The sequence below is a fragment of the Topomyia yanbarensis genome, chromosome 1, assembly GCF_030247195.1.
Source record: "Topomyia yanbarensis strain Yona2022 chromosome 1, ASM3024719v1, whole genome shotgun sequence".
Taxonomy (NCBI): Eukaryota; Metazoa; Arthropoda; class Insecta; order Diptera; family Culicidae; genus Topomyia; species Topomyia yanbarensis.
In genome coordinates this window covers 55690993-55825924 of record NC_080670.1, presented here as the reverse complement: position 1 = coordinate 55825924, position 134932 = coordinate 55690993, and the positions used below count along the sequence as shown (strand labels likewise).

At 38.6% G+C, this 134932-nt stretch overlaps 7 protein-coding genes and 5 non-coding genes across 18 annotated transcripts; 4 read left to right on the top strand and 8 right to left on the bottom strand.

Annotated features, from left to right (window-relative positions):
- Positions 1-9509: 9509 nt before the first annotated feature.
- On the top strand, positions 9510-11229 carry LOC131677649 (3-hydroxyisobutyryl-CoA hydrolase, mitochondrial). The gene is made up of 2 exons (XM_058957551.1): positions 9510-9930; positions 10007-11229. The coding sequence occupies exons 1-2, from the start codon at positions 9928-9930 to the stop codon at positions 11126-11128; spliced, it is 1125 nt and encodes a 374-aa protein (XP_058813534.1). The 5' UTR covers positions 9510-9927; the 3' UTR covers positions 11129-11229.
- Positions 11230-11293: 64 nt separating this feature from the next.
- On the bottom strand, positions 11294-13010 carry LOC131677648 (U4/U6 small nuclear ribonucleoprotein Prp4). Its single transcript, XM_058957550.1, has one exon. It carries the CDS (start codon positions 12856-12858, stop codon positions 11338-11340), a length of 1521 nt encoding a protein of 506 aa, XP_058813533.1. The 5' UTR covers positions 12859-13010; the 3' UTR covers positions 11294-11337.
- Positions 13011-24161: 11151 nt separating this feature from the next.
- On the bottom strand, positions 24162-63857 carry LOC131677647 (RUN and FYVE domain-containing protein 2). Of its 5 annotated transcripts, none has more exons than XM_058957545.1 (9): positions 47801-48475; positions 46797-47151; positions 38315-38748; positions 38006-38253; positions 37691-37949; positions 37490-37630; positions 36625-36722; positions 25011-25227; positions 24162-24944 (listed from the first exon to the last, which is right to left on the bottom strand). In XM_058957545.1, exons 2-9 carry the CDS (start codon positions 47143-47145, stop codon positions 24534-24536), a joined length of 2157 nt encoding a protein of 718 aa, XP_058813528.1. In that variant the 5' UTR covers positions 47146-47151; positions 47801-48475; the 3' UTR covers positions 24162-24533. The 5 variants fall into 5 exon arrangements, with proteins under 5 accessions (XP_058813528.1, XP_058813527.1, XP_058813532.1 ...); XM_058957544.1 differs by having other exon boundaries at positions 46710-47151; positions 47801-48474; XM_058957549.1 differs by having other exon boundaries at positions 46989-47151; positions 47801-48472.
- On the top strand, positions 59576-62697 carry LOC131677645 (endoplasmic reticulum metallopeptidase 1-like). Its single transcript, XM_058957543.1, has 5 exons — positions 59576-61212; positions 61272-61796; positions 61856-62070; positions 62130-62418; positions 62478-62697. The coding sequence occupies exons 1-5, from the start codon at positions 59776-59778 to the stop codon at positions 62643-62645; spliced, it is 2634 nt and encodes an 877-aa protein (XP_058813526.1). The 5' UTR covers positions 59576-59775; the 3' UTR covers positions 62646-62697.
- A 6558-nt stretch (positions 63858-70415) lies between the features above and the next one.
- On the bottom strand, positions 70416-72458 carry LOC131677644 (hydroxysteroid dehydrogenase-like protein 2). Of its 2 annotated transcripts, none has more exons than XM_058957541.1 (4): positions 72315-72458; positions 71732-71895; positions 71390-71603; positions 70416-71330 (listed from the first exon to the last, which is right to left on the bottom strand). In XM_058957541.1, exons 1-4 carry the CDS (start codon positions 72326-72328, stop codon positions 70481-70483), a joined length of 1242 nt encoding a protein of 413 aa, XP_058813524.1. In that variant the 5' UTR covers positions 72329-72458; the 3' UTR covers positions 70416-70480. The 2 variants fall into 2 exon arrangements, with proteins under 2 accessions (XP_058813524.1, XP_058813525.1); XM_058957542.1 differs by lacking the exon at positions 72315-72458 and adding an exon at positions 72038-72195.
- A 5229-nt stretch (positions 72459-77687) lies between these two features.
- On the top strand, positions 77688-77759 carry Trnaw-cca (transfer RNA tryptophan (anticodon CCA)). The gene has a single exon. It is a non-coding gene; the product is annotated as a tRNA-Trp (tRNA).
- A 2547-nt stretch (positions 77760-80306) lies between these two features.
- Trnam-cau (transfer RNA methionine (anticodon CAU)) lies at positions 80307-80379 on the bottom strand. Its single transcript has one exon. It is a non-coding gene; the product is annotated as a tRNA-Met (tRNA).
- Positions 80380-85635: 5256 nt separating this feature from the next.
- On the bottom strand, positions 85636-120403 carry LOC131677643 (basic helix-loop-helix transcription factor amos). The gene is made up of 5 exons (XM_058957540.1): positions 119929-120403; positions 96657-96866; positions 95805-96052; positions 95582-95734; positions 85636-85885 (listed from the first exon to the last, which is right to left on the bottom strand). The coding sequence occupies exons 1-5, from the start codon at positions 120059-120061 to the stop codon at positions 85796-85798; spliced, it is 834 nt and encodes a 277-aa protein (XP_058813523.1). The 5' UTR covers positions 120062-120403; the 3' UTR covers positions 85636-85795.
- Trnaw-cca (transfer RNA tryptophan (anticodon CCA)) lies at positions 94681-94752 on the top strand. The gene has a single exon. It is a non-coding gene; the product is annotated as a tRNA-Trp (tRNA).
- On the bottom strand, positions 94851-94923 carry Trnam-cau (transfer RNA methionine (anticodon CAU)). Its single transcript has one exon. It is a non-coding gene; the product is annotated as a tRNA-Met (tRNA).
- On the bottom strand, positions 115383-115453 carry Trnag-gcc (transfer RNA glycine (anticodon GCC)). The gene has a single exon. It is a non-coding gene; the product is annotated as a tRNA-Gly (tRNA).
- A 4036-nt stretch (positions 120404-124439) lies between the features above and the next one.
- Positions 124440-126024, bottom strand: LOC131677642 (uncharacterized). Of its 2 annotated transcripts, XM_058957539.1 has the most exons (3): positions 124679-126024; positions 124558-124614; positions 124440-124503 (listed from the first exon to the last, which is right to left on the bottom strand). In XM_058957539.1, exon 1 carries the CDS (start codon positions 126014-126016, stop codon positions 124949-124951), a length of 1068 nt encoding a protein of 355 aa, XP_058813522.1. In that variant the 5' UTR covers positions 126017-126024; the 3' UTR covers positions 124440-124503; positions 124558-124614; positions 124679-124948. The 2 variants fall into 2 exon arrangements, with proteins under 2 accessions (XP_058813522.1, XP_058813521.1); XM_058957538.1 differs by having other exon boundaries at positions 124446-124614.
- Between the last annotated feature and the right edge of the window lie 8908 nt (positions 126025-134932).

The window sequence follows — 134932 nt, the reverse complement described above, 5'->3', positions numbered from 1 at the left end:
TATTTTTTTTTTTTGATTGCATGCTGTTTACAAGCGAAGCGTGTTTTGACTTCTGATCTGGTATTAGATGAGGAAGCAGACTGTTGTACGCTATGATTATTTCGTATGAGTTGTTTGCAAATTAATTCCTTTAAGAACAAAATTCGAATAAGACAAATTTTAAAATTTTATTTATGGTTTCCGCGACAATTAGCGTATTTGGAACATTCTGTGGTTTCTTTCACCGGACAAGCGTCTTTTGTGTGTGAATTATCACCACAAATCATACATTTGGAATCTAAATGACAATTTATAGTGCCGTGCCCAAAGCCTTGGCATTGACGACAGTAGGTCAGATTTTGAATTATATTCCCATGTCGTAAATAATATTCCAACTTTACCGGCACGTGAAACATAAAATATGATGTTTGTAATACTTTTAAGTTATTAACTTCATATCACAGAAAGGTTCGTCAAAATTCAAGCATTCAACCGATCGTTTTCAAACTAAAACAAAATAAAACATATTTAACTTTTCCCATGTCCGCCATAGTCATAGCATCTCGCGTCCTAATGTCAGTACAGTACCAGTCCTACACTGAGAAAAATCCTCTGGTATCTATTACCTGACTTTCGTGGTTGTTTTAACTATTTGCAAACATAGCAGTAATGACCATGAGATCGGTAATACTAAACTTCTGTATCGTAATAAATACTACTAAAATCTATTGCCGCTTAACTATGCTGTTGTTATTTATGACAATTTGAACATGTTCACTCCAACAATATCTATCATCAAAAAACGGACAATGGAATAGTCAGAATCACTATTAAAATAAAAGTAAAAATGAAAATATGAACATGGTAAACATCTTTGAAATCACCAATGTCATTTTTATAACTACTTTTCGTTTGTTTGTTCTCTGCACAATAAAGTAGGAAATCGTGAACACTAAATTTATAGTTATTATATGAATAAAAAGATCGAAATAACTATATACACTATTTATATGGACGTGATCTTGATTGTGAACACCTTTTGCGTAGTGGTTTTCAGCTGACAATGCTTTGAACTACTAACAACCATAAAACTAGTTAATGTTTGCGTTCCCATTGATGAGGCCATTACAGTGAAAAATTGTGTACATAAAACACGACCGTGCTTTTTAGTGCACTTATTAATTTTATTTTTTTTTTTGCTTTTGAAATTATATTATCTCTGTGATATTACGGTAAGGCGATGATCTCGCCCAGTTCCAATAAGGAAAGATATTTAGTGGCCAAATAAAATCGTATCACTAGCCTTACAATGTACCAAAGTCTATGCACTAAGAATCGGATTCTAAGCCCTAGGAAACAGAATATTATGTTCCGCAATGGATTGTAGTACTAAGTGTATGCTTTGCTAAATAATATTGCACTATGTGAGTAAATATTTCAATTTCATCAACGTATTAATATAATAAAATTTGCGTTTCTTTTAGCTAATCGTAAAGGCAGTAATAGAAGACTAGGATTTGGTTGCTGAAACGATTATTATTTTTAATAAAATATGTATGTCATCAATAAACTAAGAGATGCGTGAGAAATTGCGAAAAGCTAGATTGACTGAAACTCGCTCAAATCCATCTTTACCATTATACAATTTGGCGCGTCATTTCCATAGCAACGATATCCTATTTTAACATAACTAGTCTAAAAATGTCAAAATCCCAATGTTTTAGTTATTACAAATAAGCCTTGGTCAAGATAACTATGCTTATTGTTATTCCAAGCATTTCACTTATTATGGTCATTAATCCAACAGAGTGTTCAATTTTACTATTATGCATAATGCATAGTAAAACATACCATTCTCCTGGTCTAGTTATAACAAACAGTTCCAGGTGATGATAACTATGCATATTCTTACACCTAGCATCCCACTTATAATGGTCATGCTTACAATAGAATGTTTAATAGTACTATTATGGTCCAAAGCTCTTGTATAGTGATTTTGAACATAGATATGGTTAAAATGACCTGACGCTATAGTCGGTTAAAAACCACCATACTCGCAAATTCAAGTTAACCTCCTCATATGGTAAATGTTACCATATAATTTTTCTTAGTGTAGCTCAGCTTTTCGCCGCCATTCTATACGCACCCTAAGCGAGGGGTCACCACTTGGACAATTTCGGAGACGGTAGGGGTCACAAGAAATATTGCCAATAAAAATATTGACAAAACTATTTCAATAAGCGAACCCTACACGAGACAGAAATATTGTCAACAAATATATTGACAAGACTGCTTCAATCCATCAATACCATTTAAATTCTACAGAATCAATATTTTCAAGATTACCTTACACCATCAATATATTGGTCAATATATGATTTATTGTAGGGTCCGCTATAAGCGGACCCTACACGAGCAGGAATATTGACAATAAACTAATTATTGATCAATATATTGATCATGTAAGGACACTATGAAAATATTGATTCTATAGAATTCAAATGGGATTGATGGATTGAAGTAGTCTTGTCAATATTTTTATTGACAATATTCTTGTCTCGTGTAGGGTCCGCTATACGTCGATCCCATTTGATTTCTACATGATCAATATTTTATAGATGCCCTTGCACCATCAATATATTGATCAATAATCGATTTATTGAAAATATTTCTGCTCTTGTAGAGTCCGCTTTACATGAACAGTAATATTGACAATTAGCTAAATGTTTATCAATATATTGATGGTGTGAAGGAATATTGAAAATATTGATCCAGTGGAATTCAAATGGGATTGAGACGCTATAAAGCGGACCCTACACGTGCAGAAATATTGTCAATAAATCGATTATTGATCGTGTAAGGGTGTCTTGAAAATATTGATCATGTAGAAATCAAATGGGATTGACGTATAGCGGACCCTACACGAGCAGAAATATTGACAATAAATCATATATTGATCAATATATTGATGGTGTAAGGTCATCTTGAAAATATTGATTCTGTAGAATTTAAATGGGATTGATGGATTGAAGTAGTCTTGGCAATATATTTATTAACAATATTTCTGTCTCGTGTAGGGTCCGCTTATTGAATCAGTCTTGACAATATTTTTATTGACAATATTCTTGTCCCGTGTAGGGTTCGCTTAAGAATATAGTCAATAAAAAAAAATGATAAGTTTGCTTCAATACTATATTCCTAATCAATATATTATTCAATAATCGATTTATTGTCAATATTTCTACTCGCTTAGGATCCGCTTATTGAAGCAGTCTTGTAAATACTTTTACTTCAATATACTTGTCTCGTGTAGGGTCCGCTATAGGGATTTGTTTAAAGCGGACCCTACACGAGTAGAAATATTGACAATAAATCATATATTGATCAATATATTGATGGTGTAAGGTCATCTTGAAAATATTGATTCTGTGGAATTTAAATGGGATTGATGGATTGAAGCAGTCTTGTCAATATATGTATTGACAATATTTCTGTCTCGTGTAGGGTCTGCTTAAGGCGGACTCTACACGAGCAGAATACTGTCAATGTATGTATCTTAAGCTGACCCTACACGTGCAGAAATATTGTCAATAAATCGATTATTGATCAATATATTGATCGTGTAAGGGTATCTTGAAAATATTGATCATGCATAAATCAAATGGGATTGACGTATTGAAGCAGTCTTGACAATATTTTTATTGACAATATTCTTCTCCGTGTAGGGTCCGCTTTACAAATATTCCCTCTCCTAGGTTGATGGGTTTGACGGTATTGCAAACATCTTCAAGCATATTTGAGCAGACACCTGCTTTAAGATGGTTATTGCATTGCGCCTCGATAGTGGTGCATCGAGGAGACCGAGAGGGCTTATGGGCCTTTTTTATGTTTTGTGCTTTTTCATACTCTGCACCAGCCCAAACTAACAGTCAACTAAGAGCCTGTGCACACTGGCGTGGCCGATTGGCGGGTCGCTGTGGATTGACTTTTTCTGTGGGCTGTGTTTGCAGACATTGTTCAACAGCTTAACGGCAGTCTTTGTGAGCAGGGCTCGCAGTGGAAGTCATTGTGTGTCGATTTATCGGTCGACCTCGGCAACGTGCACAGGCGCATTAAAAAAATAACAGTAGAACCATATTAGTTGTGTTGTGTTGTAATAATTGTAGTTTTTGGTACTAGTGTACAATTGTGTGCTAGCCGTGTGTCTATCTGTGTATGTGGGCGTCTGAGTATTTGTGACATGTGGACCAGGGAATGGATGCAGAACTGGCTTATATGATGGAATAGTGGATGATCCTTCTTGGGATTCGTTGGTCACTTTTTACTGGTGTTCAATTCGTGCATTCGATTCGATTCATTCGGATTGGATAAATGAAGGTACGATTGATTTACCGATGCACGTCAATAATCCATTCCCGTCCAGTATAGCATGAGAAACTTCTAACGGAGTTAATTGTCGTTAATGGTAAATATATATATCATTTTCTGGCATTTGGACGATTCCAAGTAGTTTTATTGCATGGTACATGTGTTGTTCAATTAATATTCAATAACAGTACTAACTCTACTCTTTATTTTATTTATTTTCGATCTCATGCGTCATATTCCTCTGATGACTTCTCCGAGATAATTTAACATAAAAGGGCAACATTGCTGTCAACAATGACTATTCACTGCCATCGGACGTCGCCAGGTTTTAGAAAAATTGAGATGTACTTTCATACTCAATTGAATCAGATAAGTAGGAACGAACAACAAACTGTAAGTAGCATATTACACATGTCTTATTTTAACATCATGCATATTTGTATTAACATATTATTTACAGGTAACACACATATCTCAACATGCAACACTTCCCATACACACGTAAACATTCACACACGCAAATATACAAATGCTCGACAGGTGACTGGGCCAAGTGCATTCACTCGTAGGATCTATCATTTCGATGATCGCCTCGATTCTACGAAACCAGTGCACAATTAAGCTGACATAAGCTAGTCTAGTCTGGTGAATGCATGTAACCTGGAAGCCCCAGACACGACAGGACGAGACGGACAGATGACGGACTGGACTCGACGGGGCCTAGTTCAGAGTTTTAGGCATTCTTCAATGCACGGCTAGCGACCTAAAAAAAAAATGTATGTATCTTACAAATATTGATCATGCACAAATCAAATAACATTGACATATTTCATTTTCATTTTCACTTTGCAGCGTTTGGTGGGGCAAGTCAGTCCAAGGCCGATGATAAGAAGGTTGAATAGTCCATGCAGGCCACAAACACGCCATGGGAGCCGATCATGGTATGGATTGGGATAGGGCGAATAATTGCTCTGCAGATTGTGATGGAAATGTGCATTGAACAGTTCTACTGTTGGCTGTTCAGAAATAAATAATTATAATAAGTATGTTTCTCCGTGCGTGGAGGATCGCGATGGGCTCAAGCGTTTGTATGTTCACGTGTTTTTCGTGTGTGCCAGAACGTATGTGATTTCGCGTGCATAAATTCGTAACTGTGAGCCATTTGCATATTAGCGTGCGTACTTGAATGATCGCGTAGATCTTGAATCTGATTCTTAATTTTAAGCATACGGTTTAGATACTAGAAGAAAGTTCCCCCATAACACTAGTGTTTCCGATTTTTGCAGGCTGATAGGACTGCGGGCTTATAGATTACGGGATTTTGGTCCGTCCCGCGAGACGAAATTTACAAAATCGGACGAATTAGCATCTGTCTGCCAAGTAAACACCGGTCCTCGGGAGGAGGACTAAATTTTGCGCCTGTTAGTTTCGTAGTGTCGTCAAGTCTTCTATTTTGTCTAGTCCACTGCATTAAGCTCCTAACAACACGTGTTAAATCGTCAGTAATGCAATTAAAACTTCGCATTGATTCCGCTTCTGTCTTGTTCCTGATCTCCTCTTGGGTTCCCTACACTGAAAAAAATTCAAACGTTAATTCTATTTGCTTCAAACCACTCAAAATCCATATGAAGAAGAAATGCTAATGTTATCACGCCCACACATACCTTCTATGTGTCAACTGTATAAACTATGTATGCGCACACATAAGTTGTATGTGCGTATTGTTATAGAATCGGGTTTTATGGGCCTTATAGTTATGAAATGTTAATGTAAGATTAATATTTCTTGTAAACACACACATTAGGGCTATGTGCCAGCAAATAGTGTCTATCTGCCGCCGCTAATTGCAAAAATATATGTGTAAAATCAATAGGTATAACGTTAACATTTTTTGAGTGTAGGTCTGAAGCGGATCAATCGACTATTAACTAATTCTGAAAGCGCTGATAACCGTAATGTCCACGAATACTAATCTTTCTGTAACTATGTATTCTGCCAGTTATTATTCCTGTTATAGTGTGTATTTATGATTGTTTTGTTTGATAATCATAAATAATTTAAGATTTTAATTGTTACAACTAAGTCACAGAGAACAGACATCTAGTTTCGAACAAATCAGTTTAAAATACTTATTTTGTCATTTGAACAAATATTTGCAAGACCATTACGACCACCATACTGGCATATCCCATAATTATAACGATCCCTTGGATATCAATTCAGTGAAAATCATGCACTAAACGGAATGGCGACAGAACTACCTTTGGTGGTAACATCTCAATTACCTGTAGATGTGCCTTTTACTTAACTTTTACGCTTGAGAGGACTTCCATCTCTGTGCCGAAATTGATGTTGCTTCTCGGTTTTGCACGACCCAGGGGGAACTTGCTCTTAATCCCACTGCTCTGTCATCGATGTTACGTGATATTCGTTATACAGTCTTGATTCGCTGGTTGGGCCACAGCCTTGTCCAACTAACGAATTTGATTCGCTAGTTGGACCGACTGACAAATGTCAAAAACTCTCCAAAGGAGATGTTGGCAGTGTAAATGCATCTTTTCACATCTCTAAATAATGTCAGTCCAGTTAAAAAGTGTCCAACCAGCGAATCACGACTGTAGAATATTGTTTGTTTGGGGTCCATTCATAAACAATGTCTCGCAGAAAATGTCTAAAAATTGTTGGTTTTAGTAACCCCGCTCCATTAGTACGTCTCAAATTTTTAGTTTCTATCTAGGTAATTCATGGCTTTTCCCCAACTGTCAATACGCGACATCATTTATGAACGGCCCTCGGTAATATCTTTAGAGCAGACAATCCAATGAAAATTAGGATTGACAAGATTTTTGTGCGTTTTTAGCACCTTGTGTCATATCTTTAAGTTTGTTATACATAGGTATTAAGAATACCAAATCATGTGATGTGATGACTGGAAGATTAAATAAGCAACCCCCTTCCCCCTAGTGGAAATCGTGATGAAGTCGACCGATAAATCGACATACAATGACCCCCACTCGAACCATGTCCACCAACACTGCCATTGAACCGTGGAATAATGTTTGCAAACACGACCTACAGCAAAATCCACGTCGACCACGCTAGCAAGGCTTGTGGTTGGTCGTCGTTAGTTAGAACTGGTGCAGGGTATGAAAAAACACAAAATACAAAAAAGCGCATAAGCCCTCTCGGTCTCCTCGATGTACAACTGTCGAGGCGTAATACAATAACCATCTTAAAGCAATTGTCTGTCAGAGATTCTTTAGAATTGATGCACGAAATATGCTTGATAATGCTTGCATAACCGTCACACCCATCAACCTAGGGCAGGGAAATAAAATTGGATTAGCGTATTGGAATAGTTCGGTTAAGATTTTTATTGCCCGTCTGCTTCAAGTTCATGAACCTCGAGGTGAATGTTACTTAGGATGTTTTGAATAAGTACTCTTGAATTAAAAGATATACCTGTAAAAATTAAATGGCTTAACCCTTCAAAGCGCAAATAGATTTTTTGTTTTATTCAACTTATCAGGCTGTTCGCAACGCTGATGTATTCTATATGGACTGTTCTATTTTACATTACCGACTAAAACAAATCGATCGCAATGCTGAGATGCAGTTCTATTTTTCAAGAACTTTTTTGGATTAGATTTAAAACGACTATTGTTTTAAATTCTCCACAATGTGAAACACGAATAGAACACTGTTTTAAATATTTTTCATTAGGCTGTTCGCAATGCTATGATGTAAATTTGTTTCAAAATGACAAGCCGTCAGATAATTTGGATCTGTCAAAATACATCTAGAACATCCCAATGCAATGATTTAGCCACCTGTTCTAAATGTTGTTTTTTTTGTTTGTCACTTATGTGACATATATTGTTTTTTCTGCTGTAAGTCGTCAACATACTAATGAAAAAAAGTTTAGAACAGTGTTCTATTCGTGTTTTAAATTATGGAAAATTTAAAACGAGTTCTAGCTGTTTTAAATCTAATCTAAAAAAGTAGTCGAAAAATAGAACTGCATCTCAGCATTGCGATCGATCTGTTTTAGTCGGTGATGTAAAATAGAACATCTCATATAGAATACATCAGCGTTGCGAACAGCCTAACTGTATTAGTGTGTTCAACGATTTGTTTTCCCCACATGTCATAATTTTTTATAGGAAAACAAATCGAAAATGATATTTTCAGTCGGATTATTTGCATGGTGGATCCAACTAGAAAAACTCTAGAAAGAGAACTGCGGAGACTCCATTTTGGATCGATTGGATTCGCGTTTAGCTGTCAAAAAACGAACATTGCCTATCCTTCCCTGTCAAAAAAATGCGGACGAACATTGTCAGGCGATTTAAACAGTTTGACGTTTAACTCAACTCGCCTGTGCTAATTGCCCCTAGGAACAAATGCAATTTGCGAATGCGATTTAAAGACAATTTCAACACTTAGAAAAATTTTCTGGCGGCTGAAAAGGACTTGGTTGTATATTTGCGTTTTTCAAACATGGCGGTTCATGTTTTGCTTACGCTTAAAAAAGTTTTTTTTAAACGATTGGCGTGTTCTCGCTTGTATTTTGTTTGTCTAGTGCACTTCATTTAGCCAACGAATGTGGGAAATTGTGGAATCGTGTGTAAATATAGTGGAACAAGATATCTGACCTAAACTCTTGATAAAAGTCAGATTGTGGTAAGTTTTGGTGTGCAATGCCAATTTAACCATTGATTCTTCCTATAATTTGGTGGTGTACTGATAAGTTTTTGTGAGTAGATAATGAATCCGAAAATAAGTAATATTTGTAATTTTCATATTAGGCAATTACGTTCTGGGCGATTTGGGGGCGATTTAAGGGCGGGTAGAGCGGCTAAAAAATGACGGCGGCAAATCGCCCAAATGTTGCATTTGAAATAGTCCCCTAATTGCCAGCAATCTGCTGGCAAATTGAAGGGCAATTAGCGCATCCGAGTTGGCAAATAGCCCCCCGTTAGCCAGCAACTTGCCCTTTTTGACTGGGATATTGCGAACAGCTTCAAGTAATACTCGACAAACATATGATTAGGGCGCAAAAGTCAGCTTTACAAATTCTTTTTGAATGGAAATTCGGGACAAACCGTTTTTGGTCGAACACAGCTCACAGTAATCAATGAAAGAGAACACTTTTCTCTTTTGTTCACCAGCAACATCTGTGATCGGCGAGTAACGGTCTGTCTAGAATTATCACTCAAAGTGAATTTTGACATTCGCTTTTACACCGTAATCATATCTTTGTCGAGAATTTTATGCAATGTTGGTTTAAAACAACATTGTGCATTTAAGGGTTAAGCTACTGAACACAAATCAGTCTCCCCATCATCTTAAACCAGAATAATTGGAATATCAATCTTGTGTAGCTGACGAAGCAACAATCTGGTACCTTGCTTCCACGGATTGTCTCGGATACTGCCGGTTATAGTGTCTGATTTCGTTTCAACAGGTTCGAGTCCTGTGTCGGTTCGTATGGTTGTGTAGTTTTATCATTTCGATTGCATAATCGGACAGCATTCAGGAGCGATTATATATCCACAACAATTAAGACAACGTCAAAAAATGGTACGTACTCACCTGCCCTGCCCGATGAACTAGAGGTCAGTAGATTGAGATCTAATCGTATCATTTCACATTGCAGTTACTTCGTCCAATTCAACGATATATGTCTCCTCTAGTATATCGAGCCATGTCAACTGGAGCGGAACGTACCGTCATCAGTGAGGAACTCGGTAGTGACAAGGGAGTCATTACGCTGAACCGACAAAAGGCCTTGAATGCCATCAATCTTGATATGGTGCGACAGATTTACGCGGTCATGAAACAGTGGCAGAATACCAAGAGTTTGGTTATCGTTAAAGGAGCCGGAGAAAAGTCGTTCTGTGCGGGTGGTGATGTGCGAGCAATCGTAGAGAATGGTCCGGTGGATTCATCGAGAAATTTCTTCCGCGAGGAATACCGACTGAACGAACTGATTGGTACCTACAAACCAGACTACGTTGCTATCATTGATGGAATAACCATGGGTGGTGGAGTCGGTTTGTCCGTGCATGGGAAGTATCGAGTGGCTACCGAGCGGACCATGTTCGCCATGCCCGAAACAGCCATCGGGCTGTTTCCGGATGTCGGTGGCGGATTCTTTTTGCCTCGACTGCAAGGCAAACTAGGCTTGTTTCTGGGATTGACCGGCTATAGATTAAAGGGCAAGGATGTGATGAAGGCTGGAATTGCTACCCACTACGTTGAAAGCAAAAATCTTGAGGCTCTCGAGAAAGAACTTGTTGCAGCTAGGAACAGCTCGGATGTCTCCAATATACTCAATAAGTTCAATGCAAACGATAGTTCCGAATTCACACTGGCCAAGGAATTGAAACAGATCGACGAGTGTTTTGATGCATCAACAGTAGAAGACATTTTCGCGAACTTGGAAAAGGATGGCAGTTCTTGGGCTAAAAGTACTCTGCAAACTATGGCCAAAATGTCACCAACTTCGTTAAAGGTAACCAAAAAACAGTTGGACCTTGGAGTGCAGTGTGACTTACGTAGCTGTCTAAAGATGGAATTTCGCATGGCGGTTCATAGTGTCATCGGTAGTGATTTTGAGGAGGGTGTCCGAGCAATGTTGATTGATAGAGACCAGAATCCGAAGTGGAATCCGGCAAAGTTGAGTGAAGTTACCCAATCACATGTTGATCGGTTTTTTGGACCACTTCCCGACGGAGATGAATTGGTTTTCGACAATGAGGCGAAAGCGAATCTATAAGTTGATTATTTCTGTGGCGATTCCTACCTCAAGTGCATTTAAATAAGCTAATCAGTGGATATTATTAACGCATGGCGTAAACAAATAAAATTTTAGTTAAATATGTCCGTTTTCTTTTTACCTTTTAATATCCTCTGGTCGGTCATCTATGAAAAATCGATCCAATTCGCCAGATGTCATACATTTATTGAACTGATACATAACGAACCTCACTCCGGGCTCCATAATTTAAAGGTACGATCGTAGGATGTAGTTGCGATGTGCTGTGAGTTCGGTGAAATATCCACACTCATGATTCTACTATCGTGCCCGGAAAGCGTCTTTAGCGGTTGCCATGTTTTGTTGGACCAAATCTTGGCCGTATTATCATAGCTGGCCGTCACTAAAAAGTGGCCTCCATTTTTCTGATACTTCACATCGGAAACCAAATTTCTATGCGCCGGTATCGTGTACACCGGATGTCGCCGTCTCAAGTCCCAAATCTTACAGGAATTATCCTGCGATCCCGTCACAATATGATATCCATTAGGAGAGAAATCCACACCGTAGATGGCACTCAGGTGACCTTCAAGAAACATAATGCATCGACCGGTACGTAAATCCCAGACTCGACCAAACGCATCCAATCCGCCTGTTACACATACGCTTCCATCGATCTGAAAAGCAATACAGTGAACGGCTTTGGCATGTCCTTCTTGATGTAAAACTTCCTGCTTTTGCTCTAAATCCCACAAGCGCCAGGAAGCATCATAACATGCAGTTCCCAAAAATCGACCGGATGGATGAAACGCTAAGCGCGATACACGATGCGGCACATGACCGTTGATATCTGCTACTGCTTCCTCACTATCGAACGACCATAGTTTCACCGTTCCATCATAGCAACCGGAAGCCATGGCTACCTCGCCTTTGGTATCAGTTGGAACGCCGGGTCTGAAAGCAATCGCACTCACGTAGAACTGATGACCTCGCAATGTCTGAACAAGGTTGCAATCCGGTACAGACCAAACCTTGCACATAGAACTGAGACTTGACGTCAGAAGCAAGCTTGAGTCATAGTTGAAGGAGCAATTAGTGACTGGACGAACATCACCTACCTGACTGCACTGTGGTGCCAATGACTGAATCCGCTTCTGAAGTTCCACCATCCGTCCAGCTTTGGTAGCACTTGGAAGCTTCAGCAATTCGGTAGCATGATCCAATCTTTGCTTTGCCCGTGGCAATGAATAATTTGCCAACCAGATTCGGGCGATCCGCAGCGACTCTGGTCCTTCGTGGTACCATGTTGACTCTTGCTCCTTCTGCATCTGCTTCTTGTCATCATCTTTTGTGATTTTCTGAGGAATCGCACTTTCGCCTAGTGCAGATAGAAGCTCTTTAAGTCGAATTCGACGCTCGGCTGGTCCTTCACCGAAGTAGCAAATCGGTTCGTTCAGCGCCCTCAGATTCTTTTTGACCTCTGCATCATCCGTACTCACGTGAATTTGCCTCGCTTTTTTCTTCCTCTCAAACTCCTCGAGAAGTGCTGCTTTGTCTTTGGACACTTCTGCTTCCAGATCGAAATAATCGCTAGAGGTGTATACCTGACCACTTTCACCCGAACCACCAGCAGGTCCGTAGAGATCCGAAACGGAATCCTTTATCTGACGCATCCGTTCGGAATCCTCAAGCGATCCATAGTGGATTGTTTTCTGTCGTTTAACGAAGACCAGATCTTCCTCATCCGACATTTCTAGTGTTTTTTTTTCAAAGTGTTAACAACAAAATACAAATAGTAGATATTTTTTCAGCCTGTAGGAACTCAGATAATAATAATTATTATTTAATAAAGATTCCGCGCTCGACTTATAGATGCACCGACGTTTTGTAAACGATTTCTAACAACCTACTGGCAACCCTATAAGCCGCTCTATTCCCGTCAAAAAAGAAAAGGGGCTAATGAAAACAAATTATTTTGCGCTGCAGACTTCCCACATTTTGTTTAGGCATACTGGCTAATGAAATGTAGATTTCGACCGCCAGTGGTTAGTAAACGGCGGGCGAACATCGCATGTAAAAGCGCAGCCCGCTTTTGGTATTAGCATTTTATTCATCGACGGCCAACACCGAGATTAAGGGTCGATTTTTTCACCCTCGCTTAACTTTTAAACCAGGTTCACCAGTACGTTTAAACCGAGGGATTGCCCTTCCTATGATCATTCTCAGGGATAGACCGTTCCAACATCAAATTATGGTCTTGTCAAATTTTGGTCTTGTCAAACTGCAAATGACGTGAACACCCAAGATGGTACCAGATAAGGTATAGGCATACGTAAAGCGAGAGTTTTGGTTTTACGATTGGTAAGATCGACATTGCGTAAATACTGATTCACTTCCCAAAAAAGCGGTTAATAGAAACGAAATTATTAAAAACAATGTTTTGAATATAGAAACTAGTGCTTTCAGCCTCCAAAGCTTTTGCCACCAAAAATATTATTGTACACACATGCATACACCTTATGCAGATTATCTTGAATCTGTTTTGCGTTTGTCAAATCTGCCACTCTTCTTATTCTTATCCGGACACGCACTTTTTCCCTTTGGGGCAGACCCTCGGTTTAAACATGGCCAAAGCGTTAAGCAAGGGTGAAGAAATCGGCCCTAAGTGATACAACTTGGAACAAAAAAAACGCATTGAAAATAAGTGGTTATAACAAGCGTCACATGGGGTTTTCGATTGATTGACACCGGTGTAGTGGAGTGCACTGAAACTGCGCCGTTTTTGCACTTTCTAGCAGTAGTGCAGAAAACTGGATATGTTCCATTGACACTTCTGCTAGAAAGTGCAAAACGAGGGCAATCCACTACACCGGTGTCAATCAATCGAAAATCCCAATAAACAATTATTATCTGAACTGGGTAACAGGCATCTTGCGGTTCTGAAAGATTTTCCTAAAAATAACTTAGTCAATGCAACCTGGTCAAAAAAAATGCGGTCGAACATTAAGATTTCTGACAGCTAATTTACAACCACAGATGTAATGTATCGCCAAAGGATTTTGGTTTGTTTGCCTCACGAAATACCTAACCTCAACCGGTTTTTGTAGTGCAAATAGTTTTGTTTTCCTCAAGAAATAATTCGGCACCGTTTCTTTTTAAACGGGAATAGAAAGGTCAACGGACAGGCATTAAATTTTAAACAGTTTGACGTTTGACTCAACTCACCTGTGCTAATTGCCCCTAGGAACAAATGCAATTTGCGAATGCGATTTAAAGACAATTTCAATACTTAGTCAAATTTTCTGGCGGCTGAAATGGACTTGGTTGTTTTTTGCGTTTTTTGACATGGCGGTTCATGTTTGGCTTAAGCTTAACCCTTAAATGCGCAATGCTGTTTTAAAACAACATTGCGAAAACCATCTCAAAATTATCATAGTAACGTATTAAAACTGTTAGACAATTTTCAGAAAATTTGAAAAAAATTGCTTTGCGCCTTTAAGGATTAAAATTGTTTTTTTTTAACGATTGGCGTGCTCTTGCTTGTATTTTGTTTGTCTAGTGCACTTCATTTAGCCAACGAATGTGGGAAACTGTGGAATCGTGTGTAAGTATAGTGGAACAAGATCTCTGACCTAAAGTCTTAATGAAAGTCAGATTGTGGTAAGTTTTTGTGTGCAATACCAATTTCACCGTTGATTCTTCCTATAATTTGGTGGTGATTAGCTAGTATACTGAAAAGTTTATGTGAGTAGATATGAATCCGAAATTAAGTATTATTTGTAATTTTCATGTTAGGCAATTAAGGGCGATTAAATGGCGCGTTCCGTGGGCGATTTAAGGGCAGGTAAAGCGGCAAAAAATGATAATTCTCGCGTGTTTTTGAAAAGGGCCAATGAGCATACTGTCAAAATTCACTTTGAGAAGAAATTATGGACAAACCATTAAGGTCCGATTATAAATCACAACAGCAGAGGAAAGAGAAAACTTTTCTCTTTCATAAAATGTTACCATCCATTCTCGGCGAGCTACGGTTTGTCCGGAATTTTCTCTCAAAGTGAATTTTGACAGCATGCTTATTGGCCGATTACAAAAAAACACGCGAGAATTATTATAGAGCCTGAACAATCAACCTGGGACAGTGGTACCATAGTTGCGGATTTTTCCGGAAACCTGCGGATTTTGTCGCAATTTGAAATTGAACTGCGAATTTTTCTGCGATTTTTTAAAATTTAGAGTTTTTTAAAACAGAAATTCATAATCAACTACACACTTAAAAATATTTACTTTTCACAAGATGCGCATAAAAGGAGCGTCACAATTCACTTGAATTTACATTCAAGAACATGTAAAAATGTACTTTGTCCACTATTCTCCATCTCCATTGAACCGAGTTCTACATCAAAAGAGACACAATATTTTATTTCACCTGTTAAAACATTTAAAATTCCATTACAGCGCAAATTCGTTAGTTGGGTCACGACTGCGCCCCAACTAGCGAATCGTATCCGTTAATTGGGGTAACTGACAGCTGACAAAAAATATCCAAGGGAAACGCTGATTTTTTGTTTTCTTTCATAAAAAACAAGCAAAAATATTTTACAATTCACAAAAGTTGGCTGTTTCCTTCCGGTTTAAAGTTGTTTTTTGCGACAAAGTATGTCATTAGTGTTTTTTTGCCATCAATTATTTGTTGATAAATTCCTTCACATAAAACAGGAAATGGATACACCGTCGGGAAAAAGCCGATAAAGCACAAACATACTACGTTGACACTAGCTAAAAAAGATGGGATAATGTGATTGAATACATCAGAGATGACCTTCAAAAGTTATTGAACTAACGTCTCTGCGACACAAACTAATTGATGCTGACTGGAAGAAGCGAAATATTTAACACATTTATTTCACTAAAATCATTCCGAAATATGAATTCAAAAAATAAAATTCCATTGAATTTAAAAGTATGATTTTTTCTGGATCGCCACAGAAATCAACCAATGAACCCCTTGAAATCAATGACATTCAAACGTCAATCAGTTTTTGACTTTCAGTTTTGACATAAGAGTGTCTTTTAGTTGGGGCATGCCCCAACTAGCGAACATCCAACTAACGAACAGCCCAACTAGCGAACACCCAACTAACGAATTTGCGCTGTATTAGACAGCAAAATACATCGCAGTGTTGTTTACGTCAAATGTAATTTACATTTTTTCTATGTGTGTAGGGATAGAATCCATGATGGCCATGCTACGTGAGAAGGCATTGTTACGGGGATATTAGGACATTGCATTTTTTTTAATTCTCAAAGGCACCCCCCTCTCATATTGTGACAAATGTCAAAGTAAGCTCAGATGCCAAATTTTACATCATTTGGACAATTCTAGACTCCCACCCACTTCTCTTGAAATTTTCGAAATTGGTGCTATGGGAAAATGGAGGAAAAATTTATTAAATGCTATAACTTTTGAAGTAGCAATCAGAAAATTACAATTTATACCTCTTTTAAAGGAAATAACCTTAGTATTAGAATGGAAATATTCCTGTTCTTAGAAAAATATGGGAAGGTGGGATACTAGGTCATTTTGGTCCCAAAATCCCCCATTTTTTTTAAATTTTTCTGCTCCGTGGTGCCAACCATACATATTTTGTAGTTTTGCTAATGTGAAAAAATCTCAAGAATCGAACAGAACCTATTGGACCTTCGTCCGAATACGAGAATTTGGGGTTATAGGGCCTTTTGTCATTTATATTAAATTTTATCATTTTGAGGTGCACATATCTCCATTATTCTTCATTCAATTTTAATAAATTGTACCTTGTTGAACGTGGAAAATTCTTGGGAACACAACAAAAATACAATCGTCTGCGTTAAAATTCAAAAACATCAAATTTTTTGACATTAACTCTACAAACCACATTTTTTCATTAAATGTCCTAATACCTCAACATCACCTATTTTTCCAGGTATGAAACTTTTCTCATGTGTTTCCTAAGCACATTTTTTACTATAAGTAGTAAATTAGATAAGAATTTTGTTGTTAAATGGAGTTAATAGGAGGAGTCTACAAACCACATTTTTTCATTAAATGTCCTAATACCTCAACTTCACCTTCATTTTTCCAGGTATGAAACTTTTCTCATGTGATTCCTAAGCGCATTTTTCACTATAAGTAGTAAATTAAATAAGAATTTTGTTGTTAAATGGAGTTAATATGTGCGATTTTATGATAAAAATGTGAAATAGAGACTATATGTCAGAAAATTTGATGTTTCTGAATTTTACCGGTAACAAATCTATTTTGTTCCTAAGGATTTTCCACGTTCAGCAAGGTACAATTTATGGAAATTGAATGAAGAATAATAGAGATATATGCACGAGAAAATGATAAAATTTGATATGAATGACAAAAAGCCCTATAACACCAACTTCTCGTATTTGGACAAAGGTCAAAAAGGTTTCGTTCGATTTCTGAGATTTTTTCACATTAGAAAAAATGCAAAATATGTATGGTTTGCACCACGGATCAGAAAAATTTTAAAAAAAATGGAGGATTTTGGGGTCAAAATGACCCAGTACCCCGTTTTTCCCCTATTTTTATAGAAACAGGCATATCTTAATTCCAATACTAAGGTTATTTCTTTTATAAAGAGGTATAAATTGTAATTTTCTGATTGTTACTGCAAAAGTTATAGCATTTAATATATTTTTCCTCCATATTTTCCCATAGCACCAATTTCAAAAATTTCAAGAGAAGTGGGCTGGAGTCTAGAATTGTCCAAATGATGTGAAATTAGGCATCTGAGCTTACTTTGACATTTGTCACAATATGAGAGGGGGGCCTTTAAGAATTCAAAAAAAAAATTTTTTTGCAATGCCCTAGTGGATATAAAAAATCACGCGCATGGATTATACGGCTATCGTGGCAAAAATGATGAGGGCACCCGATCAGAACATCATAACAGAAAGCTATCAAATGTATATCTCATGTTGATATAAATTACTCTCTGTGTTATCTTTATGATATACCGATCAGGAATGCAAGAAAGCTTATATCAAGATTATATTTTCTGGTGCTATCATTGGATTAATAATATGATATTAATGTACACATACAACGATGATGTTACAGTAAGTTATATATTCTTTCACAATTATCTTTGAACGCTAACGGTTACACAAATGACAGTATATTTGCTTATACACTGAGGTCTTTTTTTATGCGTCGTAATTCAACTTTTTAAAGCGAGTTTTCTAAGTTTTTGATTTTTTTGATTTGGATTTTCAAAATTTCGCGTTTTGAGTATGAACAAGTTTTAGATGCAATTGGTCGGAGACAGTGGTGGATCCAGGGGGAGGGTCTTGGAGGTCCGGACACCCCCCCCCCGAAAATTTTTAACATCTTGATAATTTTCAAAAAAGTTTCTTTTTTAAATTCATTCTAAGTTCAAAATCTTTGCAAACCAGATTCGATTACCAAAACTGATTTTAATTAAATGAGGATATTACATATTACGTATTATACAATGAACATTTTAAAGTCGAAATTTTGGACCCCCTCCGAAATTTTTTTTTCTGGATCCGCTCCTGGTAGGAGAACTTGTCAGTGAGGTGTTTGATTGACTTACTTGGTTACAGTTGGATTAAGAGATGACATTGCCTATTTTCTGAGACACTCGTCTGACACATAACTTCGAGTAGGAGGCGTACGATTTAAATGTTAAAGCCATTATCATAACAAGCTTTGGAATCGTGAAGTTATCAAAGAACTTTTCTAAAGATTATAATTTTCCTATAAAACTTATTTCGAAGAATATGCAGGAAGTATCAAGCAGTCCAGATGAAATAAAGATACGCGAATTGAAATCAAAAAGCATTTTAAAACTAGTTTTCATAACTTAGTCTAATGAGTATATAATTAATTTTCCTCTAATCTATGCTGCATATTGCGAAAACGAATTTTCGGGTCACAAAAAACTATCTGATATATTATACTGATCTCCAAAATTTTCGTAGTGTATTTTGAGGATCTTGGTAAGACTTTCAGTGTGTTTTCTCCAATTTATGCAGGTTTTTATGAACACTTAAACCTTATCCAGTTTGTGGCTTTCTAGTTTGTGCGTTTTTTAAATTTCTAAACTATCGCGACTTTTTTATTTTATCCTCCGCATAAAAAGTGTTTGAGTTTACTTGAGTATATTTTATGGTTGAACTGACAAGTGATTTGAATGCGTTTTAGATAATCCTTGAAATATCTAAAAACTTTAATGCAAAAATATTGTTAATTTCCTCCTTAAAATTTAATCAAAGTTGGAAAAAATGTGTAACAGAAATAACATGAAATATTCAAGAATCCGTCCCATCGAACAAACATCAACAATTTCTCGAATTTTCTCATAAATCTGTTATATTCGCAGTTGATAGATATAACTTCTGTGAAAGATTTGCATTTCTAGCAATTTATTGAGTGCGAGATAATTGTACTGGTTTGTTTAGTCTTCCCCATATCAAAAATGCCAATAACAAATCCCCAAAAGAGTCTTATTTTGAAACCAAACAAAAACACATTTGTTGCTTTGAATCTATGCGGAATCCTAAATAAGATTTCTCCGTAAAATAATGTACGTAAAATATCCGCTCAATGTTACCATTTCGCATCGACATTATTTCTAAAAACCACGTAAAACACGTTAACGTACAAGAGAAGCGCCAAAGCGCACTATTAAGAATCTAAAAATAGCCCCTCTTTCCTTATCTGAAAAGATATTATAAAGCTATTCAGTCTATCGTCATATAGACAGCTGTATTGGTGAGTAAAACTTAATAAAAACAAAGCGTATGGCACCAGGAAAACAAAGAGCACTTAGGCTTGGGCAAAGTTCAATGTGTGCGTTCTGGAAACGTCTTCTGCATCTATAATCGTTTTGCCCTTGACAGAAGCGTGGAATATTATGCTAACTTTAAACATCAGTCGAAAACAACGTCGTTGGTTCATGCAGGAAACTTCCCCATCAAACTCAGAATACACAGGTTCAAAGCGGCAATATCGACAAATAATAATCTACATGTCATATATTCATTATAAAAATTAGCCAGCAAGTATGCAATCATTTGGCAATGCTATAAAAGCTTTTGATGCATGAAGCTTTTTGCTCCTAAAGCAAAAAGCGCCTTAATGTATGCTTTATTTTTCTCGTATTCTATTTTTAGACGTGCACGCTAAAATCGTTGATATCATACAATAAGTAATACAAGCTATGTTGGGGTCAATTATGCTATCTCATGTTGTTATGATCGTGTTATATTGCTATCAACGTTTGTTATAAATGTGATATTCGTAGAGAAATTTTTGTTATAATTTTTATTTTAACACCTAACGGTTTCTGCTTTATAACAAAATTTGATAGGAAATTTTTCGTAACAAAATATCAGCATGAGTTATAATTGTGTTATTTTCTCCTGGTCGGGCAACGCTCACACAGAGTAAACATTTCTGAAGTGTCACCCCCCCCCCCATTTTTCACAAAGTAGCAAATTTTGCCATGAGCTTTTTCAATTTTATTATTTAGGTGTCCGCCAACGTGTTCGGAAATATTTTGTCGTTTTTCAAAATATTTGTATTTTATTACTTAAAAAATTTTCACGCCTTTTCATGGTTATATTTTTTAAAGCAAAAGTTTTATTTCACGGGTCGTTAAACAAATGTTTGTTCTAGAAAATGACGAAAATGTTATCTATTTATACTATTTTTTAAACCATTTTTGAATCAAATGCAGTTTGAATCGGTTCCTTCACACGATATTCATTCCGTTTAAGTTGTAGAATTTTGCATATGTTATCAGCTTTTAATTAAAAATTTTGAGCGATCATACGATTTATATTTGAATATTTGTACTGCCCGTCAGACCACATGCAAGCGCGAGCAAAATATTCGTTGATCGCCACGACATGCTTAGATCTGAATCGTACTAGCCAATCTGTCATCTTTAATTCTGAACAGACGAAGTCAAAGAATTTATGTCCTTCATACACAAAGACTGGTTTTACCACAGATTTTCGCCCTAGTGAGATATTTTAGTGTTTCCCAATTTTTCTACTTAGGGTGAAATATAGCATAGTGCAATCTGTCCTGCCCCCAGCGACACGTGGCGATGATGATTAAGTAATTTATCTCACAGATGGATCAAAAATAAACTATTTGACAGGATCTGGTAATACAGAACCAGGAATAAACAGGACCAGGATCCCATGAGATACTGACCGACAGTGTTTCTAGCAGAAATATATGCCATTCAAGACTGCACTTACGTATGTCTGAGAAGAAAACACCGGTATGCAAATATCTGCCATTTTTGCAGATAGTCTGGCTGCGCTCAATGCTTTAAAGGCTCCTATATGTCACTTAAAACTAGTATGCGAGTGTATTCCCGTACTCCGGCAATTAGCGGAAAAAATCATGTTAATTTATATTGGGTCCAGGACATTGTGGAGTTTCAGGGAAAGAAACAACCGATGAGCTAGTAAGAAGAAAAGCTTCAACTAATTTTATCAGCCCAGAACCATTCTGTGGAGTCTCATCGAGTGCCCTCAAAATAGATTTGAAAAGTGGGAAATCACAGCTATAAAGAACAACTGGCGTACCATTTCTGGACTTCTATAATCAAAAAAAAATTTCTCACCCAACGAGAAAAAAAGCCTGGAGTTGCTTAGACTAAACAAAAAAGCGCTATTGATCATGACAGGTTCATAGGGCAAGTTTCTAATTTAAAAAAAAACTCATTTTTCAACCAATTCTGATGATTAATAGATCGTTGGATGCGAAATTAAATGTTCTCTCTAGATTTTCACCAAAACGAAGAAGTTTTTCAATTAAAATATTAAGCAATTGTCATATTTTTCATGAAAAAATCACAAATTCATGCTTGTTTTCATATTGTCGTCCCAAAAACGCAGTTTTTTTTAACAAAAGAACATAACATAGCATACCGTTGGAAAGACCATTTTCCAACACTCCAATAATTGAAATTCTCTTCAAAAATGACTACGTAGATTTTTTTAATGTGTCGAATGCCCCGAAAAAGTTTTTTTTACTATACATCAATATTTTGAAAGTTTATCAAATTGGGTCATTAAGCTATATATAGTTTTCCGTTCCATTCGATAAATTTCAGGTCCAATATGCATAAAAAACATTATTTCAAAAAAAAATTTCGTTGTAATACGTAAAAACGATTTTTTTGTTTTTTAAAATAAATCTTATGTTAACATAGACAGCCATACATATGATAACTTCGGTTGTTTACATCTGGCCTATCAAGACAACACCCAAAATGAAAAAAAACTATATACATTGAATGGAGTTTATTGCGCACTTCCCACCAACCTGGACTCCGCACTTTTAAAGTGCGAGTGATCTCAAAACTGCGAGCTGTCAAAAAACATGTATTTCAAGTGATAGAGATGGTACTTTCATAGACACACCAGTCGAACTAACCGGTCTTTGAGAAGAATTTAATGGAAGAATGGTAAGTGCGCAGTGCAGTTAGAATCCAGTTTTTGGTGCCACAAGCAATATGTCATATTAAAATAACCCTGCGGGAAAACCGGGAAAACATGTACTCATTTTTCCTGACAGGGCATCATTTGTCGTGAAATTCGATATGTCAAATGCTCCTGATAGTGTCAAATCGAGACTCAACATATTTCTTTATTTTAAATTTAAATGTTTATTTCACGTTTCCTGAGTTGGAAAAAATATTGTTGTAATAACGAAAATCAGCTTTATCGATGTACGTAATAAAAAAAGATTTCTTTCTCATTTAATAACCCAATGACCAGATTACTTAAAAAGCACCTTCCATTTATTTTATTTTGTAGCACCGTGTTATTATCGAGGAACATATCAACATCGTTATCTTCCGCTGTGGTACAGTCGTGATTCACTGGTTGGGCCACACCTCTGTCCAACTAACGAATTTGGTTCGTTAGTTGGACCCCGACTGACAGATGTCAAAAACTTTCCAAAAAAGACGTTAGTAGTCTGATTGCATCTATTCACATCTCTAATAATTGTCAGATTGATTGTCAAAGTAAATTTGCAATAAAATTTTGACATTCAGGTGCTCTTTAGTTGGACAATGGTCCAACTAGCGGAGGTCCAACTAAAAAGCGGTCCAGTTAAAAAATTTCCAACCACCAGTGAATCACGACTGTAGATATTCTTAACTTTTTTTAGAAACTGTGCATAACGGAGGGTATGTATGATAGCAGCTGTTGCAGGCCTCTTATCTCTCACTAGGACTACAGACACTTTATACACAGACTAGCGAAGTGTCAAATATTGCAGCCAAACGGACTGTCAAAAAGTGCAGCCAACGAGCATGAGGGTTTTGAGAGGGGAAGTACAAGAGGAAGCCAATGCAAAGCTTATGGGAGCTTCCGTAATGCCAGTTTACATTCATGGTTGCTAGTTTTACTGTTTTTCTCTCCGCTAGTCTGTTATATAAAGTGTCTGTAACTAGGACTAAAAGGAAAAACGGCCCAATTCAAATTAGGCCGCTCTTCCTTTTGAATTTTTGAAGATTTTTTTCGAATGCAAAAAAAACATTTTTTCCAAATAAATTCAAATTATTTTTTTTTGATCAGAAGTCGGTGCCATTGCATTCATTACGTAATAACATATAAGGATTTGTGATAAACCCTCTTTTGATATTTTTTGGCTTGGGCCGTTCTTGCACTGAGCCGTTCAATATATCCTTACTATCGTGGGGGAGGTGATACATGGACAATAATAAAGCGCGATGTTTATGCTGTGAAATTGTCTTCTTTCATTCTGAACGCTTAGCCAGTTGTAGTACTGTGAGATCACTACAAAATTATTCCAATTTCTTTCGAAACGGGCAATTCTTGAATTCGTCTAGATTAGCAATGTAAAGTTAGTTTCATAGGCCAGATTTGTCGCTTCTGACGATTCTGGAACTTCTGGGAAAGTGGTTTAAAATAGATATCAACTTCTGTCAGTTTCAGCATTAGTAAAACAAGATACCATGTATAATACTTGATTTATTCTATATTTAAATAAATATATTTCTCATTTCAACGTTGGTTGAAGTTATGGTTTCCTTAAATTACACATTTAAATAATTTTCTATTCGTGATTTAAAACCGCTACTGCCTAAATTTCGCTTCGTGATGCATTTGAAATTATAAATATGTTTAGTTTTTCTGTCAGTAAGGCATTTCAACAAGTTTGCACTTCAGAGTATTTTGCTATTATTACTACTTCTACTACTACACGTGTCGCCATATCAGACCGTAGAAGCCTTTGGCGAATAAACCGCATATATGGACGAGTCGATTTATTGCACTCTTCGTGAGCAACGAGGAAGTCCTGGCGAATTTTCTATATACAATGTACCCCATCATCGTTCTATTTTCCAACGAAAGCGGAACTACTAGCCAATTTCTGCCAGCACGAGTCACAAACCCGCACTGGTTTCCCGTTCGCCTCGCCCGGTATCACAGCTACATGTTCGGAACAGTTCGAGCAAAAAATGCTACCACAATGTCGGCAGTGGTGTTTCCTGCGGGTGATACTGAACTCCTTATCACAACCCCGGCAGTTCGAGACAACCTTGTCCGGAGTCCATGAACCACCGTTGTTTGCACCGGCATCGGCGTTCTGTTTCCCATCTATGCTCTGATAGTGAACCTTTTCTTTCAAATCGGATATCTGCAGCTTGCTGACACTGAGCTGCATTCCCAGCTCTTCCAATGTTCGTTGATCCTCCTCCCACTGTTTGCGCAATTTCGTTAGCTCCGATTTGGTTAGATTGTGTTTCTGTAATAAAAACAAGAAAATTTATTGAGGACTATTCCACGACCTGTCCAGTATTAGAAACGGCACCTTCAATTCATCGGTCATCTGTCGAGCTTCGCTTTGCAGGGCGCTTATTTGCTCCTTATGTTTGACTTCGTTTTCCTGCATCGCGGTTCGCCATTCGCGTTCGATGCGTAGATCGGCTTCGGCACGGGTTGCTCGCTGCTCACAGGACACCACCTGGAGGGACAGAGCCTGTGAGGTTTCCTGCAGCGCGTTCAAACTGGCCGTTTCAGAGTTGTATCTAGGTTGCGTTGGTTAGGGTGAGGGAAAAGTGATTATCAACAGTGGTATCTATACTAAGATGTATTTAGAACATAATCTTTTTTTCAGTGATTGCATTGATCTTGGATATATCCTACTAGTCATTATTAATAGATTACATGGTTTTATGTATGTTTATCATCTTATTTTCATCTCGAAATTTTTGAATGTTCAAGTGCTGTAGTATGAATACCCTAAATCTACTTCTACCCAATTAAAAAAAAATACAAAAAAATAAAATTACGATTCGTCAATGAGTTTGGACTGATCCAAATCTCAAGGACAAATTTGTTCTGAATCGTCTAGGATAGCTTTTATGTTAGAAAACAAAGGCAATGTAACATAGATAGGTCTTTGCGATACCTTTGTAATTGCGTTGTGTAGCTGACTTTTGGCGGCATCATTATTTTCGGAGAGATTATTAAATGGACGTTGCTCGGAAAACATATTTCGGAATAATTACCAAACTAACGAAAATTAAAGTCTACTTAGTAATGCAGAAGGCTATCTGAACATTTTTGAAACAAGGTAGCAGTGAACAATCCTCAGTGACAAAAGTTCGCAGCTGACATAGAACTCATGGTTGTAAAACTGGAAAGTCAAACAAAATTTACAAGAGTCCCACAAAACTTTATTCTAGGTGCAATGTTCTGGAATAGAATGTTCAACAATGTACTGGCGCTTAAGTTACCTAGGGGCATATAGATCGTCAGTAGCAGTACTGTGAGAGATGCGGGAAGAGGTGCAAATGTTGGCTATGGAAACGATCGACAGTATTGGAAACTGGATGCGATGAGCAAAGTTGCCGGTAGCCAAGCGCAAACCGCATGTTATACTGGCCAGTAACTATGAAGTCCTGTAGTGGGATAAATCTGTTGGTGAACATGTCGAAGCTTGCACTGAAACAGCTGGATGTGACGATTGATGGTCGACTGAACTTCAACAGTCATATCCAATGTGCTTGCTAAAGGGTAACCGAAACTATCGACGCTTTAACTAGAATTAAGGTGAACAGTACTAGGCTAAGCAGTAGCAAGACACGTCTGGCGTAGCTACTGTCTGATCATGGTGACTATTTATATTAGGTTTGTTCCAGTACCACCAAGAAAAACTACTCCGGAGCAAACAGAGAGAAGATCGTTCCTGTATTCTTTTCTTCTCTTTTTTTCATCTGGTTGCAAACCGGAGTAAAAGGAGCAAGTATTTTTGCTCCAGTCTAGCCCCTGTTCTCGCACAGATCAGAAACTAAATACAAACCTTCGTCGCTTCGCTATTTCTATAAGCCAAAAACAGAAAAGGCTCTTTACCCCACGGTGAGCAAAATGAGCGAACAAAAAAGCAAAGTGCGCCCATTAAAGAAAAATACTGGCGTGACTCGCAAACTCGAAGAAGACCTACAGTTCGTGAGGTGGAATAGGTGATATAGGTGAGCATGTGCCTCGATCTTACGGCAGTTACACACTACGGTAAACCATGTGGGGGTAGGTGTAAGGAGGATGAAAAACTCACAACTCAGAGCCTCCTCTCACACTATCAGGAATCTGAGGGTCGTTTGATGTGTTAACATCCAGAATACCTATTAAAGTTTTTAAAAAATCGGCTCAGAATAGGTTGATAATTTTCAGAGTAGGGGAGAGAGGGTAACAGTGGATCAGCAGGAACTATGAAACATTCGCAATAAAATCACAATGCATGATCGGAATCGTCTAATTCCCTCATATTTCACAATTTCTAATTCTTTACACGTGTTGCTATATTTTGGAAGAGATGTGATAACTCTATCTCTTTTAATGGATATTTGTTTGTTTTGTGATAGCCAGAGTAAATATGCAATGATAAACATTATTCCATCTTTATGAATTACCATTCATTGAATAAATATTTAGTCTATTGCTATTTATAGCAAATTTTGCCGCGAACAAAGTTTTTTGGTAACTACTCATGGTTCTGTGTGATTTCACAATTTTCATGAATAGACCCATTGGGTAACTGTGAAACGATGGCGTATGGGGAACAGTGATTTTTGTATGTTTTTGTGGTCTTTCTCAAAATGTCAATGGGTTCCGATTTTCCACAGTAAATACTACTCATATAGTGCAAAATTAGTAAATTTGGCCAAATTTTGTAGAAATTGTATCTTATTTTAGGATTGCAGGTAATATGCATATATGGTGGTTTGATGTTACGCGATGATATAGTGGATTCTTTCGTAAACAAACGATTTTCGCCTCAATATAACTTTAATTCAAAGCGTTAGGATCATTCTTCGTCAAAACAAAAGAATAAAATTTATAAGTAGTATATTTCACTATAGACGACATCGTGTTTCATAGTTCCTACCCATGGGGCACACTGATACATTTTACCACCAACTGTTTATTATCCAAAAAATGTTATTTCCCGTGAATTTTACCAGCTGGAAAAAATATATGTATTAGTTAACAACATAGTGGCACTATGTATCACTTTTGATTACACAAATAACATGTATTATCATCAAAATTAAATTGTAGAAAAAATATGTTTCATTGTTACCCTCTCTCCCCTAATGGCAGAGTAATTCTATATGAGAAGCAAAAAGAAAGTATTATGATAGAACAGGTATATGGGATATTCCTATGTGACCGCACTAACCAACCCGTAACTCCGGAACCGGAGTTCAGATCGGAATGAAATTCAATAGAAGCCAATTGAAGCATTGCATCAACCATTTCAAACTTGGAAGATGGTTGAAATCGGTCAAGAATTTTCCGAGGAATAGGTGTAAAATTAAATCTGCACATTGGAAAATTCTCTGGGGCATCAAGGCAGTCATAGGTGACCAACGTTATCAAAGCGTATATAGGCCTGTAAATTTAAATAATTTCACGCCCATTTCTAACAAGTTTTGTATCATCTAGATACCATGGTGGTACCAGTTTATATGAGGATTTACTTGTATGTATTTGTATCACCACACTTCTTAACCAGGTGAATAGACATACGCAAACATACGTCGAATAATATAAGAGTTACGGCCCTCTGAGCCTCTGCTAACAACCGATTTTCAGAGTGATTGCATAACTTTTCTATAGGAGAAGGGCAAAAAGATGGGAAATTCACGTGTGATCGGATTATTGTACTCTTAATGCCGGAACCAATACGTCGTTGAAATAAAATTAGGTAGCAATCAATGTGAACACTATATTCTTCAGATTCGATTATGAGATTATTATTATTATGAGAATCAGAAATATATGAGAAACAGGTGTGAATCTAATTTCGAAATTTGACCATTTCCTCGGATCTTCCAGAATCCTCAACGGTTGTCAATGTGGCCAAAGAGACTTTGATTTGCAATTAGTGATCTGGACCAACAATTTCAAGCAATTTAGAACTCATTTCAATTAGTGTTATATCATTTAGATATAATGATTATACCGGAATTCCGCTTGTGATCGCTTTCTTCAGTCGGTAACACAGGAACCAGAACTCTGATAGGGATGCATTTAGTCTCAAATTTTAAAAAATCGAGTCCGACATTTCTACGAAGCAAAGATGAATCCAATTCAGGAACTTAGCCACTTTCCCAAAAGCTTCCAGTTCCCTCGAAGGTGTCCAAAGTTGTTAATGTGGGTTTGATTGGTCAGCTGAAGCTATAAATTCAAGTGATTTAGAACACATTTTTTGAAGTTTTGTATCTTTTAGATAACATGCTGTTTCCGATTTATATGGGAATTTCATGCGTGACCACACTCTTCAACATGTAGCTACGCAACCGGAAGTCAGAATTAAATGAAAGTCAATATCAGCCTATGGGTTGTAGTTTTTATTTGACACTATGTTTGATAAAATTGGCTGGACCATCTCCGAGTGACCGATGTGCATTTGTTGGTCACATATTTACATAGATACATACACACATATGCACACGCACGGACAGTAGCCGAACTGAGTCGAATGATGTAAGAAACTCAGGCCTACAAGCCTCGGTTAAAATGTCGATTTTGAGAGTGATTGCATATATTTTCTATAGAAGAACAGGTGCAATATCAGTCCCAATTTTTTTTAGAGATAACCTCAAATCTCGACGTTTTATGCATTTTGAATATATTTGGCATCAGAAAGGCGAATTCGATTTTTGAAATTTCATGAAGATAATTTTTTCTCAGCTTATATGGGGCGTCGGTGTAAGAGAAGGGTTATTGAGAGGTGCAACTAACCGCATTTTATACCTTTCAAATGATACTTGGTTTCTGAAAATCGGTTTAGTCATCACCGAATAACCGATATTATAGTCCGAAAATATGCCTAAGACCGGGATGCCGGGATTTCCTGAATTGTCGATAGTGGACAGTAACTTCAAAAAATCTTTAATTTCTTCAGTGATTTGATCTGCGAATCGTAGTAATTTGATGTCCATTTCAATATAGATTTCAAGCCTCTGATGTATTAGGATTGTAATGGTTTAAACGGGAAATTCATGTGTGACCTTATTAACCAGCTATAACTCCGGAACCAATAGTCAGATTTGAATAAAATTCAATAGCAGTCAATGGGGGTGTCATATCTTTCATTTGAAATCAACTTTGTAAAAATCGGTTGAGGATTCGCTGAGAAATTACTTAGGAATTCGGAAAGATCCCGGGGGCATCTAGAACCGTTATAAGTGGACAATGTGGTCGAATCTGCTTCAATTGGTCATTAGTGATCTAGACCCGCAAATCCAAGTAATGTTGCATATATTTTAATATGTATTGCATCATTTGGGCATCATGGCAGCATCAGTTTATATGGAAATTTGCTGTATGACTGCACTCTTCAACCCATAACTCCGGAACTGGAAGTCCGATCAATAAAAAACTTTCTATATGATCAAGGTAAAAAGAAGACGAATACACCAAGGTCACTCATGCCGTTTTCGATGGCAGTGCACCGGTGCAATGAAGTGCACTGGTTTTGTACTTTCTAGCAGAAGTGTCAATGAAACATACCCAGTTCTCTGAACTTTTGCTAGAAAGCGGAAAAAGTGCTTAACCAGCGCACTCCACTACACCAGTACATATCAATCGAAAAGCCAATCAGAAACACAAGAAACATAAAAATATCTAAAAATTAGAACAAAAACTGCTTTAACGACAACAACATGATCATACACGAGAGCGAGGGATAGGGCAGATTGAACAACTAACAAGCAGCAGACGGTAAATTTAATTCACCCCGCACAACAGCAAGCAATGCGCCCAGGATAGATTATCGAGACGAAAAGAGATATTGATATGGATTCAAAAAAGCAATTGTAGGACTTGCTGAGATGCATTATTCAAATGATAATAATGGTAATATTTGTTATATACTTCGAATAGATTACTAAATTGGGGGCGGGCATAGCGTAGTTGGTAAATCGATTGCCTTGTATGCAGCTCACCGCGGTTCGATCCCCGACCCCGCACATAGGGTTAAAGATTTTTCCAAAGACATTTTTCTAGCCCGATAAAAGTGCCGAATGTCACAAAGGTTAAACGTTTTTATAATTACAAAAAATTATGCTGAATTCACTTAACCTTCCGGAAGTCGCGCTAATGCACAAAGTGCACGCTGCTCTGAAAATCTAGCAAAATCGTCTTAGCGCACCAGCGACTGCTCGTGCAGTGGGCCATTTGCGCGACTACCGGAGTGTTAACTGTAAGATAATAGAACATTTTTCTTCAAGATTTTTTTCCTACAGTTTTTTCCTGCAATATTTTGCTACGTTTTCAGTTTTGTTAGTTGGACTATTTCCGACGAATTCTTGGAGGTGGAACACGGAGTGCTTGACGGTGGATGACTTTTTCAGTGTTCTTGGAACGATTTTGGCTACAAGGTGTTTCTCTCTGAGAAAGAAAGATTCTACGTGTCGATGTGAAGTTCGGCGGAACGTTCGTAAAACCACTACTGGCGGGCGATATTCGGAAAATCGGAAGTATTTTCAGCGGTCATCGTAAACTCTAGGAAAGAATTTGGGCAGTTTCGACCTGCTGCTACGAGGTACGGAAACCGGCGTACTACTGCTTGTTCTCGTTCGTGGTACTGCTGGCTGGCGGTGAGTTGTTTGCGTCATCGGTCATCAGTTTTTCTGCATTTAGTTTAAATTTAGCATAATTTTTGTTCTTTTTTTGATCTCTTTGTTTTGTTTTTGTAATATTTGCTTCATATGCAGATGAGAGCCAGTAAATGCGCTAGGCTTATTAGCCAGGAAAAGGTGTAAATACCTCTGTCCCATCCAAAAGGACCAAAGGAGTGACATTATTCTTCTTAACCAAGTCACTCCCAACGATTTATTACGTCCCCTTTAAAACTGAAACAGTCGGTACGGTTGTCCTCGTTTCTTCCCCCTTTGAGATTCAAATCAATTCGTTAAGTAAGTTATTCATTAAATCTTCAACATCTTCAAACCAAACACTGCACATTGGCGACATATGAACATAGGCTTCAAATATTAAGTGTGACAAGAAAAACAATACAGAATAACTGCAACGATAAGAGATATGACGAACGATTATATATCAACGAATTATTTAAAAAATATTTAATTTTTTGGTAGAATATTTCAGGAGATGTTTTAGGTATCCAGATTTTGTCGCGAATAAGCTCAACAATTCCTGTCCAAATAGAAATTAAAATCTCAGGATAAATTGAATGTTATATATGAAATAGTTGCTGTGTAAACTAGTCGGAAAGTTGAAGCACCAGAATACGGGAAGCATTGGGCTTCACGGGTTCCGGACATGAAATTTTTTCAACAAATAATTCAATTTTTATCGATTCTTAAATGTTTGTTGTACTTCGCTTCAGGTATCGAAGCCAAATAAAAGGGGTGCGGGGAACTACACTGACTGAAGAAATAAATTCGTGGTACTGATGTACCGCAGTTTGTTTTCAAGCGTTCCGTTAAACTATTCCCCACGAGAGATAAACGAAAAAAGCATATTTTTTACACCTAATAAAACCGACAAAACCGTTCACAAACATGAGAAATACAGCTTCATTTTGACGGTGTAGACGAGATCACTCTAAGGTGACTGCGAGGTAATTTTGGTATCTTTCAATAAACCAGGACTAAATTTCATGACACATTACAGAAGGAAAAGTATATACCTGTCTCTTTTTTCGCACATTAGGTAATACAAAGTAACTAAAGCTGAACGCACACGAGACGACAGAACATGCGCCAAAAAAAATATTCACTATGGATTTTGTTCAAACTATTCCAAAGCGTTGGAATAGATAGAACAAAACCCACAGCGAATATTTTTGTGGCGTATATCCTGTCGCCTCGTGTACAAACAGTTTACAGTTTAAGATGTTGTGCAATCGCTTTGATTTTACTTTTTGTTTGCTTTGGCTTGAAGTCCTGCACCCTCAGGTCAGTAAAAATCTCCGCGTCAACGCAATTGTAGTCTTTTGCCTTTCTCATATAAAGAAAGGCTATGCAATCACTGAAAAATCGACATTTCAACCGAGGCCCGGAGGGCCGAGTGTTATATACCATTCGATTTAGTTCGTCGAGATCGGCAAATGTCTGTGTGTGTATCTATGTGTGTGTGTCATTTAAACTCACACAATTTTCTCAGAGATGGCTGAACCATTTTCACAAACTTACTTTCATCTGAAAGGTATAACGCTCCCATAAGCTGCTATTGAATTTTTAGTTAATCCGACTTCCGGTTCCGGAGTTAAGGGTTGAAGAGTGCGGTCACACAGCAAATTCCCTTATAAACTGGTACAACCATGATGTCCAAATGACGTAAAACATATTAAAATAGGTCCAACATTACTCTAGTTTGTGGATCACTAATGATAAATCAAATCGGTACAATCGTAACACCATAACATAAGGATTCCCGGACAAACTGACGCGATTAGTGAAGGCGACGATGGATCGGGTGATGTGCGTAGTATGTGTCTCAGGGACGCTCTCGAGTCCCTTCGAATCACGCAGAGGGTTACGGCAAGGTGATGGTCTCTCGTGCCTGCTATTCAACATCGCGCTGGAAGGTGTAATAAGAAGAGCAGGGATCGACACGAGTGGTACGATTTTCACAAAGTCCGTTCAGCTACTTGGCTTCGCCGATGACGTTATTGCACGAAACTTTGAGAAGATGGAGGAAGTCTACATCAGACTGAAAAGAGAAGCCAAGCGCGTCGGACTTGCCATCAACACGTCGAAGACAAAGTACATGATAGGAAGAGGTTCACGAGAAGAGAATGAGAACCGCCCGCTTTGAGTTTGCATCGGTGGCGACGAAATCGAGGTGGTTGAAGAGTTCGTGTACTTGGGCTCACTGGTGACCGCCGACAATGATACCAGCAGAGAGATTCGTAGACGCATCGTGGCAGGAAATCGTGCTTACTTTGGCCTCCGCAAGACACTTCGGTCGAACAGAGTTCGCCGTCGTACGAAGTTGACCATCTACAAGACGATGATTAGACCGGTAGTTCTCTACGGGCACGAGACCTGGACCATGCTCGTGGAGGACCAACGCGCACTTGGTGTCTTCGAACGGAAAGTGCTGCGTACCATCTACGGTGGAGTGCAGATGGAAGATGGCACATGGAGACGGCGAATGAACCATGAGTTGCATCAGCTGTTGGGGGAGCCGCCCATCTGTCATACCGCGAAAATCGGACGACTACGGTGGGCCGGGCACGTAGCCAAAATGTCGGACAATAGCCCGGTGAAAACGGTTCTCAATTGCAATCCGACCGGTACAAGAACACGTGGCGCGCAGCGAGCACGATGCATCGACCAGGTGGAAGACGATTTGCGGACCCTTCGCAGACTGCGTGGCTGGCGACGCGCGGCCATGGACCGAGTGGAATGGAGGAATCTTTTGTATACGGCACAGGCCACTTCGGCCTTAATCTGTTAATAAATAAAAACAGTCGTAACACCGCAGAGGCTAAGAACTATTGAAATGGCCACCAAATTACTACGATTCGCACGTCTAGATCACTGACTGCCAATCAAATATTCTTTGGATATATTGTCTACTATCGACGATTCCGGAAGTCCCGGATTCCGGGCATATTCCACAATTTTAGTCACATCGGTTCTACGGTGATGATTGAACCGATGTTTTCAAACCAAGTCGAAACGCAACATTTGCGGTTGAGTATTGTGTCGCCACTCACTGGGGGCTACTTTACGTCAAAATTAAAGAATGATACTTGAGCTTCCAGTTCAAATTTAACGTTATATTTTGAAAAAAAAAAAGCAAGACAAAGTATTATTCGCTGGTTCAACACAAATATAAAAATTGATATATAGGTTTAAGAAAATGCTTGCAAGTAATCGTAGTGGACAATGAAACTGAAACATAAAATATATGCAAAAAACATTGCAACTTAAATTCTCTTGGGAAAGTGTGATATACATACTAGTTAAATTATTAGATAAGAGGATATATGTTACGTGAAATTAACCTGGCAATGTAATGTAATTATTTGTGTTTGTACTTTTTGTCCGTATTTTTAATTGTTTAGTAATAGGTGACCATATGTCCATTTTATCTAAAATTGGGGCTACTTTACGCCAAGCTTTACTTAAGTCTGTATCACACAATCTATATATTTGATCTAAAATTTACTCTTATTTAGGGATTTGATTCTAATTCAAAGCATATTTTTATTAGCGTACTAGTTTGACTGGTTTGAAAAATAACAGTAATCGATAATTTGCAAGTTGAGTAGTGTAGTTGCAATGAAGCAAACTTATAAAAACGCTATCGTTTCTAGTAGTATTTAAACTATATGTATTGAAGCAATTTGTTGTGGAATGACAGGAACAGCAACTGGGAATAGTTCTGCAGTGTAGGCGAATAACCTTGTGGTTAAAACCTTACTAAACAAAAATGTCCTCAGTTTATTGAAAATGGATATCTCACAAAATATGTATGAACTGACCTGACCATTAAATATAACAGTACCATTCGCGTTTCTGTTGGAAAAACCTTTGCACTCCGGACAACAATTAAAATTCCTTTAAAAAATACTAAAACAAGGAATCGAATTAAAATAATTAATGGAGAATTTGGGACAATTTTTATGTCATATTGTTGGTAAACATTTTACAGCAAAGTCACAGGCAACAGACGTTTAGGCACATATAACACATAAAAGAATAAAACACATCTGGTTTTCGATTATAGTGGTTTTAACCGTAGGATCATTTACTACTTTTTTCGGGTTACAAAAATCTTTTTTTGAAAAATTTAACCCTATGAGCGGTGTTGGGAATCGAACCCAGGTGAAGTGCGTACAAGGCAATCGATTTACCAACTACTACACTACACCCGCCCACAAAACACATTTCGCAAACGTTTGTAGGTAGCGCAGGGATCGATTCAACGCAGCCGAAATACTATTAAACGACATGCAACTAACAGATGAGTAGATGGCAGCAGCGATTCGCTGATTTTCAATGTGCATCGATTTAAAAATTCACACGTGTTTTTAAATAAATTCATTCGAGCCTAAATTTCAGTTATCTGTGGTACAGTCGTGCTTATTTTATCTATCATCTCAAAATGACACAATAAAACGGAGTCGATCGTATGAAGTAAAATCCCAAAAGACACGGTACTGTTTTTACACACCAAATGTTTGTCATCGTCGAAGGTCAGCAAAATTTTGCATGAATTATCATCAACTGTCAAGTTGAATTGCTGATTTTTCACCAGATAACCTGTTATATGATTCGAACTTAAGAACTTAAATTGCAGCGAATTCAGCATATTTTTAGTATTTCTAAGTGCAGGTTGAAACCAAAGTGTATGTTAGGAGAATAACGGCACCTTTCAAAAGTGGACATGTAACGCAAATGCCAGCGATAAAAGCCAAGTTCACGCGATGCTCATCAAACCCCACAATCGGTTTTGATTTGGAAGCACTCACGTGATAATAAAGAGGACAGGTGATGAAGGGCAGGATTTTTAAATTTTTCTTTCAAACGTCATCTAGCAGGAAAGCAAAGTAGCAAATAGCGTAATATTTCTTTTATTGAAACTGATGTACTGTCACAATAGATACATGATATATGCTGTATCGTTATGTACAATCTTAGCGGCACAATAAGAGATCGACTTGATACTAGTCGAATGTGTTCGACTTATGTGAGTAGAAGAAATATTGAACGTCGCGTGAATCTTTCAAACATCGGTTTATAGACTTAACATAGTGTATAAAGGTAAATGAAGTAGACGGCAACCAGCCAAGATCAATGCAATCACTTTGGCGTATATGATTTATTATTTATTTAAAAACTAAAGCTCAATTTAATTTTCAAAATTGTAAAACAAGTAAAGCTTTGGGTATTTGCTACTGTAACTATGTATTTAGAGAATTATATTTGCCGTACTTTTTCTCAATCTGTGCAATTGCGGCGGCCATCGATTCTCGCTGCGTTTCCATACGCGACATTAGCTCAGTTTTGTGCTTCAGCGATGCTTCGCATTCCTGTTAAGAGTTTAGAGCATAATACTAATATTTAGTTTAACGTCTTTATAAGCTTGCTTGTATTTCTTAAAAAAAAAAATTGAGTCTCCTTAGGTTACAATTTGTATAGATGTTCACTTCACAGCTATAGTAAGCAGGAAGTTTAAGACATGTTCCTAATTGTTCACAATTTCGTTTTTTTCAGTCTCGCCTAGCTCTTGCACCGGAGGAGACTTGCTGGGATCATTCGGCGGTTGTTCAACCGGATTAGACTTGTCCTGGATTAGGTCCGTAGCAGCAGTCTTGGGTTTGTCGTCAGCGACAGGGCTTTTATCGGGCACAGCCAGGACCGAAGTCGGTTCCGGTGCAGGCGCCACCGTCGTTGCCCCAGAGGACGATGATTTGCGCACTTTGTTTGCATTGAACGGTGGAATCGTGCCAATTTTAAGATGTGCCCTCTTACTCGGTGGCCCACTCGGACCGGAACTGCTCGGCGGCGAAATACTACTGCCGGTAAGTGATGAGATTGTGTTGATCTGGGAATCGGTCATTGGGTCGCCTTTCTTCTCGAGATTTGCTAAGATTTTACCGATTTGACATGCCTTCACCTGGAGCCGGGTAACCATCTCGCCTTTCTGTGTTAGCTCCGTTTCGCATTCCTAGTTTTTATTATAATAATTTCAAGCAAGTTCATTTAGGGCCAGTAAAGTTATAAAATTTCAAAAAAATGAACTGAAAACCTTAAAATATACCAAAAAAGACTACCGTACAATAACAGATTATATTACCTGAAGCTTCCGGTACATATCCAGATTTATGGATTTGATATCCTCCAGCTGACGCCTCAGAGAAACGATTGTGTCTTGTTTTTCATGGATGTCCTTTTCCAGTAGTTTCATCGCCATTTCCGTTTCGGCTTTCAGTGAAATCTGTGAGGTAGTCAAGCTTATTATTTGACACTACTATAACTTACATGAAATAATCCCTACCTGTAGATCCAATTCCTTTTCGAGTTCTTGACGTTTCTTTCGTTCTTCTGCTAGCGCTTCTGCCATCTCTGGATCAAACCTATCCAGGACGTTGGATTTATCGTCCAGCGGGTGACCATGCTGAGATGCACGCCTTAATGCGGCGTTTTCCGCTTGCAAAGCCAACAAACTGTTTCTAGCGATAGCTATATCTTCCTTCATAAGAGCATTCGTTGCTGTGAGAGATTCTACTTTGCCTTGAAGATTACCAACTGTGGCACTGCAACGAAACGAGAATCAGGAACAATTGTCAAAATCGAACCCGTTCTCACTTACTTGAGATGCCTATTCAGCTCCTCGATGTAGTTTTTTTGGTCCAGCACTGCGGTCATCGTTCCACTGGTGTCACCTTCGATGGCATGAACAGTACCATTGTTTTCCTCCTCCGGACTGTTTCGCGAGCTTGACCGGAGATACAATGAAAAGTCTATCACACCTTGCTGAGAGTCCAAATCTTCCTCCTTTACACAAAGGTTACAGTCGATTACATTGAGTCCTACCAGAATGCCGATGATTATGATAACCTGGAAAACAACCCTCACCGTTAACAAATGACGTTTCGCCCCGCAAATGCTGTCCAAATACCTCATCACTTAGCATTAGCGCATGTGGTTCGTAATATTCGGACAACGTATCATCTCTACGTTCGATCAAAACTTGCAGGTAATCAGCTAATTTCTTCTGCATCAGAGCCAATCGCAACCAGGCCCTGGCCCGACCCATATGTGTCCTCACTGTGGGAAGATCCCGCACAGAGGAAGTGATATCCTGTGCTTCCACACAATACCTTTCGACGCTCTGCAGGATGTCCCACAGTTCCTTCTTGGGTCCCAGCAAACCCTTCTTCGGTCGCAACCCATGCCGCAGCACGTGTTCGAGCACGATGAAGAAATGCTGCAAAGGTAGATGATCGGAATCCAGCATCCGTCCGAAGCGTATCGATTGTTCCAGTAGTTCTTTGACCACCAGTTTGCAGATGTTGACCAAATTACTGCGCTCGATGGAAGCCGGATCGCGAGCTGCAACAAGAAGATAGTTGGACGTTCATCAGCATCACGTGTGTTGAACATCTGCACGGGAGTAGTAGGCGCCTATACAGCAACCACCACTCCCTTCTAGGTGACATTTGCACGCATAACTGCATTTCGTTTTCGAGTCAGAACGACAACATTGGACAGAAAATGATACGGAAGAATGCTAGTTGCAGTCATTGATGATCGGTTTAGAACTGGTTCGCGAGTTTATTTTTATCTGTATACCGTTTTGCTATTTAGTGTGCTGGTGTGTGGTGAACGAATGGCTGCAAGAGGTAAATATCGGAAGGAGGAATCCTACGGAACGGTTCTGTACAACCGGTATCGTGCGGGGGGAAGGTGTTTCAATCCGGAAGACCCGACGGTAGCGGAAGCCAAACGATACTTTCAGGTAAGGCGGTTATTATTAGTTATTAGTCTATTAGTTTATCGAGCAGATCTGGGCAGTTTGATCAACATGCCATTGCTTTTTCCCGTTCTTCTTTTTTCATTACTAAAGGATCTGATGCCATACCGAAGCAAGCAATTCGAACCATTTACCGACGACATGGTGCGCAGCTTCCTGCTGTACTTCTCCTCCGTAGCTGAAATGGTTGTTAAATTGGACGCGCTGGAAGATGACCGATACAGTGCCGCCTGGTACGACACGGTAGGTGATTACTTACACGGCTATCTACTGCCAGTATCGAAGTACTGCTTTTATTCCGGAAATGTCACCTATCATTCCGTACGTTCTGTATTGGACTATTACCGAAAGATCAAACTTTTACTCGATACCGATGGGTACGGATGGTCGTCAACTATTCTCGACACCAAACAAGTTGATACGACTATTGTGGGTATCGATGCGTCCAAAAATAAATCCGATTGTTTGGAGCTGGCATTCCAAACTTCGGAGGAAATACCTCTGCCGAGAGCAGAACTCGATGATGAGTCGCTAGAGATAATTTCCTTGTGGATACCGATGAAGTCACGCCAATTCTACGACCCTCGATCGAAGACATCTCTATCCATTATGCGAATCTACTATCAAACGATCGAGCAATGTATTCCGCGGAAACAACAATCTCGGAAGCTGTTTGCGAATCGTTTTCTGAAGTGGATCGATAAAAACATGACAAAACACTTGACGGACGAGACGTTCTATCCTGGATTGGAATCGATTCTTCGTATCAAGAAGACTCTGACCGCGGATATCGGTAGTAAAATGATGACTAAGAAGTCGATAGAGGAGCAAAATGATGAGTCCGGGGCGGAGTCGAGAGGATTTTTCGAAAATCTCTTCAGTCCTATGGATACGTCAAATGATCAGGAAGAAAACGAAGACGATGAAGGCTCAACGAGTTCGTTTTTTATTAAAGTTGGAATTTTGTCACTCGGTTCAGCCTTGGCGCTGCTGATCGTTATAGTCCTGGTGATGAAGTGTAGCAAAAATAGAAAACAGAAGATTCAAAAGACAAGCTTTACCGGAACGAAATCGTGGAACAGGAGGAAATTTAGCAAACGAAAGGATGATAATTCAGACGAAAACGTCGTACTAGAGCTGAATAGAAAACCCTCCAAGGCGAATGCATCGGAAACGAAGGGTAAGCTGATAAGGCAATCCTGGCAATAATTGTGCGAATGTTTTATAGCTGGTTTTGTCCTGTTTTGGAATTCTTGGTACATTTTCAATTTCCTGTCTTACTACATTTACCTTTCTTATTTTTGCTATTTCAGGTATTTTTTGCTGTTTAAATTATCTTAAATTTTAGATAATTTTGGTAATTTTTACCTTTTTAGATTTTTCTTAAAAGAAATGTTGGGTAAAGCGCCTATTTTGCCCTCAGTAGGGAGGGTGCCGGACTACTTCATTAATTATAAGACACACAATCGATGACATGCGTATAAATTGGCATCAGAATCTTTTTTTCTAATAACCAGTATAATAACAAAAACGGTAATGATGAAATACGTCTGTTTGAGCGCAACGAAAATTCGAATCGAATTATCGCACTATCATTTGACCCAAAGTGTTGTACAAAGATGGCAGACGCTGCTCTAACCAACGGTTTGAAATAGGTAGTGATAATAAAAAACGGGGCGAAAATAGGTTCATCGCCCTATAGGATTCGCTTCGGGATAGTGGATTGCATTTTCTAGACGAAAAGCGATATACCAATAACGCTTTCGAGACCCGCAAGGCCCAATCTCATATGCCAATGGACTCAGTTGGTCTCTGTGTGTATGTAAGTGTGTAATTATCTCAGCAATGGTTGATCCATCTTATAGAAACTAGTTTCGTATGAAAGAGATAATCTGACGCTAATCTTTTTCTTTTTGACGGAAATAATACAAAATTTGGTAATTTTTTTTGTGAAATATCATTAAAAAGCGTAAGAACTTCCGGTTTTGATGGTTAAATACATTTATTATTCAAAATTATTTATTATTCAAAATTCGAGCTTCAAAATGGCGATTTCCGTCTGCCTCTAGTAGTCAACGGAAATCCAAACTCGGTATAATTTAACACTGATGTAGTTATAATTTCTAAACGTGGTTCAAGTGAAAAAAGGTGACAAAACACTTTATTTTATAATTCAAATGTTTTTTATGCGATGAATTGATCGTCAAAATTCATTCCAAACAGGTATAATTCGTACAGAATTTCATTAACTTTAAAAAATTACGATGATTTTTTTTAGTTTACTACAAGAGGGTGCAGTCTCAAAATTTTCCGAACATGTTTTGCGCGCAGAGGCAGACGGAAATCGCCATTTTGAAGCTGACATTTTAAATTTCATCCAGATACTGATTTTTACGAAGTTTTGAATAATAAACGTATCTAAGCATCTAAGCCGAAAGTTCAAACGCCTTTTAAATATTCCACAAAAAACTAACAAACTTTGTCTTTTTTTTGTCCAAAAGAAAGAAAAAACTTTCTTTAATTTGTTTTACGTTATGCTTCTTAGTTTTTTAGATGCATCGGTGATAAATAATTTTGAGAAAAAAAAACAATTACGTCATCAGAAATTTTATCAAAATACCTTTCCAATCAATCACATATCACCAAAATCCGTTTCCGAACGTCGGGGATTTAATAGGGGGGAATATCTCAGCTTTTGGAAAAGCTTTCTTTAAATGTTTAATACTGAGATATTTTCCCTCTGCATTAAGCATTATGTTAAAACGCGAGTTTGATCACATATGAATAAACAGCTCCAGGTAACCCACATAACAGGGAATAACTTTCCCATTTAAAAAAAAATTCGTTATGGAATATTGTTTGTTTGGGGGCCATTCATAAACAATGTCTCTTGCAAAAAATACTCTAAGTACACTTTACCTCCAAACATATTGAAAAGTTTTGTTGGTTTTATTATCTGCGCTTCACTAGTACATCTCAAATTCATTTTTAGTTTTTATCTCGGTAATTTGTATTACGTCACGCTCTTCCACACCTGTCAATACATAAGTTTAGACGGCCCCTTAGTGATATCTGTAGATCAGACAATCCAATGAAAAATAGGATTGACAGGATTTTAGTGCGCTTTCAGTACCTTGTTTGTTATACATACTAAGAATTCCAAATCATGTGATGGCCAGCAGATGAAGCAGGCCATTTACAAAAAACACGCGAGTAATATTCTAATCGCCGATGATCATATTTTTTGGTCAGCCACTTCCTTGTAGAATCTCTCTAATTTTCTACCATTTTTTGTGAAATTTCGATATTAGCCGAAACAGAAGGACTTTTCTGAAATTCGTAGGGTGTCCCTAACTTAAGATTATTTTTACACTTAACAGATTTTTTGGTGTACTTCGAAAGACTTTACTGGAGCTCGCAAAACTACATAGAACTTCTGTGAAGCTCGCAGAAATTCTTTTGAAACTTGTAGAACTTCACCAAAAGGGCCCATCATTTTCTTGACATCTACGGAATCAAAGAAAAATCCACTCTCAAGGTTGCAGGTACATTTGGTACTGAGTCTTTTTTCCCCATGTTTCTATTATCGCTTAACCAATTTGAAACCGTTGATTGGAGCAGCGTCTGCTATCTTTGTTCTACACAATGGCTGAAATGGTAGTGCGACAAGTGGGGCATGCGATGTTGCGCTGAAACAGAGGTATTTCTCCGGACATTTCTGTATAAAGCAAAGATTCTGATGCCCATTTCTACGCATTTAATCAATCGTAGGCTGCGTAAATAGTGCGGCACCGTCTCTAATTTTCTACCCTTCGTAGTATTTTTGAAATTTGCATTGTTTTATATTATTTTTCGTATTTTAGAATCATTTTGATATTTTTAATATTTTTGCGCTTATTTCAAAATTTGTTATTTTTAATACTTTTAGTGTATTTGTGGAAGTTCGATATTTTTAATATTTTAACCATCGAATTTTAGTTTTTTTATGAAATCTATAAAATTAATATGTTTTTAGTAGGAACTTTTTGAATTTGATTAACACGCTAAAAATGATTTGTTTGTATTTCTGTTTTTATTCATTTTAAAAAAGTATGATATACACCAGCGCGAGGGCACTGGGTCTAGCCTTTCGCGATTTTCACTTCATTCGACCATATCTCAACTAAGCTAAAAAGGATCTCCTAATCAGTCAGCCTAAAAAAATGTACTCTTTTTGCTTCAATCGTTAGAATTATTATTGGAGAACATTCTTGTAAACTTTCAGAGTTTAGCTGATTAACATCTCCTGCGAGGTTCGTTTCATTAGATTTTTTGCTTCTAAAAACTTTAACGCACATTTCATGATTTTTTTTTAATTTTCGTGCACTATAAATGCTATGTATACAAGAAAAACACTGTTATTTATTGTGAACAGACTGCCCTAAAAAATCATTTTAGAAAATATCATTTTATAGTATTATTAACGCATTTACTGCTACAAACAAGTCGAAAAATCAAGTACTTTATTAAAAAAATGACTAAATATTTTAAATTTCAACTCCAAATCACTATAATAGTCTATCAGGCGCAAGAAAGTCTTCCAAATAAGAAAGTATTTCACTTTTTTGTTTCAGGTACAAATTACGGGCTGAATTTGCACGGAGTTTGAGTTGTCCGTGGCAAGCTGCTGCTCGAGATTGTTTATAAATCCACCATTTTTACTCATTTTGACATATAAAAAACTTCTTTTTGTTGAGTAATTATATGTTAAAAATACGTAAAAGCAATTTATTTCACTTGTTGCTTTCATGTTCAAAAAATCCAAAAAACATCTTTTTCATGAGCCAGTAATAAGGAGGTCCCCTTAAACACACTTCAAATATGTTTTCATTATTAGAATGTAGGAATAATTCACACTACAAAATGCATATCGCATGTGAAGTGTAAAGGTGGATTCTTCTTAATTTAAAAAAAATCAATATTTTAGATCACGCAGATTTATTACCGATACTTTAAGGGGTTATATATGTTGAGAGGCGGGAAAGGGAAAAGTTTGAATTTTTATAAAGGTATGTAGCCATATTTTTATGAAATACTTGTTATACGTTTAGTGTAGTACAATGTTCAATTTGCAAAATCCACTTGAGAAAATAAAAAAATATTAATAATTGTCGAAGCTATAGCAATTTCCGCAAAACACGTTTTTTCAAGGAGGTTTGCCGTGACTACGATTCCAGTCCAACAGCTCAACAGACACCATCAAACTAAAAAAATCATTAGTATACCTATGTATCAGTGGTGTCCTTGAACGATCGATTAAAAAAAATTCTTCTATTTGGAAACGGGGATGATTTTTCCAAAAAATCACTATTTTCACCGGAAAAAATTATTAAAAAATTCATAGCAATAATATGAAAATTTTGACGAAAAAAGGGAATCGTTCAAGGGTACGGCAGTTAAATTACGAACAAGTAAAAAAAAAGTTTTGGATCGGATTAAAAATTTTCCGGCAATCGCAGTCACCGCAAAGATGCTTTTGGAAAACATGATTTCGAGATAATCGCGTTTAAAGTTTCAAGTATAAGCAACACCTCCATAAGGGAGCAAGATGAAAAACGCTATAACTTTACGTCCACTTCTCTATAAAAATTTGAGGTAACATTCTCAAGAACCTGAGCGTTACGATAGAAGAACAAAAATTCGATTTTATGGCCGACCTAAATATATATAACCCCTTTAGCGATCCATGTATATTATTTTTTTTCAAAATCGGATTCCACACGGCAGAGACATGAGGTTCCAAAATATTTGTACTTTGTACACACCGTTCGTGCACAAATTTAGCGCGTCTACCCGAAGTATTTTTGATATTTGCAATTTCTTTTTTTGAAATACACTCAGGTTTTTTACGCGGTTTTTTGCGCGGTATTTTTAACGCGGATTTTGAAATTCACGCGATTTACATTTACGCGGATTTTGAAAGTTACACGGTTTTCATTTACGCGGATTTTGAAATTTACGCGGTTTTTGAAATTTACGCGGTTTTCGTGTACGCGGATTTTTTAATTTACGCGGTATCCATTAATGAGGTTCCCATTAACGCGGATTCTTAAATTTACACGGTCTTCATTTACGCGGACTTTGAAATTTACGCGGTTTTCATTTACACGATTTTCATTTACGCGGCCTGTACCCCCGCGTAAAAAAAAAACTTGAGACTATTTATAGTATATTTATTATTTCTATTATTTTTGCTATTTTACTATTTTATACTATTTTTGTTTAACAATTTTTATGTTTTCATCCTTGCGTAATATTTTTGATTGTTTTGCTATTACCATTTTTACAGAATCTGAATGGCGATACGTCCGATCAGCAAATGGACAAGGAACTCTCCCTAAATTACCCAGCCAACAACTTCCACCATTTTCGGACACCGACGAAGACGACGATTTCCTACCGTTTCAACCAAAACAAAACTCGGAACAAATACCGCTTATCCCGAAAGACACTACTAATAAGCGGAAGAAAACACGTTGTGGCCGTGGTTGTCTCTGTATGAATTGTATCAGAGGAACTAGAAATTCTGACGAATTGAATCAGCACCGCTCCAGCTCCAGCTACAAATTGGTGAACGAGACTCCCGGTGGCTCAAAATTGAAAAAGGGAAAAGATACTGGACCGGCAACTATTCATCCTACGAATCAGCTTGTTCGAGTTGAAAGCCTCAAGACGGACTCAGCGAGACGAGCTGAGTGATGAGATCTTAGCATTTTCTTATGTCAGAGGAGATGATGATCGAGGTCGACATGGTTTGAAATGTGAAACAGCGGGTGCAAAATGTGAAGCTTAAATTTAGAGAACAATGGTAACCTAAACTATAAGAACTCAACTATGGATATAATTTGCGTTGATACAAAAATAAGCACAAGGCGCGGTTTAATAGGTTGGGAGTATTTTGGTTCGAATTATCGTTTATGTAAAATATATTTTTTATTTGTTTATATTTTTGTGGTTTTTCATAGCGGCAAGCATTCATAGCGCACAGGAATAATTAATAACCAAACAGTACGAAAAATCGATAACTAAACAGAACGCAGGATCGATATTTGGGAGTCCAAATATGGCTGGGTTTTTTTACCTAGTATTAAGTCACTTGGAACTAACCCAAGCTTGCCAAGTTGAAATTTATTGAAATACATTTTCATACTACTCGGGCAAACATTCATCATAATTGCAAGAAAACGAATACTGAAGGTAGAAGTTTTCGCATAAAACTTCTACGTGGCGGGGGTAGTAGAAATTTGATAACAAACAAAGGATTTAAAAGGACAGTTTGACCATCGACTTTAAATCAAATGCAATGAAAATTATACAAAAAAGGCGCTGTGCTAGCATCGAACACTTTGTGGAAAATTGTAAAACAATTTCAAAATTTTGTTCCAACCAATCTCAGTTGTGCCATTTCAGTATCTTACATCGCAAATTATAGTTGACTAACAGAAACAGTTGTTATCATTCCAAACAATAACAGACAATCATAACTATAAATAGCACCTACAGTAGTAGTTAACCCAATCGCGCTCGATATTCTTCTCTTCGCACTTCGCATTCTCTAGTATACCGAAAGTATTGAGCGAACCATCACCGTCACCGATGCCACCGGAACCGCCATGATGCTGTCCACCGCTTCTACTGGGCACGATAGGATGACCATCCTTTATGTCGAGATCGTGCAGCTCCCTCAGGCAGAGCCACTCACCGTCGACGGATACGCGGAAATTGCACAGATAAATGGTATCTTGCGCACCCGATTGGCTGCCACAGGCAGTGGCATTACCTCCTAGGCTATCTCCGGTTGCCGAACCGCCGCCGAGGACCGACTTGGGCAAGGTGATGGTGCTACCGTCGATCATTTTGCTATTGCCCGGCGAACTGCTCAAACTGCCGGCCGTCTGGTGGTGGTTGTTGGGCTGCGCTATGCCTAGCGCGCGCATTTTCGGCTGAAATGATGGAATTCATTAGTCGGATTACAGACATTTCGAAGGGTTAAATAGTATGTTTATATTTGTTAATTTGTACGCAGATTAGTTTTTCATTTAAATTCTGAAGAATTTGTGTGACGTTAAACGATCTTAAGGACATCAACGATACTAACTGCCATACTACGCATAATAATTATATATATCTTTTTCTACGGGATTAGCTATTTATGTTAAGTCAGACCGGACTAAGTCGCAATATTTAAAAAAATAAGATAATGATAGCATTGGCTAAAGAATTTCTTCAGGTACATTCGACCCTTACCGGATTTGAAATATGTTTTAATAAGCAAGAATTATGGTAGAAATTAATTTCTAATTATAACGTAAAGGATGCAGCGATTCAAACTTTAAACAAGTTTGTTTTCGAAATCAATACAATGTCACTTAGTCCGGTCAGACTTAACACTGACCATATGTAGAACGGCAGTTAAACATATTTAAATCTGGACTTTATATCTGAATACTAAACCATCAAGATAGATTTTTTACTAAAGCTACGATGGGTAAAGATCTGTTGACCATAAAGTTCACTAACTTCTCTGCTAGTTCAAAACAAATGAAAACTATGAATGTTTACAACACCAACAACATACAAAACATTACTTACGTTCCTATTCGTGGTGAAAATTTTGCCTTCCTTGCTGCGCACGAGAGTATGTAGACAATTTCCACTTCCTTGGCGTTTCGTTTCCTTCTTGCTGGTGCAACGCACTTCTTCACTCTTCGCACTCCACAACTAGGCTATAGGTTGTTTTGATAAAATTTGGTAGAGACCACCGGAACAACAGCAGCGAGCGAGTGAGCGGAACAATCGCAAATACTTTTATTGCACTGTGATGACTCATCAACCGTTACGATATGCACTTTGTATTAGAACCGAGTTTGACAGATACGTTTTAACACTTAATATGTTCTAATGTGATTAACCAAAGTTTGAATAGAAAATAGCATGGAAGTTTTCAGTGTCACACCAGGCAAAATTTTCAGCAGCAAGAGACTTTTCCTTATGGATCCACTCTTTTTCGTGTATTCAGTTCGTTTAGTTAAAACAGGTGCGTTGATAATCTTCGATATATTAAACACCTAACGAAGAAATAGCCTGTAGATTAAATAGCAATGCTCTTTTTTAATTATTCAAATCCTAATTGAAACTGGTTTTAATTCGCAAATTATCCGTCGCACTACTCGACCAGACGTTAGTAAAATTTGCACGAAACTCCTATCGATTTTTCTACTGCCGAATGAATTTTCCGACGACGCTTTCCACCAATACCGTTTCAACTTGACGGGACGAAACGAGAGCACTAATACCTACATGTTTACTTACCAGCGTGTATGTGGGAAGGGAAAAGTAAGGAAAATGATGCTCAAGAGCCGGTCGTAGCACCCGACGCCCACCCACTTGCTTTCTGTTTTTGGATAGTTTTGTTTTGACAAACTGGTTCGCAACAAAAGCTATGCGTCTGGGTTGATGGTGCGCGAAGGTCTGCTGTAATTTATTTATATTACTGTACACAATTTGGGTATCTCCCGGGTGGTATCTTATTTTTATTGGTGGTTTAAGGCAATGTGCATGTGATTACTGATGATGATGATTACTGTAATTACTGATGATCAGTTGATGCGTATAGACAGATACAAAGGAGACTTTACGTGCGGGGAATCTTTCTCTCAGTAACCGCCTAGTTGTCTTTATCGGAACATACAAAATGAAATTGGAACAAAACAGTACATGAACAACGCTGAACTTACTCATCATAGAAATGGTTTTCGACAGATGTTACGCGCTAATGCATGGATGCACGCGGCTCATTAGCACACCTAGCTTTGAAATAATTTAAGAAGAGATTCCTTCGAAAATTATACGGTTGAAATAATATTATTGGGGCTACTGTGGTGAAAAACAGATTTAATCAGTATGGGTTTTTTTTGCCGATTATCCCGATTAAAATTTCTTTACCCTGTTTTTGACTTTCAATATTCGAAAGTAAACACAGATAAATTTGCGAAGTATTTTTAGTTCTTATTTTTTCCAAATTGTTTTATTTAGGCATTTGGGTGATTTTTAAACAGCATCAAGAAAGATGGTTTCTTAAATACTATTGTTCATCACCTAACCGTGTTTTGAATACTCTACAGCGAATTTGCCGTAACCAACCAAAAGACAGGTTTTGGCAGCACCTCATATCTTTTCGAATATACATATTAAGCAATATTTCATATTACATTGGGTTGAAATTAATTATACCTCTAACAAATCAAAACAATTTTCTACATCACATCTTATGCACTAAGTTAATTGTTTAAGGGGGACGTCTGGTGTAGAAGGCAAAAATAATCGAATTCTTTTTTATCTGTTTAATTGTTAGTATTGAACCTCTAAAAAGTCTCCCGCGATCTCGGTGGTCTCGGTTCACTTGTTTTAAACAGCCATGTTTCGACTTAGAAATGGTTGGACGTCTACTTTTAGAACGCTCGTATGTGTGACTCTGAGAGATCGATTTTTTTTTCGTGCACAATGAATGTATAAAGCGATTCTAACATTATACAAAAGATCTATTGTTGCCTTGTCTTCAAAATCGTAAAATAAAATAACTTTCGTTTTAAGCACATTACACCAGACGCTCCCCTTAAGCCTATTTCTAAAAAAACATCACTTTCGTACTCACTATCAAAAACACTACACATTGCACTAATGGGTTCGTTCTGTCCATATTCAGTACTTTGATAGTCAAGTCTTAACAAATCCCACGATCTTAAACTTCTACATTTACATTAATTTGCGAGAGTATGTTAGGGACATCAATTACACCAGTTAGATCTTTTCCTACAAAAACGGCTCTGAATATGTTTCGCCTTTTTGCAAGGGAGTCCATGTCAAGCATGCGACATCGGTCAATGTAAGGTGGTAACTCTATCGGATTGCGCCATGGCAGAGATATAAAAGCATATCGGAGAAACCTAGCTTGTATTGCTTCAATTCTATTAATCCAGATACTCGCATACGGGCACCAGATAACAGCCGAAGCTTCCAGGACGGAGCGAGTAAGAGAGAAATACCGTTATCTCAGGCAGTACGGGTCAGTAAACTCTTTGGCTATTCTTATTATAAAACCGAGGTTCCTGTTAGCTTTTGCAATGAAGTGGGAATAATGATCTCCAAACGACAATTTGGAATCCAGCTGTACACCAAGGTCCCTGACGACTGACACTCTTTCAAGTGCTTACACTCCCTGGAGGAGCTAAATTTGGGATAAAACCCCTAACTTACGCAATAGGTGCACAATCCAACTTAAAGTTAAGTATGATGTTTTGTGTTTCGGATTCTCCTCGTCAGTACCTAGCAGCTAACTGGGCCGCTAGGTAGACACTAAATCCCAAAAATGACACGCCACCAATTGCATAAGTTAGGGGGTTTACCCCAAATTCAGCTCCTCTAGGGAGTGTAAGCATATTGCCACATTGGCGTGATAGCCATAAAAGTTTCGGTTCACTTTTATCTTCATCAGTAAAAACAGAACTTTAGCACCACCGGGACATCAGTCCCGACCAGTCGTTCGAACGTACACGTAAGTTGCGTGTCATGTTTTGGAATAAGTGTCTACCTAGCGGCCCAACTATTAGGTACTGACGAGGAGAATCCGAAACAGAAAACATCAGACTTAACTCTTTCAAGTGATTTTCGCAAGATAGTATAGCACCACAAAATTGGTTTTTTTTCTGCGAGTGAAAGATATTACTGAACATTTGGATACACTGAGAGTCAACCGATTTCGAGCACACCAGTTACAAAATTCATCAAGTTGACGCTGTAGTTCAATACAGTCTAATTCAGATCACACAATTAGGAACAGTTTAGGGTCAATTGCATAGATAATTTTGCATCCCGACAGAAGGAAAACAAGGAGAACAGTAAGGGTCCGAGATTGCTACCCTGGGGTACACCTGATAAATTTATGAAGTTATGTTATTCGATATTTCGAGATAGTTTAACAGACGTGAAACATAACCGATTTCTTCTAACACAGAGGAAACGTCGCTTGCGATAACGATTGGTTGAAGATTAGTTTTAGAGGAGCGCATACAGTACTCGGTACACCTTTTCAAGATGACAGCAGGGATCCCATCTGTGCCAGCTGATATCGAGAACTTCAACTTTTCAATGGCAACAATAATGTCTTCATCAGAGAAATGAATAATAACTAGGTTTATCACGTCACAAGGGACATAACGAAGATTGGTTTCTATCTGTGCTGTCGTAGACGGAATGGTTCCAAATGCATCTGAAAAGTGTTGTGCAAATAATTTGCAGATGCCACTGATCTTGCCAGAGCTTTTGTTTGCTAGGTTCATGATAGTAAGAAATCACAAAAGACCAGAAACGTTTTGGGTTTTGCTTAAGGTATGACTGAGTTTGTATGACGTATCTAGAGTAAAGCTGATTTTTAGTCGTCAATAAGTGTGGACGTGTTTTGCATTCGCTCCCGGTATCGCGCGCTAAAGTTTGTTTAATTTTAATTTCACCAAGCGCCTCGTGCTAAAGTTTGTTTTGTTTCAATTTAACCGCGCGCCGCGTGCTAAAGTTTGTTTTGTTTTAAGTGACCGATTTTAAAAAAAGTGCGAACGATAATAAAATGAACTGCGAAATTTGTGCCTTGGACGCCTCTGCGGATTCGATTCCGTGGACGTGTGTTGGATGCCCAAGGAAGTATCATGCAGCTTGCATTGGCGTTACCGTGCAGCGGGGATCACTAAGGAGAAAGGATAGGAGATTGGTTGATGTCAACTCGTACACACTGCCATGCTACGACTCGTGTCAGGAACTACTACATGGGAAAATTGCTTTCAACGGACTCGCCGAGCAGCAGAAACTTCTGGAAAAACAAATATGGGAGAATACTGAAGTGATTCATCAACTAACATTTCAGCAAAACAAGCCGAACCTGGTACATGAGGCACTCGAAGGCCTAGAAATACTTCTCACTACTGTTAAACAAGAATTGATTGCAATCAACAAAAATAGTAGTCTAGCCGGCAGTGTTATTGCAATAAAAAACCACGTTACCTCTCTGCTTGACACAGCAATTAAGTCAACATCAGATAGTGTACACGAATCGTTAAAAACAGTTACTTCGGAATTATCCGCTGATTTGCGTGACATGAACGCGGAAATAATTCAGCTTAGTCAGCTGTCTTTAGACACAGCCAACAGCAATCCTCCAAATTCCACCCTAGGATACGAGATTCTCGACGAGTTTAAGTCGGTCTCAGTTGCCCTCAATGAAAACAAAAGCACCAGGCAACTACGGTCGTCACATGAATCAACGTTGCTGCCAGAAATTCTCAACGAGGTTAAATCGATGTCAGCATATGTATATGCGAATAATAAGACCGCGCAATTGCTATCGCCGAATGACTCACGCCACAGTTTGGAAATTGAACTAAATAACGCTATTAACTCAGGATGGCGTTTCTTGGGCACGAAAAAAGTATGGAAAGCTGACTGGAGTGAGTACGATGCGCGAGAAATAAATCGATTGAATCAACAAAAACAGGCGGATAAGGCTAGAAGGCGTAAAAAGAAACAAATATTTAGAAACCGGAATACTAATATTAAAAACAACTACAACAACAATATTTTTCCACCTGATCGGAGACCCCCTGCAACAATAAACGATCGTTATTATGGCCCGCCGGCCAATTTTTCCAATCGCAACTTCTTTAATCGTGCCAGTAGCTCCAGTCATAACCAAAACCGTCATCCCAATCATAGCTGCAACACGAATCTTCTACCACCGGATAGAGTGCTTCTTGCAGCAGCCAAGGATCGTTTTTCCGGCCTATCTACAAATTATATTCCATCGATTCAATTTACACGAGGCGAGATTTTGAATCCCTACCCAGCACGTGATACATCAAGATCATCGCAACAATTAAATGCAGTAAATACGGAATGTTCGCCATCATCATCACCGTGTGAGGCATGCCGCTTTCAACATTCGTGTTTTCGGTAGTTTCGACACTTTCCTTAGAAGAAGAAAAAGACGAGTTTGCTGTTGAGCACAGTGTTTTCCAAGAATTAGATAATGATGGTAGACTTTCCAATACAAAAAAGACTGCGACAGAATTATTAATGTATTGTCAAAATTTTAATAGGATGAAAAGTCCAGCCAAAAAAAGAGAAATTCATAAACGTATATTAGGTTCGTCATTTTTGGTTATATTAGGAACTGAAACTAGCTGGGACGATAGCGTAAAAAGTGAAGAAATTTTCGGCAGTGGTTTTAACGTATTCAGAGACGATCGAAATCTTCACGAATCTCAAAAGAAGTCTGGCGGGGGAGTTCTTGTGGGTATTTCGGCTCAATTTAATGCAGAAATTCTAGTCACAGTGAAGTTTAAGGAATTTGAACATGTGTGGGTTAAATCAAACATTGCCGGCGAAATGCATGTTTTTGCCTCTGTATATTTCCCACCAGAGCATGCTAATATAACATCGTACGAAGCTTTTTTCCAAATTGCTGAACAAATTTTATCTGAACTCCCAGCCGAGGTTAAAGTTCACATTTACGGAGACTTTAACCAACGCAACGCAGATTTTATTCCGGACTCTGAAAACGAACATATTTTAATCCCAGTCGTGGGAGAAAACGAAACATTGCAGTATATTTTCGACAAAACTGCTAGCATAGGACTAAATCGAATAAATCACGTAAAAAATCGACAGAATTGCTATCTCGATCTTTTATTTACAAACATTCAGGAAGACTTCTGTGTATCTGAATCTCTAACTCCTTTGTGGAAAAATGAAGCATTTCATACTGCTATTGAATTTTCCTTATTCATCCATGAAATTCAAAAACCCAGCGATTGTGACTTTGAGGAAGTCTTTGAATACCATAAAGCCAATTATGACAATATCAGGCGGAAGCTAAATAGTGTCGACTGGCAAAATAGTCTTAGAAATGAAGGAAATATTGTAACCGCAGTGGACGTATTTTATTGTTTTCAAGATAATTTATGAAGAGGTGCCTATTAATAAAAAAAAAACGACACGGCAACTCGCAGCATCCCGTTTGGTATAACAGACAAATTAAGAGTTTGAAAAATAGGAAGCAAAAAGCCCATAAGCTATATAAGAAAAACCAAAATAATGAGAACTTGGAAAAATATTTCGACATTTGCGATAAACTAAATATGGCCATAGATTCTGCACTTGCGGATTATAACTCAAAAACGGAACAGCAGATCAAATCTTGTCCAAAGAATTTTTTCAACTACGTCAAAACTAAATTAAAATCAGACAATTTCCCATCAACAATGCACTTGGATGACAACGTACGTGATAGCTCGGAAGAAATCTGCAACCTATTTGCAACATTCTTCCAAGAAATATACACGACTGTTTCTGAACAAGACCGTGATCGCGATTACTTCGCTTTTCTTCCCGATTTTCCCTTGGATATTAGTGTCAATCATGTCATAGTGGAAGACATTTTCAATTCTCTAAAACATTTAGATGTATCAAAAGGTTCTGGCCCTGATGGAATCCCACCATTATTTATGAAAAACCTAGCAACCGAGTTAACTGCCCCATTGTTCTGGCTGTTTAATATGTCTTTGCAATCTGGACAGTTCCCTAAAATATGGAAAAAATCTTTTTTAGTGCCTATATATAAATCTGGCAAAAAATCTGACGTACGTAATTATCGTGGGATAGCCATAATCTCCTGTATTCCGAAACTTTTCGAATCAATCATTAACGAAAAAATATTTCTTCAAATAAAAAACAGAATTTCCAACCTCCAGCATGGCTTCTTCAAAGGTCGTTCGACCTCAACAAACTTACTAGAATTTATTAATTATACACTGATTGCAATGGATAATGGAAACTACGTGGAGGCACTTTATACAGACTTTAGTATAGCATTTGGTCGCATTGACATCCCAATGTTACTTTATAAATTGACAAAGATCGGCATTGAGGCTGGGCTACTTACATGGTTAGAATCATATCTCTCCGAACGTCAGCAAATAATTAAATTTAAAGGAAAGCAATCTAATCCAATTAAAGTCACCTCAGGAGTTCCACAAGGCTCTCATTTAGGCCCTCTATTGTTTATTTTATACGTGAACGATATCTCCTTCATTCTCAAAAAACTGAAAATACTAATTTATGCGGACGATATGAAACTTTATTTGGAGATAAGAAATGCCGAGGATATTAATACATTTCAAAACGAAATACAAATTTTCCACATGTGGTGTCAAAAAAGCCTCTTACAACTGAACGTGAAAAAGTGTAATTCAATAACCTTTAGTCGAAAACGACAAACACCGAATGTTGAGATTACCTTAGAAAATCAGACTGTAGTAAAATGTGAAAGAATTAGGGATTTAGGTGTTATATTAGATTCAAAGTTAAATTTTATTGATCAGTATAACACACTTATACACAAAGCTAACAACATGCTCAGTTTTATAAAACGCTTTAGCTATCATTTTGAAGATCCTTATACAATAAAAATATTATATATTGCATATGCTAGGTCGATATTGGAATATTGCAGTATTATTTGGTGCCCTTTTTCAAGCAGACATGAAGAACGAATAGAATCGGTACAAAAACAGTTTTTATTATTTGCCCTTCGTAAATTAGGATGGACAGCATTCCCTCTGCCATCTTATGAAGCACGCTGCTTGCTTATCAATATTCAAACATTAAAGGAGCGTCGCGAATTTGCAATGCTCTCATTCATTAATAATATCGTTTCGCATCGTATCGATTCAGCTGAAATTTTATCCAAATTGAACTTTTATGCACCTTCACGACAGCTACGAAATCGAAGTATATTTTCAATAACTCCTTTTCGCACAAACTATGCAAAATATAGCCCCATAAATCGAATAATGTCTATTTATAATCACTATTGCGACTCAATTGATTTTACAATGTCTAAACTGAAACTAAAGCAACATTTTATACACAAAAGAAATTCTAACGTGTAAGAGGATGATTCTGTAAAAGCCGAAATTGCTTCATTTATACTAAATTCACGAAATATACACATTAGTAATTAAGGAAATCTGTAGTCTACATCGATTGACGGAATAAATAAATAAATAAATAAATAAGTAAATAAATAAATAAATAAATAAATAAATAAATAAATAAATAAATAAATAAATAAATAAATAAATAAATAAATAAATAAATAAATAAATAAATAAATAAATAAATAAATAAATAAATAAATAAATAAATAAATAAATAAATAAATAAATAAATAAATAAATAAATAAATAAAGGTATCGGTTATAGGCTTGGTAATTGTTGCTCGCGAAAATGAACTCCTGCTAAGTAATGGGATTCCATCGATTGGTATAGTGCCCGAGCGCCACTGCTCTTTATCGCTTAAGCTCACGGAGTCGTCGGTTGGATCAAAGTGGTTTCGGTCTAGGACGCGGGGTGGGGACATGTATTTTGAATAGACTTTTTAGGACAAAGGAAAATAGTTCTTTTGCATCATTCACATTGTTCGCGTTATTCATAGTTATTCATAGTCACCCAATCTATAGTTTGTAGCGAGTGGTTAAGACCGACAAAATTGGTTTTCGTGAAATTGAACTCCAAATCTTAGTACATCTTGTCAAAATGAATATGCTGTGGACATGCAAGACTAACAAGAAGTGGAGGGTGATGTGAGTCAATATCAACAAGCGACTCATCCGCCTGATACACATGGCAGTTAAATGAGGCTTCTTCATTAATGAATACAAGATGTAAGGTGCGATTTCGAAGGCTCTAAAAGCTCTTTCTCTTCCAGTAATTTAACTGCGCCCAGAATTTTCAATCGCGGTGGTTCCGATTTCGGAGTCTGAGTCCATCACAGATTGAACCGCTTGAACATTCTTTAGCCCTAAAATCACCGAACCTCCGTTTTGTACTGTTTGAATTTGACTGGCAACGCGGTTGCCAGGCTATCATCAACAATCGGTTTTTACGGAATCGAAATCACGTGTCTAAATAGGAACGGTGTGATCGACCCACTTGCCCCACTATACAACAGAGCCATACGATAGCCTAAAATCTGCTACCCAGCACCCCTACTGCAACAGCGTGCATTGAAGCTGACATACTCCCATTCCGTTGGGCAGCCGCCGTCGTCACCAGCATCTTAGCTATCTCGTGAAAACATCCGGGGATGGTTGTGCCTTGCTCGAGGCGGTAATGGAGATTTACCTAGTTTTATTATTTTTATTTATATGGTGTTAAATCAATTAATTTGATAAAATCTGATCATCCTTCTCCATAACACTCGGTCCGCGGCTGCCTCTCTTCACCCACGGTTGCGCCCGATGCCTTCCAGATCTTGCTGCACCTGGTGAGCTTACCTAGCCCGCTGCGTTCCTCTTCGTCTTGTACCTGTCGGATTTGTGCCAAAAACAATTTTAGCAGGGTTGTTGTCCGGCATTCTCGCAACATGCCCTGCCCATCGTATCCTTCCGGCTTTGGCCATCTTCTGGATACTTCGTTCACCGTACAGCTTGACGAGCTCGTGGTTCATCCTTCGCCTCCACACATCGTTCTCCTGCACGCCACCAAAGATAGTCCTAAGTACACGGCGCTCGAAGATTCGAGTGCTTGCAGGTCCTCCTCGAGCATGGTCTAGGTTTTGTGCCCGTGGAGGACCATCGGTCTCATCAGCGTTCTGTACATGGTACATTTAGTGCGTGGTTGATTTTTATTCGATCGCAATTTCGTTTGGATCCCATGGCAGACACGGCTTCCACTGATGATGCGTCTTCGGATTTCTTGACTGTTATTATTGTCAGTCGTTAGCTGAGATCCGAGGTGTATGAATTCCTCTACTATCTCGAATACTTCCCTGTCGATCGTAACACTGCTTCCTAGGCGAGATGTCGTGAGCTTCCCGAGTTTTTATCGGCCTCGAATTCCCACCTCTGTCCCGTCTACACCGAGCCCGCTAACGGCCCAGATTTAATAACAGATTGAGTATCGATACTGGTTTCGCCAGGTCAACGGGAGCCGCCACCTTTTCTTGCGTAGCCCTAGCCAACTATCGACAGCTAGTCAACGACAACTACCCGAATCAGTTCCGCATATACACGGACGCTTCCAAGCTGGACAACGCAGTAGGCGGTAAGCGGAACCGAAGTAGGGCTCTCACTCCTCAGCAGAAGCGGAGGCCATCGCACTAACCATATCTCGCAAATCAGCAGACGTTGTCGTGTTCTCTAACTCACTATCCGTGAATACAGCTCTCGAGACTGGTGAGCCCTGACACCCGAGGCCTAGTGCGACTCAATGACAGCAGTGTGTTGGTTTCCCGGTCATTGCGGCGTCGAAGGAATGAAAAGGCCGATTAACTTGCTCCACTCGGACGAACCGACTCAAACTCTCTCCACCGCCATAATGGGGATATTAAAGAAACAATTTCCAATCACTTTATCCGTCACTGGAGAAGTCTGCTTGGCCACATGCAAAAAATAAGGAAACACCCACAAAATGGGCCGACCGTAACGACAGAGGTGAGCAAAGAGTATTCTTCAAGCTTATTACAGGACATACAAAGATAATGCACGGCCATACGCTCTCTTGCTCCTGATTGAAACGACCAGGAACAACTAAATTGTGTGAATTAATGACATGTACCATTTCATTGCTTCAGTTATATAGAATTATTACAACTAATAATAATAATCATAATTGAAGAAGTCCCGAATGGTCTTGACTAGGACGACTCTGCGTTGTGATATGGCTGGTTATATTTGTTCCTACAACGTTTCAAAATCGAATAAAAATTAATCTACGAATCACTTTACAAAGTACCACCACTTTACTATACAAAGTATTTTACAAAGTACCATCACTATCGACCACTATATTTCTTTTGAAGAAAAAATTCAAAAATATTGGAAAATGCAAAAATCGCCAGATTTCGAAATAGGAAGCTCTAATAAACATGCAAATTTATTTGACTTCCCATAAAGGAAATGTATGATGAAGTCCACATGTACATATGTCATACCCTCACCAATATCCATGATAAGCATATTTTTCGTATCACCTAATTGTGCACCTGTTATTTTTGGTAACGCCTTTTTCCTGATTACCAAAAATCGGGAATAATTTCAATAAATGAAATCCATGGATTGAACTCATCTAATTTTTGCTTCGTCAGTTATCGTTGCCAATCGACCTCCTGTGCACCTTGTCTGATCCCCATTTGAGTTCAGCTATACCAAACAATTATTTTTGGAAAGATTGAACTCAATACCAGCCACCGATAAGTGACTTTTCAAACGAAACAGTTTATCGAAATCAGCCAAAACAATCTAGTTGGGCTGAACTACCTATACAATCGTCACCCAGCCATCCAGTGCTCACCTGCCTGCGCTACAATCGCATCAATGAACACAATCACACTCTTCGGTTGGGCGGACGATAATACTAGGTGCACATATCATCACGCGCGATAACAGCTCAATTGGACTATTGCTACTGATACTACCGTGCCCGAAGGGGGCAGACAATCAGTCAAATTCGAACAGTGCACGATGGCTAAGCTGAAAAAGATCCCCAAAGCCGAATATTTCAGGATTGACCACGATGCCAACAACCTTCATCGAGTTGATCCACGATATGGATTACTGATAGTACTGTTAGTGCTAGCCGGTGGTGCTGTATCGAATTATTTCCTAACTCATCTGCCAGACGCTCTGACGATTGCCGATTTGGAACAGTATCCGACCACGTTCATTGCCGAGCGCGCGTGGAACAATTTGAAAAGCTTCACTGACTTGGGTCCACGGGTCGCAGGAACGAAAGCAAACGATGAGCTGGCGGTTGCAATCTTCAAACGGGAGATCGAAGCCATACAAGCTACGAAACATGCTGACCAGAAGGTGGTCACGGAGAATCAAATCGTTACCGGAGTGTTCAATTTTACCTTTTACGGAACGTCGATGACTACGATTTATCGGAACGTGCAGAATGTGGTAGTCAAATTAGTTGGTGAAAGTGAGGATGCGTTACTGTTAAATTGTCACTTCGATTCGGTTCCAAGCAGTCCGGGTGCCAGTGATGACGTTGCTAGCTGCGCGGTGATGCTGGAAATTTTACGAGTTATGTCACGCACTCCTGAACGGAACAAACATTCAATTATCTTTCTGTTTAACGGAGCGGAAGAAACGTTGCTGCAGGCGTCCCACGGGTTTATCACGCAGCATCCTTGGGCAAAGCAGGTTAAGGCGTTTCTGAATTTGGAATCTGCCGGTTCCGGCGGAAAAGAGGTACTGTTTCAAAGTGGACCAAACCGTGCTTGGATGGTGGATATATATGCCAAAACGGTGAGATATCCGTTTGCGCAGGCAATGGCGGAGGAGTTGTTTAAAACTGGCTTGATTCCGTCGGATACGGATTTTAGAATTTTCAGAGATTACGGTGAGGTACCTGGAATGGATTTGGCTCATTTTTTGAACGGATACCGTTATCACACCAAGTACGATTCGTTGGAGTACCTGTCGCTGCCAGTTCTGCAGCATACCGGAGATAACATGTTGGCCTTGACACGAGGCATGGCCAACTGTGAGCACTTATCAGCAGCCGTCGACGAACAAGGGTCAAGCGCTGTTTTCTATGACTTTTTGGGCGTCTTTTTCCTAAATTATTCTTCTTGTTTAGCTAAGCTTATCAACACAATGGTGGCGTTGCTGGCCGTATTGATACCATATCTTGGTCTATCAAGAGTTACTGCTAGTCGGGATAATAGGTCAATATGGAAAGAGGTATGGTACGAGTTTTTGGCGGTTTTAATCGGTACTTTGTTGAGTCTAGCAACCACAACAGTACTTGCGCGTCAGATGGAGGCTATGGATAAACTCATGACGTGGTATAGTAACCGCTGGCTAGTAGTGGGGATGTACTGCGTCCCGGCGCTTGTAGTACACAGCTTGGTGCAAATGTTTTTCAATACATATTTTGAGAACAGACAGGTAGGCTGCATACGCCTTTACTCAGTTTTAGCTTAATTTTTTTCTACTAAAAATTCCAGACCACACTAACCACCGGAATGATAACCCAGTCGAAATTGATAGGCGTCAACGTATTCTGGAGCATCGCTAGTCTGTCGTTAACTTTTGCAGGGTATCGCTGTGCGTACATCTTCATGATCCCTCAGCTCTGTTCGTTACTATCATCCATTACGAACGGACTCCTCGCCGCACAACGCACCATTCGGAAGTGGATCGTAATTCACCTGCTGTTCCAATTCGTAACGGTAGTATGGGCGTCTTTCTACTACATCGTGTTCGTGAATCTGTTCATTCCCATAACCGGACGATCTGGACACGTTGTAAATCCGGATTTCATTATCGGAACTGTTGCCGGGCTGTGCGTATTGCACACATGCAGCTACCTGTTCCCCTTGTTGACTCTGGTCAGGAAGCCATCTCAGCTAGTAGCGAGCTTCTCTACATTAGCATTGCTCACTCTACTCGTTGCATGCCTAACGCCCATAGGATTCCCATACCGGGATGCGACAAACGGAGAACCAACAACTCAAAGGCATATTGTAACGGTAAAACCGATCACTTGAATCATAAGTTATTACACATTTAACAAATCTGAATTTGTTAGCACACATTACGGGTATTTCACGACGACATCGGTCTGGTAAAGCATACGGATAACGGATTCTTGTTTGAAACAATGGATAGCAATGGAGCCCGAACGTTGAGGCAGTACATTGCATCCGATGATAGCTTCTCGGCGATCGAAAAGATGAAGTCTTGCAAGAGTGAACTCTTCTGCGCTGTACCGTTCGATGCTATGTGGCGACAGATGCACTTTGAGTAATATCGTTCACATTTACTCTGCACAGGTTCTCTCAAAACTTATACATTTTTTTCAGTCATTTTTGGCAATCGGCTGAAACAGCACCTGTAATACACAACATGTTCACACTGGCTTACGAAGGTAAAGAGCAGCTCAGTGATCGTGTTCAAAGAATCAAATTTAAGGCGGAGGGAAGTTTGCAGTCGGCGGTATTCGTCGGACCAAAACCGGGTGTAAAAATGATCGCATGGAGTCTACAGGATGTGGTGGCTCCTCCGGTAACATTCAACGGTCAGCAAGGATTCTTCGTGTATATCACGCATGGCGTTCCCAGTGGACCATGGAACATTACTATGGATTTCGAGGTGAGCGATAATTATTGATCTGTGCTATAGGTGGATTGTGAATTGCATTCTCGTTCTAGTGTGAAAGCGCAGATCATGATGGATTTTTGGCCGAGTTTGGCGTGGTGACAAAATTTTGGGAGTACCACGAAATGCATACCGCAGAATTCAAGAGACTGCTGGAGAAATTCCCTCCGTGGACAAACGTCATTCCATCGGTAGCTGTTCTGAACATGTTCGTATTGTGAGGCTGTGTGCGTTATAATAAAATGTAGTTTGGTTACTTTTAATCGCACTTTGATACTATAGTGAATATTTTACCTGTTTTTCCGAATCGCGGATTTTTCTTTCCAAAAAAATGAGTTTTTGTTGGAATTGGTCCTGAATGACCTGTTTTACAAAATCTAATGAAAAAAACAAGGGGGAAAGCTTTGAAATAGTTTAAGCCAGTATAACAAGTTATTCCTACTACTCATTTTATTACCTGAGAAAGTGGCGTTTTTGGCGAAGCTTGTGTGATGCGGCTTGGCAGCATAATCGAGTGCAAGGATTCACCAGTCGAGGTGCATCCGAGTTTGTCATCCAAAATGCAATAAAACCTATGTTCTATTCGTTTGCCCGATACACTCAAGTATAAAGGCTATATCCAGCCACATCGCTTTTTTGTGTACTAGATAAAGCCCCTATGCTTTGGTATACTAGATAAACGAGCTGGCATATCCGATGGTAAGCTTCAATCATCATTACAGAGACAAACTAAATAACAGTTTCTCACAAGTTTTGCCTATTCTGGTGATAAAGCATCAATGTTATCAATAAACCAGAATCGTCCTGGTTACTGATAAAACGCACTGAAATAATCTAGATTGAGTCTCTTGCCGCTTGAAACCTTCCATGCATTTGATAGCTAAATTGCAAAGCAAATATCTACTCACCGGGCCGCTTCTTTCCGGCATTATCGCTGCAGGAAGGCGTAGCATAGGCCGATAATGAGGAATAGCTCTCCGTCCTATTGATAGTTTCCCGTATTGATCCCAGCGAAGGGGACTTACTAATCGGTGTTCCAATCATCGAGTCCTCCTCGCTGTGGCTGCGTATAAACAACTTATCACTGCTCATTTTTACTAATCTGCTGTTTACACCCCAGGGTCATGAACACTTCAAAACAAATAGCACAGCAAAGCACAAGCAGTACACGAATATTCACTGATAAAACTGGTCAACTGCTTATGATTGAATACGATACGAACTCCTCTTTATCTTGATTGCCACTGATTTCTACCAACCAATAATGCGCGTCACGCTGTTTCCGTAAATCATGAAACTCAATCACAATATAGCTGCATAAAATTCTTTTCAAGCTTTTCTCATCCAACAATATTCATAAAAATACGTAATAAATATTTTTTCGATTAAACACCCATAGACTAAAAACCAAAACAAAAGCAGCCACTTGTCAGATTGACGACCAATTCGCTTTACAATCGCAACTCAATGCATTATAAAAAGGTGTAGTAGACCAAAGAGAATAGTGAAAGAGACGCAGAGTGAAAATCAGTCAAAACGGCAACACTCCCTTTACGATGATTTCAACACTAGAATTTGGCAACCGTTTCCAAAGGCAGCACTATGACTCCTATTATATTTTGAAAACAAACCTTTTGTCGATCGTTGGATTTGTTTATCAAACGATGTGCATTTTGAAACAAAGAGATGAAATAATTCTAAAGCTTGTTTTTACTCATACATAGACTCTAGAATGCACCTTACAATCACGATTGCACTAAATTCTGACGAAAATTCAAATTTCTTTTTTGATAGATTTACAATACTTATCTCCTCCAACTCAGGCATGAGTAATGTTTATTTACATTGCACGATTGGTCTGCTCAATAAGGTATTTTTGGCTTCACACTATTCGTCTCTTTCCCTATTCTCTTTGTAGTAGACCAGACGATTTGCTATAATGTTGGAAACTATCCAGCTTTCTACGTGCCATAATGGCAGTCTGAATTTTTCAGCTCGTACCCGCCCACTGAGACGTCCAAAAAATTGTTTCAAAATCGTTCAACACGGGTCCAATGATGGACGTTCGTTGAACGGTTTTTTGGACGTTGTCCAAATTGGTCCAACAAACGTCCTTCATTGGACGATTTTGAAACCAACCGTTCTTAGAGGGCGGTCAAACCATTCGGAATTTGATTCGGAATCCTGAATGGAGTCATTATGGATTCCAAATCAAATGCAACAACCGATTCTGAGTCGAAATCGGTTGTTGCATTTCATTTGGAATCCATAATGACTCCATTCAGAAATCCGAACCGGTTCCGGAATGAGTTTAACTGGGTAATACGTCAATAATAATCGTTTACGTCAACCGCCCAGTGAGATTAAGTCATCCTACGTTAGTCCAATGCGTTGGATGTTTATTCAATAAACGCCCGACATCTTCAACTGGGCGTTGCTGTCAAGGTGGCGTAAACTACAGACACTTTAGGTTTGTTCCAATACCAGGAGAAACTGGAAGTACTCCGGAGCAAACATGTATAACAGACTTGCAGAGAGAAGAACAGTAAAACTAGCAACCATGAATGTAAACTGGCATCACGGAAGGTCCCATAAGCTTTGCATGTGCTTCCTCTTTTGTATTTCCCCTCTCAAAACCATTATGCTCGTTTGGCTGCACTTTTTGACAGTCCGTTTGGCTGCAATTTTTGACACTTCGCTAGTCTCTGGGTCAGGGATGCCAAGTGTTTTTCCAAGAAGTCTGTAATTATTTTTTCGAAAAAGTCTGAAATTATCTGGATGTCCTAATTTTTTTGATAAAGCTTGAGGATTGAATTTGAGGCTGTGAGCTTTCAGCATCTTGGATTGTTGAAATTTCCAGCTGATGCAAACTCAACAAAATTTATTCGCTTTTAGCGAACAAAAACTTTGCCATTTTGTGTTTCCAACTATTCTAAAAAGTTTTGTTTTCCACATCGTAGCTCGAAAAGGTGGTTTAAAAATCAACGATGCATTCTTGTATCTTATTTTGTTATTTTTCAAGTTGTCTGGATAAATCTGGACAAATTTTCTAAAAAATCTGAATCAGAAAAACAAAAATCTGTATGTCTGGATGACGCTTAAAAATCTGGAAGAATCCAGATAAATCTGGAAGGTTGGCACCCCTGGTCTGGGTGGTCAGACCTACCGAGGGCTTCCCTTCCGATTCACAGACAACCAGGGGAAAACTACCGATATTTTCATATTCCTACCGAAAACTCATTTCATTGATTTCGGGCACATCCTACACCAACATGCTCGCGCTCGGTGAATGGTCCAATGATCAAAAGCGCGGCCTACCGATAACTACCGATAAACTTTTAGTGAGCTTACCGATATAAACGCATTTTATCTGGCCACCCTGTCTGTATAAAGTGTCCCCCAGTTAAGCTCAGCCGACAATGAACCGGAATTCCGACTGGTTCCAGTTCGTGATCCGGCTCCAGTGACACAACCGATTCTAGTTAGAATCGCCTGTGTCACTGGAGCTGGAATACGAACTGGAACCAGCCAGAATTCCAGTTCATTTCCGGCTGAACTTTACTGGGCTGTAGCGTAAACCTAAGGGCATGCTCAGGAGCGTTTTATTTTGTATAGGAGTTTCAATATAGAACTGGAACTGAAACATTCACTTTTTATTTCGCTGCCGGTTATCTGGGGGGAATTCTGCCAGGCACGTCCGAGTGGGATGAGCTCTAGCGTAAACGTTTATTGTCGCGCTTATAATAAAATCTCACATTGCGGGCGTCTGAAAGGCGCATCAAATATAGCCGCAGTTTCTCCGCAAGCAGATTTCAGTGGAGCTTTATTTTTCTGCCAGCTGTGTGCTTTTCGAAAGCTTCAAGGAAAAAGCTACCCATAAATTTATATAGGCGGCTGTCACGCGCCTATCTCAATTGAGCTTTCATATAATCGCATATCGAGCGATTATCCTGCAAGGCACAATATTGTCAAAAAGAGCAATTAAACGTATTACGAGCTGAACAATTTAGCCCGCCATTATGGCACATAAAAAGTTGGATATAGGCATATCCCAGTCACCAAATTTTCTGGCAGAGACCGTTCTGCTAGATTTCTGTCAGCCTTGGTTTAGCAGCCCCGTAACATTTCTGCGCTCATCCTGTCGGATTAGCTGAACTAGAGCGAAATCGGTTTCTCTAGAGCACTCTAGTTAGAGTGTGCCCAAGAGGCCATGACATATCCAAACGAACATGGAATTTGACCTATACACAATAGAAATACGTCAAATTTCATGTTCGTTTGGATATCAAGGCCTCTTGGCCACACTCTAACTAGAGTGCTCTAGGTGTCTCTCGCGTTTTCTGGCAGATTCTGACAGGGACCGGGAAAAACCCTAAGAGAAGAGAAGACAATCGCGTAGCCAATTTGATCCAGTCCTAACCTCATTATTGAACCAGCTTCTGATTGGTCGTTTTGCCAGTCAAGAGCGTTCATAATATTTTCAAACGGGATGAAAAACAGTGCTGCTGAATTTATTTTAGCTATTTTTCATACACATGAGCATTTCATGCAAATTGAATAAATACCCTGAATGACGATATAACTACGTGTATTGTTAAGAGAGACACGAATAAACATAAAATTCAATTTTCAGCTAGTATTGTGAATTCTTGACAGAGGGTCGATATTTGAGGTACAATTATTTTCAGCAATTGTGAAAAACATGCAAATGGAATCTGGTAACGATAGATGCTTGTTATCTTTGGAATTACGACAGGTCCTGGTAGATAAAATTAAGAAGATCAAGAAGCCTGGTAGAATTTTAATACGAATCAAACAAAACATCTGACAAAGTTGTGACAGGAAGCGTACAGAAATCCTGGCCGTACATTCCTGGCTGGATTCTGGCTAAAAGCGAGCAGCATCGGTTAGTTTAAACGCTTCTGTCAGAAAGGGTTGTTGCATTTGAACAAATTCTCTGCCAGAATTCTCGCACAAATCGCACAAAATGCTTGCAGTAACTCTGCCAGAATTAAATTCGCTTTGCTCAATTACATTTTCAGTGATGTCATTACTTTGTAATGACACTTTTATTGCACGTGGGGCTCCAAGCCAGTTTTTTTCGTGCCATAATGGCGGTCTAAATTGTTCAGTTCGTAATACGTTTAATGGCCCATTTTTTACAATAATCGTTTAAGTCAACGGCCCAGTTAGATTAAGTCATCTTACGCCCAGTTAAACTCATTAGGCAATCCATTAGACGTTTGTTTGACAATTCAGCGGTGGGTTCTGTCAACAAGTCTACTCCTGCGAACAGAAAAACTCGTCCGACAAATAACTTTGTTAGTCCGATTCGTTTGATGTTGGATCGAGTCAACGATATTGTCGGACGTTGCACCCCTCGAAGTAACGTCAGAATAAGTAAACAAGAAATAATCAGCTGATCAGAAACGTCTCATGGATTGCCTAATTCCGGAACCGGTTCGGATTTCTGAATGGAATCATTATGGATTCCAAATCAAATGCAACAACCGATTCCGACTCAGAATCAGTTGTTGCATTTGATTTGGAATCCATACTGATTCCATTCAGGATTCCGAATCAAATTCCGAATGGTTTGACCGGGCGTTAGTCCAATGTGTTGGATGTTTATTCAATGAACGCCCGACATCCTTCAACTGGGCGTTGCTTTCAAGCTGGCGTAAACTAGAAAAACTCTAGAAAGAGAACAGCGGAGACTCCATTTTGGATCGTTTGGATTCGCGTTTAGCTGTCAAAAAACGAATCCAATCGAACATTCCCAGTAAAGCTCAGCCGGAATTGAACTGGAATTCTGGCTGGTTCCAGTTCGTACACGGGCTCCAGTGACACAACCGATTCTAACTAGAATCGGTTGTGTCACTGGAGCCGGAATACGAACTGGAACCAGCCAGAATTCCAGTTCATTTCCGGCTGAGCTTAACTGGGTTGCCTATCCTTATAACATTGGACGTGTTGCCATACAATGCCGGGGCATACGTTGCCAAAAATGCTGTTTTTCTCTCCGCAGTTCTCTTACTAGGGTAACGAGGGTATTTTGGACCAGTACCATATTTTGGACCACTTGACGATGATTTGTACATTTTTCCATTCAAAGCTCATAAAAAATTGAAATATTGCTAATGTAACACTGAAATTATCATGTTAGAAAGCAACTCCCGTTATATTCCGAGCAAATTGGTTTAATAGGAAGCATTGAATTGAAAATTTTTGATCGTGTTTTCACATTTCAGCTGATCTTGTCCAAAATCAAGAGGAGGTGGTATTGTTGTAACCAACATCGAAGAGTTATTATTTCTAAAGTATATACATTTCAATCATTCAAATAACGTTATTATGCTTATAAAATACATAAGATATCGATTTTAGGTTGAAAAAAGTAATCAGATGTATTGAAATTGTTATTTTAAGTATGTCCGAAATATGTGAGCTATTTCCAAACGATAACATATTATCGCCATGCTCCCAATTAACTCTGACACCTCGTTGTATATCTACTCTGCATTTAAAAAAAGTTCTCTTTTTGTTCCCAGAAAAGCACTTCTTACCCAATCATGTACAAATTCATCATACAAAGAAAGATATGTGAACATTTGGATGGTCCAAAATATGTTTCGAGATCGGTCCAAAATATGTTTGCAGCAATGGCACAAAGGAAAGTCAATGGTCCAAAATGTGCTTTGTTTACGGTCCAAAATAAAATTCACTGGTCCAAAATAACAAAAATGCGCGTTCACTATTTATCATTTTTCCCAAGTATTTACGTTTATTTGACTATATAGAATACAACATATCCAAAAAATGATAAGGCCGTACATATTAGCCTATTGAATGATCCAGAATAAATAGCCAAACCGTATTTTTTCAGATTTTTTTCTCATGACTTCCTAAAGCGGTCCAAAATACCCCTGTTACCCTATGAGTTTTTCTAGCGTAAACGATTATTGTCAAAAAAGGGCCATTAAGCGTATTACGAACTGAACAATTTAGACCGCTATTATGGCACGTAAAAAGCTGGATAGTTTCGTACACTATCTGCTGCTGTCTATTTTGAGGGTAAAAATAGTTATTTGAACCTATATCCACTTCGGTGTGAACACGTACATCATGTTGTATATGTTACTGCGAACATGCCTTGAAAACCCCACCTTCATTTTCTGTAGTTGTTAACCCATTCATGCCCATGTTGTTTGTGGACAACAACGTTTTGAAACAGCTATAACTTTTGATTGAGTCAAGATTTGCTCACAAAAATAAGTAAGGCTGATAAATGTGACTATTAACTTTCATTTGAGTATTAAAAGTTACAAAGAACAGCTCTAGAACTGAAGTTATTGCAATTAGTCTGATTGGATTCCGATGGAGCAGTGCTGCCAGGGACCGTTTACTTCGATGATCGAAAAAATTTTCGTTATGTTGCAAGATTATTGAAAACTGATAAAACTTATCAATTTAGACTGTCTTTGGCTACGTTCTCCACGCAAGTGGACTATTGTAAATGTTCTAGGAGAATTGTATTGAGCATTGGAAGGTAAAAATTGAGCTGCTTCTAGCACTGCGTGAGAGACAGCTATCTTTATGAAAAAACGCTTTTCGTGTTTCTTGACCCCACTATTTTCAAGGAAAAATAGTTTTGAAACCCTACCTGCACTAGAAAAAAGTTGGGCATGAAAGGGTTAAATATTCCCGCTTCTTCAGATTATCAAAATTATTTTTTCTCGGCAACATTCTTAACTGTTACATTTTGGCTCAGCTGAAGGCAACGATTGCTTTTGATCGCAGAGCAATGGTAGAAGTCTTTAAATAAGGAGGTATGACGAGAACTGTAACATGTTTTAATGTATTTGTTTCTGCTGAACAGGTGATAAATTTGAGACAATAGAATTGGAACAATAATGCAATTAATTAATTAATGCGCTCACAAAACTTCTAAAAAAAAATAATATTTTTATAAATATATAAAACAAGGTACATATATTGCAAACCTTAAACACAATTTATTTTATATAACATCTAGCCCTTCACCAACTTAACCAATCTATAACTTTGACTTCAATCCACCCATCAGTTTTTCCAGCTTCATTGCCTTCTGCAAATCACCCTTAATCTTCAACTTCCCGGTCATAAAGGCACTAGCCGGCTTCAGCTTACCGCTGAACATATCAAAAAAATGCTTGGAATCCATGGTGAGCGTAGCATCCGCATCTACTGGCGGTTTACCTTTGCCAACCTTGCCGGTTCCGTTCTTCAAATCAGCGAACCATATACCGGACTCCTCTCCTTTCACGTTGAATTCATAAATTGCTCTTGTTTTGCTAACAATCTCATCACTGAGCAGGGATTCGATCTTCTGGAAAAGACCTTCGATTTTACCAGGGGCCTCTTTTTTCAGCGAAGCTGCATGACTGCCATCGGCGGCAAATTCTAACAGTTTCTCCGGAGCAACGTCCAGGAAAAAGTCCGGCATCAATTTATCAGCATTTTCCGGAACGCATGCGTACTGCTTCATGTCGGTTATTCCCTCTGCCTTCAGTACTTCATCATCGATAAAGAAGTTTCCGGACACATTTTTCGGTTCTTTGCAAAGAATCGCATACGCAGCATCACTCATGATTTCCGGTTTCCGGGAGAACTGATCACTTTCCTTCCCGGTTAACATTTCCATGGCAGCAGTGTAGATAGCGGTTCGAGGCCACAGCGCATTAACCGCAATATTATCGCCTTTGAGCTCACGAGCCATCCCCAGTACGCACATGGACATTCCATACTTCGCCATGGTGTAGGCTACGTGATTGCTGAACCACAATGGATTCATATTGAGTGGTGGCGATATGTTCAGGATGTGTGCGTGGTTGCTCTTCTTCAGATAGGGGATGCATTCTTTGGAACTGAAAGGGTTTGATTGAAAACAGTTAGCTTAATACCATTCATTGAAGAAATTTCTTACACCAAGAACGTTCCACGCGTGTTGATGTTGTGCATCAGATCGTAACGCTTCATGTCTGTCTGTTCGGTAGGAGTGAGTGAAATAGCGCTGGCATTGTTGATTAGGATATCAATTCCACCGAACTTATCAGCTGCGCTCTTGACTGCCGCTCGAACGGCGACTTCATCGCGAACATCAACCACGCAAGGCAGAGCCTTACCACCGGCAGCTTCGACTAGAACAAGAGAAATTTAAGTACTTTTTATCTGCAGGTTCTATTGATATACAAGATGTATAAGAGTAACTTTGTAGATTCAAATTTTAAGTTCTAACATACATAGACTAACAAAATAGAACACTTACTTTCAGCTGCAGCCGTATAGATTGTCCCTGGCAACTTCGGGTGCGGATCTACCGTTTTGGCTGCTACCACAATATTTGCACCATCTTGAGCTGCTTTCAAAGCGATTGCTTTTCCTATTCCACGCGAAGCACCGGTAATGAAGATTGTCCGGCCAGCCAGTTTTCTACAACGGTAATATTTTGTTCAATAAAAGAAGTGTATACATAAATGTAACATCAACAAAAACTAATAAACAATCTAGCGGAATTTAATACTATAGGATAACCGGTTTGGATGGTAGGCGTACTCTTGTCGATCGTACAAACCCAGTGTTTTTCATGTTGCTATGCACGAATATTCGTTTGCCAAGTGACGTGTCAATCCGTTGAACTCTATTGCAAAATCACCAATTTAACGAATTAAAGCATATTCCACACAGGTCCTCTATACTTTACGCACTGGCACGCCAAGCAACCCGTGGGAGTTGCCACGAACGACCAATTTATCACCTAATCACTTTTGACATTGAAAATATAGATTACAAAGTGCACAATCACCCACAGGATTGCACAGACGATAGTACATGCTTTAAAATTTACGTACCCTGTGTTGATCATGTTGAGTTGCTAAGAGGATGATTACGTTCTAATATACGTATATTTAGTAAATATTGCAATTAATGTCAAAAAACAACACAAAACTTCTAACGCTTGTCTAGCTTGATCGGTAGACTGGTATCTTCTACTTTGTACAGAGATGCCAGGTACTTTTTTCAAATGTCTGCAATAATAATAACAAAAGTCTGGGAAGAACAAAAAATGTCAGGAAAGCTAGTGTAACCAAAAGCCTTTATATTCAAAAATCTGCAAATATCTGCAACAAAATATAAAAATCTGCAAATATCTGCAATCAAACTAGAAAATCTGCAAATATCTGCGTCATCCAAAAAATCTGCAGCTTAAATTAAAAGTCTGCGAATTTGCAGACTTGTCTGCAAATCTGGCATCTCTGACTTTGTACAACCGTAGTGCAAGTAGTCCCATCGATGAAGATGGTACAAAGTTCATTCTCGATAGTGTGTTCTCACTTACACCTGTATATTCAATACGATGCCGGTAGTATTTTGTTGTATTTTGTGTATACGCTTTCTTCATTCATATCTCTCATTTCAATGCGATTCTCATTTGCTTCATCAGTTGCTTGTTTTCGTGTATTAGTGTAACGGTACCAATCCAAGATAATGTGAAAAGGTAACTCTCAAAAAGCAAAACTATACACAGAGAGAAATAGTTTCTATGTTTAATGAACAGATGCATTAAATCATTCAATAAATAAATGTTTTATGTGGTATTGAATAATAAATTGCAATTCAATAAATAAATTTATTATCACCCGCTGCAAATGGCCTTGTATAAATTGTAAGTCTCATCAAATGTCACACGAAACAATGTTTGAAAAATATTATATACCATAAAAATCTCGATTTTTAGAAAAAAAAAACAAACCTACTACGCTGTCAAATTTCGATCAATGCTTGATTTTCGACTATTCTGAATATAAGAAGATAATGCGTTTCCAACGGTATGCTATGTTAGTCTCTTTTTTACCTATACTATGCGGTTTTGAAATAAAATTTTGAAAGTAATTATTAGTTTGCGATATTTTTTTTCATAAAAAACAAGCAAATTGCTCAACATTTTTATAAAGGAATGTTCCTATTTCAATAGAAAATTTTGAGATAACGATTAATTTTGCCTATAACGACTAGTTAATCAACAAAATCGATTGAAAAATGCCAGATATTCAATGCTTCTGTGCATTACCCAAACGGGATGGTGGTCGGATGATGTTCCATTCCGGAATTTGTTTGGACAGGGGCAATTTTCATCAAAATTAACACTCATCACCAAATCAAACCTGATACTAATCCATGGTTCCGATGCACGAACATGTTTACAGACGAAAACCTTCCATAGTAAGATATTTTCAAGTTGCAAACAAATCTGAATCGATGGATGAAAGGCGTAATCAAGTTCACTTGTTTGCATTCCGCCAATTCATTTATTCCGCGTGATGGTTTTTCAGTTTGAATATGCTACACTATTTTCTATTCTGATCCATTCAGGCATGGACTAATATTTTCCGCATTCAATCGAAGTGATTGGAATACTTTTGATGTTCAAATGCTCAAGAGTATTTGGAAGCTATAGTTACGGGAATTTATGGCCCTAGAACATCACTAGAACTATTAATACCAAAATATGCTTATTATTAAACCCTAAAAAATTCTAACAAATGCTATTGAATTCAATCATCAAGCAGCGAACGTTTTCGATTGCGACGAGAAAACATCCATATTGGTCCGATCTTTACTCAATGGTGAGTTGCCCCTGACCATTCGTAATACAGCATTTCTTGACGAATGATAAGTTCTATTATGCACGTTTTAGGTACTTGAATTTGATCGCCTACTACAAATATGATGACCTGATAAGCAAGGAGGATTGATTCAGTATGCAACATTCAATGTTGATATGAAGACTTTTTTTTCATTAGGTCCAATCTGCAAATGAGAGCCCTCTTTTTTCGCTTTCTCTTTCGCTTATTACTGCGAAACCATAAAACTTTTTAAACATTTATCAGTATGTTTCGAAAGACCAAGGTGCATAGAGTTGAAGGGAAATCAGAAAGGTGGCCGAGTAATTCGCGGAAGAAAAAGTAAACAAAGAGAGGCTGTCTTTTGCAGATTAGACCTATTGAAAAAAAGTCTTCATATGCATCATTTCGGATCATCAATATTTTCATCAATCACCATCACTATGTTTGGATATCCGCATGGATTCAGTACACTGAGAAAAAGCTATACTATCTGTAATTTTCTGGTTGTTTTACCTATAAAGTTTTGACAATAAAATCAGCAATATTAAACTTCTATGTCAAAAAATATCTTTTTTTTTTATGTTGTAACGATATTTAATTAGCATAAATTAATAAAAATGAAATATTTTTCAATATTAAGAGTCAAGGGAGAGCAAGGGGTTGAAGGAAGAAATTTTAGAAAAGCGTGGAACAGGGTCATATGAGCAAGCTTAGAGCTTCCCGGCGACTTTAACCTTTTGTCTTCTGCCTCAGGGGTCAGGATATTTTGGCATTTGAAATGCAAATCATCTGAGTCTGCGGCATGTCTTGGACCAGCGTAAAGCAACTTTGTACATTATACTGTCGGAACCGACACACCTTCCAGTCCCTGGCTAATTAAATGTCGTTACAACACAAAACAGGAAAATTGACTTACTCCTAGGGCCTTAATCGTTAATAAAAAAGGAAAATAATTGCTTATCGCTTCACCATGTTTTTGATATTTATGACGTTTAAAGTTGCATAGATCGTATCAGTTATAAAAGTGAATCCAGAGTTGTGCAACTCTTTATCCCAACCCACTAATAAAAACTCCTTCCCATGCCAAACGTGAAGATGCAGAGGTATACACGGTCCCAATAACAACGTTTGTTACACTAACATTCCTTTCCTTCCCCCAATGACTGTAAGGACGTGGCCGGCACCGTTATTAACATTTCAAAGTATACAACTCTCGAAACGTGCACATTGAGGATGGAAAGGTACTCCCAGGATCCATCCGTTGATTCTCTGTGAAATTTCGCTTGTTCTAGTCAATCACAGGGTAGCTACTACGAATTGTACATGCCCATACTCATGCTCGTTTTTTTCATAATTTAGCGTGATAGTGGAAACTGAGGAGATTCTAATCATCGTCGACAATTGTCATTCAGATTAACAATGTGCTTCTATTAAATTGACTTTCATCATCGGATTATATTAGTCTGCTTTATTTTCTAATCAACCAACAACATGCCTTTTCAAAATAACCAGTCAACCAATGTCAAAATCTCAATGTTTTAGTTATTACAAGGAGAGCCATATCAGGATTACTGTGTTCATTTTTATGTCAATCGTCCCACTTACAATGTTCAATTTTATTATTATGGTAAAACATAAGATTCTGCTGATGTAGTTTTTCAAACATATATGCACAGTTGAAGATAACTATGCAAATGGTTACGTCACTTAGTCTTCTTACAATGACCATGCTTGCAATAGAGTACTCAATGATTACGGCACTAAGCTCTTGTGTAGTGAAATTGAACATGCATGCATCACCAAATGCGACAGTCGTCTGAAAATCATTAATAATAAGGATATTTTGGTATAAATAGTTAATAGTTCTCGCTAAGTTAAATACGATAAGTGTTACCATACAATTTTTCTTAGTGTATGTATTGCAACGTTTCACTACCCGCATAAATGTCTACCATATGCCAACTATTGAATCAAACGATGAAAAACCATTTTCAATATGGTTCGTTCAACAATAGATTAACCATTGCCTAGTATAATATCGAACATAACCAGTGTCGTTTTTCCATGCTCGACCATACAAACAACGGGTTGTTAAGAACACTCACCATACCAAAATATGCTGTTTTCCATATACATTTGGACAACATACCGTTCAAGAACTATACAGATTATGGTAACATTCCCCTTCACATTTCAATTCTATCGATTGACGAAGTTTTATTTTTGGGATTTTCGATTGATTGACACCGGTGTAGTGGAGTGTACTGAAACTGCACCGTTTTGCACTTTCTAGCAGAAGTGCAGAAAACTGTGTATGTTCCATTGACACTTCTGCTAGAAAGTGCAAAACCAGTGCAATCCAACTACACACCACCGGTGTCAATCAATCGAAAATCCCAAAAATAAAACTTCATCAATCGATAGAATTGAAATTGTTTTTGTTACACGCCATTTTGTGAAGAGAGCTTCGTTGACACTAAATGGACTGTCGCTTTATTCAATTGAGCTATCGCCGCAACACTGTAAGATAAGGATTTTTGATCATGTTTAGCTACACGTTTTTTGGAGCTGCGTAAACAGATAACGTATAACAAAGACCCCCAGAGCAATATTAACCTATGACGCAAAAGTACAATGTAGTATGTAAATCTCCAATATAGGATACGTGGAAGATATTGGAAATGGTAACTAAATAAATATGGTAATATAATAGTTGAATTATAATGATGGAATGTAGCAGTAGTCTTCCCTATATCGTGAGTATTATATGAATAGTTAGGAAATGGTTCCGAACTTTTCTGGAATGGTATTTATTTATACGGAATACCGATTTCGACTCAATCGGTTTTAGAATCACTTGTTGCATTTGAGTTGGAATCCATACTGAATCCATTCAAGAGGCCGAATCGGCTCCGGTATGGTTTGTTTGGGATGTTGATCTTCTTTCCCGTTGGATGGGATCTAATGCATCGTGTGCAGAGCTGCAAATTTTCACAAGGTTGTTTTGAACTTGAAGGAAGAACAAATCTCAAATCATACCCTACTATGTTCAATTCGCCGTTTTTCGTTTGCATCATTCATTCAAATAGGCGAGCTGCTCAATCATTTTCCATTCATTTTCGATTTCATTGATACTGTGAATATCTCTGTACTTGGATATTGATTCGGTTTTTCAAGTAAAACTACTCTGAACATACTTCTTACTGTTCATGTAAGCTTGAAAATGCAAAATATGTCAACATTTAACCTAAACTGGCCCCTACAGAGCAGATAACAACTTTGGTAGGTGAATGAAAAAGCATCAATTTGAAATGAAGACGTACGGTTTGGTTATGAAAATCCCGCCAACTTGAAAATGAATGATTAAGGGAGGCTTTGAATTTGAAACATGATTGGGTTTGATTGAGCTGAAAGTTGGCGCTTGAAAATGAAAATTTGCACCACTGATCGTGTGTATCGTACTATTCAATAAAGACTGGTTCCATAGTTGGAAACTTTACCTTTGGTGCGTTATGTCATGGCTGTTAATTTATTCATCTTGCTTTCATTCAATCATTTGAACGCTGAAATTGATCTTTATTACCAACACCAAATCAAGACTCCGTGGCGCAACGGTAGCGCGTCTGACTCCAGATCAGAAGGTTGCGTGTTCAAATCACGTCGGGGTCAACTGTTCCATGGTCATATTTTTTTACTGCATTGATGTGTACTTAGATGAGGATTGTGGACGGTACAAGGGTAATGAGCCTATTTTCGTCATTTTGCTATTATCACCCTACCCATTTGAAGCCGTTGGTTAGAGCATCATCTTTGTTCAACGCATTGGGTCAAATGGTATGGCGACAATACGGACGGACACTACTAGATTCGAGTTTTAGTTGCATTTCACCATTTTCGGGGCATTAACCCTTATACTACCTTCTTAACCCTTATACTACGTTCACACTACAGAGTTAAAACATGTTATAATAATTGGCAACACGTTTTAACTCGTAGTGTGAACGTAGTATTAAAGGCGCAAACCAATTTTTTTTTCAAATTTTCTGAAAATTATCTCGCAGCTTTAATACGTTACTATGATATTGTTGAGATAATTTTCGTAATGTTGATTTAAAACAACATTGCGCATTTAAGGGTCAACAACGAAGCAAAAAGCCGTTGATGTCAATGCTTTTAAGAATTCAATTTAATTGCTCTGCATTGTACCATATGTAGATGGTATTTAAGAGTACCAATCATCTCGCGGAATCAATTACTTCAACTATTCTGTGGCTAACATACACGAATCTATAGAATATGTTTGAAAATTTTTCACTACCGAAAACTATTTAAAAACCCGGTGATTATAGACGTAAATAAACACCAAGAAAATAACTTCAATACTATCTGTCAGAGGCAGGCAAAAATGCTGCATTTGAATTAACAGCCCAGAATGATAGAATACACTTTAAACTATTAATTCAAATGCCGTATTTTTGCCACCCACTCCATTTGTATATTTCACATTATCATCCCATTTTTCCGTTAGAAAAATAATAGGAACACATCTTTTCCATAATTTTCTTAGTGCTACCAGTGGGGAACTGGTGGTAAAATGAACACGTTAAGCAAAGTCATTATTTACTAACTAATAAGTGATTGAGATACTACAATCACCTTATATGTTTCTTGTTAGACATGTTTTGTACATATTTGGTGAAAATACTTCGACATAAACACAAGTTTTCAAACATTATTCTCGATTTCAATACATGTCCAAAAAAGAGACATGTTTAATAAACATTGTTTATAGCCTGTGGGTAAAATTAACACCTTCTAGTGACCTGCAAAATGTTCTGTATGTATGCAATGCTTAGCGTTGAAAAGCAATTTTCCGAGCAATGCTGATGTCCCAGTGGCTCATGAGCATACACACAGGGCATTTTGTAGGCAAAAAAAAACATGTCACGGAAAAATTAAATTTTCATATAATACTAACCAATTTACAATTCTGTGACATTGAAACACATCTACAAATTTGGGGTTATCCATAAGTGTTAAGGATTAAAGGATCTGTTGGAGAACAGTGAAGATATAGAAACTTTAAAGCGATTAATTTCGAGGCTTGGTACTTGGAGCAGCAAGATGGTTCATATTACCTCCACTACAACCTATTCATTTTACCCCCTAATGGCCCGTTTACATTAGTGCTGGTTGCCATCTGCTGATGCCAGCATGCTGGCAACCAGCGCGCTACCAGTATAATGTAAACGCTTATCAGCTGCTGGTAATTGTCAGCGTGAAAAATTCTCACGTTTCTGGTAGATATATCCAAGATAGCGCAAAAGAAGAAAATTTGTAATTTTCGCCCATTTTTCTTCATTTTACTACTCATATGTGTTTAAATTTGTTAAGAAACACTAAATTAGCAAGAAAATACCAAGATGCCAAATTTGTTCGAAATTTTTCTGTTGTTATGATTAATTTACATAAATTGCCAGCGTCCAGTCTACCAGCAAGAGTGTGCACATTGCCAGCAGCTGGCTTATCAGCAGCTGGTTCCAGCATCTGATTTGCCATCCATAGTGTAAACGCTACATAAGACATTTTATTTTCAAACAGCCGTTCCGATTGAGCCAATTTGTCCTGATCCCTACTTGTTGCTGTGAAGTATCTGCAAGAGGTTCAATCACTGTCATGTAACACCATTTTCACAATAAAATCAAAATTTCATCACAAAAGACCTTATTTTGTACATGTCGAATTTAACATCAGCGTCAAACATGAATGCCGATTTTGGTTTTCATCATATTTATTTCACATTCGACAGCTTTTTATCAAAAGAAATGATTTCAATATCCTTTGAAAACTTGGCAGGTCATGTTTCTGTGAAGTTTATTCTAAATTTAGCTAACATTGACTTGATTTGGCTACCTGTCCATTTACCCCCCCCCCCCCTCTCTTTTCATTTTACCCACAATTCCCCTACATATAACAGCCATGTCAATTATGCATATATGCGATATACTGTGTTACTATATTTTAGAAAAAGGTCTTCAAATTGAACCATGTCCCGCTACTAACTACTTCTTTGAAAACTCTGGAATAAAATGTGTTGCAAGGTTTACACGAAATAAAAAATGGGGGTTGATAGGTGGTCGTTATTAAAGAGTGAGAACAGTATTCCACCATATTACGGTACGTTTACTATTTAGTTTGATGGTACCAAAAATTTACTGCCCCGAGTGAGGATCGAACTCACGACCTTAAGATTATGAGACTTACGCGCTACCGACTGCGCTATCGAGGCGTTGGTTGTGTGCGTTAGAATTATTTAGCTTCCATAGTTTCAGATGCAAAAATATTGTTTAAAATTCTGGTTACTTTCTTCAACACGTTAGCTTGGAATGGCCTCAGTCACACCCATTCCGGAACAGGTTCGGAATCATGAATGGATTCTGTATGAATTCCAGCTAAAATGCAACAACCGATTCTAACTCAATCGGTTTCAATTTCATTCAGAATTCAGTATCAAATTCCTTATGGTTTGACCAGGGTATTGTGTACATTGTGACGCTTGAGTTTTGCTTCGAGTAAGGCGATTTGCCTATGTTGGCCCTATTATGGTATTTGGTTGATTACTCATAGGATTTTCGATTGATTGACACCGGTGTGTGGAGTGCACTGGAATAGCACCATTTATGCACTTTCTAGCAGAAGTGCAGTGTTACATTGACACTTCTGCTAGAAAGTGCAAAACCAGTGCACTCCACTACACCGGTGTCAATCAATCGGAAATCCCATCAATGTACGACTGATTTTGTTAATTGTCGTCATCGGAGCTTTTACACTACGAGGGCTACTTAACGTCAAAATTAAAGAATGATATGTGTGCCTACAGTTCAAATTAAAGATTTTTTGGCAAAACCAATAAATAAAACTATATAATTTAAAAAACGGAAGATCCGGAATCGGTGTTAACAAATCATGGAAATCTCCAAGCGCAAGTGTTTTAAATATAAAAAAAACAAGTTAAATTAAAATAATTGTCTGCGAAAGCCTGTACTTATTTTGAGAAATTTCCAGCGGAGGTGAGGTGCACCGTTTTGAACAATTTTAATCTGTCGACCGATCTACCTATTTAATTAGGGTGACCATATGAGGCAAGTAACAAAGCAGGACAGCAGTTTGCCTCCCCCCATTACCGCTCAATCGACTGTGCCTTCTCCACAGATTTTCGGCAGTTACTAAATTCTTGGGTCTGGCAGGCAGAGCTTTGGCAGTAGAAGAGTTCTATGGGTCTGGGAGGAAGAGCTCAACCAGAAAAATTTTCGTGGGATTCGATCACCGTGCTTTTTTGGATTTACACACAAGCAGTTCTTGCTACAAGACCACCAGCGAAAGTGCTGTTGTCGGAGAAATCGGAAATCCTGAATTGAGCAAATGAGACGAAATATTATGAGATCGTCTGTTCAGGAACCGGCGAGAAGTTTTCAGCACTAAATACACGTCATTGAAGTAAAGCAGAAACATCGACGGCCTTAAGTAGCTTCCTATATCTGGCTATCTCCAATGACAACCATTTTCTCTCGATCTGAGAGCTAGGATCGAAACAGTCGCAAAACTTACCGCTGCTTCCAAATTTCTCCATTTTATCGATTGCTATATCAAAACCGGCGGATAGGTTGGTGTTGGTAGTATCAGTTTAAGCTTGACTTTCTATACTCCCTGTTTTGTGAATTTGTTAGTCGCTGTTCACCGTCCAGCCATGAAACCATGCCCAGGCGCGAAGCCATGTGAATCACCTAGTCCGCTTTCACTTCGTTTTCTCCATGCTGTCTTCTTGATGTTGTATGGATTTACACAATTATCTGGTTTGAGTTGTATGTGAGATCAACGGGTCACGATCGTGTATCCGTCTTTTTGTCATTTACTTTATTGTCAGAGGTGCTGGCAGTTGATTGGTAAGTAGCGGACGCATCACAATGATCGGACACGCTGTGTGTAGATTCTGTTGTTCCAGCATTCGTTGGTGGCTGAGCTGCAACTCCGGTAGTTGGTGATTTAGTTGATGTTGTTGGATTTGCTCGCAGTTGGTGTTGTTTCATTGGAGGTTTTCGCACATGGTTTGGTACGTAGGGATCTGTCCTTCATGTGTGTACTGCGTGATTTGAGATTTGCTTGCATCTTCTATTAAATGTTCAGGTATGAATACCTGGAAAAAAGTTTCTCGAGGCTCAAAACTTTCACCGTTACGTAGTCGGATATGATGGTTTTAGTGAATTTATTGGCAGTACGCGGAGATAGATCGTGCAGACGCACATCAGTCTTATCATCGTCCATCTAAACGGGTATCAACATTGTCATGCGCAACGACGTGTTGCAGTTTGTTTCCCATAGTCAAACTTTTCGCCATGGCCAAAGTTTCAAATGCTTTTAGTACCGTATTACGAATACGCGCCTTGTTCCACTTCGCGAATACAAGGGAGGATTGGACAAATGACCACTGATTCAAATTTTGCTGCTGAGTTTCAATCATTTTTAAATAAACGATCGATACCGCATCGATGAAAGTAACAGTGCTTTATTGTTCACACTGGCTTGTGACAAGTGTTATTTTTCGATTGCTCTGCTGGCGCGGTACATGTAGACAGTAGACTGTATGTAGAAACGTTTGTTTGATTTACTGCACTGTTAACAAGCAGAGCGAATTTAGTTTCCGATCCGATTCAGATGGAAAAGTAGAGTAATTAGGAACTGGTATTGATCCTAAAGGGGTTCCATAATCACCAGATCGAGAGAGCACTCAATGAAGTTATTCCACGATAGTTATTGATGCTTCGCCATTTTACTTTTTATGAAATGGATTTCCAGTAAAACGAAAAACTGCCACTAGCAAGAGAACTCTAGAAAAAGCAGAGTCACTAAAACTTCGATGTGTCTTCTCTCAGGTACTAAAGGAAATTTTTCGGATCTCGGATTGAAAGACGATTTAAGCCAAAAAGAAACTCTGGTAATCATTGTTTCAATTTCCATGTAACTAAAGTAAGTTGGAAAAAGAAATAACGAGGTGCTATCGAGAGATTAAAAAAGGCATCGGATGGTATGATTGGGAGATTCGGGTGTATTAAGTTTTGTTTGTCGTACTCTGGAGCAGAGTGAATAAAGCTAAAACTCAATAATTAGAAGTAAACAGATCGGAAAACTAGAAGTCGTATGGTCATTAGAACAGGCTTAATATCGTACGGGTTTAATTTTTGTCTTCTGCTAATGAGGGTCGAGCTTAGGCAGTATAACTACTAATCACCCGAGTTCACTAGCATGTGTCCTGATATAGGCAGACAAGTCCATCTTTACTGTGACAACCGACCGGTCGACGAACGAAGCGTTGAAGGGGCTGTTCGACAACAAGGACGGAACGAGTTTGCGTGACGCCGGCCGAAAATATCCCTGCTCCTATACTTTGATTCACCGAAGCCTCAAGATGGAGGACATTATCTGTCGGAAGAAGACTCGGTCCCCCGAGTACACGGACGAGCAGATAGCGATTTTGAAATCGCTGTACCGGTGGATGACGAAGAACTACCGCGAGTTCGTGCTGGACGACGAAAGTTACTTTCCGCTCTCAGAGACCCACATTACAGGAAATGACAGCTACTATTCCAGCGACAAGTCGGCCACACACCCCGAAGTAAAATATAAGTTTAAGCATAAATTTGAAAAAAAGTTATGCTGTACATAGCCATATCGGGCAAGTGTATCAGGATGAATGTCTTGAGAAAATTCTTCTGCCGTTCTTAAAGGAGCATCATGCGGATGGGAAGTACGTATTCTAGCCGGACAAGGCTGCCCATTACGCCAAGAAGACGCTGGAGTATCTTCAACAGAAAAAGATACCGTACGTGTCGAAAGAAAGAAACTCGACCAAGTTGTCCCAGCGCCGTCCCATTAGGAATTTTTTCGGCTCCTTCAGTGCTTTACTGTGCAAAATTAATTGTCGGGTCAAGGATACGAAGCAATTTACCACCAGGATCCGGAATTGTATCCGGAAGATGGACGTCAGTGCCGTTCAGCGCTCTGGTGTGAGCATCACGACTAAGTTGCGTCATATGGCTGATCAGATTCATTGACGTTTTTTGACGAACATTATGTTTTTAATAAAAAATACTGAATTCATTGAAAATTTGACTGAAAAAGTCTCATTTTTCATCGAACACCCATTATTAGGTTTACAGGAGAAAACCCAGGACAAATCAAGCTTTTTCCTCGACTTCCCAGGACAGCCAGTGAAAAACCAGGGCATGTCCTGGGAAACCAGCACGTATGGTCACCGTAATTTAATCGTTTTCCATCAACCAAATTTCGTCGGCCTACACACCAAAAAATAAAGAAATTTAAACTACATGTAAATCGATACGAATGTAAACATACAAAGCTGGAATCAAAAATTTGATTGAAAATTAAGTTGAATTCTATGCACTCAATAGGAGCATCGAAATGCATATGATTCTACACTTTCGTTCGTGTAACATTACATGTCATCTATTTTACAGCAATATTGGAGTAAAAATACATTAAAAGGCATTGGTATCCCGTTTAATGAAACTGTAATTTTCAATCAACGTGCAAAATTATAATAAAATTACTTGAAGAAAGCACGAAAAGTTGTGTGTACATGTAATTTTACATTCATATTCATGCTCCAAATATGTGCATGAAAATAAATTGAAAATTACAAAACTTTTTTTCTGTGTATTTCGTCTGGTGATTCGTCGACAGACACTCATGTTAAACTCTCATAAGTGTAGGTGCAACAATCTATAAATTAGTCCAGTGGTTCTTCGCGGACCCCTAGGGGGCCGTGAAGTCGTTTCTGGGGGTCCGCGAAGAAAAATATATTTCCGGGTGCATATTGAAATTTTTCTATTTTCCTAGAAAACGAAAAATAACATATTGATATCATACAAAATCGATGTTTATCCGCGGGGGTCCGCAGCAACCCAGGGTGATTTTTAAGGGGTCCGTGGTACGAAAAAGGTTGAGAACCGCTGAATTAGTCGCTTTAAAATTCGAGCGATTCAGCCGACCAAAACCAATTTAATCGTGGGTAAAATCGAGAGGAATTTTTATAAGGGAACCTCAGGGCTAAAGGAGCTAGTGTCAGATATCTCAATATACCGTACATACTCTAGTGTACTGTATGTAAAATATTGCACATGACCTCACTCAGCCTGTAGACCAGTGGGGTCGAATAACCTCATGTTGTTTGGTTGTAGGCTAGTGCATGCGTGGGGATCTCACCTGGTCTGCGGAGCGTTAATGTGGTTTTTTGGCGAGAGTGTTTCTGTTTGTCTGTGATCAATGACGAGATGATGCTCTTGGCTCTAATAATCGATAGGGGATGCTTTACTTTCAAAATATTCCTTTCGATCGAAGTTATTGAGAATCTGCTTTTTGTCTGTAAGATCAGTCGTGTATCTAGATGCAGGAATTGGAGGACGTTCGAAGCTTCAGTAAAATAAACAAATGCAGGAATTCTAACTGTTTTATATTATGTGCGATCAAAATATTTACTACTCTATTTATAGAATTTATTTACATACGATTATGACTCACAATCAGAAGAAAAATTACGCATATCACGGTAGTAACTATTCTTTGTTGACTTTGGTACCATTTGCAGTAACTCTTACAGTTTAAATTACAATTGCGATGCAACGAGGTCTTTATTTAATCGTTGTTTTGGTCTCCAAAGCCCACACGTGCTGAGGCCATCCTGTTCGACCCTTGATTTTCTTGCCTTCGTTGGCAAAATTCTGAAATAGACAAGTAGAAATAAATATGAGTACATCGCACAACCGGAAACTAGAACCGATATAAAAATTCACTTCCAATGAAAGAAACATAAAATAAAAACAGAATTCCCGTTGTGAAATGATATCTTTATTTTCCATTGTGCACTTGAGATAACAGTTCCAGTTGATTTTCCTAATCCTTCACCCATTTCTGGTGGGACGCGATTCGGTTTTTGTGAGCCAGTGACTGTTTAGGTACTTGTTGCCGCCAGAGTACAAAACAACTACTGTGTCTTCAACATCGCGGCGTCAAACCGGGAAGCGTTTTCCGCCCATTCCCAGAACGCAACAACCGAGAGTGCAATACGTCGTCGGTCGTTGCCTGATGCGCTCCGATATGCAGGAGCAGAGTAAGAAGTATAACTTAATCGTGCGGCGCATCCTTTGAGCTTGCCGCTCAATTAAAATATGTCAAACGATTAAGTGAATGAAGAGCAATTTGTATTATGAATGGTTAAGTGGTTTTCCCCGTTCGCATGGGTAAATAAATTATCCACTGGCCTAGCTCAAGTGGTTTGCCTGGGTCTTGGGAAAATATGTTAAGTATTAGCTGGCTGGGCTGGGTTAAAGGGGAAAACTATATCAAAATAATGATGGAGGCGCCGTTTTTAATAGTGCTATATCCGGATCGGTACGGAGCATTTTTATTTCCCCTGAAGGCCGGAAATAGTTACTGTTACCAAAGATTTCTTTCTAATGCAGATATCTTTTTATATATGATTTTTATGAAGCACTAAATCCTTGAATTCCCCAGATGGTTAATTAAAGTTGCGATAGTAGGAGGAAATTGTAAGTTTGAAGAGACTTGATTAAGGGTATTTATATTTTCACTGACTGATTCCAAGCATTGCATATTTCACTGCTCTATTGAACGACCATTCTAGCTTCGTAAAATCAGCTTTAGTTATATTGGAAAGTAAAAATTGGTCTGCGCTCCTTCAGCATAAGAAATAAGAACTCCTCCAGTATAAAAACCGCTTAAAAATAAAAAATCGCCGAAAAACTCTTATATCGTTAGGTTCAAGATTAAAAGTCGACTAAATAAAACTAATGAGAACAGGCTATATTTTGGTCCGGTTTTTTTTTAAATTGGAGGTTTTTTTAACCGACTTTCACATCATAGAGCCTCAGTAGCGGAGCCTGGGGCTAGTGGGCGGTGTTATATGAATTTTTACCGCTTTGATTCAAGTAGATTGGGGTAAATTGAACAAAATTCATGAAAAGGGAAGACTGTTGACAACTTTTTATGTTATTAATGTCTTATAGACTTCATTTTTATAGTTACATATGTGATGCGGATATCTGTCCAACTTACCCGACTGTGTCTGTGGTACGCCAGAAAATAAGCAACCAAATGGGAATTCAAGTACTCCAGAAAACCTTATAGAACGGATCGAATGTTTTTCAATAAAAATGTATTGTAATCGACACTCCAAATTTATTTTCAATTAAGGGTTTTTTTTACTCATTTCAAATAAAAAAAATCTATTTTCCCAGAAAAATTCCGCCTTTTTATGCGTATTTTATAGGGGGTATCTCTTAACGGAAAAGTTATCTCAAAAACTCAACGTAGGGGTTAGGTATTTTAACAGAGATTGTGTAGGCAAAGATTGAAAGAAATCGGTTAAGTAGTTTGTGAATAGCAGGTAACAATCTTATTTTTTTCCAAAGACGTTCTACAAAAAGCTTCGTCACCGAGTCGTTTGTCGATATTTTTGCATAGAAAAATTACAACATGTTATTAAAATGATACACTATGTATAACGTACAAAAGTTTTGACCAATTCGCTTCAAGCAAAGTTTTTAAAAAATCGCAGAAAAGATTTTTTTAACGCTGAAACACTTACAACCCCTCCTCCTTACAGAATTGCTGTAACTATAGCTATCAATCACAATGGTTTCATTTAGGTTTGGTTTTAGAAGAAATATTAGAAGAAAACACATGTCACACTGCTAGGTGGATTTTTTTATGAAAAATGCGCTCAACTTCAATTATTTAAGCCTTCCTTGATTTATAAATGTAAAATATTACATAGAACAGCAGAAAATAATTTTGTCCAGCTTTTTGGTCTAGTTATCCTATAGTGAGGCGATTGGCCAAAGAAAATGTTAGGGGACGTGATAAACAAGAAAAAGATTCTCTTGCTTTGAACGCGAACTTACCCCAACCGCCAACTAGCCCCGTGCTCCCCTATGTTTACTAATTTTCATTATCTAATATACCCTGTAGTTTACGCAGTGTGTCACATTTACCTGTTCTACTACTACTACTTACTATAATTGCTGTTATATTGCAAAAATCTCACTTATCCCAGTATGTATAAGCTACTATTTATAAACGTTAGGTCCTAATAGAATCACTGACCGGTTTTGTGGTAGCTGTTTTGAGTGAACTTGCACACATTCTTTTTTCCATTATTTTTACCATAGCCTTGGCGTCAGAAAAAAAAAATTAAAATCTATGTTATAACCCTCCTGACGACGTTGTGACAAATCGAGCTGTCATCCAGTCGAACATGGCGCATACACGCGCCTCATTTTTTATTACGCTCGGTTAAAAATGTGACAGCATTCCATTCAGCATATTATGGAGCGAGATAAATCACACTACTTGTTGTTTTATTCCAATTAAAGCAGAAATTTAGATTCCCTCAATTAACAACTTTTGGTTGGTTGTCTGTCGTGGGGAAATTGGCTGTGAGCTTAGTTCACTGAGCTATTTAAATGACAGAAATTTATGTCGGCGAATGTTGACAATATCGCATTTTTTATGTGACGTAAATATTTGGTCGCTTTCCAAAGTAAATCAAATCAAACACTGATCCGTGTTCACATTCTACAGCCACGATATATTTATTTACACTATATAGAAAAAAAAACAAACGAGAGAATATTTTAACTTGATTTTAAATATTTTTTTGGATTTAACACCAACTATCGTCGTCAAAACGATTTGATAAGATTAAGATTTTCCATTCATTAAAACTCAAGTAATCACTAAGCCGTAAAAGGGCATCAATTCGGCTTGAAGAACAAGAGAAGCAGAGCTTATAGGAAGCATATTGTAGGGGAATGTGTTCGGTTGTCGGCACACTTTTTTTTGGCTTACAACATTACTCCAATTGAACAATATATGGGAATAAGCATACCAATGGAATGCTAGAGGCCTTAGCCAATATCTTATAAAAGAATTTAATTTATTCTGTCAATTTGAAAAAAAATAACAATTTAGTAAAATGATAATATTTTACCATTTTGAAAAATGTGGTCGGTTGTTGGCACCCTAAGAAAATTTACTAAAAATGGAAAAAATGGTAATCATCAAGATTGAAAGGGAAAAGGAAATTTATTCATTTCAACAACCATCAAAGGCATTATGGACATCATTCTTCATCAGAATCACAATATGTGTATCTGAAAAACTAGTGCGAGTATTACGCACTGCTAATGCACTGACGGATCGCATTCACTGCAATTGAGTTAGTTTCAGGCAGTCCATTTTTTACCAAAGCTTTAGACGGATCAGATAGAAGTCAACCAAAGGGGGAGGAGCCTACAGGGTAGCCCCCCCTCCCCTCCTCTCACCTGGCCGTGTCAATCTGGTATTACAGTACTACCTCGCGGTGACAACACGACCAGGTGGGCTTTCTTCATGTAAATGTAAAACGCTAAATCGGAAGTCGCCTTCCTGGTTTTCAGAATGGTGCCAAAGATCGATCTCTGGTATCTATTCGTAAAGCCCGTTCCAAAATACCCATATTGATTGGGTTATTGAGAGCATTTGCCACAAAAAATGGGGTGCCGACAACCGACCATGTTTGGGTGCCGACAACCGATTTTAGTAACCTTTTTTAAAACTGATAAAAAAAAATTGTGGCGAGCATTTCGGTGTCATTCAATGTTGAATCACAAAATAGAATAAATTCACATCTTAAATATTCAATGCGCATACTTTTTCGATCGATTTACTTCTTTCTATAACACTAAGCAAATCATAAAAAAAAACTTTTAAGTAGAGTTTCACTTGTTCAAAAATATATTGGTTGTAGAAAAGAACATTCGAGTCTGTTTGCTTCAGCAATCGGCACAAAAAGATCGTGGTAATATAACACACAAATAATATTTATCAGAATGTCCATGTCTGGTTTCTGTCGAAAGCTACCTAGGGGTGCCGACAACCGACCAGTGCCGGCAACCGACCACTTTCCCCTACTCGAGTGCTATTGAAAAACTAACGAAGAAAATGCAAGAAATTAAAAGCGTACTCCTGATGTTGTTGCCTTTGACGCCAATAATCAAGCTACAATACTATTATGCTCATGGAGAAATATGGGTAACATGGCAATTAATAATATAGCGCATATACTACTCAAAAGCATTTGAAAGTACACAATACAATGAGAACGATTAATGTAATGGACATGATTTAATGTACTAAAATCAAACCAATGATTATGACAATAAAACATTTGTTTTTCGTGCTGCTATGGCGTCCGCAAATTGCTAAGTGGCTTTGATCTTTCTAACAAATTGTCAATTCTCAACCCTCAGACATAATTCAACAGTTATCATTCAGCTCAGACAAAACCATACAGATTTCTCACGCACATTTAATGCCATTTTATTCATCCAACATGGAAGTTGGTGCTGATTCTTTTCTCCCCATCCGTGCTCCTTCTGCTGCTGTTCACACAGAATCGCAAACAGTTCATAAATAGATTAAACTATCACGGCGAGTTGCGCAAACTGAAACAGCAGATTGCAGACATTCACGAGTCTGTCGCTGAGATTTCCCGAGTCTGCCTCGATAGTACATCGGCGCTAGAGAATTCTCTAGATCTGTCATCAGTAAAAATATTTCGTTCTCCCGTCGCTCTTGAAACATGGTGTGCCAGCTTCCACATATGATGATTCTCGAAAGTTTGTTGTAAAGCACATGGCAAAAGAATCAGGTTAATCTTTAAATAAATTTTAAATAAACCTTGTGACTGTCATTTTTACTTAGCATTTAATAAAGTGCCTTTGCACCGAATTCTCAGAAGTGATAACTGTTCGTTCTTATCAGAGAGGGAAAAAATAGTCCAGTATTATTGTGTGCTCTCGCTCTGTATACATTGCAATACAAATATGACTATCTTAATACCTTAAGCCTAAATTAAGGTACTAACTAATATACACGTCGAATGTTTGTATGCCGATGATTCCGAAAAAGTGATCGGAATTCAGATACAGTATTTATATAACGAAACAACTTTATAACTCTAAAAAATCTTCAAAAAAATGAATTACACTAGTTTACAAATTTCAAAAAGTTGTGATATCCTCAACTTATTTTTATCATTATCGTAGTAAAATGGCCCGCTGAAAACGAAAATGCGATTGAAAAAATTCTGTATGGAACAGATTTTGAGATATTGCGAAAAAATCCGTTTTCGTATTTTAAAAAATTGGCCCTTCACTTCATCACAAATATCTCCAGTTGTACTCTACCGATTTTAATGATTTTAATATCATTTGATCGACAATTGCAAGACCTATCAATTATTCTTAGAACATGTTTTGATCACTATTACAATTAGATCTCTATTCAGTAATTAATTAAAAAATAATTGCCATTTCTTGCAAAAATTTTGGAATTTTTTTTTATTTGACGGTAAATTACTCAAAGAAGAACGATTTATTAAAGATTTTTTATTCATGGGTATTGAAATATGATCAATTACGAAAATAATGAGCGGTTGTTCATTGGAATCTAAATAAAAATATAGAAGTTATGAGTATTTTTGTAAAACATAGAAAAAGTCAGTTTTTTAGAGTTTTGCGTTTCTCATATAGAAAGGTTATGCAATTGGTCGGAATTTCGACTTTTCAACCGAGGCCCGAAGGGCCGAATATCTTATACCATTCGACTCAGTTCGTCGAGATCGTAAAATGACTGTATGTGTGTGAATGTGTCAAACAATCTCACCGATTTTTTTCAGAGATGGTTGGACTGATATGTACAAACTTAGTCTCAAATGAAAGGTATTACCTTTCCATCGGTCGCTATTGATTTTTTATTGATCCGGTTTCATATATACACTGGTACCACCATGATGTCCAAATGATGCAATACATATTAAAATGTGTGCAACATTACTTGTATTTGCGAGTCCAGATCGTTGATAACCCATCGGAGCCGTAACCGGAAGTCGAATAGAAATAAAATTTAATAACAGTTTTAAGTGACGTAACACCTAAGTTTGGTCATATCCGTCCAGTCATCACTGAGAAATGGATGTACTTGTTATTCTGAATTTGGATTCTTCCGCCGGCGCTTCCGGAACCGTCGATGGTGGCAAACGTGGCCAACGCGACTTTGAATCATTGTTAGTGACCTAGAGCTACAAATCCAAGCAGTTGTGGTCACATTTTGGAAAAAAAATTCACCTTTTTACATTCATCGCCGTATACGTTGAAATCGGGATTTGCTGCGTGTTCGTGCTTATCACCGTGTAATTCTGGAACCAGGAGTCGGATCGCTTAGAAATTCAACAGCAGCCAATGGGAACGTTGTACCTTTCATTTGAGAAATTTGAAGTTTATAAAAATTGGTAAAGAATTCACTGAGAAATAGGTATGACATTAGCGTAGGGACTTGGTAAGTTCCCCGGGGCATTGGGAACCATAATAGGTGGCCAATGTGGTCAAAGCGACTTCGGTGGGTCATCAATGATCTAGACACGCAAATCCTAGCAATGTTGCACACATTTTAATATGCATTGCATCATTTGGACATCATGGTGGTACCAGTGTATATATGAATTTGCAGTGTGATCGTACTCTTCAATCTGTAACTCCGGAACCGAAAATCGGATCAATAAAAAAATCAATAGCGACCGATGGAAAGGTAGTACCTTTCATTTGGACTAAGTTTGAACAAATCGGTCCAGCCATCTCTGAGAAAAGTCGGTGAGATTGTTTGACACATGCACATGTACATACATACATACATTCACACACATATAGTCATTTTACGATCTCGACGAACTGAGTCGAATGGTATAAGATATTCGGCCCTTTGGGCCTCGGTTGAAAAGTCGAAATTCCGACCGATTGCATAACCTTTCTATATGAGAAACGCAAAACTCTAAAAAACTGACTTTTTCTATGTTTTACAAAAATACTTATAACTTCTATATTTTTATTTAGATTCCAATGAACAACCGCTCATTATTTTCGTAATTGATCATATTTCAATACCCACGAATAAAAAATATTTAATAAATCGTTCTTCTTTGAGTAATTTACCGTCAAATAAAAAAAATTCCAAAATTTTGCAGGAAATAGCAATTATTTTTTAATTAATTACTGAATAGAGATCTAATTGTAATAGTGATCAAAAAATGTTCTAGGAATAATTGATAGGTCTTGCAATTGTCGATCAAATGATATTAAAATCATTAAAATCGGTAGAGTACAACTGGAGATATTTGTGATGAAGTGAAGGGCCAATTTTTTAAAATACAAAAACGGATTTTTTCGCAATATCTCAAAATCTGTTCCATACAGAATTTTTTCAATCGTATTTTCGTTTTCAGCGGACCATTTTACTACAGAAATGATAAAAATATTGTGAGGATACAAATCACTGTAAACTAGTGTTATTGAGTGTAAAAAAAATCTCAAGAAAAAAATTTCACTTTAAACAAGTTTTCGTTTTTTTTTTTCAAAAATCGGTCTCGAATAAATATTGATCCGTCATTTCAAACTCACAGACCCAAAAAAAGTGATTTCAGTGATTTTGTATAGGAACTGTCAGGTGCCCTTTGGATTTTATATTTCTGCAAAATAGCAAGTAGTATCGCGAAAAGTAAGCAAGCAAAAAAACGTTACCTCACATGCTTGTTTTTCGTGTGCTGTACAAATATCGACTATTTCTGGTCACGAATGGAAAAATTTCAAACCCTGATATATTCACATAATTACCATTTATCACACACTTTCAATGAAAAAATTGTACAAAAACGGAGCTCAAAAGGGTGTCGCACTTACCCTTTCGGGGTGTCGGTCTTACCCGTAGCGTTTTTAAAATGTCATTTTGGCAACCAATAATTTTTAACGAAACCAATTTCTTGAACCGCAGAAAAAATTATATATTGTTATAAACCATCTAAACAAGGAGTACAATTCAGGAACTTTGTGGTATTTGAGAAGAATGATTATGACCTATGAGGTTAAAGCCTTCAATTAAATAAACAAACAAACAAACAAACAAGAATGATTACGCTTAAGGTATCGGACTATCCCCCAGTTCCCCTAGACCCAATCATCAATTAAGCGGTGTTCTGAAATAAAAAGTAAATTTTCGTGCCGGTCTACTCCACATTCTGATGATGAGTTCTGATAAGAAATTGTGAATTGTCTTCTCGTCCAGATGGAATTTTCCTCTTAGGCGGACAAGTGAAAACATAAAAAAATTATACTATTTACATTTCCAAAACCTGAGAAAATAATGCGTATACTTGTTGGTGAAATTTCAATTTCACTACACAATTTTGAACAACGTTGAATGATTATGCTTCTGTGTACGCGAAAGGAAATTTAATATCGTGGAGCTATTTTTCACCCGCATGCGCTCTTTTTCAAATATATTCCGAAAAGGGGTCGGAAAAAGTGGGCGTCAACATTAGTTTTCCTTTCAATCTTCACATTCATGCCACTACTAGCCGAAGTGGTTTGATTTTTATATCACATCGGACAAAGTAGTGTATCAAGACTCCGTGGCGCAACGGTAGCGCGTCTGACTCCAGATCAGAAGGTTGCGTGTTCAAATCACGTCGGGGTCAACAGAATATTTTTTTGTTGTTTGTAAATCCAATTCGAATTGCTTGGAATAGTCTTTCAATGATAGAAGACTGAAAATGACGGACAAAAAATAAATTACTGCCCCGAGTGAGGATCGAACTCACGACCTTAAGATTATGAGACTTACGCGCTACCGACTGCGCTATCGAGGCGAGGTTGGTGGGGGAAGTCCTATTAGGCAATAAGAACTTATGGTTAGAACACAACTTGCTTCTCATTCAAGGGGTGAACCACCATATTTATGCTATAAAAGGGGGTGGATTTCGCACCCCACAGGTTGGTTTATGCTGTGGCCGTCGGCTGCGGGTATGTTAATTGACACTTGATGTTTTGTGGCAATTTTAATGATGCAACTGGGAAAACCTTTTAGATAATTGAATGCAACGAAAGGGGCTCGAATTTTCCCACCAATTAAACTCTGTGCGAACACTTACTTGTTTTGACATTTAATGTCAGCGGTAGGTGGAACCGCAATAAAAGCACAACTGTCGCATAACTCAATTATGGAACATTAGTAGAGTAATTTCATAGAAACGACCAAGCGATACCGCTGAATTGGAATTTAATTTATTACAGCGCTCTTAAAACCAGAACATTCCTCCCAGAAGAAACAAAAACGCTAGTCCCAGCCGTACAGAAAACCAGATACCGAACCAATAAAGATAATGATTCAATTATGAATATTGTGACTAGTGGTAGAGCCAACGCCAAGTAACGTACGGTTCTTTATCTCCGATGTGGCCTATTTATTCCGACACTGGAAGTGAATGAGTATTTCTGGTTTCGTAAACAATGTATCATTCAACTTACGTGCATCATACTCTTCTGAGCTCTCCGTTCTGCGTTGATCTTCCTAGACGAGGGAACCAGTTCCGCTCGGAAATCACAGGATGGATCTTGGCTGCCATTTACTACCGCTAGCAGATGCGCGATGTACGAGATTGCTAATCGCAAGGTTTTTATCTGGTTTGGGATATTGGTTAGTGGTTTTGGTTAAGCAATAACATGCAATCCGAACAGAAAATATACCAACCTTAGATAATTTGGTATCGTTCGGGACGTTGGGAATCCGATCCCGGAGCGAGGTGTATGCCGAGTTGATGCTTTGGGTGCGTCGGCGTTCTTTCTTGTTGGCCGTGTTACGTCTTTTGACGACTCGTACCACCGGTTGGCTTCCGGTTACGAGCGGGCTGGATGTGTTGATGGACGTCAAAGAGCACCCGTTACTACTGGTTGTGGTAGTTGGTGTGGTACCGAAGTAGCCCTCATCGCATATGTAGCCTACGGAAGGAATATTGCGTTAATGAGAAATCTCATTAATTCAGGCTATGTATTTTTCATATAACTAATTTTGCAACGTCAAGCTCACAAAGAGCTGAAAAAACTTTCTGTGACAAAAATTATTTCCCCACATCAAATCTTTTCGTCGAAAGTCAGCGAAATTTTACTGAATTTTTTTCGGCTGAGAGTCTCAGTAATCCAAGATGCCAAAAGTTCACAATTCGTATTCAATTCATTTGACAGATTCACTTTGAGGATAATTAGCAATTGAAATTGTCAATTTGACAGCGCAATCACCAAGTTCTCAGTCTTCCAGGCTGAATTACTGTAAATTCGGTAATTGTGCTGTCAATTTCACAATTTCAATTGCTAATTTTCGGCAAAGTGAATCTGTCAAATTGATTGAATACGAATTGTGAACTTTTGGCATCTTGGATTACTGAAACTTTCAGCTGATGAGAATTTGACAAAATTTTGCTAAAAATTACAACCAAATTTTGGTGTGTGGGCATACACACGTTTACCCTCGAATTTCAGCATTTTTCGCACAAGACACAAGATAATAGTATTTTAGTTTTAAAACATTTGAATCGATATTCCTTACTCGTTTTATCGTACCCGACGGAACAGTAAACCTGCTGCCCGTGCTGGTGCAGATGGTACTGGCCGCCGAACGGAGATGATCCTTCCGGTCCGGTCTGCGAGGGGAGCACATTCTGGCTGGGCGAGTATTCACCTCGATCTTCGTGGGATTCGCTGGAACTGCACGGTGAGCCCCAGTAGCCTTCCTCGTCCAAGGGTAGCACGTGAGTGCCTGTAGTGGTACAGCGGGAAACAAAAATAAATCGGTCGGTGAAAATGAAAACTGTTAGGATTTCGAATGTTCTTCCTCGAAAGCGTGCGATGTATCGTATCATGATGATTTGTTTATGGACTGCCTGCCGGCAGCCGGATGAAGAAAGGAACATAAATTTGTGTCTGTTTACACGAAAGCTTGACTAAACAAAAAATCTTGCTATATGAGAGCTGCAAATGAATCGAACCATCGTTGAAAGAGAAAGTCGATTAACGTTTACAGTAGAAGGATTATACGATCCTTTGCATGTTGAAAACATAGAAAAATCAGGACTAGCTGCTCACTGCCTGCCGATGACAGCCTAGCACTCTTGATGACACACAAGGGAATCAGATATAGGATGATATACTCTTGAAGCACTTGACTGTATTTATTTTAAAATGATGTGTTACTTCCTGCTTCAGGCTTCCTAATTGCTTATTTACGTATGAAGGCTCTAATTCAGAGATATGGTTCCTGAATTACAAATTGATCTGCCTAATCTCTAGTTTTGGTATGCAAAGTTATTCAACATCTGACGCACACAGTTCTAATTTCATTTTCGGCATTCCGTTTTTTTATTGTTCTAAATTGTAAACCGCCAGAAAAACGTGCCGTCCAGTTGTTAATGTAAACTCACGGTTAAACTTTATTACACCTTTCTTCTCTAAAAATAACACCTCACAAATGTGTTACTGCGATTAGGTTGCTATTTGGTTGTGTGTTACCCCCATTCCGAAATCTTTATTTACTACACGCAGTGATTTTTTGTATACACTATCAAAGCATTTATTAAGAGTTTTATTACTGGTTTCGATAAACAAAAAATAGCCTCCGCGATATGTTCTAATGTGTGTACTTGATGATATGATGAAAGATGCAGCCGGAGTAAACAGCTTCAAGGCGCAAAACGCAGTGGATCGAATTTCATCAACGATTTTTTGGACGTGTGCCGATGATTGCGTGTGTGTCTTCGTTGAAGCACCACTGCTACGTCGAGTCGATTATTCTGCTACCTACTTATAATTGAGTGGAACAGCCCTATTGATCTTAGTGGTCTTTTTCCTATCCATGAATCTTAGTTTTTTATTTTATTTTATTTGGAGCAGGGAAAAGTCTCCTGGATTCAGGTTTCATTCAAACTCATTCTCCAGAGGGTATAAAACCTCCTTATTTTAGTACCAACAATTTACGAATATCCAAATGATACATTTTACAACTTATTTCTACGACTAACACTAACATTTTCGTAACTAATAACTAGCACTGGGACAAAAGTTAACTTGACAAGAAATGAACAAACAATTTCTTGGTAACGTCACGGGAAAGGTAAAAGTTAAACGCATCAGAATATTTGTTGAATAGACGACACATACTAGTGAAAGGCTCATTATAACCGTAATTTTTTTCTGGTATAGGGGAGACGGAAGAATGGATGGGATTGAAGGCTACGACAACGAATGTCGAAATTCAGTTTCTGTCAGAATAATCTATTCGTAATTGTAGTAAATCGGCAATAAAAATTACTTTCGAAACATACAGACGAACAGACAGAAGCTCAAGATCGTTGAGTTTATAGCGATCTTAGACGACGAAGCGCGAATCGTACAAACTAACGTTGGATAGCTTCAATGCGTTGAATATTATTTTGATAGTAGATGTGACCAAACAACAACTGTATTCGAGCATAAAGCGAAACAAAGCACCATAAAATAGCCTTTAAGCAGTATACATCAGCGAAGTCCTAAGTAACACGCTGCGTTGTGACGATGATTTAGGCGGATTGCAGACAGACTTCATCATGTTTGACTGCTGATTATTTAATAAGAGTTGCTTAGGAAATGGTAAGTAGGCATTCATACCAATCCGACCCATATTAAAACTTCAACAGCATGATAGCCATCATTACCGGCCACGGAGGAGAATGACCCTTAGGGTTAAATCCTCTATAATAAACAACATCATCATCATTACCGGCCGCCCTCATCTCCATCGATCACGGGGAAGGATAAAGGATAAGGTAGACGGGAACTGTTGATGCTCCACCTACTTAAGTCCTTAGTAACAGCGAAAACAAAATCTAGAAGTTTAGATGCTTAGAAAGTAGTGTATTCTATATGCTCCTTAAGTTCAGTTCGAAATCAAGCAGAAATCTTAAGTCCATGATGGACGAACCTCGTTGTCTGCGAAATAATATAGCCGAACTTGACTGTTGGATGTTGGTGGGTGAAAGGGATAACTATGCATTTAGAGTTATTTAACTCCATCCTACACCAGTTTAAGAAGATATCCAATTGGGATTGCAGAAATTCATATGTCATTCAGGTTGAGGACCAGATGATTGCTCTGAGGTACCAAGATGACTGCTCTGAGGTACTCTAGAACTGGCAGGGGATGGAGAGGTCGCGTAGTCTCCTATTTTCACAGCCATTTCGCGTTCAGAAAGGTATTTGAGTAAAGCCAATTCAGTAATAAACCACTAAATCCAAGCCTGATAAGTTTGAAAACTGTAATCTAATGGTTAGTTTTGTCAAATCGGATGCTGCGATACTTGTAGTAGTGCTTGAAAGGAATTGATGGTAAAAGATGCGTAGGATATCAAGTTAGTAAAAGTTGATCTTTTCGGTATGAAGCCGATGACGCAACACTCTCTGTTGATGCAATTATTGTTAGCCCTGGATATGGAAGGTAATAGTTCCAGGGCCGTCCATAGACCATTCGGAATCCCTGGACACTATTGAATTAAGGAGCCCCGATCATTGAACAAGTGTGGGCAGATATATAATAAAAAGGTTATCCATTTTCTTCTAAGACTCCTTCAATTTTGAGCCAAGTAGACTATCAATTAAGTGTGTATGGAAGAAGTCATCAAAATATATGGAGTAAAACCATAGTTTAAGATTCCGTAACCAGGTGACATTATACACGCAAGATGATCTTGATCCGAAAATTTATTGCCAAGCGATTCTTTCTATTGCAGGATTCCCAAAAAATCAAAATCCCGGACACACTAAAGGAAGGAGTTACTAGCGATTAAAATAATTAATCATCATATAACAGAGAAGATTCATGTTTCAATCAAAAATTTCCAAGTAAGGCATATTGTGATGGCAATTGGAAAGACATTACATTTGAAGACTAGAAATAAATGATATTTAGTGGCGTTGCTCTTAGCATTTACATAACGTAGAAGTATACTAATGTATACAGCATTATAATCTGACGAACTTAAGATGTGGTAATCATAGTTGTATGACGTTATCTGAGGATGAAAAGTATCTTGGCCAAGCAGGGATGATAAAGTAGGATGGGCTGATCGTCCGCCATTTAGCCGTTCGTATTCCGTGATATGTTTAAGATGGTTATCATAATAAGTGCGAGGCTTCTTATGTCTCAACCCTCTTCTGCCCAAACCCATCCTCGGTGGAAAATATGCAATACACGATTTTATGCAGGTTTATAAAAATCAAAATGCTAATGAGCAGGACTACATTCCTGATGTAATAAAGTTTGACAACTAAATAACGAAATTCAACTATGGAAAAAATCCTATTCTCTTCCAATGAACATTCCTCTTCGCCGAATTTGCTACACTTGAAATCAATCGATATAATGTTGATTCTAGGCGCGCGCGAAGCTCACTCATGTTCCATTTTCGCTGTAGGAATAGATGTAACGGCTCCTTGCAATAGTTTTGGACACGTGTTTATTTTGACCTCATCGGGAAAACGTGGGGAAAAATACTAAATAGTATATTTTAAATATTAATAACCATCTCCATACTCACAATTTATAGAGTGGCCTTTGATTAACTAGCAAACCTGACTGCTGTTAACACCAACGTGTCTTGGTTTAATCCCAAAATTGAACGTTATAATCACATGGGCTACAATTCCGAACTACCATGGTACTGATTCGTCGATAAATGGCAATGGCAATATTGACGAAACAATGACAATATAAACTTAGCACTATAAATGACTTTCAATTCAAATTTCTGCTATTTTAGCAATGCACTAAGAGCATGTTATGCAGCGTTTTATTTTATATATGAGTTTCAAAGTTGAACTGGAACTGAAACAATCATATCCCCAGCAGAGCGTATTGTTTTATAATTTAAAACTGTTGTGCGACGCCGTTCTATTTGTTGCTGATTTTAAAACACGTTTAGAAATGTGTTTTAAAGACGTAAAGAGTTTTGAGCACAGAAACATAAACCAAATTGACTGGGGAAAAATAAATTTGAGTCCAGTACTGTCGAAGACATGGCGAGACATGAATTTTAAACTAACTATAACACCCGCACTATGCTATATTTCTCTTTTGTGGAGAAAAAAAAATTGGGTAAAAAACTATACTTTCTCTACTAAGGAGAACATTGTTTTAAATCACTTTGCGCGTTAAGGACACGAAACCTATAACTAAATTAGTTATTGGAGCCGTTTCGAGTTCCTTTCATCAGAATCCGATACGAACTTAGTTAACGGACTGTTTTCTTACGGGACATCATCACGTAGGACTAGAGGTTTGCTCAGAAACACAAATTGCGTTTTCGTTTTTTTGGAGTTAGCGTCAATCCGGCGCTGGCTTAGTCCGGCTATTTATATCGATCCTTAAGCGGGGTCCCCAAAATACCGAAAATTGAACGAGTGACAGTGAATCTCCAGAGGTGCCTTGTTTTGCGGTGCACATAATAACTCAAAATCTACTAGACCAATCATTTGAAATTCTACACCGTTCTTCTTCGCAATATTCATCATGTAATAACGGAAGTTTTTTTGACGTAGGACTACGTCTTTGTTTTCGATATAGGGGTGCACGTTGCGAATTCTACAAAAATAGCATGTAACGAAAAGTGGTCCAATTTTAATCGCATATAATTCAGCCACCTCACGATAAATTTTCAAATTTTTTGCGCATGTCGCCCCGAAATACTTCTAAGAATAGATTCCAATAGATAAACCCAAAGATTTTTGATATCATGGCATTAAAAATTTAAATAATGAACAACCTAGTCAAAATATCGCGCATTTACACACAGAAGATAGCGCTTCCCTAGTCCAGCACGACAGATTTGTGTACCTAGTGCGCTACGCTTCTATGAATGACGTCATCATCGACTATTTAAACGGATGGATTTCGCCAGAGCAGCTCAGTTGCCTGTTGAGCGGAAGACGAAGCAGGTCATTGCGTTGTGTGTTTTCACAGCCAGTGTAGCTGAGTTAGAAGTCCGTTACACTGCCTGTGGAGGTACGCTACCCAGTGAATGCGAATGAGCCTGTCCGTATGCTATCTTTTGTGTTGTGCTTGTTTCATGTATAATCGTTCGTACACAAAATAGTTTGTACATACGAGCTCCATTTGCAAACACGGTTAACATAGTGTCGTGGTATTAGTTGTCTCTTTCGCTCTACCCATCATCATCAGCGTTGATTCGTTTTGCTTTGTGCGCTTGGGTTTAATGTATGAGGCGAATGTGTAGGTAGATAGATCTAATTTGTTACTAAATTGCACAACGAAAGTTTATTATTTACATTCGATCAATTCATTGATTCATTTCTTCATCACGTGATTCATTTCCACTCAGCCAATAGTATTTTGATTCTACTAATAGGTACATATTACAAAGCCTATTTATGAATGAATACACTGCCACTTGAAAAACCGTTGCAAAAACGCATCTTGTGCATATATAAAATTGTTTTCAATTCTTATATATTTATAGTTTCGATATATGATTAAGACCACTGCATTCGCTATATTTGTATGCGTACTTTAGGAAAGTTATAATAATGGCAAAATATAACTGCTTGGTCTATACATGAAATGTGATTATATTGTCTAAAATTTGATTTTTCTTCACTGGGTTTTTTACCACACACAATCGAAAAGGTTTTACAAGCTAATCTTATTCTATAAAGATTTAGTTCCAGATATTAGTTCGGTCACAGTTTTCTGTACTTTCTTCAGATCTTCTTAAATAAGTTTAATCGGATTCGATCACCTGCTACAAATGAAATGACCTGATAACCAAGAAGGTTTGGTTCAATATGTAATATTCGATGTTGATTGGTTGTGATTAAACCATACGTAAGAAATATGTTTGATTTATTATTACTATAAATGTACTAAGAAAATAAATATTTTACATTAAATAGTATAGTCCTACGTCTGGAGCTCGTGCAACCCCATTGGGCTGCCCCTTGTAGTTTTTATTTTTTTCTCGATTTTTGAATTTTTTGTAGCACTTTGAAGCCAAAAATAATAATGACAATAGGTTTGCACAAAGCTCCCGTAGTTACCTGAGGCCTGGCCAATCATGTGAAGAAGAACTCTGCAAAATTTCAGAGCGATTTGTGCAGGAGATTTTGAGTTATGATGTACACCACAATTTCCCTCTTGCCCCTCCGTTGACAAGCGTGAACAATGCCAGTATCCGCACCCCCTCCCTGCAATGTCCACGTGGACTTTCCAATTTTTTTTCAGGTAATTTAAGAAAAAATGTTATTTTTTGTAGTTTCATTCAATATTAAACATAAGGAATATTTTGAAATTTATTTTAGTACATACGCTAAACGAAGTGATTGGAAATTCAAGTGGTAATATGTAACACGTCGCGTTTTTTAATCAATGAATCTACTGAATCATGTACAGCGACATGAAAAACTGAAAACGTCTCCAAATGAGATAATTGTTCCAAATATTCCTCCTATCCGCGAATCCTCCTACCCTGTGAGAGTAGTTCGTATAAGTTCTCTTAAATAGGTCTCTATTCTAGTACCTTCCCGGTCAAACCATTCGGAATCTGATTCGGTATCCTGAATGGATTCAGTATGGATTTTGAGTTGGAATCCATACTGATTCTATTCAGAAATGGGTTTGACTGCGTTGCGATTTAACATCTGCGAATATTTTCTAAAATCCTTAGGGTGGGTGCTCCTATAGTTGAGGTGTACAAATCGTTGCAGTGGTGGGTTATACACCTAACTAAAGTACCAACCAGCAACAAATATTATTTCTTAACAGTTTTTGCAACCGGCCGAGACGATTGTGCCTCCAGGTGGAAGGTTTTGTTCTCGAGAGAGTGACGGAGTGCGAGACGCTGATGCGTTTTTGTGGGAGAGAGAGACCAGTTTGTTAAGTGTGAGTCGACAGTTGATACGTCGGAGGCGTGGTCAACGGCATCCTCGGTGTTTTGACAGCAAACCGCGGGTAGACGAATTTGCCTACCGCGGTGGCAGAATTCGACAGTGATCGTGCCTGTACACACAGAAAAAATATATTGTATTGGTGTCGTCGGGCAATTCTAATCGACGAGAGGGGAAGCGTCACAGGTAGACCCATTTGCTCTATTCGTCTACCGCAGAAGTGGTACGACGAATAAGGAAAACAAGTGGCACCGAAAAGTGCCGCATCGACAGTGGGATTTTCGCAGCAAGCCACAGGTAGCCACATTTGTTTACCGCGGCGGTGGAAACGGAGAGAGCGCGCTTGTGGTGGTGATACCGATGAGCAGCTTAACCGGAGAGAGTTTTGAAGTGTTGCAGGTAGGCCTATTTCTCTACTGAAGAAGCAACGCGACGAAGAAGGACATCAAGTGTCACATTGTCAAACAACGGGCACCGAGTTTACAACGTAACACATGAGGTGTGTTCTACAGGTATAACAGGTATATTTTTCATTCCTTTTTGTGATAGTTTTTCTTGCTAGGTAAAATGGATGAAGAGATGGGAGAACGAGTAACAGACCCTCCCCCTAAGCCTTATGCTGAAAATGTAAATCCGACTAGAATTAAAATTTACCCAGAGTCGTCAACGGGACCATGGATTGTATTTATTAGGCGTAAAGTAAAGGCGCTAAATATTATTCAAATTTCTAAAGATTTGACTTCGCGATTCTCGGATGTAAAAGAGATCGTCAAAGTCAATAAAGATAAAATACGCATTGTCGTTGGTAGTCTCAAACAAGCCAATGCAATTGCTTCTTGCGAGCTTTTTACGCGTGAGTATAGAGCGTATATTCCTTCAAAGGAAATTGAAATTGATGGGGTCATCACAGAATCGAGTTTGACTGTTGATGACATAATTAAGCATGGGGTTGGTCGTTTCAAAGACACCATACTTAAAGACGTAAAGATACTTGAATGCAAGCAATTGCATTCAGTATCACACGAAGGAGATAAAAAAGTTTATCGACTGTCTGACTCATTTCGAGTGACTTTCGCTGGGTCTGCGCTGCCCAACTATGTCATTATCGATAAGATTCGTCTCCCTGTTCGCCTTTTTATCCCTCGTGTAATGAATTGCCTTAATTGCAAACAGCTTGGCCACACAGCCACTTACTGTTCCAATAAGGCACGGTGTGGCAAATGTGGGGGTTCTCATCAAGAGGATACATGCAATGAAAATTCAGAAAAATGTTTAATGTGCGGAGAAAACTCACATGAGCTCTCTGCATGCCCCATTTATAAATTGCGTGAGGATAAAATTAAACGATCCTTGAAGGAGAGGTCTAAGCGCTCCTATGCAGAAATGTTGAAAAATGCTACCCCTAAACCCATCTTCTTAGAAAACACTTACGCATCTCTATTTTCGGAACAGTCTGACTCTGACGGAGCGTGCGAAGGTACATCATTTGTTTTACCCGGAAATTCCAGAAAAAGAAAACAGTCTTCTTTTCCCAAGCTGCCAAGAAAGGGCCTTAAAATTTCTCCACCAATAGATAAACTGCGCCCAAAACCGAAAAATTCCGATTCAAAACCGAAATCAATTCCGCCCGGTTTTGGGAACGTACAATCCAAACAGAACACCATTACTGGAAATAATAAAATTTCGACTTCCTCTGAGCCTCAGCCGGGGGTAGGATTATTGAAATTTTCTGAAATTGTTGATTGGATTTTTAAAGCATTCAATATTTCTGAACCACTAAAGAGTATACTTTCAGCTTTCCTCCCAACAATTAGAACATTTTTAGAGCAGCTGATTGCTCAATGGCCCATCCTTGCAGCGATTGTATCTTTCAATGGGTAATTCACCTCCTCCAATGAAAGATTCCATCACTGTTTTTCAGTGGAATTGCAGAAGTATCATACCTAAAATTGATTCCTTAAAAATTTTACTGCATAATTTAAAATGCGATGCTTTTGCTCTATGTGAAACATGGCTTACCTCAAACATTAATTTCAACTTAAATGATTTCAACATTATTCGCCTAGACCGAGACACCCCGTATGGAGGAGTGCTTCTAGGAATTAAAAAGTGCTATTCTTTCTATAGAATTAACATCCCCTTGTTTGCGGGCATTGAGGCTGTAGCTGTCCAAACGAACATTAAAGGCAAAGACATGTCTATCGCTTCTATATATATACCTCCCAAAGTTCAAATTGGACAACGTCAAATTTTTGAGGTAGTGGAATCCATGGCTGCTCCGCGTCTGATACTGGGAGACTTCAACTCGCACGGAGTATTGTGGGGTTCCCTCTACAATGATAATCAATCCTCTTTGATATACAATGTTTGTGACGAATTTAATATGACAGTTTTAAATACTGGCGAAACAACACGCATCCCCAGACCTCCTGCACGTCCAAGTGCATTAGATCTATCTCTGTGCTCGACATCACTTCGGTTAGATTGCACGTGGAAGGTTGTACCTGATCCTCACGGTAGCGATCATTTGCCAATCGTTGTTTCAATTAACAGTGAATTAGGCCTCACGAATTCAATCAATGTTCCTTATGACTTAACACGAAATATTGATTGGAAAACATACGAAACATTAATTTCCACTTCTCTTGCTTCGACAGAAGAGCTACCCCCTACCGAAGAATATGAATTCTTAGCGGGTTTAATTATTGAAGCAGCAGAACAAGCCCAAACGAAATGCAATCCTGGAATGACAATAAATAGACGGCCCCCTAATCCTTGGTGGGACAAAGAGTGCTCTGATGCATATGAAGCTAAACAAGTTGCCTACAAAGAAATTATGAAACAGAAAGGGGGTATACGTGAGAACTTTGAAAATTATTTCATTTTGCAAAACAAATTTGACAGTATACGTCGTGCCAAAAAGTCTAGTTATTGGAGACGCTTCGTTGATGGCTTGTCAAGAGAAACATCAATGAGTACTCTTTGGAACACAGCCAGAAGAATGAGGAATCGAAACGTGACTAATGAAAGCGAAGATTTTTCGAATCGTTGGATATTTAATTTCGCCAAGAAAATTTGTCCCGATTCTGCTCCTGCGCAGAAAATCACTCGCGATGTTCCCACAAGTAACGATTTCATAGATTCGCCTTTGACAATGATGGAATTCTCAATTGCACTCCTCTCATGCAACAATAATGCTCCGGGACTAGACAGAATTAAATTCAACTTGGTGAAGAATCTGCCTGACCTAGCAAAAAGACGCTTGTTGAATTTATTCAACAAGTTTCTTGAGCAGAACATTGTCCCGCACGACTGGAGACAAGTGAGAGTTATCGCTATTCCAAAACCAGGAAAGCCAGCCTCCGATCATAACTCGTATCGACCGATTGCAATGCTATCCTGCATCAGGAAATTGTTGGAAAAAATTATCCTACGACGTCTCGACAATTGGGTTGAGGCGAACGGCTTGCTATCAGATACCCAGTTTGGTTTTCGGAGGGGAAAGGGAACGAATGATTGTCTGGCGCTACTTTCGTCAGAAATCCAACTCGCTTACGCAAAAAAAGAACAAATGGCGTCTGTGTTCTTAGACATAAAAGGAGCATTCGACTCAGTCTCCATTGATGTTCTCTCGCAGAAGCTACATCAATGTGGTCTTTCACCGATATTAAATAATTATTTATACAATTTATTGTCAGAAAAGCACATGCATTTTTCATATGGCGATTTGGCGACACTCAGAATAAGTTACATGGGCCTCCCACAAGGCTCTTGTCTAAGCCCCCTTCTCTATAATTTTTACGTGAATGACATTGATAATTGTATTGTCAGCCCATGCACTTTAAGACAACTTGCAGATGATGGGGTGGTTTCTGCCACAGGACCAAAAGCTATAAATTTACAACAACCATTGCAAGATAGCTTGGATAATTTATCAATTTGGGCTTTAAAGCTGGGCATCGATTTCTCTACGGAGAAAACAGAGTTGGTCGTTTTCTCAAGGAAGCGTGATCCAGCTCAGCTTCAGCTTCAGTTGGTTGGTAGAACGATAGCCCAAGTCCTGACTTTTAAATACCTTGGAATTTGGTTCGATTCTAAAGGCACATGGGGAGGCCACATTAGGTATCTAATAACGAAATGCCAACAAAGGATAAATTTTATGCGAACAATAACTGGATCATGGTGGGGTTCTCATCCAAGTGACATGATAAGATTGTATCAAACAACAATACTTTCAGTAATGGAATATGGGTGCATCTGTTTCCGTTCAGCTGCGAACACTCACATTATTAAACTGGAACGGATACAGTATCGCTGTTTACGAATTGCCTTAGGTTGCATGCAGTCGACCCATACAATGAGTCTTGAAGTACTAGCGGGAGTTCTTCCTTTAAAAGACCGATTCTGGGATCTCTCTTCTCGTTTACTTATTCGATGTGAGGTTATGAACCCACTGGTAATTGAAAATTTTGAAAGACTTGTCGAGCTTCAACCCCAAACCAGATTCATGACAGTGTATTTCAATCACATGTCACAAGAAATAACGCCTGCTAGGTATGTTCCCACATACGTCAATATACTAGATATTCCTGAATCCACTTTATTCTTCGACACGTCCATGCAAGCAGAGATTCGTGGAATTCCGGATCATCTACGCTCGCGGGAGATCCCTAAAATATTCACAAGTAAATATCAACACATAGACTGCCTTAAAATGTTTTACACTGATGGGTCACGAATCAGTGAGGCCACTGGTTTCGGTATTTTCAACAATAATTTTTCAATTTCTCTCAAACTTGCAGAACCCGCCTCTGTTTATATAGCGGAACTAGCAGCAGTTCACTATAGTTTGCAAATAATTAATACTTTAACCCCGAACCATTACTTTATCCTCACTGATAGTCTCAGCACAATTGCAGCTCTACGCTCAAAGAGGATTGATAATCACGATCCATTCTTTTTGGGGAAGATACGAGAATCTCTGAGTAACCTGACAAGAAAATGTTATAAATTTACCCTAGTGTGGCTCCCCGCCCATTGCTCTATTGCGGGCAATGAGAAAGCTGATAATTTAGCCAAGATTGGTGCACTAGATGGTGAAATATATGAAAGACCCATCGCTTACAATGAATTTTATAGCGCTTCTCGACAGAGGACACTTGCTAGTTGGCAAACATCTTGGGACAATGGAGATATGGGACGATGGCTACACTCAATTATCCCTAAAGTATCAACGAAGGCATGGTTCAAAGGATTGGATGTAAGTCGGGACTTCATCCGTGTGATGTCTAGGCTCATGTCCAATCATTATACTTTAGATGCGCATCTCCGTCGTATTGGGCTCGCTGAGGGTAATCATTGTGCTTGTGGAGAAGGTTACCATGACATTGAGCATGTTGTTTGGTCCTGCACTGAATATCGTGAAGCCAGATCACAATTAGTAGATTCTTTACAAGTCCGAGAAAGACCAATCCATGTTCCTGTTAGAGACATCCTGGCGTATCGCGATCCTCTATACATGGAACTTATCTATCATTTTCTAAAAACAGCGTCTGTCAAAATTTAATTAAATTCATCTCCTCATACTCTCATCCAAGGCTAATCATTCACCAATTAAAGTGTCCTAGAATATTTAGTTTTTAAATTTAGACAATAACAGAAAAAAAGTAAATAAATACACCCGAAAATACTAGATCATTATGAAATACAACAATGTAAGGAAAAAAGCAAACAATAAAGTGATTTCAGTGTTAGTTTTAGACAAAGTACTAGTATAGTTAAAATTAGTCTTAAGGATTTTTGTAACGTGCTATGTAAAAAAAGAAACTGGCGTAAAAAGCTTTTGCAAATGCCGTGTCAAATAAATGTATGGAAAAAAAAACAAATATTATTTTATCGATTCATCGCACTAAAATTATGCTAAAATAAAACTGTTATCCTTGAAATTTGCTCAAATAACTATTGAAAAAAATGATTTTCTTTGAATTTTGAGCTCCCTTGCACCTATAGTTGATATAGTGTACCTATAGTTGCAAGTCCCATAAGAAATCAATGGGATTTGCAACAATAGGGATCTTTAATTTGGAAAAATTGTGCCAGTTTTTCATATGTATTGGTAGCGGGTGTTCTTACGAGTACACTCATATCATTCTTAAACCTTAATTATTCTTTTATGATTTTTAAATTTAAGAAAACCAAATTAAACTCAACCAGCAAACTGACAGTTGTCCTACTAAATGACGTATCTGCAAATATCTCGTTCGCCTCATTGTTAACCGGGACAGCACCCCACACAGCATGATCTGGTACTTTGTCAATCCGCTAGCAACCTGCCATCTCAAGTTTCATCTGCAAACTATAGTAGATCTGATAAGGCAACCTATAGGGTCGTGCAAGTCGCATGGGTTTGGATGTGTTATTGTCCTAAAAGGAAACAAACTAAAAAATGTTTTTTTCAATAGTTTCGGGCCAAAAAATTGAAAAAGGACTGAGATATTAACTCACGGTACTAATCTGCATCAGAATATGCCTTAACCCGCACACCCCTAAAGATCCCTATAGGAACCGAAATTAGCGATTGCACCACTATTGGTACATGTGTTCTTATAGTGGCACAAGCGGTTTTGAATACATAAATTGGTTATTAAACCATCGATATATTTTTCCAATGAAGTAGGGATTGAAAGATTTCTCTTGATGTGTGTGTGTGTGTGTGTGTGTGTGTGTTAACCCTCCTATCTCCCACTAGCTGGTAGTAATTTACAGAAAAAAGATGTTTGCATGTATTTAAACATTCATGCAAATAACTTGATTCACGGAATTAGGAAGGTGTTAGCTCAATTTACTTTCCGATGACCCATTTCGTGTACAGTGCCAGACATGTTCCGAGGTCATCGTTCCATCAACTAGCCCCGCCTTACTGTAATGTTTGTATCAATTGGATTGTAACATTACAGTAAGACTTTCGATTCCATTTAAGCAGGAAATCGACGCGTATTTAGTATATTGGTTCAATTTGTATATATAACATAACACATGTGTACTAAAAAACTTACCATTTTTGTAATTTTCTACCTTCATTTCTATCTCGCATTCATGTCTCCTTTGACTCTCATCCACATTTCTTGAATTCCTGCTTATTTAAGAAAGAAAAGGGGAAATAATAAAAAAGAACCGATAGACTCCGTGTTTTCCTCAGCACTTTCGTTTCTCTTAGTCTGGTGTCACTGCCTGTTGGACTTGTGTAAGTTGTTCCATTCGAGATCTCCAAGGGGCTGTAATTGGAGGAAGATCTGACTTCTATCCAGAAATATCAGTTTTTCACATTAATAGATTATATATGAGCACTACAAAACAATCCCGTGTATAATGCAACCATTTTTTGAACATTTATATGTACATATACACACATATAATCTACGCCGAAACCCGAAGGGCTTTTGGTCATTTGTCAACACGAAGCGAAAAGAAACTGGACTTCCATCAAGGATGCTTTACGACGGCGAAGAAACTACGACAACTGTGGCGAAATGTACGCTGTTTGCCAGATTCTTCTCGAGTGTTTTTTCAACTGACTCGCCAACCGCAATCGAACTCGAAAATGCTTCTCGTGACGTTTCTGCTTGTGCTGTTGATTTGGATGTGTTTACTGTCTCTGAACAAATGGTTATATCTGCAATTCGGAAAACCAAGTCATCTTATGCACCCGGCCTCAGTGCTATACCTTCAACTGTATTGAAAAAATGTTCGGACTTACTTGTAACACCACTTGCATATATTTTTAACCTATCGCTTCAGCAGCAAACGTTTCCTGAGGATTGGAAATGCTCAGTTATGTTCCCGGTATTCAAGAAAGGTGACAAACGCAACATAGCGAACTATCGCGGAATCACTTCGCTAGGAGTCGAATCTAAAGTTTTTGAATCAATTATCAACGAGGCGTTATTTTCTGCTTGTCGACACTACATTAGTATATCTCAGCACGGATTTTTCCCAGGACGTTCAGTCGAGACGAATCTCGTCTGCTTTACGTCATTTTGCACGGAACAAATGTCTAAGAAATTGCAGGTGGATACTATTTACACTGATCTAAAGGCAGCTTTTGATAGAGTTAATCATGAGATACTGATAACAAAGCTTGATAAGCTAGGGTGTTCTACTAGATTCTGCCATTGGCTTCGATCCTACCTTGTGCACCGTGAAATCGTTGTTCAAATTGGCGATATTGTTTCAGAATCCTTTTTCAACAGTTCCGGAGTTCCTCAAGGTAGTACGCTAGGTCCACTACTTTTTTCACTGTTCGTGAACGATGCGGTTTTCGTTCTAAGCCGTGGAGGAAAGCTGTTTTTTGCCGACGACTTAAAATTTTTTCTTGTTATACGGAATGAAGCCGATTGCCGTGAGCTACAGCATCTTATTGACACCTTTTATAGCTGGTGTGTAAGAAACATGATGGTCCTTAGCGTTGCAAAATGTTTTGTCATCAGCTATTATCGAACGAGAAATATGGTTACCTTCAACTATAACATCGCAGGAACTCTACTACAACGCGTTGACCACGTGAAGGATCTAGGAGTCATTCTTGATGATAAGCTAACGTATACTCTTCACGTCTCAGCGACCATCGACAGAGCCAATTGTTTGCTGGGATTTATTTTCAAAATATCCAACGAATTTCGGGATCCTCTATGCTTCAAGGCTCTTTATTGCTCATTGGTGCGCCCGCAGTTGGAATTTGCAAACGTCGTTTGGTGCCCGTATCAAGCTACGTGGAGCCTTAGGATCGAAGCAGTCCAGCGTAAATTCATACGATATGCGTTACGTGAATTGCCGTCGAACGATCCATTAAACCTGCCACCGTACGAGGACCGTTGTCGTCTTTTAGGACTTAATACTTTAACACGCCGGAGACATGCAGCGCAAGCTACCTTCGTGTCAAAGATTCTGCTGGCTGAATATGATGATCCGGAGCTACTAGCGCAAATCAACCTCTACGCGCCTACCCGTTCTCTTCGCCCTCGAGCCCTGCTGCATTCTGAAATGCGCAGCACTAACTACGCTACCAATAGTCCAATTTTAGCAATGAGTCGTCGCTTCAACGAGTTTGCTGAAATTTTTGACTTCGTCATGAACTCTTCGCAGTTTCGTCGTCGTGTATTGTCACTATTTTAATTATGTTTAGTTTACCTTAGTTTAGTATAGTTCATTAAGACAAATTGTCAGTTGGACTTTTTTTATACAAATATAATACACACACACACACACACACACACACACACACACACCAAAAAATAATGAAATTTAAACGACATGTAAATCAATATGAATGTAAACATACAAAGCTTGAATCAAAAATTTGATTGACAATTAAGTTGAATTCGATGCACTCAATGGGAGCAACAAAAAGCATATGATTTTACACTTTCGTTCGTGTAATATTACATGTCATTTATTTTACAGCAATATTGGATTAAAAATACACTAAAGTGCATTGGTATCCCGTTTAATGTAACTGTAATCTTCAATCAACGTGTAAAACTATAATGAAATTCGTTGAAGAAAGCACGACAATTTGTGGTGGAACGTAATTTTACATTTATATTCATGCTCCAAATATGTGCATGAAAATAAAAAATTAAAATAAAAAATTTTTCTTCTTGATTACCTGCAGCTATAGCAGCTCCTACTCCTGTATCAGCATTAGTTCATTCATCAACTTTAGTAACAGCTGGAGTTTGTTTATTAATTCGTTTTAGTTTATTAATTATTGATAGAAAAATTAGTCAAATTTTATTATTAATTTCTGGTTTAACAATATTTATGGCTGGATTAGGAGCTAATTTTGAATTTGATTTTAAAAAAATTATTGCTTTATCTACTTTAAGACAATTAGGTTTAATAATAAGAATTTTGTCAATGGGATATATAAAATTAGCTTTTTTTCATTTATTAACTCATACTTTATTAAAATTAAAATTACAAAATATTTTTCTGTGCATATATACATACATAGATACACACATGTATACATAAAAAATATACATATACATTCATACAGACATACATATACAAATACCTACATACATATACGCATTTTAAGACATGTATACATACATATACACAATTACATACATATACTCGAGTTGCAGGAGGACCCCACGATTAACAGCTCAATTATACAAGAGTTTTACCACATCACTGGGTGAAAAGGCAGAAGTTAAAACCTTAAGCCCTTAGACAGTGATTATGTGTATAGACCAGGATGATATCAGGACTGTGAACGGGCTGAAAGGTGCACTGAAGCTGCATTTTAACCTGGGCGAGTTGCACATGACGATCCGGTTAACTAAGGAGACACGGTACCGTACCGAAATGGTAGGGTAGAAACAATAGAGTTCTATGCAAGTCATTTCACACACACTTACTCAACTAACTTCTAAACAATCCACCAACAATCATCCAACATGAACTTCGATAATAATCATCGTCTTCTTGTAAAACTCAATAGCAATACATATGCGACCGTTTTCTACGCCTTTTGCATAAAAAACCTGGAACTCACCGTACAAGTTAGTGTCACATCTTATCCTACTGCACAAAATCCATATACATATCACGCCCCACTGAGACGTCCAAAAAATTGTTTCAAAATCGTTCAACACGGGTCCAACTATGGACGCTTGTTGAACGGTTATTTGGACGTTGTCCAAATTGGTCCAACGAACGTCCTTCATTTGACAATCTTGAAACCAACCGTTCTTAGAGGGGCGCTTCTCCCCAAAAAGGGTTTAATGTATTAATATTGCCCATAGGTCTATTCATCGATTTTTAGCAAAAGTATGCGACTATTGGTACATCCACCCTATGTGTGTTACTAATGGGGTTTTCGATTGATTGACACCGGTGTAGTGGAGTGCACTGAAACTGCACCGGTTTTGCACTTTCTAGCAGAAGTGCAGAAAACTGGGTATGTTCCATTGACACTTCTGCTAGAAAGTGCAAAACCAGTGCAATCCACTACACCGGTGTCAATCAATCGAAAATCCCATAAATTTCGAGCAACCCAATAAAGTTTCGCGTGTTTGTTTTATTCGGTATCAGAATCGCACGCGCGTATGTTCAACATTAAAGAAGGTATTGTAGGACACAAAGGTAGAAGGACACAAAATGTTTAAAAATAAAATTTATCATTATATTCCAGCCGACGAACGGTACAGCTAACAGTATATTCTAATAAAATATTTAAAATATTGTGTATAAAAAGTGACTGTGTAACACTAGAAAACGTTTTACGAATTGAAACGCCGAGTATGATTACTGACAAAAGATCCTGCAAAAAAAGCGTATCTGCATCGGCCGGGAATCGAACCCGGGCCGCCCGCGTGGCAGGCGAGCATTCTACCACTGAACCACCGATGCTTCGATACAATTAAGTGAATTAAAGAGTAATATAAACTTTAGAAAGAAACAAAATAATTGTGAAATTAATATGTGGGAGTATTTTAGCCCTACTGGTTTATTGCATTAATCACGCGGCCTATATTCGGTGGAGTGCATATCGATTGGCATCAGTATCTTTGCTTCCTTCCTAGGAGCCAATATAACAACAAAAATGCCCTGAGAATAGCAAAATACTTCAGTTTGAGCGCAATGAAAACTCGATTCGAATGCTCCAATAATGACGCCATTTGAGATAATGTCTCGACAAACATATGATTACGGCTTAAAAGCCAACTGTCAAAATTCTCTTTGAAAGGAAATTCCGGACAAACTGTTACTGGTCGAACATAGTTCACAGCAGTTAATGAAAGAGAAAACTTTTCCCTTTTGTTTACTACCAACATCTGTGATTGGCGAGTAACGGTTTGTCCGGAATTTCTTTTCAAATGGGATTTTCGATTGATTGACACCGGTGTAGTGGATTGCACTGGTTTTGCACTTTCTAGCAGAAGTGTCAATGGAACATACCCAGTTTTCTGCACTTCTGCAAGAAAGTGCAAAAAAAGGTGCAGTTTCAGTGCACTCCACTACACCGGTGTCAATCAATCGAAAACCCCAAAAGAGAATTTTGACAGTTGGCTTTTAAGCCGTAATCATATGTTTATCGAGATGTGTTGATGTTGTTGATCTAAGTTGGCAGATGCTTCAAATGGGTAGGGCTATAATAGAAACTGGACGAAAATAGGCTCATTACCCCATTCAATTCATTATTTTACGAAAAAACACGGATGATAACTCTTAACAAACATTGGCTTAGGGCATAATAAGCCAAGTGTCAAAATTCACATGGAGGAAAATTTGGAGAAAACCGTTACTTGCCAATCATCCGCCGTTTCTCTTTCATTTTGCTGTTAACTGTATTAGAACAAACACGGTTTGTTTACAATTTTCTCCAAAAGTGAAGTTTGACTATTGACTCAAGTGGAAACCGAAGATTATTTATGAATTTTCGATATTTTATATGTTTGCATAGAATGATAAACATGAAAGCCGTCAGGCATTATCCCCGACCCCGAAGAAATCGATGTTTCAAAATAGTTCAATTCAAGTCCTTCGTTGGACTAACGTTGGGCGACGTCCTATAAATCGTTTAACAGGCGCTCATTATTGGAACTGTGTTGGGCGATTTTGAAACATTTTTTGGGTTTTTCAGAGGATAGAATTGTCGTTATTTTAAACACGTAAAGAATCCGCTCATAAATCGAACTCTGCGATTTACGTAAATCGTGAACAAGTTCCTGAAATTATGAAAAATTAACTATTTGTGTTTTCAAAAAACTGATTCGTGACTAAAATATACGTGGCATTACATTGGAATATTTGATTACTGTGGTTGTTCCCTGGTCATATTTTTGTTATGATTCTTGTTCATACTTACATTTCTTACAAATGAAATGAATAGGATTCGCTCAAATTTTGAATACATTTTCCGAGGCCCGGAGGGTCGAGTCTCATATACCAATAGACTCAGCTCGACAAATTGGGACAATGTATGTATGTACAATAATGTCATGTAATTATCTCAGTAATCGCTGAACCGATTTTAATGAAAGTTTCAAAATGAAAGGTCAAACGTTTGACACTATTATTTTTGTTTTTCGATATGTTGTTTTCTTTCTGAGATATGGGTGATTTTTTCGAAACAAAACATGTTTTAAGCAAATAACTTTCGTACAAAGCTACCACAAACTACATAGAAATTGAAAGCTTATTAAATTCCTTTCTAATAAGCTAGATTGTTAAAATCCGATATGTTAGTTTTCTTCAAATGCAAATTCATGTATTTATCGTTTAGGGCGTTGCGTTCAACAGTGAGAAACGAATCCCAAAATTCTAGCGAAAATTTGGCTTCTTTTGTCAGATTAAGGTTATACAGGTCATCAAAGCCCAAAAATATCCACGAATTAGGTTCGGGAAAAGAAATCTTTCAAAGACCCCACTCTCGATTGGGGATGCGAGAACAACGTTTCTTTTAACTTATCGTTGTCCGTTTTTGCTTTATACTGAGTACAATTCAATTGATGTTTCTATGGCAGTCTCAATTAGTAGAGAGGCGTAGTTCTGTACACGTTTGATCTGACTACATTTTTGCCATACACACTGTGTAGCAACAAATGAACTCGAAGGTACCCTGTAACTAGAAACATATTTTTTTGCAGAAAATTAAGACTTGCAATTTCAAGCATGTCCATCCATCAAAAGCAGTTTTTATGTCCAGTGACACTTGAAATGGCCACTTGCATTTTCAACAAATTAAATACTTATCCTGAAAATTTGATCCATTTCTTTTTCATAGTATTTGTTTGTATAGGGCTCATTTATCCATATTTTCTGAACGAGAACCCCGAATGAAACAATTCGCAAGCTATAAGGACGACTGGAAAGAGACTGCATTGTTATCAACTGAATGCACGGATTTTGTATACTATCGACATAGGATAGCTTGACACCATTTACTTCAATGCAAATGAAAACTTTGAAATATCTACCTGTCTCATTCACGAATCGCATTCTCCCTCTGTCGCTCTCTGTTTAAGGGATTTGTAAGCACATGTGACCTTGTCTCACTTTACTATTTTGAATTGCCCGTATTTACGTATTCTGAACTATCAAACTAAATGAAATCTTTTTTTCGGGAATGTGACCAAAAAGAAAACTTTGAATTCCAAAACAAATTGAACGTTCCAAGTTCCTGATAAATAATTTCGCTGCAACAATAAAGTAGAAACACCAGATAATCTTAACGACGCCGTCAGGGGAACAAGAACGAAAATGAAAAGGTCCCACAAAAAAGAATGAAAACCCTAGAAAGTTCATTGTATATTAATAAGCCATTTTCAGATAATGGGATTTTCAAAAACAGTTCATAACTTTCTGATACAATAGTTCTCAAATTCGTACGATCCGGTTTATTAATTTACTTTATTCAAGAATGGTTTTTAATTTCATTCTAGTCAATTTGTTCAGTTTCTCCATTTCATGAATTTCATTCGTCTTGTTTTATTCATTTTGAATATTTGACTAATTTTAAGTAGATGATCATTGCATTCTCATTATTTATTTTATTCGGCATTCTTTTATTCATTTGGGTTCATTTTATCTATTTTATTCGCTTTATTCATTAGATTTACTCTAATTAGTTTATTTTTTTCATGCGTGATATGAATATTGTTTTCATATCACTTATTTAACTTATTTTAGTCACTGTTTCCATTCTATGCATTCTTTTCGTTATTCAGTTTCTTCATTTGAATAATCCGACTATTTTTTTAATTTTCTTCATTTCATTCAAATTATTTATTTGCACAATTTATTTTTTGTATTAATTTATAACTTTAATTTTTCATTTTAAAAAATTCATATTGTTCTGCTCTTTTTATTCATTTTATCAATTCTATTCGTTTTGTTTATTTGATTCGTTTGATTTATTTGTTCATTTTATTAAATTCATTTATTTTTAATTTTATTGATTTTTTTCTTTTCATTCATTCCAATCATTTTACCCATTTCATTAATTGTATTCACTGGATTCATTAAACTCATTCGGTCCATTTGATAGATTTGATTCACTTGTTTCTTTTCATTCATTTGATTGATTTGATTCATTTCATTCAATTGATTAATTTGAATAAATTGATTCATTTTGTTCATTGCTTTATTTTTATTCGTTTCATGATCAGTCATTCCACTTATTTATTTCAATCAATTTGTTAGTTTGAGTAAATTTAATTTATTCTATTATTTTATAACTATTTTTAAATATTGCCTAATTTTTCATTTAATGAGCTATTCTAATTTGATTTATGTATTTTATTAATTTGATTTATATTAATCATTCTATTCATTTTATGAATTTGAAAACCTTTTATTTTTCATTTTTTGCGTTATTTTTTTTGTTCGTTTTATCGATTTTCTATAATTTATTCAGTTTATTCGAGGTTTTATTCGTGCAGGGCTAAAAACTGCAAACTAATGAATGATTCAACATTAGTTTGCAGAATATGCGTAAGATATGTCTCATCTCACTGTTAGGTGGATTAAGTTGGTTTTTGGTTTATATAAACACGATTTCTGTAATTGCATAGATAGATCGTAAACAATGTACTATTAATCGAGAACCAGTTCACGAGTCCATGAATAATCGTTTATAATTTTCTGAATTATTCTACGAGCACGGATGGTAAGTTGTGACGAATATACTAGGAACCATGAACTACAAAAAATACGATCATAGAAGAAAAACACAAAATTCCGGAGGGTGTTTATAGCTACAAATTCAACTTTCACGACGTAAAAATGCTTTGCATATGCTGAATGCAAATTTCCAGCCCATAAACATCGAAGTTAGGTCATATAAGAATCGAGTTTAAGAATTAGGACTGATTTCAACAAACCTGCGTTTTGAGAATCTGCTGGATACAACTGAGTGTAATAATGGTTGGTTGATTCATAATATTCTCCTGTTTCACAAACCGGTTGGCAAATTTCGCCATCCGATGAGTCAAAACTGGACATTTTGTTGTACATCTGCGCACTTCGGGTAAGACACAAAGTAGTTATTTACTTCGCGTGAAATCAAATAATCAGTTTCGTTCACACTTTGGAACTATTTTTCGCTTAGACACAAACTTCAAAACACGTAAACATTGTAATGTCCCGGGAACTCCTTAAACATAAATTTTGATAAGTCCAGAACAATATCCACAACACACTCGAACAGTACTTGAAATTCAAACCACAAACTAACCGCGCAAGTTCTCCAAACAGACTAATTTTCCAGCGTTTCCCGTGCTCGATTGGACTGGTTTCGCTTTTCCACAAAATTCCAAAACGGTTTCCTATTGGCCGTATTGTCGAAAGGAAAAAAAAGTTTTACTCCCCTTGCTGACAAGTTTGAACAGTAACAAGATATTTCTCTCTCTGTTATTTTTTCGTACAAGCCACGATCTATCAAACGGTTCATCCACTCGGTGGTGCTTCGAATATTATGAAAGTATTTCAAGAGATGGAAATTTACGATCAATCAACATGTATTCGGGATAATTTTGTATGCAATTACAAGTTTCAATTGCAAATTTGCTTTTACGGGAGGAGTTAGATACAATTTATGCAATCAGCGCATTAGTAGCCAAACCAACACACATTTTCGTTTTTTTGCTCTCGCGTTTGTCTCTCGATCGTATCCTCTCCAGCGAAGTGCTCAGGCCACGCCCACCGGTTCTATTTTTAGAATATGGCTTCATCCTGATTGTGTCAAGTTAGCTGACCAGAATGGCTGCATCATAGGTGCTATATTTAGTTACTCAGTTTGAATGATGTGATGAGAATGTGTTTTGATGAATGTGTTTTGATGAAAAAGAGAAAATGTTTCGGTCAGTACAGTAGAACCCCGTTGAAACTGTGTACAGGTAATACAACCTTCGGTTCTCTCAAACTATAAGCCTTTGTCGAGTTTTATTATGGTTAAAAAACTTTGAAAAAAGATAAGATTCACAAGTATAAAAAAAAATCATGTTTTAACAAAATAGATCTGGAATGCATTTGGCGTTACGTGTACATCGAAGCCCTGTAAGACATAACTCTACGTCTAACCAAGCTTGGGAAGGGCGGTAATGACTGTTATTGCAATTTTTCGATTAGAATGTCGCGCTGGGTAGAGTAAAACATAAGCACAACAAATGCACTGACAGCTCATTCTGACAATGTTTTCCTAGCAACGGATACCGTTTCAATCAAAACCGCTTCCCTTACTATTCCCTTAATATTGAATGATGTTTTTATAATTACATAAAATATAATATTCCTAAATATAGACCATGCTCTAGAAGCTTGATGAGCCTGCAGACTTATATTAATACCAACACTTTTGTAACAAGCTTCCTCATATAATTTCGCAATTTCATTGTTATTTTCAAAAAAAAGGCAACGATTAAATAATTAAATAATCAGCTATTAAATAATCAATGACTGTCTGCATTCCGGTCAAACTAGTTGAGTTTGGGTGTTCTAATTTTGTTACTCAAATTAGGTATAACATATCCCTTCGATGTTTACAATGACGTACGATTAAAACTACACTTGAACTTGTTGTAAAACCATCCTTCAACCATCCTTTACCTCCTCTGCTCGGTTACCCTTTTCCTCATACACATATAATGCGCTGTTCTCTTTATCCCATTGTTCGCTTTCTGTCGAGAAGACTACTATTTGAATCGAAAAAAGGACACCGCTTCTCGGTTTTCTCAGAGTTCCCGGCGCCAGTGAGCCGAAAATCAGGAGCAGTAAATTTGTCAACGCCCGCACTTGAGCCGGTAGTTACTTATGTGGGCTGCATAATAACTATAGCATACACATATTCGGGTTACAAGTGTTTTCTTTCGTTTACCATTCGCATTTGCTACACGCGAGAAGAAGATTGTCGGTAATGTTTTCGTTCCTCGGTGGTCGTTTTGGCAAGTTTGAGGATCAATGTTGCTGCTCAACGATGGTTCTCCCTGGTTTGATTTATTGCATAATGTTGTAAATATTATGAGTATCTGAGTTAACGAATAGAGCGAGTTTCGCACTACTACGCACTAGAGTCATTTAGCCATATGTTGCCTTTACTTTGGATGCAATTGACGATAGAGATGTTCCGTTTACAGGTAAAATGATAAAATATATCATGAAAAGGAGGAACGGCATAACAAGACACCTTTCATTTAACTACCGTGAACCCTAGCTCGCATGAACTTTTAAGGGGACGGTCTCATATAAAAATTTAAAAAATGGCTTTGTTACTCGATTGCATATACATTGAAAAGTATGTGTGTAAAATTTGATTTTAAAATTGGAAAAAATAACCAAATATATAATCTCAGAATTACAGTGTGCCACACTAACCCCTTAAGAGTGCATGAGAGCATGTTTCTAATTTGGGGAAAATTGAAAAATTCTGGCCCTTTTCAACCGATTTTGATGAATAGCCGACCTTTAGATGCGAGATAGATACCTCTAAAATCGCTAAATTATCAGTAATAACAAAGATGCTCATTTACAAAAATATTGAGTGATTTACAAAATATGTAAATTACTCAATATTTATATGAAAAAAAATCGAAAAATGACAGTTATTTTCACATTTTTGTCCTAACACCGCAAAATATTTCTAACATCATAACACAGCATATCACTGGAAAGGTCTAACCTTCTTCATTTCAGAGCCGTAGCAAAATCGCTTGGAAAATGACAACGTAGCTAATTTGTTGGTCTCGAAGATCTCAAAAAATTGTTTTTACGTTTCTCATTTTCTGGGAAGGTGCAATCACTCTGAAACTTGTCAACAAAATCCTCAAATGTCTAATCTGTAATGTATTTGAACTATGTTAGACTCACGACTTACTTTCGTGCCTAACGTTGCGTTGCGTTGGGACGATGATTTTGGCGGATTGCACACTGACTTCATGTTTGACTGCTGATTATCTAATAAGAGTTGCTTAGGAAATGATAAGTAGGAATTCATACCAATCCGCCGCTATTAAAGCCTCGACAGCATGATAGCCATCATTGCCGGCCGCCCCCATCTCCATCGTTCATGGGGAAGGATAAAGGATAAGGTAGACGGTAAGTGTTGTTGATGCTCCAACTACTTAACGAAAGGACGACGATTCTTCAGACTCTTCAATAGGTGCCGCGGAATTGGTAGTTTGGAAGGGTATGAGGTCGACGTTCCAAGTAAGCAATGCGACCTGTAAAGCATATTTTATTAGGTAGTTGTTTAGTTAGTCTTCGAGTACACGATCACTCGAAAAAGAAAAGATCTTGCTTAGTTTTTGGGTCTTTTTAAACTCTGGGCAGCCGGCTACCGAGAGTATCTTATGTTCCCTAAACAAAAGCAATTTGAACTCCACACAGCCGACCGTGGGAGTATTGCCTAGAAAAGCTAATCTTATCTGCGTAATGGGCCGGATCCCTATTTATTGCAACAGTATTTAGACAGAATTCGCTACTTCTTCTCTACGGTATATTTATTTGGTTGAAAACTACCAAGTGATAACACGTTATACATACAAAGAGTTATGATAGCGCGAGGTATTATAAATCAAGGTATGTATTTCCTATTTTACGTATCGGATGATTTGTAAAATACACGTATACTAGCGATCATAACGACCATTGAAAAGAAATACAAAGAATTGTTAACCTGATACACGGGCTGGTTAGCAATAACGGAACTTGAAATTAGATTCATAAAAACAGACGCGACGAAGTTCGACGTATTGACCCGCGATACTAGTCAGATTAAAGTCTTGTTGCGGCTGATTTCCGATCAGATATTCATTTTTACGGTAGTGTGTCCTTGATCAGATCTGTTCGCATCCTTTCATTCTGCTACTATCGGCAGAAGGCTTATAGCACCCAGTCGTCGCCGGTCTAAGGACCAAATATCATCAATAGACTTAGACTCGCGTGGAGGCATGAGATGGGAGACTTTTGAGAACTAAAGAGATTACGACATGCTCGCTCCTGAATCCGAACTCAGCTATAAGCTTCTACAGCTGAATTGAAATTTCAAACGAAACATGGCATCACCTTGTCATTCCAAACCCTTTAGTGAAGACTATGTTATCTCACCGTTTGACGACCAACAGTTCACACGAACTACCCCTCTACGTATTCTCGTGATTGAGATAAAGAATGATTTTGATAATAATTGAACATTTGCATTCGCACTAGTGCCGCCTGGTAGGACAATTCCGAGTTTTTATTTCCACCATCTAGAAGCTCTTGACCAAGGTGATTAGAGTTCTAAGGTGATTCGTCTTCGGTAGTAACTAGATGAGGAGTGAGGTAAGCATGCAGCAGACTGCGGGGAGGAAAAATGACAGCGAACAACTTTGTTTACCCACTGAAATCAAAGCAAACTGTCGAGGTTGTAGGGCGAAGGAAAAAGGCCGTTTTGACAGCGTAATGATTTTAATTAGCTTCAACTGTAATTATAATTCGGAATTAGTGAGCGTATTTATATTGTAAATGTACCTTACAATTTGGTGGGCTATTCCTTTTCTCCGCCCTAGATAGCGGTTAGCTTCGTCCGCGAGCTAAAGGGGTTAAATTAGATTTCAATAATTAAAAATATTTCTTCTTTCTTAGCTGCTTACTTACTTTCCTTCTAGCACAGTTAACTCACTTCTATCTAATTCTATACTTTACTCCTAACCTCGCTTTCACTCTTTACTATCTTTACTTTTCTTCACTTTAATACTAAAATTTTCAATTTGTTTAATTTTCAGCACTTTGCTAGTTCAGTCCTGTTCTCGTTCACGGCTAATGTGGAATAGACCGATTACGAGAACACGCGGTCTTGCCGTTGACAGTTCGGTGACGTATCTCCACTGTCATCAAATGACGTCTGTCACCCACTGACGCGGCGCTTCACTGTTGTGTTGCTTTTGAAGCGGACGCGTTGCCTTTGTCAGGCAGTGTTGCCAGCTCGACGGTTTCTGCGTTGACAGTCTCCCCCGGGTGTAGTCCGGAGTCCGCCGGAGCTCCACTCTCCTTGACGTCGAGCAAAGCCAACCGCGTCACCGGTCGAATACAAGTCTTGTCGCCTATCTTCACGACCGCTCGTCGATTTCTGCCGTCCGCATGCTTCTTCAGGCAAACTATTCGCCCTCGCTCCCAGCCACTCCGTCTCGTCGGCTCCGCGACCATTACCAGGTCGCCTGGTTTCAATGATGGTGTCTCGCTGAACCATTTCGGTTGTCGGCGGATCACCGGCAGATATTCCACCAACCAGCGCCCCCAGAATACATCTAGCTGATGCTGGATGTGCTCCCAGGAATCCCCCAGGATTCGACACCGAACTGATTCGCTGAACTGTCTCGGTCCTTCATCTTCGTCGTTCATTTGCTTCATCCCATTCGAACTTAACAACAGGAAGTGGTTCGGGGTGAGGGCCTCGGTCTCCTCGCTCTCCAATGGCAGATACGTCAGAGGCCTTGAGTTCACGACACTTTCAGCCTCCACGACCAACGTCTGCAACCCCTCGTCGTCAAGCTTCCCCTCGGAATACGCTTCTTTCATTGCAGCTTTAACGGACTGTACTAGGCGTTCCCACGCTCCGCCCATGTGTGGCGCTCCTGGTGGTATGAAGTTCCACTTCGTGTTTGCACTGGTAAACGTTGCGGACAGTCCCTGGCTTATCTGGTGCTGCAGTACTCGATCGGCTCCTTGGAAATTCGTTCCGTTGTCGCTGAAAAACTCGGCAGGTGGCCCGCGCCGTCCAACGAATCGGCGGACGCACGAAATACAGGACTCTGTTGATAGTGTGTAGGCGATTTCTAGGTGTACGGCACGAATCGTTAGGCAGGTGAACAGTGCGACCCATCGCTTTACATTGGATCGCCCCAACTTCACCAGCAATGGTCCGAAATAATCCACCCCTGTGTAGGTGAAAGCTCGCTCGTGATGGGCTAAGCGGGCAGATGGCAGTGGTGCCATTGGAGGGATCATTGGTATGGTTCGCCGTATTTTGCAGGACGGGCATTCTCTGCCCACTTTCTTGACCACCAATCGAAGCCTCGGGATAGCGTACAATTGTCGAACTTCGTTAACGACCGTTTCAGCATTGCCATGGCGAAAGTTGCGGTGGAATCGATGCACCAGAAGTTCCGTGACGCGATGCCTTCTCGGTAGAATCACGGGATGGCGCACGTTGTAGGCGACGTTCTTAACTGCCGCGATTCGACCCTGTTCACGTAGCAAACCCTTCTCGTCCAGCTTCGGCATCATTTGGTAGATGCAACTGTTTTTCCCGATGACTTCTTGACCGGTCTCATTGGGCGCTTTGTTTGACAGCGCTGCAACTTCGTCCGGGTATTGTTCACGTTGCACCAACTTGAAGATGACTTCTTCAGCAGCCTTCAGTTCCGACTGTTGTAGCTGTCCACTATATCGTGGCTGTTTCTTCGATGCATTGTGCAGAAAACGGAGAACGTATGCGGTCGCACGTTGCAACCTGTCCCAGGAAGAGAATCGGTCGAAATCGATCGTTGGTTCAAACGAACTGTGATGTAGTGTCGATACACGCATTTCTTCCACGGTAACCATCACCGGTTCTTTGCGACAGGTCCAATCTGCTTCCAGGAGATTCAGGAAATGCGGTCCTTGGAACCACTTGCTGTCGTGGTTGAAGTACGGTCCACTACCCCATTTCGTTGCTTCGTCCGCTGGATTGGATTTGGAAGGCACCCATCTCCAGTCGCTTACCGAAGTATGCTCAAGTATCTCACCTACTCTACAGGACACGAACTGTCGATAGTTTCGAGGGTCGGCATTAATCCAGGATAGCGCCGTTCTGGAATCGGTCCAGAAAACCGTCTTGGAAACTGGGACGCCGAGGTTTTCCTTGACAAATTTTGACCACCGTACGCCCAGTACACACGCCTGCAGTTCCAGCCTGGGAATAGACCACGGTTTCAGGGGGGCGACCTTTGATTTTGCCGCTACTAAGCTGCACTGTGGTTTACCGTGTTCGTTGAAGGTGCGTAAGTAGATAACGCACGAATAAGCTACTTCGCTTGCGTCGACAAACACATGCATTTCAGCCCTGAGGTAGGTCCTTCTCGTGGCGTTGGGGAAGTAACATCTGGGAATTCGGATCTTTGCGATATGGTTGATCATCTCGATCCACCTCTGCCACTTCGCATAGACTAAATCGCCTACTTGTTCGTCCCAATCCGTGCCTTCGCGCCACAGGTCCTGGATCAAGACCTTTCCGTGGATGATAAACGGCGAGAGTAACCCCAGTGGATCAAACAACGTCATGACGCAACGTAGAATCTGCCTCTTCGTCGGTCGGGTTGCCATGCGAATCAGTGTTTGTACCTCGTCGCTCATTTGAGTAGAGAAACTCAGTTCATCGGATGATGGGCTCCAAAGCATACCGAGCACTCTCTCGGTTGTCGACCCGTCGATCAGGTTCAGTTGCTTCTCAGTTCCATCTGGTACTTCGCCCAGTTGCTCGAGGACCGTGCCGCTATTTGATCGCCAGTTGTGCAATTTGAAGCCTCCTTGTCCGTGAATGTATCGCACGTCGTTTGCTACCTTTGTCGCCTCTTCTACGGATCCGAAACTCGACAGGTAATCGTCAACGTAGTGATCGTGGACGATCGCTTTCGATGCCTCAGGAAACAGTTCAGCGTGCTGTACTGCGTTCCGATTTTTGACGAATTGTGCCGAAGCTGGTGAACAGGTGCTCCCGAAGGTAGCGACATCCATCAAGTAGATCGTAGGTTTCTCCGATGGACAAGCGCGCCACAAGAAGCGCTGGGAATTCTTATCTTCCTCTCGGATACGAATTTGGTGGAACATTTCCTGAATATCCGAGCTGACCGCCACCCCATACTGTCGAAAGCGGAATAGCACGGCTGGAAGTGACGAGAGTTGATCCGGACCTTTGAGAAGAGCGCTGTTAAGTGAGATTCCATCGACTTTGGCGGCTGCATCCCAAATAACTCGGATCTTTCCTGGTTTCTTAGGGTTTATTACCGCTCCCATCGGGAGGTACCATACCCTTCTTGGGTCCGCTGCATCTATCTCCGCTTTCGTAGCCCTGTGCGCGTAACCTTTTGCCTCGTATTCGCACATCTGTCGATGGAGGTTCTCTTTTAGCAGCGGATCGCGATCCATTCTGCGTTCGAGACATTCTAGACGACGTACCGCCATCGTGTAGCTGTTCGGGAATTCTACATTGTCTTCTTTCCACAACAAACCCGTTTCGAAACGGTTCTCTACTCGTCGGGTTGTAGTTTCCAGGATGGTTAGCGCTCGTTGTTCTTCCTTAGACATTGGAATGTTTGACGGGTGCACGCCTGCTTCTTCGATGGCAAAAAACTGCTTCACCGTATCGTGAAGTTCTTCGTCGCAATCGCATCTGCTTACGTGGAAATTATAAGCTTCGGTGTCACCGCTTTCTCGCTGGCCGTAGACACACCAGCCCAATCTGGTTCTCGCAGCTATCGGACCGGTACCATCGCCCTCTCTTACTTTAAGTGGTAGCGCAAGTCGTAGGTTGTCGATTCCTATGAGGATCTTAGGCTTTGCGTTATGGTAGCTGCTAACCGGAATCCCCCTAAGGTGCGCGTGTTTTGTCGCTGCTTCTTCCACCTGGAAACTCTGACTCGGCAGATTGAGACATTGAACCGTTCTTGCGTTCACTATATTGTGCCGTTTGTGCTGTCCTTCACCTGCGATCTCGAAAGTGATGCGTTGCGATTCCTTTTCCATGCGGGAAGTGTTTCCCGTCCAGCGTAGACACAAAGGCTGAGGGCTACCTTTCAGACCCAACGATACAGCCAGATCATGTTCCATTAGTGTCAGATCTGATCCCTCGTCCAAGAATGCAAAGGTATCAATCGAGACGTCGCTTCCATGTAGGATCACGGGAATTATCCGAAACAGCGTCGACGAAGTCAGAAGACGGTGGGTGTGATTCTCCGCCACTAATGCATTCGATGCTGGAGCCTTTGGAGGCCCACGTAGAGAGTGAAGCAGTGGATGATGGCGGAACTGACAACCCTCGATGTCACAGCTACTACGAATCCGACACGCCCTGCGTCCATGGCTGAATAGACAATTCTGACAAAGACCTAAAGCTCGGACTCTTCTCCAGCGGTCGTCGACGTGCAACGCTTTAAATGCAATACACTCGCGCACTCGATGACCAGTTTTGCTGCAGTGTGCGCAGTCAAACTGTTTCGCTGCGCCGGTTGGCACATTTATTGACCGTACAGAACTGACTGCTCCTTCCATCGCGTGAGTGTTCACGAACGCTTTGTTCTTCGGACGATCGCATGGGTTGTTCCTTCTGGACTCAGGTTCGAAGGTTACTACGCTCGACGCGTCCTGCACCACCGACGTCATGTAATCGCCAAAGGTTTTTAAATCGACGACTTGAAAACTTCGCTTATATCCTGCCCACATCATCCTTTGATCTGCGGGAAGCTTCGCAACGAGTTCCTGTAGTAGTGAAGGATTCGATAAATGAGCGCGTTCGTTCGCCGCTTCGATGTGGTCGCATAACGCTTGCACCGCCATCCCGAAATCGATGAGACCTTCCAATCTGTCGGACCGTGGTGCTGGGATGTCTCGCACCTTGCGTAGCAGAGCGTTGATCAGCAACTCAGGACGTCCAAATCGCATACGAAGTGTCTCGATCACTTGGGGCACCGCTGCTGGTAACACCAGCCGACTACGTACTGTTTCAAGCGCAGAACCAGACAAACATCGTTGCAGGCGAAGCATGTTCTCACCATCCGAAAAGCCGCAGGCTTCTGTTGTGTATCGATAGCTTGAAATAAAGATCGGCCAATCCGCTGGGTCTCCAGAGAATCGGGGAAGTTCCTTAGCCAGGGACTGCCGTGCTGCTAGCTGCTGCTGCGTTGGACCTCCTGGAGCTCGAGGGGGAATCACTTGGTCTTGATACACATTTTCTGACAGACGAGGGGGCAGAGGAAATTTATTGAATTCAACCGGGTATGTGGGGGAATCACGCATTCGTTCATCGGTTTTATTCTTATATTGACTCTTGGGCAGAGTTAGTATTTGTGTTACACCCGGGCGCGCGTGAAAAACTTGCTGCTGCTCGCGGGGAACTTCAGGAGGCATTTTAATATTTCCCGGATGCGCGAAATTTCGCGACTGTTCACGGGAAATTTCATACATATTGGTCGTGGGGCAATATTGAGAGGTGTATTCGTTTGCATTTATTGAATAATTACTCAAGGCTTGACGCTTACCTGGGGGTTCCATATAGCTTGGATTGCTTTCCGTTGCTGCGATTGTTTGACTTACCGCTGCCAAACTAGTATGGCTTACCGGTTCCCTCACAGGCCAGCGACGATTCATTGGGTCGATTCCACCTACTGCTTCAGCTTCGGAACCATTTTTAGACCGAATTCGTTCGTCCTCCGGGACAGTTGCTAACGTTCGGCCCGCCTTGGGAATGGCGCCGGTCTGCTTCTCCATGCGCGGCTGGCTTGCCGCTGGCTTTGGTAGCTGCTCCGTCACTGTACTGCTTGCTTCCGGTTGTCCGACTCGTTCGCACATTTCCGCACTGGATTGAAATCCCTCAAGTAGGTTGCGGCACAGTTCCAACTGTGTTTGTAGTGCTGATAGCTGTTCGTGTGTCGGTTTTGCTCGCCTTTCGCATTGCTCCACTCGGTTCCTGAGTTCCAACAATGCATCCTCAGATTTCGTTCCCTGTGGTGACTGAGACGCAGACGGCTTCAACACTGCTAGGGGAATGGTTACCATCGGTGGCGCTACCGATCTGGGTGTACCCGGCGCCGGTACCGAACGACGAACAGATGATGCTAGTGGGGCACCGGGGGGAAGTGGAGTAGAAAGACGCTTACTTGAAGTAGGTGAAGCCGCTTCATTGGTAGCACTGCGCGCTGAAACACCACTGCGATGGCTGCCATTTTCTTCTCCTTCCAACACTTTGTCGATGAGTTTTTGTTGCTCATCAAGATGGCGGCGTTGCAGCTCTATTTCCGCACGTTTTCGTTCTAGCTGCTGCCTTTCCACCAGCTGGCTCATACAGACGGAAAGCGCCGACGCTGCACTGGCACGACTGGAACCGCTCTTCAATGAAATGGCATCCTCTTGCATGGAGGTGCAATCACCGCACACCCATGACCGGTTCATCACACTCGCATCCACCCCGGCGCATGTATAGTGCCGCCATCCGTCGCATCGGTCACACTGGACCATATTGTCCGCACTATCCAGACGTTGGCAGGCCACACAATTGGATTCCTCTTGTTCCAACTCCGTTGTATCTCCAATTGGCGTCTGTTCGGCCATCTTACCACAAATTTTGAAGATTGTCGAGGTTGTAGGGCGAAGGAAAAAGGCCGTTTTGACAGCGTAATGATTTTAATTAGCTTCAACTGTAATTATAATTCGGAATTAGTGAGCGTATTTATATTGTAAATGTACCTTACAATTTGGTGGGCTATTCCTTTTCTCCGCCCTAGATAGCGGTTAGCTTCGTCCGCGAGCTAAAGGGGTTAAATTAGATTTCAATAATTAAAAATATTTCTTCTTTCTTAGCTGCTTACTTATTTTCCTTCTAGCACAGTTAACTCACTTCTATCTAATTCTATACTTTACTCCTAACCTCGCTTTCACTCTTTACTATCTTTACTTTTCTTCACTTTAATACTAAAATTTTCAATTTGTTTAATTTTCAGCACTTTGCTAGTTCAGTCCTGTTCTCGTTCACGGCTAATGTGGAATAGACCGATTACGAGAACACGCGGTCTTGCCGTTGACAGTTCGGTGACGTATCTCCACTGTCATCAAATGACGTCTGTCACCCACTGACGCGGCGCTTCACTGTTGTGTTGCTTTTGAAGCGGACGCGTTGCCTTTGTCAGGCAGTGTTGCCAGCTCGACGGTTTCTGCGTTGACACAAACATATAGAGAGAACTAGTAAACAATGTTGTTAGCTGTCGTTTCTAAAACCAACATGGCTGATCGGCGTTTTTGAGAATCGTATCACCTGAGAATCAAAACTCCTTCCTCTTGACTTTCTAGACAAATCTTCCTGAGACACCAGACACCACCTTTCAAAATAATCAGTGTTTCGATATATTTCATGTTGTCACATTCACAATGAGAGGTTTTATTTATTTACTCTCTTTTAAAGCCCCCCTGGCATCACAGTTCTCAACTAATTTTATATCCAATTACTCTAAATTGTAGGTCTAAGTAAGCACAACAACATTGCCAAAGAAAGTATGGTGCTAAATGTTAACGCAGACGAAATATTCGGCCACAGCCCGAGTTTGTCAAAATCCCACAAGCTACGGATTCCTTTTTCACGGCCCCAGTTATTCGTGTAGTAGGAGACCCGACTGTATTGACTAATCCATGTGTAATTGTGTTAGTGCGAGATTGAGGTTAAATCGGGTGGAACTTTTGCTAAATGAAGTTAAATCAGATGGCTAGTTGTAAACATCACGTTATATGTATGTTGTCTATACTAGATTCTGTATACAATATAGAGTCCCGTACAGAGGAATGCGCAGCACTGCGTAGAATACAGACTATTTATTTTTTTTCTGGCAACCGTAATATTTGCAGTAACACTTGAGTCACTCAAATCACAAAATAAATTCATACTGAATGAAAAATTAAGCAACTTTATCGTGGCAAACGGAACATCCCAGCGAAAACCATTTCAAATATTATTTCATCTGATTAATCAATGAATAACGTGTTTAAAATTATTCAAAGAATTCGAGTCAACGCAGGACTCAGGTTATTTTAAGCGGATTTTTTTCGGATGAACTTGACACTCGAATAGAACAGTCACAAAACCATGCCACTGTGACAGAACAATAATAACCGTTTGCAGTGAAGTCCAATGTTATACTATAACACAAAAACAAGTCTTTTACAGTAACTAGGGTTAGCTATGTGTTGATTTTTATTTTTTAATGTTTTTTTGACAAATCATTTTGTTCCACGCATTTAACATTCAATGCAAATTTACTGAATCATTGTTTGTTGGAAAATAAAATTAATTGTTAGTTGAAATTTTAGTGTAAATTTATTGCAAGAACACTGCTTGAATAACGTCCAACTGCTCTTCAATTTAAAGATAACTTGAAGTTGCTTTCTTTATCATAGTTCATATCTGAAATTCCTTCATCATCTTATAAGTTGGACGATATAAAATGGTTAATGAACTTAACCGAAGGCATCCGTAAATCAAACAAATCAAATGAGATCAGATCAAAAAGAGTATAATGAACAGATGGAAGAAAAAGTAAACCAGGTGGTACCAAATATAGTCTTGGTCTAAAATGTCTTCCTTTTTTAGGTGGATCTTGTGGAGTTGGAGTATTCTGAAGATTTTTGACGATAGCGTGTTCGATAACTCAGAACGTAATCTAGTGTACCATATTGCAGGATACATTCTTAAGAGTGTCCTGAAAACTATACTGTTTGTGAGGCATGCTTTACACCATGTATTAGTACGGCCCCATTTTAAAACAATTTACAAAGTATACTATACTTAAAGATTTTAGTGGGGAAGCACTATTGTATGTAACAGAAGTTGTTTATTTGTTTTTTATCGCGCTGGAGAGAATATTTCGAGACGTCACGAGTCTCGTTACTTATAATGAAAACGTTTCATCAATCCTGACAACACTCAGGAAATCACTTACCATAAATATCTTTGAAGAAGAATGTCATAATATTCGCAATTAGATAATAGAGCGTTTTGTAACGTTCCGTTTGTGAATTTATCAACTATACAAAAAAGGGAAAATAAGCCTGATAGTCATTCAATGGCACTGTAGAGGTTCGGTGAATCAATTAAAATATGCATTCATCACGTTCTTGTTAACTTACTGATTTTTGTAAGCAATATAAGAAATGAGAAAAGGTAAATATATAAACAAATAGTTTTTCACTCCTATCATTGTAATATTTTTCCTGCCAATAACAATACTCCCCTTGCGAGCACGCATAAGGGCATAGCTAAAGAAGTATGTTTGTTTACTTTGCACGATAGGTAGCCGGTGACATGTTCGATTGGTAGATTTGGCTTCATTCTGTGCGAGACTTTACATAAGTAAACAACGCCTTTGGTCTATACACATTGCAACTGTGTTGGTGTCCACGACGTCAAATAAGCCCATCCACTATTTGTAAACATCTGATTCAACTGCTGCCGTTTCGTTGCATTATGATTAGTTTTCTTGGAAAAGTCTTGGGCTGTCGGTAGTACTCCCACTACCCCTACGTCATTCACGTTCACTGATGAGAGTATGCAATATGTGTCTAAGCTAAGCATCTTGTATGCAATGCTGTTAGCCAACTTCCGATCGCGCTCATGTTTCATTCAATGTATAATACAATAACGTAGAACGAAGCTTTGGGTGTGCTATGAAAAAGAATATTTCTATACCGTTTATTCAAAACGTAATAACTAACAAATGTAAACAAACTGAGTTTATTATGCCAAATAAAAGCTAAGCATTGACTCTTTATCGTCCACAAATAATAGAGAAAAGTGATAACTCTTTATATGTTAATTTAATCTTAATTCAAAATGTCACATATAGTATACCAAAGCTTTGCTAATATTTTGTAGATGTGATGTTTCTCCAAGTCGACTGTAGTTAGTATGTTTTGCCAATGCCAAACCTCATATCTACACTCTCGGTTGCAATACAGCACATGAAATATATCACAACTACAAGCCCTCTCTCAAAACGTCACAGTAAAATATACCATCTACAAACGGTGTTGCCAAGACCGCATATGTAAAAGAGCATAATAGCAAAAGTGATCGGCAAAACGTAATAAAATAATAGTTATCAATTATCTCCCTAT

Bases quoted from the DNA above. Each gene is read 5' to 3' on its own strand.
- LOC131677648 (XM_058957550.1), bottom strand. From the start codon at position 12,858: ATGTCGGATGAGGAAGATCTGGTCTTCGTTAAACGACAGAAAACAATC.
- LOC131677647 (XM_058957544.1), bottom strand. From the start codon at position 47,145: ATGCGCGCGCTAGGCATAGCGCAGCCCAACAACCACCACCAGACGGCC. The intron at 37,950-38,005 runs GTAAGTGAGAAC...GTTTCGTTGCAG, and splicing joins GAGCTGAATAGGCATCTCAA to TGCCACAGTTGGTAATCTTC. The intron at 24,945-25,010 runs GTGCCGTTTCTA...TTTTTATTACAG, and splicing joins AGATGACCGATGAATTGAAG to AAACACAATCTAACCAAATC.
- LOC131677645 (XM_058957543.1), top strand. From the start codon at position 59,776: ATGGCTAAGCTGAAAAAGATCCCCAAAGCCGAATATTTCAGGATTGAC. The intron at 61,213-61,271 runs GTAGGCTGCATA...TAAAAATTCCAG, and splicing joins CATATTTTGAGAACAGACAG to ACCACACTAACCACCGGAAT. The intron at 61,797-61,855 runs GTAAAACCGATC...TGAATTTGTTAG, and splicing joins CTCAAAGGCATATTGTAACG to CACACATTACGGGTATTTCA.
- LOC131677644 (XM_058957541.1), bottom strand. The intron at 71,604-71,731 runs GTAAGTGTTCTA...CTCTTGTTCTAG, and splicing joins CTATACGGCTGCAGCTGAAA to TCGAAGCTGCCGGTGGTAAG. The intron at 71,331-71,389 runs GTAAGAAATTTC...AAACCCTTTCAG, and splicing joins ACGCGTGGAACGTTCTTGGT to TTCCAAAGAATGCATCCCCT.
- LOC131677643 (XM_058957540.1), bottom strand. From the start codon at position 120,061: ATGTACAACAAAATGTCCAGTTTTGACTCATCGGATGGCGAAATTTGC. The intron at 96,053-96,656 runs GTAAGGAATATC...TTCCTTCCGTAG, and splicing joins CGTCGGGTACGATAAAACGA to GCTACATATGCGATGAGGGC. The intron at 95,735-95,804 runs GTTGGTATATTT...ATCCCAAACCAG, and splicing joins ACGATACCAAATTATCTAAG to ATAAAAACCTTGCGATTAGC.
- LOC131677642 (XM_058957539.1), bottom strand. From the start codon at position 126,016: ATGGCACCACTGCCATCTGCCCGCTTAGCCCATCACGAGCGAGCTTTC.